This window comes from Tenrec ecaudatus, chromosome 1 (genome assembly GCF_050624435.1).
Source record: "Tenrec ecaudatus isolate mTenEca1 chromosome 1, mTenEca1.hap1, whole genome shotgun sequence".
NCBI classification, from domain to species: domain Eukaryota; kingdom Metazoa; phylum Chordata; class Mammalia; order Afrosoricida; family Tenrecidae; genus Tenrec; species Tenrec ecaudatus.
The window spans coordinates 154,960,199-155,104,377 of NC_134530.1; the positions used below are offsets into that span (position 1 = coordinate 154,960,199).

Here is a 144,179-nt window from a genome sequence, read left to right on the forward strand (position 1 = left end):
CTTTGGTTGAATGCCATAATTTTACCCAACCAGCCCTATAACTTTCTGAGAGCCCTAGTCAAGTGTATTTAGCCTTTTTAAAAACCTTATTTTCTGATCTGTAGAGTGGTAACAATAGTACTACCTATCTCCCAGGCTAATGGGAGGATTCGATCATATAACCTTCTTTATTCAGTGTCCGCTGCATAAAGAAGGTTGAGGAACGGGTGCATTTGGACTGTGGTGCTGGAGAACAATAGCGAAAGCACCATGGACTGCTAAAAGCACAAACAGACCTGTCTTGGAAGAAGCATGGCCATGCAAGGGCGGCGAGACTTCATCTTACATACTTGGGACATGTGGTCAGGTGAGACCAGTCCCTGGAGAAAGATGTCATGCTTGGTAAAGTGGAGGGGCAGTGAACAAGGGGAAAGTCCTCAAAGAGATGGGTTGTCACCGTGGCTGCAACAATGGGCTCAAGAACAGGGACAATTGTAAGGATGGCCCAAGACCAGGCAGTGTTTCCGTCTGTTTTGCGTAAGGTTGCTATGAGTTGAAACCAACTCAACGGCACCTAACAAGAATAACAGGCGATATAATCGCACAAAGGACATGGCAGTGTCTGAGCCACCGTTTGTCTGTTAGCTGGCTGTACTGTGGTGGCTTGCAAGCTGCTAAGATACTGGAAGCTGTACCACTGATGATGCAGATCGCTTCAGGGTCCCCCGTGGAGACCAGAGTTCAGCAAGGCTTCCAAATGAAGACAGATTAGGAAGAAAGGCCTGGGAACCTACTTCCAAAATGTATTCAATAAAAACCTTGTGCGTGACAGTCGCCTTCTGTCTGAGAGAGTGCTAGAAAATGAAGTCCCTAGGTTGGAAAGCTGTCAAACGCGCAGTGGCTGAAACAATGAGACTGGGCATGCCTATAACCCTAAAGATGACAGGACCAGGAAACCGTTTCTTCCGCTGTACACATAACGTCATCAAAGATTACTATTCAATTCATAGTTTCCTGCTGGTAATGTGAAAGTGAAAATCCCACTGGTGTCAGAGACTTGGCGACAAGACCTACTTCCCTTCAACGGTCTGTACAAACCTGGGTAATTCAGTCGGTCTCTGGGGAGCTGGGCTACATACTAACTGGAAACAGAACGACAGTATTTACCTTCTGGGTCTGAATAAAGAACCGAGTGAATCAGCAGTGGTGACGTGTGAGAACATTGGAGAGCATGAGGCAAATGCACTGGGCTGTCGGAGCTTGGTCTGCTGTTTTCTCTGTCTTAAGAAACATGCAGAGAACAATTGCAAAGATTTTATTTAGCGGCTTTCTGTGCTTGGCACTTTGAAACAGAGTTCCGTGCAGAAGGGCAAATTTTTATACACCTTTTCTTCATACATATTTTACATACCCTTTTTATTGCCCCATTTTTAATAGTCATAATATTGGATTCCCTACTAGGCACATAAATACATTTATCTACAACACCTCAAAACCAAACATCTTAATAAATCTGTATTATTTTACTTGGTATTATTCTCATTTCCACACCACTTAAAAAGTTTAGCTTGCACCAAGCGTCACTTGTTTGCTTACCATTAAAATATTTGAAGGGGAAGAAGAAGAAAAAAAAACTCAAAACGTCAAAATGCACTGAGCTAATAGATAAACAACAGAGCTCTAAGGGCAGATGGAAGAGTCTAGAAGGCCCATCCACAATTCGCTGGAATAGGAAGGGATTTCTCCTGCCACAGGGACCCCAGTGGCCAGGCAATCCAGGACAGGCTCCTATTTGTGACCTCTGCTCTTGGAATTATCTGTGGGGACTATGACACTCTCCCTGCAGCCGGAAGACTGCGCCCCACTCCGTCTACTCCCCTTCCCGTGCACAGCTGCAGGCTGTGGGTGGGGGCTCCCCTGCGGTACACCTGTCTTCTGGATCTCAGCTATCAGAGCAGTGGAATCCAGATGAACTCCTTGCCCCAATCCCTCTCACCAGTGCCCAGCCATGCACCCCTGTGCCGAAGGCCACAAGCAACAATGTCCCAAGAGGTCTCCTTCTCAGTAACACCATGATTCCTTCTAGAATAACCTGTAGGGAAAAGAACAACAAACCAAACAAAACTGAAAACAAATCTCCTTGGTGAATGGGAACCGCCATCGCTCACACCTTCTCTCTCAGTCCTGCTCTCCACGTCTCTCAGGCTCTCTGCTCTTTCTCTGTCTGTCTCTGTCCGGTTCATCTGCTCTCACGCTGTCCTTTCCCCAGCGCCACTGGGAACACCACAGCCGATGGCATGCTGGACGAAGAGAGGCCATTGTGAAAAGCGGTCTTGTTCAGGAAGTCGAGTCCAGTTGTAGAACTGATGCGTCTCCGCCTTCGTCAATGGGAAGAGGTCCCAGCACACACGATTCGTTCCAGAAGCTGCGGGGGGAAAGGCTGGTAGCGACAGGTGACCACTGTGCGTAGACAAATTCTTGGTGAAAGCCCCCATTCTGGGTCTCCCTTGCAAAGAGTTCACCCAGTCCAGAGTCAGTGTGCATGTGTGTCTGTGTGTGTGTGAGTGTGTGTATGAATATATGTTGTGTGTGTGTATGCAAAGGTGTGTGTGTGTGTGTGTGTTTGTGTGTGTGGACTTGTCATGGCTGCTACAGTCTAGCCTCTCCCTTAACATTATTATAAAATGAGGATGCAGTCTCTTCAACGCCCACTCTGGAGTAGATGATGCTTTATAAAGCTAGGTTTGGGTGGCAGAAGAATGGCCACTGAGTTGGAGATGATTCCACCGCAAGTATCCTTCTGTGGCTTTAAAATGTCTCTTGTATCTCTAGGATTTATTCCTTGAAGTAAAAAGACCAGTTCCTGGGTTTCAAAGAGTTCCCAAAGGTGAGGCTATGCCCAAGGCGACTCTGGGTCTTGGGCGCCATGGGCTCTTGGTGTCTGACTGGCCGTTAAACCATGTGCACGGACATCTGGGAGGAGGAGCCTGGGACCGCCCCATACTGCCGGCCATCACAGGTGTTGGTTGCCTGCTGGTTGTTGGGCGAAGGGCTAATCATGTGCATGCCGTGCTCCATCCCCGTGGGCAGGTACTGCCTCTCGCCGAAGGTCCCATTGGAAGGAGAAGAACAGAGTAAAGTGCTTTGAGAGGCGCTCAGTTTTTCTGGGCTCGCAGCTAGCCTAGGGGAGGTGGGGAAGTTGTATCCATACAGGTTGTAGGGGTTATGAAGGGAGAAGGCGTTGTAGGAGCTCTGCTGCATGTGGCCGCCCCCGAACATGTGTGGCGATGAGGAGCTGGAGGCTGCATTGCCTGCCTGCATGACATACTGGAACTGGGACGTGGGGAAGGACCCCAGCTGACCGCCATAGGCTTCCATCTTGCCGTTGCTAGGCAACGAGGGAGGAGTTGGTATTCCTGAGATCAGGGATGGAGTCCTCTGAGGCATGAAGGTTTCCGTGGGCTGAGTTGCTGGAGCGGTGCCACTCTGCAGCCTATTGTAACCACTGTCACTCAGCCCTGGGTAACTCTGCAAGGCAGCCATGTTGCTTCGGGCACAGGGTGGGTAATCAGAGAGGTTTAGATTACACAGCTGGCTCTCTCGACAGCCCACATTGAAAGTGTTGGGGGCCAAATGGAAGGTTGGCGGAGAACAGGATGGAGATAAAAGATGAGAAGAAGCTGAAGGGGATGGTGTCCCAGTGCTGGAGGTGGTCGGGGATGTGCCTGTGCTCCCCCCTGAGAAATAAAACACAAACACCATTGAGACAAAAGCAACAACAATGCGTTCCAGTATTAGCCTAAAGGTTAGTGGGTCAAACCACCCAATGGCTCTGCAGAGCACAGGCCCAGCAGCCTGATTCTAAACAGGATGTGGGCCTGAAAAGCATTATCAACCATTCTATCCGGTCGCATATGGGGCCTCATGAGCGAGAACGGGCTCTGCAACAATAGGTCGCCATTGAGACCGGCTTTTAAGACCAGTCTATCTTTGTGCCCCATGGAGAATGATAATGGTGGACCAGGGACATACGATAAACCACAGATTAATTCATGGATTTGGGGCTTTCCCTTGATCAGGACCCCAATCTAAAAACAATTAGTTCTTGTTGTTCTTGCCCTCATGAAGACATCACTGAAGATAAGGGTGTTATAGTAAAGTGTGGGGAAGAAATCAAATGGTGCCTGGCTATCAGAAAGAATAGCACAGGGGGTCTCAAAACAAGCAGCCATCTAAGTGAAGGGTAGGTTATGTTGACATGGAAGAAACACAACAGCCTGTGTGATCCAAGGATAGTAAATAATAAAATCCAAACCCAGAGGGACCCATACCAGAGCCTCAATTCGAAACACCCAGTTTGTGGAATACTGTGGATAGTGGAAGCTCAAAATGATTTGCAGTGCCCTCCGTGGAACGAGTCTCCAGTGAATTCCTACTAAGCATAGTGTAGGCCTGCACAGAGCATGGCTATCACACAAAGGGCCCGGTACTGCGGGTTTCAGCAGCTTTAGTTAGGTTGAAATGTAACACTCTTCTGGTCTCCCTTTTGACTCATTTTGAATTTATTCTTGTTTTTTAAATATTTTCTGCTTCCTTTTTGATTGAGGTCTTTCTTTGCTTTCTTTGGTCATTGTTGCTGGGTCCTTTTTTGCTTTTGTGTTGTCTCTGTTTTGTATGTTTATCTGTATAGGGAAGTCAAAATGGGTGGATCCATGAAGACAGTAACTGGACTAATAATTAATGGGGGCATCGAAGGGGTGGGATGTGGCATCAACAGCAATTGGTGCAATAAGGAAAGAAGTGTCCCAAGGTTGATGGTGGTGATGACTGCAAACACTTCTTAATAGGACTGAACTACTGAATTGTATGATATTTTAATTATACCTCAATAAAACTACTGACAAAAAGAGGTCAGGATCTCTGGACCAGCTATAAAGGGTGCAGAAGATGTCCTCAGATGTTCACAAAGCACTGGCTGGAACAGAACCATGGCTTTCTCTTAACCTGGCAGATTTCTGCTAAGTGATTCCACCTGAACTCCCCTACGAACAAACAACAGGGTGTATGAGGTGGGGCAAGACACTGAACTTGTTTCTCTCTGTAAGAATTTCATTAAAATCAAACCAAAATCACTGCCATCAAATCGATGCCGACTCATAGTGACCTTCTGTGCTCTGAGAGTAACTCTTTATGGTAGCAGAAAGCCCATCTTTCTCCCACAGAGCAGCTGGTGGTTTCGAATGCCTGGCCTTGTGGTTAGCAGCCCAACTTGTAACCAAGACTCCACCAGAACTCCTTAGGAACTTCAATCAGACTTGTTAAATAAATAAATAAACCTACCCCCTTTACCTTGCTAACTCTCACCCTCAAATTCACTTTCAAATAAGACTTCTAATAACCATTAAAATCCTAGTGTTACATTTCCAACGTTCAGTGGAAATACATTGTACATTTGTCCAAGGGATGTTACTGTCTTTATCATCTTTAGTTTTTCAATAAAAATTAAAATATATAGTATACCAAACAAATTATTTTCTTTTTAATGTAAGATATCAGAGCAGGACCCTAATCCCCAAGGAAAATAGGGGTTGTAGCAGGGTAGCAAGCAGGGCTGAGGGCTGAAAGTGCTGAGCACAGGGACCCATGCAGTGGAGTTGAATATATGAAATGGAAATTCTGGAAGTTCTGTCTGCTCAACTCCCTATCCAGCCAGGCTCTAGGACTAGAACAAAGACTATCAATGGAAACTTTGGGTTTGGGGAGACTTGGGGCAGCCAAGTACACTAACATCTGACCTGAAAGCCAGGGCATTTGGGTACTACTCAAAGTACTGTCACCCTAACCACCACTGCCACCCAGGACCCTGGCACCCCCTGGGTGGCAGCATCTGCCGCTAGAAAATAGAGATTGTGTTCCATCAGTGGCTTTCAAATTTGGCTGCATGTAAGGATCCCCTGAGAGCTAAAAAACAAACAAGCAGACAAACCAAAATCACTAACATTCCCAGGCTCCTCTTAGAGCAAATGAGAATTTCAGGGGTGGGACCAGTGGATCATTAGGGTTTTAAAAGTGCCCCAAGAATTCTCATGTACAGTCAGGGTTGAGAACCAACGATTTAACCCAAATTCCTCATTGCAAAGCACCCTGAGTGGTGGCCATGCATTAGAATCGCCAGAAGGGCTGGTTACATGCATGGGCTCTACCCTCTGAATTTCTCATGCAGTAGATCTGGAAGGTGACCAGAGAATTTGCATGTCTAACAAATCCCCACATGCTGCTGACGCTGCTGGTCAGCAGCCCACACTTTGAGTTAGAGAATCCCCAGGTCCCCTTCAGGTCTGTAGTGTCTGACCGTGGAAACTGAAGCCCAGGGCTGCTGCATCCTTCATTTGGAGTCTAGGATGAGCAACTGCTTACTTCCCATGAGAAAGTCTCCCATGATGAAAATGCCCTGCTTCGACTTTTCCAGAATGAGACTTTGTCAGAATTAATGACAGCGTGGTCATCTGAAACTCAGGTGGAAACTCTTAGATCTGGAGCTGATATAAAAACCCAAAGGATAGTTTATGGGGACAATTTTTTTCAGAGAAAAATGGACATAAAATCAGCAGAATTCCAGGCAGACTGGGATATGGACAGATGCCAGCCACATTGTACCTAGACAAGGGCCAGCTGTGTGGGTGCAGTCCTCTACAGAAACTGTTGAGAAGGGGACTGTCCTCAGCCTACATCCACAGGCAATGGCTGGACAAGTCTATGGGTGGTACAAATAGCTCAGCTTCTAACGGGAATGTTGGAGGTTCAAGTCTACCCAGAACGCCCTGCGAATCTACCTCCCCAAATCAGCCAGTGATGATGGAGCATAATTCTGACCCACATGGACATGATGAGATGGAGTTGACTTGATGGCAACTGGGATTGGCTGAAGAAGCATAATTTAGGCTCTTACTCATTTTTTCAGAGCCGCACTTTTACAAAACCCAACTAAAACCATTGGTCGAAAGCAGTTTTCTGAAGCATTTTCAAGCTAAAATTGAGGACACATATTAAAAGTCATCTTAGTCCTCCAGGGAGGACAGAAGTGGGCGTGGGTCGATGCAATCACTTTACATGGGTATAAAGTTGGACTATGACTAAGGAGATTGAGGAAGAATTGATGCACTTGAATGATGGTGTTGGCCAAGAATATTGAAAGTGGGTGGACTTCCAGAAGAACAAAGCTATCTGTCTTGAAGAAATGCAACCAGAATGGTCCTTTGGCATAAGGACAGTGAGACTTAGTCTGACGTACTTTGGACATGTCATCAGGGGAAATCAGTCCTCAGGAAAGGACACAATGCCTGGTAAAGAGTGGGTTTGTGAAAGAGAGGAGGATGCATTGATAGTGGCTGTAACAATGGACTCAGCTGTAGCAATGACAGGGCAGGTGCTGGACCAGGCAATGTATGGTTCTGTTGTCCACGGGGTCTCCATGAGTTGGAACCCACTCTACAAACACCTCACCAACAATAACCCTGATTTTATAGTTATTTCAGAAAGCTGTTCTTCTCTGTGTTCTTCCTCAAGCCTTAAATGCCTTTAAGGGTGAAGAGCTTTTCATGCCCCGATTTGTGATAAAGTGAACACTACACATACTACTAGAAGGAAGCCAGCAGCTGGCCACAGGGAGAGCACAACGCAGGATTCTGGCTGTGTTCACTTCCACCCAACTCAAGGTGGGCGTCTCTGTGGACCTAATTTTCTTCATCTCTGCAGAGTCTTGACTGAGTATGTCCCTGTTTCTGTCCCCCTAAGATATCAGTGACCAATTTAAAATACTCTCCAGGGGATTATTTTAATATGAGAAAGCCGTTCTGGAAGGGGAAGTTAGAGGAAGCACATTTCACACTTCAAATATTGGACCACCTGAATGATGTAGTCTATGGGTCGGCAATACATGGCTCTGAAGTAAAACTGAAAAACTTTGAAGTCTATTATTCAGATAATGGTGGCCGCATGCGTTTGCAAAAATATCTTTCTCTCAAATAGTTTTTAAATTGTTGTAAGGAACAAGACTGGCTCTTCTGTCTCAAAAGTTTGCCAACCCTGATCTAGGGTACGGGGATGCACAGGAAGGTCAGTCCTTCATCGTGCGCATGCGTGTGGTTCCTCTTCGCGGCATCCTGCATTTTCCTCCCCGCCCACCTGAAATGCCAGGCGCTTCCGTGACATGCAGCCCAAATGGCAAAACTTGCCTCCAGCTGTAGAGAGACTGGCGGTTTATGGGATCTGTATCTGGGCTCTTCTCTTTGACAGTTCACCCTGGCTGGTGTGATCCCAGAGGGGACCGCCTGTTTAACATGCCGTCCTACCCAGTTAGAGGGACACTCAGAGTTATCGCGAGGGTCTCCAGAGGGTCTGGCACGTGCCCTGGACACTACTAAAGGTGGGGGAACTGCCAATGACCCTCACAGTCTCACTGCCAGCCGTGCAAGCTCCCTGGGCATTTAAGATGAATCGCCAGAGCATTGTTTCCCCAAGGTCCGCCTTTGGCAGAGCTAGCTGGGCAGCACGGGCCCAGAGCGGAAGCAGATGACGTTTACAACTCTGCATGGCTTTCTCCATGGCCCGAGATGGACCGCATGGTACTGATTTGAGGCCTCGATTGGTTTCACTACCAAAAAAACTGAAGAGGGGAACTATTAGCAAGTTATAGGGATTTCTGCTGAGCAGATGAGAGGCATATGGTTTAAAGTTTGTAGTCAGCTCGTGTTGGCTTTTAAATGACACTCACTGGAAATGAGACTTGGTGGCCTGCTGAGCTTCAGGGGGTGGAAGTGCCTAAATGAACTAGTGGTTGAAGGGAGGGAGCAAACCTAGGCAAGGGGAGGCCATGTTGCCTTCATACACTTTGAACAAATCCTCTTACGCCCTCCAAGTGCCCGCTGCTGATGGGAACGGCTTCTCCGGCGCCACAGAGAAGGCTGCAGCATGCGTGATGCAGAGAGTAAACCAAGATACCAGAACTGCCATGATCTAGCAACGTGTCCGTTCTTAAACAAGATTGGGAGTGCCAGCCCAGTGCTAAGGAAGCATAAGAAGGCAATCCCCCACTCCCTGAGCATTTCAACACTTGGCTACACCGGCTTTTCTGTCATCACAGAAAATTGAGGGTAGAGTGGGAAGCCAGGCCGCACTGATGCAGAAGGGGGCAGAGCTGCCTCACAAAGAAAAGCATGCCAACTCACCCCCACCCACCCATCCCTGTGTCGCATGCTGTGCCCTCCACTCTCGTCCCCTCTTGACCTGCCAGCTCCCGCAGGCTCCAAGGCTCTGATATAATTCAAGGCATGGATACAGGCTACAGAAAGCCAGGCAAAGGCAGTTTCCAGTCCCAGTTGTCTTACTGACTATGGAAAATTGGCAAGTTAGCTTTTCCAAGTCCCGGGCTCCTTAACCATTTAAGTGCCCTTTTCCATGCCGGAATGTGTGGAGAACAGATAAAATAGCACATAGTACGCAGTGCCCAAAATAGTGCTTCGTAAATTGTTATTGTTCTCTGCCATCAAAATGAGTCCTAAGACAAAACGCTGCCCCATTGGTTGCTGATCAGTTATGATCGGAAAGTTTTCACTGGCTGATCACTGGAAATAAATCACCAGATCTGTCTTCCTGCTGCATCTTAGTCCACATGCCGGTTGAGCACAAAATGAACCCCAGTCTCCTGCATGGAAAATGAGAATTCTACTACTGAATCAGTTGGTACAAAGGCATTAAATATTCTTCCTTTTCCTCTTCCCTCCTATAAGGGAGAAAGGAAAAATGAGGGAGAAAGGAATTAGGAGCTATTTAAATGGTAATGGATATGACACACTGAGCATTTTGCCACAACAAGTAAATGTCCAATGGTGCAAGCCAGGGGCATCTCCATGATGTGAATGATGTGTCACTGAACAAATGGTAGTGAGGTCCCACTTGGGTCCTACTCCCAAAGGCTAAAATGACCCTGGTTCCTCTCTGAATTATCCACCACCACCCTACAGCACAGAAATGGGCTGTCCCAGGGCAAATGCAAATAGGTTGATTGATTTCCCTCCTATTGTCCTCAGAGCTCTGAATCCATTCCTGAGGGGTGGTTTTTAAAGATGGACATTGAAGACAGGAGACTGTGGAAGAATCCATGTGTGTGAATCATGGTGCTGGCGAAGAATATTGAAAACACAGTGGACTGACTAACGAACACACAGATCTGTCTTAGAAGCAGGACAGCTCCTTAAAAGCAAGGATGGCGGGGCCTCATCGCACGTATTTTGGACTTGTTGTCAGGAGAGACCAGTCCCTGGAGAAGTGCATCATGCTTAGTAGAGGGGAGCAAAGAACAAAAAAGGAAAGCCTTTGACAAGATGGACTGACACTGACTACAACAATAGGCTCAAATATAGACAACTGGGAGGATGGAGCAGGACCTGACAGTGTTCTGTTCTGTTCCACATAACGCCACGGAGTCGGAACCAACTCAGTGGCACCCGACAACAATAACAACAGCCTTGAGGAGCTTCAGGAACCAACCCCTCGTCCTAAGCTCCCTGAATCCTATTTTACCCATGGACCAAGTAAGGAAGCATCTTTTAAAATGCAGACACAACATTAGCTTGCTCCAATATGCAAGGCAAATGGCAAAAACAATCAAAGTGAGTATGTGGTTAGCAGTGATCCCATAAAAGGACAATGGCTTTGGATATACATGTGTGCCATAAAGACAAGTTACATGTGACCATGAAAATCCTGAACACCAAAACTGCTGACTTTTGCAGCTTTAAATTGATCACTTCCAGATTGTTAAATGGAGGTTTTCACATGCAGTACCCTTTTGGGGTCATTTTGCTGTATGCGTGTGGGGGGTGTAATTTGGGGAGGCTTGAGGTGATTTATTGAAAAACAGTAAGACAAAACTCCATCTGAGCTAGTAAGGAATACATTTCCATGTAATTACTTGGTTCTACAAACCAGATTCTTCTCTTGTGAAATCTGATGGCATTTGTCCCCGAGGAGAAATGATTATTTTGGATCTAGGTGAAGCCTTCTTTGAGACTTGCAAGCAGGTAAGATGTAAACTGTCAGCACTGTATGCACCCATCCCAGGGAATAAACCCAGAGACCATACAAAAGGTTTGATGAACACAGCCCTGTTCATCTCAGCTATGAAATAGTACACTTCTCGGAATGCAAATGTGAAACACTATAGCGCTAGTGGGAATTATGTGGTTTTAATCTTAGACAAACGCCCAGTGTGTTCTTCTCCATAAAAGGTGAATATATGTGTAGATCAGAACGCCTTCCCTTTACAACCATTTTTAGTACGTTCATCGAATTCCCACGATTCACACTGGCTTTCCATGCCGAGACTCTGCTTCTTAAGGATTCTATCTGACCAACTGCCACATCCCCCAGCTGGGCCCTGATTTCCTCACTTTCCATTAAGGCCACTTGTTTCACTGTCTCCCTCACTTCGGTGCAGATCTGTGGTTACTGTCATTGGCATTCATCTGACGCCATCCAGGCAACAGGGCCCAGATTTTCCACTGGGAAACATGGACTTGTGCACTCCTATTCCTTCACCTTTACCTCCAAAAAAGGCCCATGACTCCAGCCCGGGCAGGAAAAGATCATGTTCCCCACCATGGTAACTGGTTCAGAGGTGATGCAGTAAAGAATCAATGAGACTCAACGAGGCTTTACCAGAAATCTTAGGAAAGAAGCACATGGCCTTTCCCCAGCAGATTTAACCCCAAGAAGATGAAGGACCGGGCTGCGGGTAGCCATACTACCACCCAAAGGAGCCTGGGATGAAATCAACACACCTATTGCCACTGAACTGATTTCGACTCTCTAGGACTGAGTCGCCCTGCCTCATAGGGTTTCTAAGGCTGTAAATCTGTATGGAACTTTGACTGCCACGTCTTCCTCCCACAGAGCAGTGGGTGCATTTGAACCTGGAACCTCTTTAGCCCTAGGACACCTAATCACTCCACCACTGAAGCACCTCGAAGTCAGCAAGAAAGAGGGATAACTCAAGAGATGGAGCAAGACCTGACCATGGCGGTTTAGTGTGGGCCCTTGTTTCAAGCTTGTATGCAGCCAGCTACTTGAACACTCTTAGTGTTAGGAGCCGGTGAGTCTCCTTTTGTTTGTTTGTAAGCCATTTTGGCTTTGTTTGATGACAATACTGAGTTCTAATTAATGTGACTCTCTAATTCGACAAGCATATTCCACTGTGAATATATGGGGAACATTTTGATAACGGCGAAAGAGAGAGAAATGGAAATGAGAGTGGTGGAAACAGGCAACAGACTGCTTTTTCAGGTGGAAGCACTGGATCATGCTTCCTAGTGATCACATCCCAACATCAAATAACAAGGAACTTCACCTCTCAGGACACCTGCTGTATATCTGGCTCGGCTCAAGGAAGAACATCTGATAAGCATTGCTTTCCTTGCAAAAAATATATAATTTCTCAAATATTTGAGAAAACCATAAGAAAGTCAATGAGGTGGAAATTCTAGAGTGCAAGTAACAGCAAAATTATTTTCCATGTTAGAATTTATAACAAAAAATTATAATTCAGTGGGGAGAAAATCAGTTGTTGGTATTCTCCAAAAAAAAAGTTTACAAAAGTTCAGGAAAACCTAGTAAGTACAAATGGCAGAAAATCCACATGGGAAGATGATTCTAAAATCGAAGCATAAAACCACAAATAATACGATAAAAGGGAAGCATTTATCCATTACTTGGGGGCAGTATTTCACTGGGAAATGCAGTTTTAAAGGACATAAGGAAACTCCTATAAGAAAGCACAGCTAAAAATAATGGCACTTGATGAACTATTGAGTTGTATGCTATGTGTATTATGTGCCCAAAAAACAATTTTAAAAAACAGTCACAATGGCACAACCCCATGAGAGAAGTGTCCAAAAGCCCCAGAATGAGTGGCAGCGCATAGATGCTGTAAAGGACACTCGCTTCTTCCACCTTCCAGCTTGCTTTCTTTCTTTCTAACGGGCTCTGGCCTCTTAGATATATATCCCAGTCATTCATTTCTCCAACAACATGGAGCATTACCTGTTACAGCATGAGAAACATTCACGACTGGCTGACTGACGGGTAAATAAATGAACTTTATTTACTTCTTCTTCTTCTTCTTTATTCACCCCCTCCATTATGTGTGAGACCATCAGTAATTGTTCCTAACTTGCTATCCTCCTGTGTCCTTGAGAATTTTGAGTACTTCTTTCATTATCCTGCACCAGATTTATTTTCTTCCTTTTTGTGTGTGTCTGTCTGGTTTCTGTTGTGTTTTTATTTCTTTATTTGTTTCTGTTTACTTTTTGGGTTTTTTTGGTCCCTAATCCCTCTTTTACAAATTAGCTGAAAGTTACCTTAATTTGGTGAGGTTTTTGTTTTGGGGTTGTTGGGGTTTTGTTTTTGTTTTTTGCCAAACACACATTCCTGTGATACTGAACCTCTCAGACCCAATGTATTCATTTAATCAGTGATGGCAAAAGAGATTAGAAATGTGGGTGGTCTCAAGAACTTTACTGAACATGCTTGGTAGGTCAGGGTGAGAGACATCTGTAAGATGATGCCCAAAAGCGTAATTCAGGGAAGCAGTGAATGGTGACGTCCTCCCCCGAGAACAGGACAGTGGGTCCACGAGTAGTTACTTGGTGGATTCCGTGTAAGCCACACTGAGCATCACAGGCTTCTTGAGCAACACAGACTACGTCATCACTAACCTTGTAGGGTATTGAGATGAGACCTGCCTGGAGCTCCTCGTTCTAATAAAGTTAACCATGATTCGGAATCAAATCTTGATCTTCTACCACAGTAAAAGGAGTGCTTTTAAAAAGCCTCATGTGGCTATTCAGTTGCAAGCTGTACAGCTAGACATTACTCCTTATCTCAGGGGTAACTGAGACACAAGGAAACTGGCTAGCTTTGAATCATTCCATTACCTTACAATTCAAAGGTTATTGGAGATTCCCAGGACTTAACAATGTTAAGTTGTCCAGTATCTGATCCTTCTCACTGACCAGCACTAAGTAATATAAATCAGTTCGATAAAAATGTCATCATCATCCTCATAACCCTAAACCTTTATTGTCTGACATACATTAAAATACCTTAAAAAAAAAAAAAACAGCCCGCGGGACTGAAGTCTATGAGTGATCTCCATCAGCACCTGAAGAAGAGAAGGCTCCTATAAATGGCAAGTCTTCTAATTTATGCAAATGAAAGCACATGACCAGCTATGGCGTCACTTCACTAGTCCAGAATGGTCCCTTTTAGCACAACAGCTTTAAGACTCCTTGGAGCCACTGGTCACTAACGCTCTCAGGTTGAGTCTACAAATAGCTTCATCGTGTTGTTATGTGCCACCAAGTCAACTTCTACTCACAAAGACCCCCTGAGCGCGAGTAGCATGGCTCCTGGGGTTTTCTGGGAAGTAGCCTTTCTGCAAGCAGGCCTTTCTCCAGGAGAGGGGCTGTATAGGGTCTCTTCGCTATGTGCGCAACCAGGCCTCACTGGCAGGCATGCCGAAATGGAAGCACAGGTTTTGGTCAAGAATCTCTACTAGAATAAAAAAAGATTGAATATCTCTATAATTATGTTAGTCTCTTATTCCTTCCTATTTTCATTTTCCTGGGCTCTTAGATCTTTTCAATCGTGTGTGTGTGTGTGTGTGTGTGTGTGTGTGTGTGTGTGTCTGTTTGGGCTGTCAAACTCCCCAAGAAGAACTTACTTGGCTAGTCCGTTTCCTCCCTGTCACTAGCAGTATTCAAGCAGAAGCTGGCCCTGCAGTGCAATTTCTATCTGCACGCACTCCAGATTCTCCCAAACTGTGAAATCCCCTTGCTGATTGTAAATGAAGACATCTGAAGGGAAGACCATATGCTTGACTTCATCAACAATGAAATATGGGTCTATTTAGAGTTATTGCTCATACTGTTGAACAATAAACCATCAATAGAAAGAATAAACTAAATTCTTTGTGGGAACTAAAAACTCTATTAAATAAGAAGGAATAAAAATTTAATCTGGTGGAAAGGAAACTGCCCTGTCAAAAAAGGCATCTGCTTTGGCATTCTGGACTCAGTCCCATCACCACTTGCCTACCGATAATGTACTGTGCCTCGCTTTCTTGTTGTGTCAAAGACGGAGAATAATGCTACAGGCAATACTCTATAAAAAACACTTGTTGATCTTTTACAATAGAAAGATGTGGGTAATTTAAAAACTGTTGTTAATTCACCTAAGTATTTTCCTTGAAACGTTATTAGCAGACAGATTTTGATGAAAAAGAAATGAAAATGATGGTAACCTGATCCAAAAAGGTTAGCCGAGCTTCCCTAGCTGAGCATGAAAGTCTGCTAGGGCTGGATGCAGACTTAACACGCCGGATATCCAGGTGTTTAAGGCAATGATGTAATAGGGACACCTGGGCGAGTCAGTCATTATATGGAACTTGGGTTCTTGTCTACATCGCTCCCCTCACTAAAAAGGAATTACTGCATAACTAGTCTGCCTCCAACGTTTCCTCTAGGTGTTCGCTGCTTTATGCTGCTTCTAAGGCACAGACCAGTTTAGCGAAGGCAGCCATGCCTCTCTTTTCGTCATTGTATGAGTGATGCTGTCCAGAAGTTACTGGAACTCTTAGTCCTTAAGGGAAGAGAGAATAGGAGTCTTTGCTTTGCCGTTCTTTGTTAACGTCAAGAAACCAAGCCACACATTTTTTAATAATGAGAATCTGGATCAAGTTCAGTGTAGAGTTCAAAAATATATTCCAATTAAACTATTTAATAGAGTCTTGGCTTTTCGTCTAGCCCCATCCCACCACCACATGTATCCAATAATTCCAAGCTTGCTTCTTCCCCCTCACCAATAAAAAAGAAGGAGCATTGAAGGGATGGTGACATCATGCTTCCAAAGTTCAGTTTCTCTTCAACCAACAATTTCAAATGTCAATAATAAGCCTTTGTATTGATATATTTTCAGTGAAAGTGCCAAGAAATCTGCTCAAGGCACACCGAAGCAATCCACCCAAGTTCCCCGGCCTGTGCACGTTCAGGGGCCCCGCTTGCTGGTGAAATGCTAGTTGTCATCTACAACGATCACTCCATATCCATCCAGCACATTCATATTAAGTGGCCAAACTTCAAAATGGAGCCAGACAGCAGTGGCTCTGTCTACTTGAGTCATGGTATCACCCAACACTCTTCACCCAAGATTGATTGGCTGTTTCCTGGGTGCCAGACTCTGCGACAGGCCTTGGAAAAACAACAGCAAACCCCAGCATCACCATCAAGCCCTGCTCTCAGGAATGAGCCATATCTGTGCCCGCTTTCTCCTACCAGACTTCGTGATACAGGCTCCCGCTTAGCTAGATCCTGGGGAGCAAGAAGGTAAGCGAAAGCAAAGAACCTGTCTCAGAAATGAAGGGAATCCAGTCACAGCGTGGTTTTTGTTTATAAAGCACGCTTATATGGAGTGTCTTACAAAAAGATTATCCTTCCTTTGTAGGTGAGAGAAGTGGAGGTCAGAGTGGAAAGACTGCACTCAAGGTCATTTAGAGGATTAGTAGCCATCAAAGATGCAGGCCCAGAGCTCCCAGCTCTGAAGCTGTCTCGCTGGTGCAGCAGCCATGAGCGTCTCCAAGCAGCAGCAGTGCCGGAATCCTCTCTAATCCCGCTTCTAGCACCACTTTAGGGGGAGCTAGTCACATCATACAACAGGCTTACATTTCTCCTCCAGCAATAGAGCGACGATGGAAAGTCTGGGCTACTTCTTTCATCTGATGAAGACAGATGGTTTAACCATGGTTTAAATAATTAATGATCAGAAATGCAATACCTTCTGCCCCTCCCCCCACCTCTTATCTTTCCATGTACAGAGCTATACAAGGGAGAAGAATGATGATGATGACAACTAGCATGCACATTATCTTCAGATATGTAATCCTCATAATAATTTGATTATACGCTTCCATTTAAAAGACTGAAAAACTGAGCATTGGAGAGGCTGAGGGAGTTGAGGAACAGTGCAAGGTGACAGGACTTTGGACGAGGCTCTTACTCATTCTGTTTTCTTTCCAACCTGAGAGATCACACCTTTGTAGGTTCCAGCCTGAATTTGGTGTTCACGAGTCTCCCAAATATCAAAACGTTCTCTTCATGGGAGGAAACAGCAACACTGAGCCTGTGACTTGATCAGTGTCACTTTGGAGCCCCCAGATCTTGGGTAAGGAGTCTCCTAAAGTGTCTGACACTTTGGAGAGTATTCACCCAGGTACCCGTGGATGACTACTGTGCCTGGGAGAGCCACGGACTAAATGGAGAAGCAGAGTTCAAATCCGTCCACCAAGAACCTAGTAGTCATGGCCACAGCCAGGTTCCTAACCTGAACTGCAATAAAAGAAAGATGAGAAAGCGAATAAAAAGTACAGAGAACTGACGGTGGGGAGTCTACCTAGACCCCCAAGTTGGGAGAGTGCACGCGTAAAATTCAGCTGAGCTTGCAATGACTGCCTGCCTCCCTAGGAGACCTGAGGCAATTTACTCTCGCTGTTTGGAGCTACATTTTTCTCAGAACTAGGACACCAAAACCAATATGGTTGCCATGGGAGGTGGGGGGGAGAGGGACTGAAGTTATTATGAAGACGTCTTCAATATCAAGGACCATATGGATTCTTAATGATAATAATAATATTTCTACCCCATCATAATCACATACATATGAATATAGCCTTGCTTTTAGGAAGGAAACTGTTGCCAAGTGAAATGCTGCTTTGGAATGGACATGCTTTCCCAAGTGATGATGCTTTGGTTATTTCCAGATCCACGAAGTTCGCTTGTTCCAGGAGAGCCCGCGTGGCCCATGCCGTTTGGCTAGGGCCCAGATGTGCTATATTCACTTCTGCCCCCACTCCCTCCCGGGGCCCGTCACTAAGCAGAGCCCTCTCTCCAGGGCATTACCTTGCTGTTTTTGCATGGTAGTGAAATCCTCAAAGGTGAGAGTGCGCACAGGGGGTCTCCAAAATGCATAAGTCTCCATGATGGCTTCCAGTCCAGTTCTGTAGAGAGAGAAGCCAATGAAGGATGCTGTAAATCACCCCCAAGAAATGCCCTGTCTTTCAAAGCTGCTGAGCTGGCTTGTCTAACAAGTACCACATGAATTGGCACCAAGAGATACCATCAGCACAGTGCAGGAGTCCAGGAAAGCACAAAGTTCTGGTGGCACTGCATGGCAAATGGAAGAACAAATTAATTACATTCAGATGACATTCAAGCAAAACTCTAACTATGAAGGCTTTTCAGTCTAGCCAGTCTTCTAAGGACGTATGGTCGGCATGAAAAAAAAAAGTATGTTACGTGTCAAATGTCGCAGCTCTTTATATAAAAGGTACAGCTAAGCAGACAGTAGCTGTGACTATTTCCCTGATGCAGGAAGATGCCAGCATCATTATTACAGGACAGTGACACAGCTTGTCCCAATGTCAAGTCCACCCCTCGACTATGTAAAGAGTCAATTTCCAAGCTGCTGTGACTTTAATGGCTTCGGAAAGCAACAGAGACAAGGAGGCAACATGTAAGGACATACCTGCATTTGCATGCAGCTATCACAAGAAAACCCTCCCTGAAGGCAAAGAAAAGATTGGTCCTAGAAATTTTACCTCAGGCAAAAAGACTAATACATTTCTTCAAATATGTGCCTACAGTTATGTAAACCAGGAATCAAATTTGCCTGTGAGGGTCATAGTCTTAGGACTATCCAGCTTCAGGAAGTGTCAAATAGTTTACAAATAAATTCCTGGTTCCTTCGTATTGGAATCCCTATTAATTAGAGTACATGTTCAGTGTCTACTTTACCCTTCAATTAATGAGATATCATTCATATATACAAAATTCTAACATATACCATCTTAACATAATTATTCAGGTATATCTGATATACTCTTGTTTCTATTTCACGTCCTTAAAATCGGGTACTGGTTGGGTTTTGTTTAAAACTTTAAGCACAGCTTCTGATTATTGAGATTTCCTTAAAACGAACTCCTTAGCTTTTACATAAATGTAGGAAGGGAGGGTGTCGGGACTATAAGACAGGAAGGAGAAAGATAGCAGAGAAGAATGCGTCACCTACGTCTTTTCAGCACAAACTCACTGAAAGATATGATGGTGTCCTTTCCTGGTGGGGGGGGGGTGATATTTTCCTTTTGAAATGAAACGTACTGCCTGGCCATGTCTCTAGGTATTGGCTTTCCAGAGTTATCTTCCATCCTGCCCACCAAGAAGGAAGTGAGAAATGTTTCGTTTTAAGTGAGAACAAGCATCTCTTCCTTATGAATGACTCCAGGATGCCCTGAGGTCCAAATCAGATGAGCTGCTGATACACTGATTGGCTCTTTGGGTCGGAAACTTCCCTCTGCGAACATGCCTTCCTTGCTCAGCTAACTTGCTAAAGTCTGCCCTGGAATCTTGCAGGCTTTAAATACACCGATGTTGGCAAACCAAAGTCTGTATTTTAAGAAGCGGTTCACAGGAGAGGGTGCTGCGTGGTGTTTATTAGCTGTTAATCTGTTAGAAGTAGGAATAGAAGATATCCCCACATAGCCATCCTGCATTAATGCTGACTGCAGAACATGAAAACTATTTGTGGAGAGAATGGGCCCAGGCGAATGGAGTTCAGAATAATACGGGGACGCGCAGAGAAAGCCATCTTGAGCCTTGGTGGATATAAGAACTAGATAGGCCAGGCTTAGATCTGACTGCTTGGTTCTGGAATGTTGGCTGCTCACCAGAATATTTTAGGATTCCCTTTAATGGCGCAGGAGGCTCACTGCAAATGGCAGGGTCTTTATTGTTCCGCGTCCTCTCCCATTCTTCCCAGGAACATGGACCCATGACAAGGGCACAACATTAGCTCAAGGACAAAGAACAGTCCCTTCTCATTTCATAATCAAGTGCTGGAGGGCTAAATTAGCAATAATACCTATAAATCAGTGGTTCTCAACCTCCCTAATGCCGCGACCCTTTCATACAGCTCCTCATGTTGTGGTGACCCCCAACCATAAAATTATTCTCGTTGCTACTTCATCATTGTAATTTTGCTACTCTTAAGAATCGGGCGACCTCTGTGAAAGGGTCGTTCGACTCCCAAAGGGGTCGCGACCCACAGGTTGAGAACTGCTGCTATAAAAAATGCTAGTATTATATTGTCTGAAAAAATGCAAAGTGTAATGTGGCTTTATTCTTGTAGCAGGTAAAGGGGCTATGGACAAGATGTTAATAAATTCAAATGCTAATTCTTAGGCAGCCAACAGGATAGCAATCAATTAACTCAAATTGAAAATATAATTAAAGGATTCAACTTTAGAATTATAGATTTAAAAATAGAGGAAGAGCTTGGGTGCCATCGCTTTCTACTGCCTATGATAGATCTTGAATGATTATTCAGTCTCTACTGGTGTACTTCCCAAGGAAAACACGGAGTGGTTTTGTTTATAGACACATGTGTTAGAACGTTCTTTCTGAACGTTACTTCTGAAGTTACTTCTACCCTTTGGCGCAATTATCAATGGGTAAATGGTAAAAGTGCAGGTACACTCCCCACAAGGAGCCCCCTTGTCACACTATATACCAAAGGGTCTCCCTTAGCTCTTAAGAACACAAGGCATGGCGCACCACATGTGGACGTGCTCATGGTCCATCCAGACCACTAGTCTACCTCAAGGTCATTTTTGTTTGGCAAAGGATGGCTTATGACTACCAAAAAAGTCATGCCCCAAAACCATGCAGCTCTTATTTCCCCTTACTATAGACATGTCCATTCATTTTCACAGAGAGTTATCCTATATCTTTCCTGCACCTACTTATACATTCAGGAAGTATCTGTTTTAGGGAAAACTATGGGTTGTGTGTTTTAGCATAACTATGGCTTATGCTCCTGTGAATATTGACAGCCTCAGACACCCAGAGGGGACGTTCTATTCTGAGCTACCAAGTCGCTATGAGTCATAATCAATGCGACAGCAGTGGACTCAATAAATGTAAGAGAGGACAATGCTTTGAGCATTAAAATACTTTCCTAATTAAAATAAGCCATGCATTGGGTTAAAGAAGCCATCAAGGATTAGTTTGGGTTTAAAGTCTATCACAAGGCAATCGTTTCAGAGGTTAATTTTAAAATCTGGACTCCATTGAGAATTTAAATTCTCTTTCTCATTCTATCCTTGTTGATCGGTTCCCTTCTATACAGGGAGAGGAGAGTTTCTTTGGATAAGGATCATTTGGACATTTATGACATCATTTATGGGTCATACTGGCTGAACATTTAATTAACTCAGCCCTAATGTCATGGCTGGAAATGTTTCTTTTTGGTGAGACCTGTGAAATTAGGTGGTATTGACAATTTCCCAAGCCTTATGCATCCCACCCTTGTTCTTCAACATCCTTGATCCAAACACTCCCTAAAGTGGCTGGGCACCACTGTTCTCTTGGCAAAGGAGGCAGTTGCTCATGGAGGCAACCAGACACATAGTTGATGTCCTCCTCCAATTCCTAGCTCTCCCCGAGAGACTACATGCTAGATTTGAAGGCCCCAGTCACAATGCAACAAGCTAGGAAATAGAGCTGAGGTACTGAGAAACTGTATTAGGTTAATTGCTTGGGATGTTGTTTGAAACCTTGACCCTAAATCTCAAAACTAAGAAACTAAATTCCCGGAGGTATTTGGTTGCAACTCACAGGTTGGACAAGAAGCTCAGAGGACAGTGAGCTGAAGATAACGACAGACCAATGGGGAAAGAACAGCAAGAATGGGAGCACAACTTGAAGAATGTGTCTAATGTCACTGACTTTCACATGTCGAAACTTTCACATGAAATGATGCGTCTTTGACTATCCATTTCTTCACCGCAAAAAATTCTATAAAGTCACATAGAAGTTTCTTCAAATGAACTCATTAAAAAAAAACACTCACTCATTTGTTTACTATGCATCACATTTCCATTTGCCCTCAAACTTGATTGCGTTTCTTTAGACGGCTCTATTTATTAGGAAGTTGCTCCGTCTATGGATCCGTTGAAGTGCCAGGGAATAGTGAGTAGTTGGTCTTACTCCTTTCTCACCACCTCGAGGGCTGTGCCTCCCATGTTCTCCGTGCTCTGGTTCCAATGCGTAGCGCATGCCAATATCACAGTGAGGGGAGGCACGCATTACCTTTTATGATTGAGCCACCATTTCATAAACTGTAACCAGCATTCCTTTTTTAAAAAGACAAATTGGTGTCGATTCAGGACTCTGAAGACATCCAGTATCACCCAGTGGTAGAGATTTTTTAAAATTGTTTCTAAAATGATCTTGAGTCAGGTCTTGGGGACGTTTCTGCTTCCCTTTTATGTATTCCATTCCATCAACAGAATTTATGACCTTCACCAAAATATGAGTCCCTTCCCAGAGGACAAGCATTTCTACCCCTCATTTTCCCTTAATAGAGTCTTGGCCAACCACGCTTGGGCATCTTCAGTCACTTGGATATCTAGTCAAACTTTATGGTGTGCCACATATTACTGATGCATTTGTTATCATTTTATCCTAGCTTGTAAAATTTAACTCAAGGTTCTTACAAAGTGGATTCATTGTCTAAAAAAAGCAGATTTTTTAAGGTGTTACCTGCATGACATTAACGTGTTCCACATGGAGGGTCCCTTTGGGTTTGCTTTGCACTAGACCTGACGTCACCTCTGAAGTTTCCAAACTGGGAGGAGCAAACTGGCAAGTGCCAGCCTTTGCTTCTTTTTCCCATTTTCACTAGTGGCAATAGTGAGATAGCCTGGTCCAAAGACCCTTTGGTTTTTCCTTTAGATGGAATCCCCTCACTGATCTCCAAGTCCCTTTAGACTTTGCAGTCTCTTCACTGGCCAATCAACGGAATGAAGGGACGGAAAGACAGGAGAAGAGCCAAGTTGATGATACCTCAATAGCAATGCTTGGGGAAGACGAGCCAGACTGTGAGGACGTGTCCGTCCAGCCTGTTCATTCAAAAACATGAAAATGGTGGAGTCATCCCTTTGGAGGCCAAATCGTATTTGATAATTATAGCAACATTTATAATCCTATCAGGTAGTACACTAATCCATAGCACCTGCTTTTAATTTAGCTTTAGAGATTTACTTTATATGCTCCTTTCATTTGTTTTCTCATTAGTTCTGACTTTCTTACTCAGTTTTAACCCTTTCCCCATATGATTGGCTATTGCCATGGTAACACAGTGAACATATGCTGGGGGTTAATAAGGCCATAGGTTCATCTCCCAATAGACTACAATCAAGAGCTAGAAGCCTACTGACACAGAATATAGAAAATATCCAATTAGAAAATGTATTACTTATTTATTCATACAGAAGATGCTATAGAGCACCGAGCAAGGGGTACTTAATACTAATAGACCAGGAAACTTAAGGAAAAATCCATTTAGAAAAGAGTTGTTTAAGCTTAATACTAAGAAGTACTCAAGAATAATTCACCCAGATAAGCGGAAAGAGGACTTTGCTGGTAGAGTTAACAGCATGTGCTCAGACTCGCAGATATGGAAGAGAGAGCATTTTCTGAGAACCGAAAAATTCCAAGTGACTAACATTCTGGGTTCTTCTCTTTGAAAAGGCATGCATCTAAGAAAATACTGTTCTTTCAGACCTAATCGATGTGTATCAACTTTCTAATCTTCCTAGGCTGTTCTTGTGCCACCGAGAGAGGTCCAATCTTCAAACCTTCCACGATTCCTTCCCCTTCAGTGGGCTTGGGAGTGGCTTCTGCATCCGGATTACTCCGAGTGTGGGTTGTCTCAAGTTAAGTCAAAGACTTCCCACCATAAGTTTGCAAATTGGCTTAAAAGCCATCACCCCATTGGTCTCACATGAAATATATTGCATCAACAGATGTTGTGTTCTCTCTATTTCCCCAAGAGTTAAAAATTATAAGTATATTATGGAGGGGAGAGAGTTGAGGGAAGGGGGAGGGAAAAAGGAAAATGGGGAGCTGATTCCAAGAACCCAAGCAGAAAGCCAATTTTGAGAATGACGAGAGCAACGAATGTGTAAGTGTGCTTTACACAACTGATGTATGTATGCATTGTGATAAGAGTTGTATGAGCACCAATAAAATGATTTTTAAAATTATAAGTATATTTACTGATAAGAAGATGGTCATTGATGTATCTTATATCCCCTTTTGAATCTGAGAAGGAAGTAATATCAATCTACAAAAGGTTTCATTGTCTCAACAAGTTTAATAAAAAAAAACACGAGAACAGCACAAAGCAGGCAAAAACATAATGTTCCCAAACATTTGGACTGGAATGGCCTAACTATACTCTGGCAATTCTGAAATCATGAGGGGCCCATTTGACTATGGACCCGTTGGATTCTGGAGCCAGGCTGCCTGAGTTCAAATGGCAGCCCTGCCAGTGAGTGGAACATTCGCCAAGTCATACAACCTGCTCATGTCTAAGCTAAAGACGATGAAGCACTTCCTCCTAATTGTTATAAATGCAGCTTGATTACAGATAAGGAATGTGAAAACAAGAGAGAAACCGTCATGAAAGGCAGGGGACCATTGATTGTCTAACACGAGTAGGAGGAACCCCACTCTTGCGCTCAGGTTGGGGCCTATAATAGAAAACAGTCTGACTTCACTGGACTTCGAGTTTTTGTCAGTCACCTGGCTCTGGATGAAAAAGTGGACAGCGATGGATTTAACCGAATCTTGTTTCTCATTCTCGCTGAAAAGAACCAAAAACGTGGCCCCTACATCCCTGTAGGCTCCATTGTCTTGCAGATATTTCAGACTCCAATATGTTAGCCATTAAGAAGGCGTCACCCTGCACGATGACACCATCCCTGGGATAGAGCCATAGATAATAATACAATTGCCAACTTTCCCTGGCAAAGCCATATGGCCAGGAAGACAACGGTACCAAAAAAAAAAGAAAGAAAAAGTTTGTGGCAGCAGAGGGAGAACAAATAACAAAGGAGAGAAATACGCTCAATACCGACTGGAAGATAGTAATAAACAGCTGGGAACGTGATAAACAGCTATGGCCTGGATGGAGAGGAGGACTCAGGGTGATGCTTCTGCCAGAATCCAGCATGGGCTCAGCTACCTTCAAGTGTGAGTGCCACAATGTGAGAGCAGAAGCCAGAACTGATTACACTCGTTGGGCTGCTAAATGGCAGAAGCCACTGCCCCTGCCAAGGATAACAAAGGAGTATGCAAAATGGCGGGGGGGGGAGGGGTGGGTGAGGGGTGTTGGTGATCTTGTAGGAAAGAGCAGGATAAAACTGGCTGGGAAACACATCCAAAGACTCCAGGGGAGAACAAATTAAAATACCGAAAACACAGGAGACACTTGGAAAGTCGTGCTGGTTGGAAGAGGGCAGATGATCAGTTCATTGGCTCTAAGTTTATTCCATGAGCCTTCAAGGGTGACAAGGAGCTGGAGGTGAATGAGGGCAATCTGTCTGCTGATTAGCAAGCTGTGCCTAACAGAGGTGGGTGAGATCATTGCCTGCATGCTGCCACTGGATACTTTTACAAATTCTGAAAGCTAGCAGGACACCACATTGAGTTGGGGCGGGGGGTAGTGACCACAGAGTACTTTGCACCTCTCCGTGTCCCTTCTTGAGGAGAACTGGGCTCCACAGTAGTTTCAATGGCAGACTTCTAAGAAATAGATCACAAGACCTTTCTTTGGAAACACCACTGAGTGGACTCAAAGCTCCCACCTTTCTTTAGCAGCCAAAGGTGTTGTTAACCCATGACCTTCATATTCCATTTCACTATCAGTAAAGAGGTAAAATCTGGACATAATGGCTGATGTAAATAATTACTGCAATTGCTTATGTACTTATCATTTGAGTGACTCGAAGTAAATTATAAGGTTGAACTGTAGGAAATGCCAACACTGTAACATTTTTATCTGCAATAAAAGCACTTTTACATGCTCAGCTTGATAGATACAGGTGTGGGTAAGCTGTGAGTTATTTAGTGACAGTAGAGAGCTCTGCCACAAATTTTAACTGAAATCTACCCAGGATCTTCCTTCCTTCCTCCTCCCAAAGGCGGGTGGTTCCTTATGATCAAACAAAGATAAATTTGGCCTGGGACTGATTTATAGCTGACTTCTGTTTCTCCCAGTTTTTGTAGTTGTTTTTCCTGTTAACACTATTTTAAAGGCTGGCTACTGTTGAGTAGATACCGATTCATAGAAACCCCATCTGCGTCTAAGTAGAGTTGCTCGCTGTGTGGTTTTCAATAGCTCACGTTTCAAAAGCAGATCTCCCAGCCCTTTCTGCAAGGTACCCCCTGGATGAATGCAAGCATCCACCTTTCACCACCCAGGCTCTCTCTGATATTTCATAGGCACTCTTCTTCCTCACCTCACAGCCCTCATTAGAGGTACACACTCCTCTTTCTGTGGGTTTTCAGACGGGGTCCTGGGCCTCTACCAGAGTAATTCCAGCCTGTGCCCCAGAGGGACAGGTCTTCGTTCTATGCACATATCCCTGGAACAACAGCTACTTAACAGGGAGTCGCAGCATACCCCCTTTTTCCCCAAAATCATCCTCACTCTCATTAGATATGATTTCCTCTCATTGGATTAAGTATGACCTCTGGAAAGCATTCCCTTTCGGCCAGCAAAGACGCCTTCCCCTCACATATCTACTATCGCCTTGCCATGGTATGCAGATGACATAACCTGGCTGGCTGAAAGTGAAAGAGGACTTGAAGCACTTGCTGAAGAAGATCAAGATGTTCAGCCTTCGGTGTGGATTACAACTCAATGTCAGGAAACCCAAATGCCCCCAACTGGGCCAATAGGTAGCATCAAGGTAAACGAAGAAAAGGTTGAAGTTGTCAAAGATTTTGTTTTGTTTGGATCCACAAATAATGGTCGTGGAAGTTGCAGTCAAGAGATCAAACACCACATTGCATCAGGTAAGTCTGCTGCGAAGACCTGAGAGGATTGGAAAGCAAAGATGTTACTTTGAAGACTAAGGTGAACCTGACCCAAGCCGAGGTGTTCCCCACTGCACCGGCTGCATGGAAGCTGGACAATGACTATGGGAGACCATCGAAGAATCCGTGCCTTCGAAGGGCGGTGCTGGAGGAGAAGGAGGAAAGCTCCGTGGACTGCTAAACGGACAGACAAATCCGCCTTGGAAGAAGTACAGCCAGGGTTCTCCTTAGAGGCAAGGAGGGCCAGGCTGCATCTCACGGGCTTCGGACATGCCACCAGGAGAGACAGGTGGTCCCTGAAAGAGGAGATCATGGTTGGTAGAGTAGAAGATTGGGGGAATGAGGACGGTCCTGGACAAGGGGGCTTGACACCGTGGCTCAAAGGACCTACACAAAAGAACAACTGGGAGGATGGTGCAGGACCAGGCAGTGTTCCCTTCTGTTGTACGTAGGGTGGTGATGAGTCGGAACCAACTCGACGGCACCTAACAACAATAACAAGCATCCTGTGTTGGCCGGCAAATGTACCTTCTCCTCACATATCTGCTCTTCATGAATTGAAGAATTTCCCCCCAAAATAAGTGTCAGCTTGGCTGGGCCATGATTCTCAGTGGCTTTGCAGTTACATCATCATGCCACCATGCCCTGTTGTGTGATCTGATGGGATCAGCCAGTCAATTAAAAACCGATTAGGATGACATGCATTATGTTCACTTATGTGACAGTCCCCATTTGATGCCAGGGACGGTTCCCTGGCATGTGGCCTGCATCACTTTTTTTTTTTCTTAAAAGAGATAAAAGGAGGCAAAGTAAGTGGAGCAGGGGAGAGCTCAGGCCCACTTTTTAAAAATGAGTTTGGGGTAGAAGGTATCCTTTATCCCTAGGGTCCCCATGTGGAAAACCTCCAAGACCCATTTGGAACACGACATTTAAAGACCCTCGAGGTACACCAGGCCAAAGGATGCTGGAAGGAAAAAAGCACCTTCCTCCTTAACCACGAGTCAGCAGAGGAAGCCATCTCCTCGACCTGGCCCCTGACTACACTGGAACCTCTCGCCTCTAGTCTAAGAATACATGTCTGATTGTTAAAACCATCCAATCGTGGTATTTCTGCTCCAGCAGCCCTCGATAAGCCAAACTCCCATTGTCTGACATTTGCTATGTATGATCGTAGTCAAAAATCTGCTCTTCCACTCCTTTGTACATCAGCAACATACGACTAGCAATAATGAATGCCAAGACGGAGGGCAAGGGTGATGCTGACTGTGGCAGCTAAGGTATGCATCAGCTTGGCTGAGCCATAATCCTCAGAGATGGGGCGGTTACATGAAGTCATGCTCCATTTGAGCATCTGATGTTATCATCCTCCATTTCCAGGTAGACGAGTGACAAGAAGGTGTACACAAATCCGTGTAACACAGTCAATAGCTCGGATTTTGGATCAGTGCCCCCGAAACACTATATAATGGGATCTTGAGACCACAAAAAACTGCTGCCAGCCACATTCCCAGAAAAGGGTAATAGGGCCTATGAACACGCTGAGAATGAGTGCAGACTCAAATTTCCCCTAGTACTTTTTTTCATGATAACCCTATTCTTATTTTTTAAATTGTGTGTGTGTGTGTTTGTGTTTTTGTGTTTGTGGAACGGGCTTCCCATTGGGGTAGTCACTCAAAAGACAGAATGTTACCTCTTGGTTCGCTATTGGATGAGCTTTCTCAGCCAAACCTCCTTCTGCCTTCACTCAACTTCTGGGGACCCCTTCTTTGCTAAAACTCGCAGACTCTGAAACATGCATGCATGTCCTCCACACCAAAGCTAAACTCCCTGTCACTGACTCAGAGAGGTCCCAGAGGACAGGGTAGCGCTCCTGCAGTGGGTTTCCGAGATGAGCAGAAAGCCTCGTCCTGAGCTCCTGCTCCAAGAAGCCAAGAACCACATACTTTTCCCCACTATCCAGAGTCTGCTATGGTGATTTGAAGGGGTTTGTGCCTAATGAAATTCTGCAGCAGCAATGCATCCCAGAAAGGAATCACATTTGCCCTTGGTCTTTCAAACTAAACCTTTTGTTGATTCACTCTCATTTCCTTATTTATTTTCCAAAACTAGCTCTCCCCAATTCCTTTATCTATTCATGCTTGGTTGAGGTAAGACAGTCTCACTCTATAGCTTCTGGCTTTTCATTTCTATAGCATGGCTGTACCCCGGCACTGGGGAGAAACCCCAAGAGCAGGAGCCTCAAAAGGCAGTGTCAGCCCTCAAGGAACTTAGAGTCTAGCAGGGCCAGCAGCCAGGAGCACTACCGTGAGAGAAACGTGAGCTCAAACAGAGGAGCTCAATTTTGTCCCTCCAGGAATGGGATGATGCTGCTGTCCCCACCTGGTAGGGGACATTTCCCAGGGACAAGCCTGGATGGTGTGCTCTCGAGTGAGGCCTGATGAAAGACGAACATATATTGACATCACCCCAAACCAGATTTGGGCCACACAACTTCTGAGGATGTGTAAATTGGGGCCACTGAGAAACACAATCGATTTCCCATTGTAGAGTCAATGTCTGAAAGTAAAGTCTGTAAAGATGTCTACTCTGAAATGTCCTGTTACCGGCTGCTCTTCCTCAACAGGCCCGCACTCATCCATACACGCATGGACACAGAGACACGGTCACACGCACATACACATACCCACATATACAAACACATTCCCAATGAAGACTTCTAGCGGAGGATGCAACGACATGGAAATGGATGGTAGCAGCGTGCTAGTCAAGAAAGGCCCTCCTACTGAAGCGGGGGGATCGTATGTCCTATAGACACAGCGAATGCCGTGTCAGGCTGTGGGGGCTGGAAGACAGGATCAGTGCCTCCCTTCGGAGCTCAGAATCAATGCTGAGAAGCACAAAAGGACCAACCCACTGAAGACCAAGACGCCCACTGTATAGTTGACGAAGGCATGGAGATAAGAAAGCTGCTGCCACTCTCTGCTGAGCTAATCACCCAAAGGAAATAGAAGCAGGTCGGAAAGTTCCCGAAGAGTCCCTGGTTGCAGAATCGGCAACCAGGCCAGTCCCTCGTGGTCTGAGTAAGAGGACTGAGAAGGGGATGGGGCTAGAAGCCAGGGGGACTTCTCCATGGATATCTGTTTACCTGAAAACATGCATATGGGAGAAAAGTCTCCTAAGTCACAGCTCCCTCAAGTGTTCAGCTCTACGCTGAGGAGGACATTTCTGTCAGCTCGGTACCACGCCCTGATGGCACTGCGGGAAGAAGCTGACAGGCTCAAAGATGCGCACTAGGTATTTTAAGGGAGGTCACTGGGCAGCTGTGTCCTTCCCATCTTTCCTCACAGGCCACCCTTCCGGAGCCTCAGGGCCCTGGGGATGGATTGAGATCAACAAACCTGAACGTGTTTTGGTTTGAGGTTTGGCAAATTCTGCAACTCCAAAGTACTTCACAAATGTTTTGTGTTCTGCAAAACCGAAAAACATTGGCCAAGCACTTTTCCCTTAATTTTTAAGCCCATGTGTTTTTAAAGGAAATGTAATCCGTATGCTTTGGGTACATTTATATGCAACTCATCGAACCATGCCCCTCCGTATGAGTCACTGGATGTTTAAAATGCACTGGAATGATTTCACATTTGTGAAAACACTCTGTTAGGGTAAGAAGTGCAATAGAGTAGGCATGTTTGGAAAGTCGTAAGCTGGGTTCAGAACCCAGTTTGGTGGCATAGAACCACCAGATATATACCAACCACTGACCGTGTACATATTTGTGTATGTGTGTATGTACACACACACACACGGAGCCTTGATGGTGCTGTTGGGTAAGCATTGGGCTGTTAACCACAAGGTGTGAGGTACAAACCCAGCAGGTGCTCTGTGGGGGAAAGATGAGGCTGCCTGCTCCTATACAGATTTATGGTTTTAGAAACCCCACATAGGGTCACTATGAGTCAGAATCAACTCAAAGACAGTAGGGTTTGCTTTCAGCGTTTTGTTTCGGTGTGTGTGTATCTTCACACCCACATATCTTCACCCGTCAAATTTTCCCAACTGCAAAATAGTGATAATAATCTCTGCCTTCCACAGATCTGAGAGGCAGCTAGTGAAAAGTCCTGCGTAATTAACATCTAATTTCGAACTTTTAAGGAGCCCAGGTAGTACACCGGTTTAAATAATCCACAGTCAACCAAGCCATCGCTTTCAAACTCACTGGCTACAGGCTACTTCCATAAGTATTTACAGGCTTGGAAACTCTAAGGTCCAGTTCGGCTCTGCCCTGTAAGGTCAGCGTAACTCAGGATAGACTCCACAGCAAAGGGTTGGGTTTGGGTTTTCAAAGCTTTTAAAAGAGAGAACTATGAAGCATCTGTATTTAGGCAGACATGCTTATCTTCATAGAGCACTGCAGGTCTGCAGTGACCTCGGTGTGTCGTTAGTCAGCGAATTGCCCACGTGCCACAGGCGACTCTCTGCCAGGGTAGTTCAGCCTAAGTTCCTGTGCTCCAGAGAGCCCCTACCCTAATCAGTAGCTGCCAGTACCTCCTCCATGTTCCACAAATCCCCCTTACACACTGGCTGGTTTCTCCCCACTAGAACCAACTACCTTCCCATCTTGCAGGACCACCACCCTAGCAGGAAGACCATCCCTGGACTATCTATAAATGTGCTCCGATGCGCATTCAACCTCCTAACCTGATAGATTTTTCTTCTCAGCACTTATCAGTAAATGGCATATTTTAATAGTTGGCATATGGATTGCAAATGGCCCAAGCTCATCTGGATGGCTCTTTGCAAGGACAGGTGCCTACCGGTGGGACAGCACTCAGTGAGGGCTCAGGTTCAGCCTGAGAAAAACATAAACTCTGAAGGACCAGGACTCCACGGCGGAGAGACGGGGGGAAGCAAAAGAGAAAGACAATAATCTCTGTAGCGCCAAGAAGAAAATAAAATATTGGATGCTGCTAGGGTTACAGAAGGAAATTTTAGAAATATGTGTACATAGTTGAAAGCTAAAGTCAGTGGTGCGGAGCCTTGCTGACAAATCATTGCAGGCAGAACTTCTTAACTTTTGGTTGTGGATCCACTTGAAAAACTGAATAAAGTTTTAGAACTCTGGAGGGAAATGCGCACCTATTCAAGCACTGAAGTGCTAAGCAAGCCCACTGCCATCGAGTGGATTCTGACTCATAGTGATGCCATTGCAGTATTTATGAGAGTGGTGATGCCACCCCCTGGAAGTCTGGAACAATCCAGGAAAAAAAAACAACATCCTGACATGAGTCAAAGACAACTCATAGCGACCGTGTAAGGACAGAGTAGAACTGCCCCTGTGGGCTGCCAAGACTGAAAATCTTTACAGGAGAAACAAGTCTCATCTTTCGCCCATGGAGCAACTGCTGATTTCGAACTGCTGATCTTGCAATTAGCACCCTCATGCATAGCCAACTTTACCACCAGGACTCATCCTGGAATGATCCAAGGGGCCTGCAAAAGCAGGTATGGGCAACTGTATCCTGGATTATGCACTACAGTACAAATGTTTTCAACTGTCAGGAGAGCACCAAGTAAATGTATTTTTTCTGAAAAGGGGGCTGTAGGCCAAATAAGTTTGGGAACCTGTGCTATGCAGGTTTTCAAGATGATGAATCTTTATAGGAGTCAGCGGTCCCATCTTTCTCCCACGGAGTGGCTGATAGGTGTGAACTACCAACGGCAGCCCAATGTCTAACCCATCGAACCCCCTTCACCCATTCAGGAGCTCCAAGTTCAAACGCCCTGGCTGCACGTGGCTGACTGGCAGAAGCAGCCTACCTTGAATATGCTGTCCCAAAGAATCACATCAAGACAGGTCTAGAGACGATGAAAGGCCAAGTTCTCTCCCCTCCTTACCACTAACAGTCCTCGGTCAGCTCCAAGGGAGAGTCCTGAAGCTCTAGTGTGGCTTTACCACAGACTCGTGGCTTGGCCGAGAACATATTACTCCAATTTGTCATCTGTAACGTGGGAGTGTCAGTTTTACTTTACTCGGTAGATGTGGTCTTACAACATAATGAGGTAAATCAGTTTGTAGAAATCAAGATGTGCTATAAGTTTTCTAAAGAAACTCTATCACTCAAGTAGAAAAAAATGTTTTGGAAATGTTGATGGCAACATATGTACAAGTGTGCTTAATACTGTTATAAGATTGTTATAAGATTTGTAAGAGCTCCCCAATAAAATGATAAATTAAAAGGAACTATCATAAATGTTTTTGTAAGTGGAATGAGCACATCTGATTATTTTAGCATAAATTTGAATTCTAATAAAATTTTCTACATATTTCATGAAGTGAAGTTATATTTTTATATTTCAAATGTAAAACAAGCCAGCTTATCTAAAACATACTTGTAGAACGGTGAATGGATGCCATCTCTCTGAGCTAGCAGGGATCTTCTGACAACATGAGTAATTCATGATAAATGCCCCGAAAGCATTATAAATAACCTAACATTAGATTGAGTGTTGATCACAAGTTTATGTACAATGTAAGACACAAATATCACATTTGCTGATTCAGTGACTACTTCTATAAAATGAAAGCTTCTGATTGAAAAACTTTAGATATATTGGTTCCCTAGCAATTTTGGTTTTCACTTGTTTTTGTAAATAACAGATTTCCACTTTAATGTAGGAAAGGCACTACATTAGAAGGATCCAGAAAGAATTATCAGCCAGTAATGTACCACAGGCCCTAAGTCCATCTACAACAAGGACTACCAGTCCCACAAATTTCAACAATTCCTGAAAATTCCATGACTTGAAATAACAACTGAACCGTAACAACAATCATGAGTCACCACGAGAGGGTTTCATGGTGCGTTCTACAAACACTCTGTAGGAAAGCAGGAAGCAGCTAGTAGATTTTGTAGATATTTCCTAGGGGAAAAAATGATGAGTTTTGAAATAAAAGTTTTGTTTTTTAGAGTAATAATCCTCTGAAAACTTTTATATGTCCACAATCCCTTGTTTCCTAATAGTGAAAAATAAATGAGTTGTCTTTTGAGGTGCTAGAGATGCTACTCAGGAAAAAAAAATCTTTTAAGTCTATAGACTGTGTTCTCTCCCCCCCTAAAAAAAAAAAGAAAAGAATGTGTTCTCAGGAATTCATGACCAAGTGGGAACAAACGGCAGACTGGATGCCGTGATCATTTACGGAGTGCAGCTTCGGGAGGCGGCCTTTGACTCTTCAGTCCGCGGTCCATTGCTCTCTGTTGGAGTCGCAGATCACCACAGCGTGCAGGTGTGGCTTTATTTGGTTGTGTTTGCAAAAAGCAGAAATCAGGAGCAAGCACCCAATGAGGTTTGGGACAATAATGCCACACGGAAAAGAGCATCAGAGACTGTCTTTCCTAATGCTCCTTACCTGTTCCTTCCAGAATCTCTGAATCCTTTGGCAAATGGGTTTCGGTCAATTTTTAATCTGGTGATCTGAAAGCAAACCAAAAACATGAATTTTATTTATATTTAGGTCACTGGGTGGTGCACAGGATCTGTGCAGGACTACTAATATAAAGTTTGGCCGTCCTAACCCACTCGGAGGCAGTGTTCAAGAGAGGTCTGGTGGTCCGTTTTCTCTAAAAATTCCAGGCAAAAACACTCAGTTTTACTCTGAAAGACACGGGGTCACCCCGTGTCAGGCTAGATGCCTCCAGAGATGGTTTGTTAATTTCCTCGTTCACCTGTATGTTGGGTTTTGTATGTGTATATTACTGATTTATTTTTCAGTTATTCCTTAAAAAACAAAAACCACCCTGTTAATAATCACTGTTATTTTCATTTCCTTTAGTTTGACATTGAAATTGAAGCTTCATGGGAGACTCAGCCAGGCACAGAGATGCCTGACCCACACAGATCTTTAAACACCAAGGATGGTCCAGTCACTGACTGCATAGACTCATTTCTTTTCACTTTCCTGGTCTCAAAACCACACACACACCAACTGCCCTCTCATTGATTACAGCCCATTAAGCAATATTGTAGGGCAGAGTAGAAGTGCTCCTTAGGGCTTTCAAGACTGAAAATCTTTACCGGAGCGAACAGACTCATCTTTCTCCGTTGGAGCTATTTGATGGATTTGAACCTCTGACTTTAGGGTTAGCCATCTCATTCCTTGCCTTCAAGTGATGATAAATCGCTTGCCCAGACAAAGGCTACAGTGGGACCCTGGGGAACGATGGGGCTCTCTCATGCGTGCTATCAGTGAATCCCTTACCATAAGGAACATAAGGCCAACAATCTGCACATGGGAGGATCGTTGAAATGGCAACTGTCCTCCTACCTATACATCTACCGGCATTTAAAAAAATAATTTTTAGAAAAGCTTCATAAAGCAGCTAAAAAATTGATAAATAAGCACGTGCTGGTAGAAAAACTGACTGAATACGTGAATTATGAATCAAAGAGTGAATTAATTCTGTCGATTCAATCAGTGTGAAACCCTAGGGAGAATCAGATCACCAGACAATCTGTCTCACCTGAAAGATTCACATAATCTCCATTTCACTTGGCTGGGCCTTCCTTGCCACTAAGAATTGTTCACTGAAAAGCTTATGTAAAAGACCCACGAAGTAGCTAGACTTTCCCAGGGTTGTTCCTAAAGGAACATCTACAAACTCGTGACTAGATCCAGCACACCTCACCCAGGCTCCACAATTTACAAGCAACTCAAATGACACAACTAGGAAGCTTCATAAAACTGAGCATCCAGCTGTGCCATCTGGACTGGACAAGTCCTCAGCGGCCACCTGCTTGAACCTCCACTCAAGTGCCCCTCTGTGGCATCCTATCTTAGTCCCACCAAGCTTTACCTTAATTGTATCTAATACCCTTGTGCCTCCAGACTAGAACAAGCCTGACCAATAAATTCCATATGTGTGCTAGTGTTTCCGCTTTCAGCCTCGGTCATGGGAGGCATGTTGATACCTTTGTGTCTGAACCAGATGTTAATGACTCACTCCATGCAAGCAATCGAGACTGTGGGTACTAGGCAGGCCGGGGAAGGAAAGGCACGCTTGATGGAATGTAATTCTAGAAATACGGGAATCTCATTACTTAAGACTATCTTCATATTTCTGATAATTACAGAGCTTAGCTCAGGGACAGCTAATGTTGTTTCCTATATTGCAAATCTTTCCAAGAACCTCTTCCGTCTCACTTCCTCAGAGTGGAATTTCCAAAAGCCACAGTCTTTAAAAGTCTTTAAAATGCAATGTGAGATTCTGACAAACAGACTCTGGCTTGAAAGAGCCATGCTGGCTTCAAGGTTGTTTTTCTCGCAAGACATTCCTTGTCTCCAGAATGGCACACTAATAATGTAGCAACAGCAATTTTACATCTATTTTATAGACCAGAGCAGGAGCCTGAAGGTTTGGCTTTCTAGCGCCCAGTGTCTGCCTTGTGAATGCTGTATTGAGTTTAAAGAGTGTCACTGCTTTCTGTGTTTGACTGAAAGTCAGTTCTTTCTTCCTCCATAATCCGCAGCAATAAACCACACGCCATATTTTCTTTTCAAGTCCGGGTTATAATATTTTATTTTCTCTTTCAAGTGGGGTTAGCCTGTCCAACTCATTTATGATAGGGGTTGCTGATATATGACTGTGCTGCCACGTTTCGGGGGCCTCCCCAGACCACTATACCTATAATGACATCCTATATCACGGGCTTGAGAGAAATGGCTGAAAACTTGTTTCTCACAGCTTACTGGATCCCAAGCCAATGGGTCTTACATAAAAATACAATGGACAGATGCCACAGAATGTAAGGGGAAAATCCCCGCAGCTGTAAACTGGTTTGAAAGCACCCAATGCGAGGTGCAGAGCGCTTTATGCGAGGTGTGGTTGTGCCACCCATTATTCATGATCGTGTGTCCCCTGTGTGCACAGCGGTGCGACAGGCAGCACCGGAGACACCGAATGTGCATAGTCCACTTCTTCCCCTCGTGGGGCTTCCAATCTAGAAGACCAAAGCAAACGTCCACACTCATTGTTGGGATATAAAACAAAGCGTGATGAGGCTCACAACAAAGAAAATGCACAAGAACTTAGAAGAAATAACAATGCTCCGACTTCAAGGAATCCAAGGTGTTACGTGGCAGGTACCACAAGAACAAGGCCTTGGAGGACGTGTGGGATTTTAACAGATTTTTTTATTAATGTACAAAAGGCACAAAGGAACGAGGGAAGCATTTCGTAAGAAAGACCCAATGCTAAGCCAGAGCATCAAAGTGAGACAAAAGAAGAAGTCTATTCACGGAGCACTGAGGGGTCCACATTGGCCAGAGCACAGGGCCTGGGACAAGGAGCAGGGTGAAGCAGAGACTGGTTGAAAGCCCTCAAGCATGTTGATTAGCTTACAGGCAGAGAAAGGAGCCCTCTGGAGTCCATGGGGAAGCGGGCTTTGCTGCTCACTGGAAGATCAGTAGCTGGAATCTCTCAGCAGTGCTGTGGGGGCAAACCACATGGGGATCTGCTCACACAGGGGTTTCAGCCTTGAAGACTCTGGAGCAGTTCTACCCTGGTCACCAGGTGTCAACACTACGCTAGAACGGACGTCGTGGCCCACCGCAACAGAAGCAGAGGGAGACATCTTAGCTAAAAAAATCAAATTATGACTCCAGTTAAGATTCTGTGACAGCTACTCTGGCTATGTCTACAAATGCCAATGTCTACAAATACAAATGTACTGGGGACAATATTTTGGAGGGGTACACCGGTGTATTTTTAATCTCAATAATCTTTAGCTTCTTTCTTTTTTTAAAAAATAATTTTTATTGGGAGCTCTGACAGCTCGTATCATAATCCATACATCCATCCATTGTGTCAAGCACATTTGTACATTTGTTGCCATCATCATTTTCAAAACATTTTCTTTCTACTTGAGCCCTTGGTAGCAGCTCCTCATTTTTCCCTCCCCCACTCTCCCCCTCTCCCTCATGAACCCTTGATAATTTAGAAAAATTTTTTTTTCATGTCTTACACTGACCGCTGTCTCCCTTTACCTGCTTTTCTGTTGTTTGTCCTCCTGGGGGTTATGTGGTTTGTATGTCAATCATTGTGATCGGTTCCCGGTTTCTGCTCCCATCTTCCCCCTCCTCTGGTGGAATCGCTACTCTTATTATTGGTTCTGAGGGGTTTATCTGTCCTGGATTCCCTGTGTTGAGAGCTCTTATCTGTATCAGTGTAAGGTAGGCTTGGGATCATGATAGTGGTGGGGAGGATGCATTAAAGAAATAGGGGAAAGTTGTATGTTTCATCAGTGCTATACTGCACCCTGACTGGCTTGTCCCTTCCTTGGGACCCTTCTGTGAGGGGATGTCCAATTGCCTACAGATGGGCTTTCGGTCTCCACTCCGTACTCCCCCTCATTCACAATGATATAATCCTTCATTTCTAATAGGCCTAGGGTTTCCAGTAGCCTGGTAGTACAGAAGGGATGCAGTCGGCCTGGTAGTAGAGAAAGGGATGCAGTCAGACTGTTAGTACAGAAGGGATGCAAAGGAAGGCTTGGCCACAAGTCCTGCCACCCATGGAAAAAAAGGATATGAGGATAAAGTGGAAATGATGGGGGGAAATAAAGAACCCTCTCCTCCACCCCAATGGAGTATAAGAAAAGAGGGGGAGAGGGGAGGGAGGCAGTAGTTAGACTTACAACCCAGTTTAGACCAAAATGCTGACAGGGCAGGGCGTGGGCAAGGGAGGGCATAGGAAACTGGCAGTGTGAGCTCCCTATACACATGAGAGCTACACCAAGGTGAAAATGCCACCCGGTCTGATTAAGCAAAGAGAGACTTGAAGTAGCATCTCTGGCCTCCCAGGCTCTTTGATGAGAAGCAGGGAGCTCAGGCATCCTCATAGGTTTGGAAAGGACAGCTGGGTGGCCCTGACATAAAGATGCTACCGCCCAACCAGAAGCCAAACAGAGGAGAAAGATGAACCCGGCATGAGGCTGAACCAGCACAAATCAGCCGAGGCACAAGTCAGCGGGCTCCAGCATTCACATAGAGGTCCAAAGAGCAGCCCTGAGCAGATGCCCCATGGCAGAGGCCATAGCGGTGCAGAGAGCAGTGCAGGGACTCACACGCAGACCTAAGGCTCCATGTCCAGCCAGGGCGAAGGCTCCTAACCCTTTCACTCCCAGCCTGCACAAGTACCCAAGAGCCAGAGGCCATCTGGGTGGAGTGCAAAGGGGAAGAGATCCAATGAAAAGAAGCAGACACTAAGCATTTACCCAAATAACCTGAGGGAGGGATCCCAACCAAGCCAAACCCACTGCCGCCCCGGCACTTTTGACTCACAGCCACCCTTTATGACAGAGTAGAGCTGCCTCTTTGGGCTTCTGACGCTATGACTCTTCCCAGGAGCAGAAAACATCATCTTTCTTCCACAGAGCAGCTGCGGGTTCCAACGACTGGTCTTGTGGCCAGTAGCCCAATGTGTAACCCAGCTGGAGGACTACTAACCCAAAATAGAAGAAAAAAGTGTGCCTTCCCCCCTACCCTGCCCCAAGATAGGGGTCTGGGCTCTGTTAGAAAAATTAGCCCCCCAGGAGTGAGGGGTCTATGTATAGAAAAAGAGAAGAGAAAGGGTAGTGCAAATGGTTAATGGATTGACTCCCAGCCAAAGGGTGACAGCTTAAGGTCCCTCCGAGGTGACTCGGCAGAAAGGCCTGGTTACCTACTTCTGAAAGATCAGCCACTGGACACGTTTCGGAGCACAGTTCTGTTCTGACACCTACGGGTTCACTGTAAGTTGAAACCAACTCAACTGCCATTGATGTACGTACAAGGAGCACCAAAAAGGTCGTGGGAATTTTCATTGACGCTCCCTCACATGTGTTTATTTACTTACATGTCACATCTGAGCAGTTAATGCAGAACCTTACTCGGTAATTGTTTTTTATCAGTTGCCCTCAAATATGGCTGCCAATCTCCAACACCACCTCCTCCGTCCACACGATCGTTAACGTTGTTTTTCCTCCTCACCATTATTTCTTGACTCACCCACTCCAAATGAACTTCAGACTAATCTCCCTGCTTTCACTTTGTCCATTCGCTTCTCTAAAAAGTGTTCTTTGTTGACGTGTAATTGAATCAGCATGCCATTCTCCTCCCTGGCTATCACTGCATGTGGGGTTCCACCAAACTCTTCGTGGCACCTTGCAGAACCAGCCTGTCCTGCCTCCTTCGGCCAGGAGCCAATCTATCCCTACTCTTCTCTGTGGTCCAGAGAGTTCACCCAAATTGCACTGCTTCCACCGCTAGGCTGTGTCCATCTCCTTTCTGGTTCTGGGCCCTCATGCTTGCTGTGACCCCCGACAAGCTCGTCACATAGCTGGCTCCTTGTCCTAAGCCTCAGTCTGAGAGTCACTACCTGAGAGAAGCCTTCACTCAGCAATTCAAATGCCATAAATCAACCTACTCAAAAAAGTCTTCAACTCACTGCCAACTAATAAAGAAGCTGAGCTATAGGACAGGCTAGAACCGCCCTTATGGGTTTCAGCAGCTGTAACTCTTTATGGAACTACAAAACCGCATCTTCCTCCTGCAGAGCGGCTGGTGGTTTCAAACTGCTGACTTCATGTAGCCGCCCAACAGCTAACCCAACAGGCTACCAGGGCTCTTAAAGCAGCATAATGTCATGGAAATAAAAAATCAGTGTAAAAAATGTTTTCTTAACTTGATGGTGCTCTTTAACTGCATCCGGTTTATGTTCATCTTTGCTCTTAACACAGTTGGTAATTACACATTCATTTATCTCTCGTTTTACTTATTTACTATTTCCCCCACCTGGGTTGTGAACAGAAACCGTGTCTATGTGGTTGCTGCTGTTAGGAGTCACCCAGTGAGTTCTGACTCACAGTGATCTGTGGACAACAGAATGACATTCTGCCAGGTCACTGGGCCCTCCTCACAATCCTTGCGTCGTTTGAACCCATTATAGCAGTCTCTTTGTCAATACACTGAAACGGAAACTGAACGACAGTGTGGGAACCTGGAGCTAGCAGTCCTGAAGCCATGAAAGCTCGTAGAAAACCTAGACCGGGCAACTCCCTCTGTCCAGTTTACTTTCTCTGTGGACGCTGCAGACAAAAGTCTTCATGCCTGTCACATCAGAAGAAGGCCACGAGGAATAGCCTCTGTCATTAAAGCGATGCTCAGTGGTCATGCTCAGACTCGGTCAAGGGATAACGAGGAGACATGGAAAATTCCAGAAGGTTTTAGAAGCATTTTCCTACAATAATTTTATTTCCATGGCTTTCTCCTAACTTATGTAGCCTGAGTTACTGAAGGATGGGGAACACGAGGGGGGGGGGTTGCTAGCTTGTCATAGTTAATTTTAATCATGTTCACTGACTTCTTGGCCGAGTCACGTAGAAGCCGTTAATAAGAGACTATACCTCACAATGCACCATGCCGACACAAGTAGTACAAGCTGCAATGAGAATGAAACTGAAACATGCTGAGTACGACTTTACAATACCAAGGCTCATGGGACCTTTCTTTATTAATGCGCTCTTAGTTGTTTTTATTTTTCACCAAGTCTCTGAAAGGTTGCCATTGGGACTTAAACTAAAGGTGCTAGATGTATGAAAAGAAATATTCTGCACTGGTTTGATGGGAATGATGGAGCAAAACTGGCTCAGTAGTTACAGATATAATGAATCATGGGTGGCTCAGAAAGCCTACTGGATTTGCTTTCACAAAACTGGTTGTGGGTTCAGACTTCCTCTATGGTTCAGATAGCCGATTCTCATCAAGAAATGAGACACTGTTACCTGGGGAGAGCACGGTTGTGTCTTTTGAAGTATAGCTTCCTGTTTCAAAAAAATAAAATAAATGAACGCTCAAGCAGTCTTTTTGCCTTAGGGATGACAGAGACTTTTAAGTGGAAACTTCAGCTAATTCCATGAGGACACGTTGGCCTCTGCTTCTTCCAAGAAAAAGCATAGAGTAGAGTTGCCTTTATTTCCACTTTTACCACCTTATTCTCCAAAATGAGATCCTGGGCACGGCATAACTTTCTCTCTGCCGTAGACCTGCCAAGTCGGCACAGTGAACACAATAACAGTCATAGTAACTTCAATATGCTGGCAGCCCCCGAGTCTATGGTTCAGTCTGAAATGGTAGAGGACAAATGGGTGAAAGGAAAGAAAGGTAATAAACTACTCTTCTGAAATAGAAATGCATTCTTCACACGTAGTTACCACTTATATCCACAGAAGCAAAACCACCAGAATACTGACAGTAGAGATATGTTGGCTGGCCATCCATTTGATTGGCCAATCGTTCACCTAGACTATTGTTCGTGCTTTGTATTATGAAACAAACAGAGATCAAGAACAATTACGGGAATGGAAGAGTCCATCTGAATTAGTGGTTTGGGGGCTTCAGGATTCCCAAGGTCAATTCTAACCCCACCCCCACCCCCAACACTGAGGAAATACCATGGATATCACAATTCTTTTCATTCTACCAAGCGAAGCGAGTTAACATCTATCTGTTATCTTCTGGCATCACTGTTTCATATAATAAGTTACATTTCAGGATCAAAATCCTAGGAAGAACAAAATAAAAGAATGTGTAGTCTAGTTCCATGCAAGTTGAAGAGCAGATGGAATTACAGGGAAGATGAAGGGAACGGACGTTGCTGGGAAGGAGCACCGTGCACAAGAAAGTATGCTGGCTACAAAGTACACAAGGCAGTCCAAGTCCAGTTAGATTGCCGATTCCGGTGGATGCGTGAAGAAGAGTGATGAAAAATGAGGCTGGAAATAGCCACAGATGGCTGTTCTAGAAAGACACGGGATCCTGGACTTGGTTCCCTACAGCAATGATAATGTTTTAGGAAGAAGTATGCGATCGGCGCTGTGGTTGATGAGCACTATTTGGCGATGCTCCGTATGATGGCTCGAGACACATTAAGCTTGCAATCCAGGTGACTTAGTAAGAAGCTGTCACTTCACTTCAAGGTGGGGAGAGGGCAGGGCCAGAACAGAGGAGGAGGAATAAAAGGAAATATTCCAAGAGTAAAGCAAGTGTGTTTAGTGGCAGATTAGATGTGGGAGGTGTGGTGTCCCACCTGGGTGGCAAAAATGACATTCAGTGGGAATGCAATGGATTTACATATTGGGAAGGAATAGGAGCAGTCATAGATGAACAGCATAGTTTAGCATTTTCTTTCTGTCAGCAAAATATCATGTTCCCACCTTTCAAGTATGGCATTGTTAACAATGTATTGATCTTCCGTGTGTGGGAATAAAAATTAAAAGTTAATAGACAAATACTTGAATGATTTTCATAGTTCAAAATCCTGTTGCCAATTGCTTCTGTTTAGTGGCAATAAATTGCTCCTAATTTTCTTGGGAAACATACAGAGAAAAAGGAGAAAGCAGAATTCCAAAAGAGAAAGATCCTTATAAAGCATAAGCCAGCTCCTCATTTTCTTGAAACCCAGAAAAACATAGTAATTTCCTCAAAGTAACCTAGATTCCTATTGGCATAATAGTGATGCATTTGGATTGCTAATGCAGGATTGACAGTTCGAAACTACCAGCTACTCCACCGGAGAAAAATGAGATTCTCCTACTCCCATAAGGAGAGTCTTAGAAACCCACAGGCCGGTCAATCCTGTCCTTCAGTGTTACCATGAGTCAGAAGCAACTAGATGGCAATGAAGTTGGTTGGTTGGTTGGTTGGTTGCTTGCTTGCTTGCCTGCTTGCTTAGGATCAATAATGGAAAAATCAGGACTAAAATGCAAGCTACCATAAATCTAGCCCATTAATGATGATGGACTTTCCACAGGGAGATTGGGTAGCATTTCAATGCAATCCCCTTCCCTCTCTTGTCCTTTCTGTGTGCATTCCTCAAAGAAGTTTCTAAGAATGCTGATGAACGATCATTGACTATCTTCCTCTGGCTTTCCCATATGACTCCTACAACGCCCTTTAAAAAATAAAAGATGCGGTAAATACCTTTGTCATAAAATATTAGTTGTCCTAATTCTAGAATGTCCAGGGGGATAATATTTTTTAAAACTAACCAGCAATAGGTGAAGACAGCTCACAAAAGAGAACCATTTATGGAACCCGGCATCTTCATGACAAGTCTGAATACTGTTAGGTACCAACTTTGACCTAAAGACTGTAAACTGCAATATTCCCAGGGGGGAAATGCTGAGGTTATTTTGCATTATTCAAAGGCACTGTGTGCTATTAGGTCATATCTACACAGCAGGGGGAATGTTAAACAATTATGCTGGTTGATTTATACAGGGAGTCGGGGCTTGTTAAACCGGCAAAAGCTGTTACCTGGATCTCAAACTTGGAGAAATTGAGCATGACTCACCTATTCTGAATGTCAGCACATCATGAATTCACCAACATGACATGAGAACGGAGAGATCAAAGCAGTTACCTATTGATTCTAATCCCTTTGAGAGCCAGCAAAACTCCTCCGGGAACCAACTTTCCCCTTTTCCCTTCAAACATCCTCTACTCCCCACTTTCCTGCATGCCTGCGCAGACCCAGTGGGGAGGAAGGTAGACCAACTACTGTCAGTCGCTGCCAGTGAGCCACCGGATGTATGTATGCCCTCTCCACTCCTCATAACTGTGCGGTACATTTTCAGATCAGGAAACACACGTTTCAAGAGGGATTCAAAACTTGCTCAAAGTCATACAGCTTGTCAGTGAGAAAGTCAAAATCAAACCAGGCGTTGTCTCCTGCCAAACCCCATGACCTTAACCATGATACCCTGCCTCCAGGTCATCATCATCCCCCACTCCAACCCACACGTAGACAAAACAGTTCCCTGAGCAGAATGGACTCAGTCAGGCACAGTGCATGTGGTCCAGGATAGAGGCGGTAAAATTGATTTCAGACCCTCAAGTTTGCTCCTCCTTCCTTGTGATTATAAGGTGTGTCTCTCTCGTTAGTGTGACTGCGGTTCCAGTGTTTGCTCTCCTGGCCTCTGGGACTGGACACAGTGAGGCAGCAGAAGGTTCAGGGTCCAAGTACACACAGGGTCTTCAGTGTGCTAGTGTGCTTGACCAGCTAAATCCTCAAGTTGGAATACTTACTGCCATGTCTCTGCCTTCCTGGAAAACCTGTGGTTAAAAATAGTGGTTTAACTAGTCTTGGCAAGGTCGAGTCATGTGCTTGCTTCAGCAGCACATAAACTGAAATTGGAAAGGTCTCATCAGCTGTCCAAACACTTTGATTGCTACTCCTACTCTTCTGACCCAGGGAGAATACCAAGGCATAGCTTCGAGGGCCATGTCTATACTGCCGCTAGATGTTGAGTCAGAACTTAAACTCTTAAGGTTTTCTGTAGCACTCCTGCAATTTTACTATCTAAGAAATCCCGGAGAGTTTAGGAGATTTCTAATAGTTCCCAAAACAAACTAAAGTTCATACTCTCCTTTAGATCAAATGTGGTCCTCACTCAGAAAATCAGAGTAGACTCGGTAGAGAAACCTCAAAACTGCTGGGAAAATCAGACAGCTTGATGGTACTGAACATTTAGTTATTGGACTAACAGACGTTTGCACATTATATACCTCTGAAGGTAGAGAATGCCGAAAGAATCTTATCACCATGCACCATAAAACACTGAAAGGCGCTTCCCATCTGAGCCAAAGATTACCTAACTCCCTTCACCTGCCTGGCTCATACTAAGCAGTCGATATATATTTAATAAATAGATATTTTTTTCTCTGTTGCTTTTAATGTGAGAGTGATGGTTGAAACACTGAAGATGAATGTGTGCATAAGCAAGTGTGGTGAAGAAGGTTGATGGTGCCTGGCTATTGAGAGATATAGCACCTGGGGACTTAAAGGTTTGAAAGTAAACAAGCGGCCATCTAGCCCAGAAGCAACAAAGCCCACATGGAAGCAGCACACCAACATGAAGTGTGATCATGAAGGGATGAAGGGACCAGGTTTCAAACAACAAAGGCAGGGGGGAAAGTATCACATCACCATGAATGAGGGGAGTGCGTGATGGGGACCCAATGCCTATCTCTAGACAGCTGGACATCCCTTGCAGAGGGGTACTGGGGAGGAGATGAGTCACTCAGGGTTCAGTGTAGCAACAATGAAACTCAAAACCTTCCTCTAGTTCTTGAACGCTTCCTCCCCCCCAATTATCATGATCCCAATTCTGCCTTGAAGACCTGGTTAGACCAGAGGATGCACAGTGGTGCAGTAGGGATCTGGAAACACAGGGAATCTAGGACAGATGAACCCCTCAGGACCAGCGGTGAGAGTGGCGACACCGGGAGGTAAGGGGAGAACCGATCTCGGGGATCTACGTGGAACCTCCTCTCTGGGGGATGGGCAATGGGAAGGTGGGTGAGGGGAGATGCCGGGCAGTGTAAGATAAGATAAAATAATAATTTATAAACTATTAAGGGTTCATGGGGAAGGAGGGAGCAGGGAGTGGGGAGGGAGGGGAGGGAAAAAAAGGAAACTAAGTTGATTCCAGGAACCCAAGTGGAAGGCGAATTTTGAGAATGATGAGGACAACGAATGTGTAAGGGTGGTTTACTCAACTGATGTATGTATGGATTGTGATAAGAGTTGTATGAGCCCCAATAAAATGATTTATTAAAATTTTTAAAAAGATATGGAGGAGAAAAGTGTAAGTTCATTTTGCTTTAAGCAGCCCCAAAGTAAAAGTATATTGTTTTCCAGCAGGACAAGAAAAAAACAAACGAGCAAAATCTGTTTAATTTGTTCCTGAGAAGTTTCACAGCAGAACACAATTAATCAGGCAATGTATGAAAAAATGAGATGGAGGTAGGGGAGAGTGGGGAGGGAGGGGGAAAAATGAGGAGCTGATGCCAGGGGCTTACGTGGAGAGCAAATGTTTTGAGAATCATGAAAATAACAAATGTACAAATGTGCTTTATACAATTGATGTATGTATGGATTGTGATAAGAGTTGTATGCACCCCCAATAAAATGATTTTTAAAAACCTGAAGTGGAAAAAATTAGCAAAATACAAAAAATAAAGCAAAAAGAACATAGGAAAAAATTAAAATTAAGAAAAAAAAGATGAGATACAATCCAACTGGATTTCACACATAACTTTTAGGGAATTGCATAGAATGAGACTGGTAGTAAATTCACTAAATCACCTGTCTCAAAGCACTATTCTAAACACCACTCTTTAGAATATTCACAATAATTCCAGACCTGGCCTCTCCTCCCTTCTCTCCACACCATGTACTTCCCCCATGTTACCCTGGTTAGTTTATTCATGGGTCTTAATGGCAGGCAACTTTCAGACTCTCCAGGAATACTTCCCTCATTCTCCAAACCAAGAAACAACCTGTTCACATCTTTGCCTCTGTGTTCTTCCACCACAGTATCATTACATACTCACATGTCTTTTGCTTGACTAAGATTCCTTTTCCTTAAGGGAGAAATAAGTCATAATCCATTCCATTTCTATATTAAGTGTAAGCATAAAGTTGTTGAAAATAAATTCTCAATAAATATTTGTGGAATGGATAAATGTATGTATCCCAGACATAAAAACAAAATCAGATTTTAGGTGTGGCTGTTAATCACCTGGAGATAAATTTAATCTGAAGGTGTACATGAAAATGGCGAGTCTTAAATGAAGTATGAGCATCTTACTGAGTCTGACATGGCATGGTGGAGGAAGACAGAAAACTGTAGCTAAGAAGGAAAGTATTTGTAAAGGAATCCCTGATGACTAAAGTTTGGCCGGGGTGTGGTGGAGATCGTGAACACAGGTGCAAGTACAGAGAAACATGAAAATAACCTGAGGTTGGGTGCTCTCGGTCGAAGACCGCATCTCTGATCTAGAGCTGGACCATCCCAGCTGCTCCTAGACATGACATTGCTGTCGTCACACGGTCCTGTGTGCGCAGCAAGCCTGGGGTCTCACATTCCAGCTCATCAGTGCCATCAAGAAGGACTAAGTAGTTCTTACCAAAAGCCACAAGAAACCCTTGTAAAAGCAACTGCAGCAGAAGACTCCCATGCACAGCCTCTCACCTGCTGGTTCTGATAAGCCGTGACCGTGGTGAAAACCGTCTCAGGAAAGTTGAACGTTTTCACCCCATCCCCAACTGGAACAGGCTTGGTGGGAGAAAGGTCGCTGCTGAAGTCCTTGCGGATCACGTGAACCCGGGGCTGGTATTTGTGCATAGAGTGCAGGATGATCTGAAATGAGAAGAGAGCATTTCTTAGCAAGGTTGGCTTTACGGGCCTTATAGCTCTCCAAGCTCATGTTCAAAATAAGGCAGAAGATGGCAGCACCTCCAGAAGAGGCCAGATTGGAAGTGCGATGCACGGGAAACGTGAAGCCTGTGTATGTAGCCTGTTGTCTGCTGTCAAGTCAGTTCTGGCTCATGGTGGCCCGCCTGTGTCAGAGCAGACCTGAGCTCCACAGAATGTTGATGGTGGCAAGTCTGGGGAGGCAGCTCTCAAGGCTTGGCTTCTGAAGCGCCTCTGGGTGGGTTTGAACAGCCAAATTTGGGGCTAGTAGTTGAGCCCTTGACTATCTGTTCCATCCAGGGGCTACTTGTCCATGCCCAGGGCAGGACGGATGAGTAAGTGGATAGCATCAGATGGGGCCAGAGCAGTATCTCAGCCAGGAAGAGTGGGCACAATATGTTTGCTTTGACTGGGTGAATTCCGAATGGCCACGCTGGTACCACTGAACAGCATGCCACTAGACGTTCTTAGACCTTCCTACAGGTGACAAGCTGTTTGCTCCAACCTGAAACGTTCAGCATGCCTACTGCCTTTCAATGCTATGTATTATTCTTTGGCATTGGTTGTGTTTCTGGGAGCTTCTTTCTTGTGGGATGAAAATGAATGCAGGTATGTACCCCGCCCCTCTCGAAACGGTCATGTCCTTGATGACAGAAACCATGGTTTTACTTTCTTTTCCATCCACTCCCAGCCCCCAGTATGGACCCTAGACTTCAGTGGAACTCAGCACCTACTTTACAGTATGCTGTGCTCCAGCTCCACCTGGGAAGATGTCAGACCTAATCTTCTTTCATAAGTTCCTCGACCAGTCAGCCAAAGCTGTCACTTCAACTGCATGCCCTGGGTTACTGCCTTGTACGTTAATCTACTGAATGCTGTTATTTCTTCTACTTCTTTTTAAAGTGTCATGTACTCCTGTCTTACTCCGTACCCCCATCCCCCACGTCTGACTGAATTGTAAGTTCTTGTAACACAAGGATTTTGTTTGATAAACATTTCAACTGATGTTTGATAGATATTGGATTTCTACTAAGTCAAATTTCTACAAGTGAGTAAACAAACTTGCATGTTCATTTTTAAGACCAAAAATGGCATCCGGTGTCTTATTTTACCTGTCTGGAAAGTCTTTGAACTACTTTTCTCTAGAGTAAAAAGGGGAGATAAGATTCTTTGACTCACGTGTCCTTGATCATCCAGTTCATTGTTGGTCAGCTTGAGCTTGTCAAAACTGACCACCTGTCTCATCCACGTGTCTCCAGAAGCTAGGGAATCAGGGTGGATATACACTCTTGGGGGCACAGGGGAGTCGGCATTGCCTGCCACCATCCACTTGGAGCTGTGATACACGTATCTGGAGGGGGAGAGAAGAGAGCTCAGAGACAGGTGCACAGGGGGGATAGAAGCCCAGCAAACAACAGAGATGGGTGGGAGAGAGGATAAGAAAGAGATACCAGAAACAAGGAAGTAATTGTGGTGAAACAGAAAATCCAAAGGCGAAAAAGAGAAAGGGAGACACCAAAGGAAATGAGACCGAGGTGGAAATGAAGGAACATGTAGGTTGGGGGAGGGCAGAGAAGTTGGTTAATGGTCAATGTTACCTCTCCTAAGAAGACCCAGCCCCTTCTCTCTTTTCCCTCTCCTTGCCAAATGCCCCGGAAGGCACTCGGGCAACGCCCGTGCCGAGCAAGGGAAAAGGTGTTTTGCTGCATCCTCTCGCCTTGCAAATGCAAACCATACAATCCCTCGGCCAGTCATTCAGGACTTTGTTTCTTACTAAAACTACCTTCCATACTGTCCTCTAAAACAGCCAGGTGCAGACAACCTTCAAGTCTCCCACTTGCTAACCATTCGCTTGCTAAGAATCTGAATTTGGAGGCATTTCTATAGAGATGAAATACTTTTCACTTCGTTCAGTTATTCCCAGGAAGACTGTCAAATAATCTATTTGATGAACCTGGTTTTGAGCTTCATCATATTCTACACTATTTCCCGCAAGGCAATTGGATATGCGATGTTCTTAGTAGCAAAGGAGATCGGTTTACGAGACTCTGCTAATAGCCCTATAGTTTCAGTTAGCTCGCCCCGTGAGTCTGTCGTTTTGCTGCTTCTCAGTTCTAAAGCACCATGTGGGGCCTGGGTCAGCAAAAAGAAGCACTCAGTTAAAATCCTAGCTCCCAGTGTCCTGTGAAACAGATCGGAAGCACCTTCTTTCCTAAATCCTACAATCCAGACCACTTATTTCTGACCAGCTCCCCACACTTCCAGATCAATTCCGGTCTTCTTCGTTAATCTCTCACCTTCAAATGCATGGGTTTATGGTCAAGGTCTCACACTTAACGTCTCTCAAAAATGAGCCATGATTCACTGATTTAACTCAGAGCTCAATGATCCATAAGTCACTACTTGTCACTGAAAAGAACTACAAATCAGCTATCCAAGAGACGTGGAGGCTTTGGGGGTTCTTAGTGATTTTAAGAACTTACTTAGCAAATCCATTCCAACTCATATTAATGAACAATTATTCTACCTAATTAGGTGTTCTTCTAGAGATTCTACCCCAATCTACCTGCCATAATCTGTCAGATACATAATATACTGCCGTGCCTACCTTCTCCAAAATAAATCATTCCATTTCATCCGGCATTCATAAACACAGTGTTAACTTCTTAACTATTTTCGAGGCTAATTGAATTAGTTACTCACTCCCCTTGGAGACCTTAAAGGACTACTCTTTCTGAAGACCTAGGGGGGATTCCAGACCTTCCCATGCCTGATCTCTAATTTCCGGCCTCTAGTGACTGGTTAATGCATAGGTCACTGGCATCTCCAACCATTCGTTTTTCCCTATGCAGGGCCCTGTGATGATGCTTCCGGCAGTAAGTCTAAAGAAGCCTTTTGGAATGTGGGTGATGCCCCCAATTCCGCAGCCCATGGTCATTGCTACCTGTATCTTTTGTTGTCCACGGGAACAATGTCCATCGCTATGTAGTACTGCTGGTGTGGGTCGAGGCCAGTAATTTTCACTCTCATGGCAGGAAACATTCTCCTAGGAAGTGCAAGAAGGCAGTGAGTTCAGCAATAAGAAATGGAGGAGTGGCAGAAGTAAAACTTGAAGAGTCTCTTCTTGTTAGGAGCTTTCAGCACATTAACACCCAGTGTACCTCAATTCTAAAAATTGGCAGATTTTTTTCTTATGTTGGCAATTAGCACTATAAAATATGCCGGGGATTTAAATTGCTGAAACAGTACCTCTCCTTAACTGAAATTGGCCAATTTGATTATTCATACCCTAATAAGGCTCATACTATGTTAGTCTATATATATATATTTTAAACACAAAACTCAGTGGCATCAAGTTGATTCCAACTCATAGTGGTCCTGTATAGGGTTCCCAAAGAAGTACATATTTACAGAAACAGCCTCACCTCTCTTGCGTGGAGCAGCTCGTGAGTTTGAACCACCAAATTTGAGATTACCTGACAGCACCAGTAGGACTCCTTATAAAGTATACATTTCACTCACAGCCATTGAGTCACTGTTGACTCAGAGCAACCCTACAGGACAGGGTCGAACTGCCCCTGTGAGCTTCCAAGACTGTGACTCTATGGGGGGAGAAAGCCCTTTCTTCTGAGAAGCGACTAGCAGTTTCACACTCTGACTTTGCAGTTAGCAGCCCAAAATGTAACCACTGCCCCACCAGAGCCCCGACCGATTATATAGAGATGGTGTCATTCCCTTCTCAATAACAATGTGTGTAAATAACTTCATTATTAGTTTATATTTAATGTGACACATAAGCATGTGAAGATAGGTGTGTTGACATGTATGTTGCAAACTAGACTGTCATATTCTCACATATGCTATCAAGTATGGCATAACTTACACTCTTACACTCTTCACACTACAAAAACCAACACAAAAACCTTCCAACGCCCTGCCATCAAGTCAGTTCTCACGAACGGCAACCCTATGGCACAGAGTAGAATTGCCTCTGTAGATTGCTGAGAAGGTAACTCTTTACAGGAGTAGAAAGCATCATCCTTGTCCCTCGAAGTGCTTGCTGATTTTGAACTGCTGACTTGTGGTTTGCAGCCCACAGGCGAAGCGGTAAGCTACCATGATCCCCACCTCATTACCCAAAGGAAAATAAAATATTCCATAGTCACCCACAATAAGAAACCTCATTGCCCAGGGGGTTTCTTCTTGTTGGTGACCGTGAAAATCTTTTTGTTATATAAATGGAATCACTTGATATGAGGCCCTTGCATATGACTTCTTTCACTTATTTTCAAGTTGCATTCATATTGTAACCATATCAATCAGTACTTCACTACTTTTTTAATAGTGTTATTGTCATATGCCCTATTAAGAGTTGTGAAATCACCTCAATCAATCTCAGAAGATTGTCTTCTCATACTCTTTATTGTTAGCTCCCCATTGACCCCCAACCTCCCTTGCCATGTCCCATGCGGACTCATCGGGAACCCTATCGGTCGGGACAGACGGCCCCCAGTGAGTTTCTGAGCGTGGAACTCGATACGGGAGTAGAAAGCCCATCTTCCTCCCTCAGAACAGTGAGTGGTTTCAAACTGCAGCCCTTGCGGTTCACAGCCCAACTCATAAGCACAACATCACCAGCACTGCTTGGCCATGCCCCTTGGGAATTACTAACCCAGTTGCTTTCTCTATAGATTCACTTATGCTGGATTTCATGTACAAAACACAAACAGTAAGCGAATGTCAATTGAGTGCGTCTGTTGAGAAAGATTACTCTAAATAATCACTCAGGAAGAGAAAAAGTAAAGTGTTATTTCTTCCCAAAGAGTCACCTAAGATGAGTTCTGTTTTTGTTTGTTGTTTGTTGAATGCTTGGCAATGTATATACTTTTCTGAGATTCTCAGGCTACCAACATGTGTGTTAGAAAAAGAGCACTGCAAAATTGTGAGCAAGTAATAAACGAATTCTCGTGGCCTCTGGCAACACCTTGTTTCTACCACAATGGCTTGTTAAACTTGCCAAAGCAAGCAAGGTCAGGATATGGCACTTTACAACGACTCTTCTAATTGCAGAGAGGCCGGGAGGGAACAGCCCGAAAGAGGCTTTAAGTTTCAAGAAGACCAGTATACTGCTGACCATTCTTCTGTAACCACCAGAAAGGAAAAAACATCAAGCCCTCTTGTGTGCCTTTCTCTTAGGGACCAGACATAAAAAGGGCTCCGTTCAAAACGTTGGGTTGGTCCAAATGTGCCTTGGGGATACTTGTATGCAAAATACAGCTATAAGCTTAACCATCTGGGGCCAGTTAGTCGAGCTGGGCAAAGCACGGTGCTAATGAGGTCAAGGTCACAGGCTTGATCCATATATGGCTTAATTGGCTTTGCTCCATTTCATGGTCATAGACCATACCTCGACCTCAGACAGCCATCTTTTAAAACTATACTGGTGGTTACATGTGAGGCTGCCTGTGACACACTTCACAACTCCTCCTAAGAAAGCAACTCAAAAATCAAATGCCTTGTGACATTAGGCCAGGGACATCATAGCCTTATTTGAGGGAAGGCCCAGGGCATAGACCCTTAATATTATTGATGGATAAGTCTTCAGAAAATCACAAAGAATAACATGTAACCAGGCCTGCACTCCCACAATCCCACTGTAGTACTCTCCAGCTCATACTGGCATACTGTTTTACATTTTCTATGCCCCTCCCTCTTCTGCAAGCTTCATTAGAAAGTCTTACATTTTAGTAGCAGCCAAATGAAATTTGATGGTGGCCTACTCATAATGACCATGTCTAACATTCACAATGGGTTAGGTACGTCAAACCACATTAATTCTGTCCAAATATTTGATGATCTTGATCTATCCATTTAAATCCAGACTGTGTGATTCCCTTCTTAATAACCATGATTCATGATTGACCTGTATGTAGAAATGGGTAGAGGGCATCGTATTAAAAATTGGGACAGAGTCCTCTCACTTGTTACCTGAAAATTTAAAAGCAAGATTCCTTTCAGTCACCTACAGAGACTGTGTTTCTTTGAGACAGATAGAGTTTATTCTTGTTGACTTCGAGAAAAGGAGGCATTTGACCTTGAGTAGAGAAGTTACTCACCTCTTCCCAGTATTCAAATTCTAAAATGCATAGGCCGTATGACTTTGGATTAGTCATTTAACGCTGTCAACTACACAACAAAGGAATGGGACTCTCCAAGGTCCCCACCATGACCCCCTGCTTTAAAGTTCCCTGACTGTGTTTCAATTCTTGTAATGATTTACCAAAAGTTGCCTTTTTTTCCTTTCCCAGAATTTTAACACAGAATACCAAGTGAAATCATAACTTTGAAGAAAAACTAAATTTTTATACTCCACAAAATAAGATGTATGTTTGGTTTTAATATTGCAGCTAAATATCAGCCAGTTTTTCTGTCTTCCAAATCCATTAATCCCTCCAAGGACCTCTGTCCGTGGTGCTGATTGTACAGGTTGTGTTAGTATCTGCAAAGACTGGGAGTTCTGCAAACGGCAGCAGCTCTAAATTGCAGAATTCTATTTGGGACAAAGAGTGACTAAGACTCTCAGAGGAGAAATACGGAGAAGGGTTCATGTGCCAATAAAGTTCTAAGACAGTGGGAGTTCTAATTAAAATTGTAATTTAAAAAAAAACTACATAGAAAGGAAAATGAAGTGGAAAGAAATAAATCATTTGGGAGAGGATGGAGTAAACTCCTAGATGAGAAATCCTTCTTTATATGCTTCTGAGGTGTTTCAGAATTTTCTGAGCAGAGTAACATGCAGCTCTGAAAACTCACTTCCTCCCTCACTGCCATCGAGTTGATTCGGACTCGATCAGGGTAGGCTAGGACTGCCCCCATGGGTGTCTGAGACTGTAACTCTTTACAGGAGTAGAAAGGCCTGCCTTTCTCCCAAAGAGTGGCTGATGGTCTCTTACTCTGACTTAGTGATTAATATCACAACACATAGCCACCGGGGCCCCTCACAGCTCTGAATACAGAACTGCATTCTGTATTCTGTAACTAAACTCTGAATACAGAACTCTGAATAAAGTCTCAACACCACCAGGGCTGCACACAGCTGTGAATGCAGAAGCCACAAGTGTAGTTTCTAAACCTGAATGAAGTATTCCAATACGACTAAAGAATAAACCGTATAAGTGTATTGAAATAGCTATGTCTTCGTGAATAAAAGTAAATTTGTGAAGAGAGAGACATGGGAAATAAAATGCTATGGAAGAAATCATGAAAGGAAGTTGCAGGAAATATATCAAGAATAGTCTTAAATGAACAAAGTGTACTGAAGTGTAATTTACTGAGTAAGAAGCCTGGTATCAGGAATGAGAGGGACTGGGAGACATATACCCAGTGGAGCTACAGGGAATACTCAAAATAAAAAATGGAGTATCTTATAGGAAATATGAAAGTGTACTTTGATTTCTCCTCTCACCAAATGAATTCCCTACACCACCCCCACCCTCCCTCTATAAGGAACCTAACTGGGGGAGGATTTTCTTTGCACTGTTATTTTCTTCCAAACCTTAACAACCCCAAGTGCCCAACAGAAGTAGGGTGAAGGCGTAGGGTGAAGGTCAAGCAATGAAAAAGAGGCAATTCTGCAGTTCCTCCTCCTAAGATGCCTTTTCATGGTTTTCATCATGACTAAAATTGGGTAAGGAGGACAGTCCCAAAAGAGAAAGAAATTAACAAGATTTCGTGTTCACGTCAGCCTGAGATTTTTGCAGTATTCTATGTTACTGGGGAGTTACCAACGTGCATTCAAGTCAACTGATCCGTGAGAACATTATTTTTATTTTAAGTGTCCATGTTTATCAAAATTGTTTATAAGCAATAAAATGGATCTTTTTAGGCCTCCATGAGACTACATAGATTGACTTCAAAAAATCAAAGTAGCATTTTTCTCAATTTCAATCAATTATTCCTATATACTCAAAAGATTCAGTCCAGATCTCATTTGCTGTAAACTATTTTCATTTTTTTAATCCCAGGTGCAGGAAGTACAAGTATTTCTTTTTCTTTTTAAAGAAACATATTGAGTCAAGTAGTTCTTGAAAAGATGGTTATTAAATAATTTTATTTACTAAATATAAATTATTTTTTCATGTAGGAAATAAATAGGACAGTTTTCTATGACTTAGTAAAATATAGATTTTTATGGTAAGTTTAAAGTGTGTTATAAGTTGTTTATTGGTTCATCAGCATTTAGAGGCAGGGTAAACAAGCCACACTATTGAGCTCTGACCCTTTTGCTTCTTTAATTGTCACCAGCTAGTGTGCTCCATCTCATAGCCACCCCACACACAGCAGAGAGAAACACTACCCAGTTCTGGACCATCCGCACGATTTTTTAATTAAATACTTTTATTGGAGGCTCTTCCATCTCTTATCACGATCCACACAATCATCCGTTGTGTCGAGCACATTGGTACAAGTCTTTCTTAGTGCAGAATTATACATAGTTAAGATCAGTTGGATAGATTTTTCTGAAATTCTGGAGCTTTATCCATGTGGCCTTATTCAAATTAATGACTGATTTCAAGGCTCTCGCCCCCACCCCCACCCATCAAAGGGATGAAACTAGCTTATCTCATAGTCAAGTTTAAATGAATTAACTTACGTGGAGTGACCAGCACTATAGAGATACTAAACTATCAAAAATTAAATGATACAAGACAAGGAGTAAATTCACTGAAAGTTTTGTCTCATGAGAAATTGTGTTTTTAAAACACGTCACACTAGTTAAATATCTTGCCAGAATTCCTCCACAGTGAAAAGAATACTTGGTAATAATTTCAAGCCAACAAAAAATGCAAGGGATCACAAATAGGGCTCAAAATGTGCACCAAGCCTAATTCTTACAAAATCCTACATAAGTAACGTCTGGCCGCTTTCAGTGCCTTCGGGGGTGCAAACTGCTGTTTGGCATAAGATTATTTCTTTCGAAAACATTCGACAGAGAAGTACGCACTTGCTTTGGAAATGTACCTTTTAGCTGCTAAGACACACACAAAAAGGAAGAAAGCACATCATGGCCATCAAGCCTACTCTGACTTTGGCCGCCACCCATAGGAGAGGGGAGAGCAGCCCTGTGGGCTCCCCAAACTCTAGTTCTTCATGGGAGTGGCTGGTGATTTATCAACTGCGAACCTAACAGTTAGCACCCAATAAGTAACCACGATGCCACCGCGTTCCCCTTAGACAGCAAGGGTCTCCTGTGTTCGCAACACTGCACTTGAAGGTGAGGACGATTTGCAGAAACAGAGGTGACTTAGTGGTCAGGCAGGAAAGTAGCAACATCACAGGACCCACACCAGGAGCACTTTACCAGTCTGTCCAGATGCAGGCAAGTGAGGCCAGGTTGATGTGACTCCGCTGATGTGACCATTACTAAGTGGGTAAGGGCTCCTACTCTGTTCTTGGTTCTTTGAATTTGGTGACGGGACACAGCCTTCCTTACCTGCCCGCTTTGGTGATGATCATCTCGGTGCCGATATCATGGAACCTCTTCCAGAGGTCAGCGCACTGCAGCTCCACCTGGATCTCGCCCATGGGGCACAGGGCAGCAGGCACCTGGCCTGCAGTCGCAGAGCTCAGGTCACGGTGAGTGTCAAAAGAGCAGGAAGTCCGCTCAGGGAGCACCTCGGAGTCGGAACCAGTACTCTGCTCGGAATCTGGGAAAGAAACCATCCAGATGAGAAACTGCTCAGCATCCACGTCCCCAGCCCCCTCTTTTCCCCCCAAAAGGGTGTGAGCGAACAAAAATGAAGCTGGGAAACCTCGGCTTCCAGCACTCGGGATACTTTATTTTTATGGTTTGTTCTTTGTGATTTACAGCCTTCTTGCAGGGTTAGTGTTTCCAACATGGCATCTGGCATTTGCTGTTGGAACAGCTGAAGAACAGTGGTCCATAGCCGGCACTGTGGAGAGTGCCAAGGTCACCGCGTTGAACAGAATGAGGCCAAGTGCAGGTGATAACATAACTAACCGAGTAATGGTCAAATTTTAAGAAATTAAATATAACCCTTCCCTCCAAATCTAGATGAGACCATTCCACTGCGGGGGGAGGAAGGAGGCAGCGCTAACAACAATGTCCTCTTTCATTCCACACCATCACTGCCCATCAGGGACTTATGTTTAAGCACGGTCATTTCTCATCCACTTATATGTCCTGATCCTCAAAAGTAATGAAAACTTGTTTGGGTTCTTTAGAAACACTTTGTCATATGTTCAAGTAAATGGCTTTTTCTAAGGGCCCAAGCAGACCGTGTTGGATTTTCAAAAGTCTGTTGTGAAGCAAGGAGGTAAGCATATGGAAAAAGTTACCCGCGAAGGCGGCTGAAACAAAGGGAATAAATGAGTTCAGGAGACACCTTGATTGGTTTCTGAAGCATGGGCAGAGGGAGGGGTGATCCAAACAGGAAGTCGGGATTGAGAGCAACCAAATAAAAAGCTGGCATGCTGAGCCAGATGGTCCTTCCCTGTGTCTTCTGCACTCAGAGAAGGAGGGCAGGCGGCGGGGGCGGGGAATGGGTATCGACTGATGGAGAAGACCAGAGGCTGATTTCCCAGAAAAGGAGTTTTCCATAGGGTGTTTTTTTGTTTTGTTTTGTTTTCATTTTACTTTTAAGGACTTGCTGCCAAGAAGGGAATGTCCTCTGCCTTTCCAAATTCAGATCAGCTCGTTCAATTTTCTCAAATCTGATGAATGGTGCAAGCCAAGTCTAAGACTCTGGTTCTCGGATCCACCTTTAACATGCAGGACTCCAATTGCTTCCTGCCTAAGTTAGTGCATCCATGAATAAAGGTTTCAAGCTCCGGGGTCTCTCTGGCAACGGACTTTCCAATGATCTCAAGGGTCAGAGTTTCTTGGACACACGTTGTTAGCAACAGTGGGATGAACGAAGGAAGGCAGAGAATGGCAAACTACCTTAGAGATTTCTAGCAGATTCCTACGTCTGTGAATAACCCATCCCAGAATTCCCTTACTTTCCTTTCCTTCTAGCCCTGACAAGTTTCTTCCTCTAAATCCGAGAGCATCTCTGGCAAGAGTCCCCGCAGCTTTGCCAGTGTGCCAGGAAAGCCAAGTGTGCCCGATCTCCATCCTCCCAGCCCCACTCTCTTCCCCTCTGAAGGGCATTCAGGGCACTGCGGAACTACACCAAATCCGATGTAGAGGGGAAGTTCTGGACTAAAACTTGAGTTTCCACAACTCACTAGGGCCTAGACACCACCTTCACAAAGAAAACAAACTAACATTTTAGAGCTAGGTTTTGAATGTCTACGCATATCATTTTACCCCGTGGACTACAGAGCTCTAAGCGGGGAGCTATTCTCGGTCTCCTTCAAGCTCTGAAAAGTGGAACTGCTTCTCCAAGGTAAGAAGTGCTGCTGACGGGCAAGTCTCCCTCCGAGGCTGACCGCACATGCCTCTCAGTAGCAGGAGGGAATCACATGAGCACTCACGCAGTAAAGCAGAGTAGTCGGATTCCTCAGACTTGGAAACCCAGGCCTCATTTTTTTTCTGTGATATCCCAGGAGTTCCTTACTGACCATAAAGATTGTGAATTTTTTTAAAACTGCTCAAAACAAGATTTTTCTTAAAAAATAGTCTGTCCCACCTTTGGGAGCAAAGTATTATGCAATTGCCTCACTCTATAGGGTTACAACTATGAACCAGTTGGACAGAGACACCCTAAGTAGGGCCCACCGGACATGTTGAACATGGCCAATCCTTTCCCTAGTGCCTATTTAGGGAAGGAAAGCTATCTATACATGAAGTGATAACCATTTATTGGCAGCCACGTCAAGGTTGGGATTGGAATAGGGATTACAGGGGAGAATTTGGAAATAGAGACGCTATTCTGAACTCACTATATTATCTGGAATAAAACGTGTCCTCAAAATGTAACTGTTAAACGGCTAAATGAATAACCTTAGACAAGGCCCTTAGCCACAAGGGCCTATGTTTTCATCCTGTAATCAGAGGGGTTGACCTAAAAACATTCAGCATCTCTCCCACCTCTAATGGCAAAGAATGGAAGAATACTGCGATCTTGGTAAGAACCCCCAAACCCAAACTGATTGCCATCAAGTGAATCTCAATCTGTGGTGATCCTATCTGACAGAGAACTGGCCCATTGCATTAGGGTTTCCAAGGCTGTCGAACTTTTCAGAAGCAGACCCCCACCACCCCCACCCCCCACCTGCCCATGTTCCATTTGGTAAATTTGAGCAGCTGATCTTTTGGTTATCAGTCAGGCCCTTTCACCACTGTTTCAATCCTGCTCCTTAGGAATAACCCAGCCATCCTCCGTTAGAAGCATCAAGTTTAAAACTGCATGGGCAAGATGAGTTAAAGGAAGAAAGGATAGACTTGGGGGCACAGATTCATAGTGTCATAGAAGTTAAAGAATTGAGTGGGTGTGCTAGATGGTTTTGCAATTTAAATCAAAACCATCCCAAAGCACCTATTAGCATGTGGTCCTATATGAGGTTCCAGGTAGATAATTTGAAGCAGAAGCTTCCCAATTATGTTGATTAATTATGTGTTTATTGAGTGCTTAGTGTGCCCAGCATGGTGCTAGATTTGGGAAAAAATAATCAAAGAACCCAATGAGACCCTTCTTCAAGAGACTCAGCACAAGTGGAGATTGAGAGCACTCGTAAATAATCAGAAACCAACACAGATCCCATGCCGCTGTTCCCCACACTTTTACACATTGCCTCATATGTCTCAATGGAACCTCAGAACAGAGAGGGCTCCAGGCGGACTGGCACAGTCCTGGGCACCCATGGTTAGAAGAAGGTCCACTTTGGTTGGGAGCACAGGTCTATGGAGGCGTAGGCAGTGGCTTCCTATTCAAGGAGAATCTTCAGAGACAGCTGTTTGTTTCTCTAGAAACACTCTGAGTTGCTTGATTCTCTTTCCCTCACAAAATAGAGCCTAGTGCTGTGCATGTACAGAGTGAAGGCGCCCACCCACATTTTCAAAACATGAATGAGCTGTGCAATTTTCCGTTCTCAATTGTTTCTTGAAAACAAAGCCCGTTGCTATTGAGTTAATTCTGACTCATGGAACTCTACAGGACAGAGCACAACTCCCCCCATAGGGCTGCCAAGACTGCAAATCCTGATGGAAGCAGATTGTCACAGTGTTCTCTTGTGGGGCACTTGGTAGGTTCCAGTGGCACCAATTATTTCTTAGATAAGGCCATCAGGAACGAAAATTAATGTTATATGTTTTGTTTTGTTTTTAACTTCCAGACTAGTTCAATCCATCTGAGAGAGAAACTATAGAACAATGAATGTCCTTAAACTAAAAATCTGAACGTCAACAACCTTGATAAATATAACATTTTATCCTTTTAAAATGCATTTCTAAATCACAGTTATATAGTAAGTTCAGGAGAACCAGACCAATAATTTCAGGGTGACCAATAAGCTATAAATTAGAATGTATACACAATTATTGAGTCAAGAAGATAAAAACAACACAATAATCAAATCAGAAATAAAATAATTCCCTTGAAAACCAGAAAATATCTTTGCATTTTTAAGTTCTTACATTCTTGGCAATTTGTGATTTCCTGTCTCCATTTGGATAACCCAGAAGCAGTCCCTGCCAATCAGATGTTTTATGTGCTTTATCGAGGCAAGGGGCTCTGATGGTGTCCTGGTTATACATGGGGCTGCTAACTGCAAGGGTAGCAGTTTGAGACCACCAGCCTCTCTGTGGGAGAGAAATGGGGCTTATTCTAGAAAAATGAGCTACAGTCTCAGAGACTCATGGGACAAGTTCTATGGTGGCCTATAGGGTCACTATGAGACTGCATGGACTGGATGGCAGTGAGTTTGGGTTGTGTTTGTTTGTTTGTTTGTGTTGTGGTTTGGTTTTGTGAGGGAAGTTCAGTAAAGCAGGAACATAAGTGATAAAAGTTACACATAATCAAGGAAGTTGAACATGAAAACGTAGAAACTTGCATTGAGCCAGTTACAAGTCACTGGGGAATATCGTGTCAAGCCAACATATCTATTCCCATAAAACGCACATACACAATTCCCTAAAAGGGAAATAAATACTCACCATTATTAGTTCATAATGTCATCCACTAACCCTGACCTAGTAGTGCTTTGATGAAAATGAATATTATAATATCCAGTTCACATAGGTATTTGAGTTTAGCTTAGGGACCATCCCATTCTCAAATCATGAAGAACTGTGGCAATACTACAATACGTTCTTGATTTATACTTTACATGCTAGCTAATGTACACTTCCAATTGCTAGAGTGATCATGGCACTTTTTAGTGTCCATTTTGTAGATGAGGAAATTAAGACTAAGAGAAATTGGAAACTAACATGGACTGATGGACCAGCACATAGGTCTTCTGCCACCTGACCCAAAGCCTCATCTCCTCAAGATGATGCCAGGTCCAACCCTGGCCAAAAGAGCCAGTCATCCGGAACCAGTTGCCATCACATTCATGCTGACCAATGACAACCCAGTGCCTGTCAGAGCAGGGCTGAGCTTCATAGATCTTCAATATGGGGAGTCAGACACACAGTGACACTTCCCTACGACTCATTTTTCAGAAGTAGTTTACCAGGCCTTTCCTCTGAGGCACCTCGAGACAGACCCAAACTATCACCCTTTTGCCTTAGCAGCCTAGCACATTAACGCTTGCCCCACCTGCGGCTCCGGCAATTCTGCAGCACCTTCCAAGTACTTTGCCCATTCTCACAAGTGAAATGTCTGAAGCATGTTTCATCTCACTCAAATCACTATATTGGTACCCAAATTCATTAATATTTATAATACCTGCAACATTTAATCGATGGATTTGTTGTGCAACGTAGAGACCACCGAGTCTAACAGTTGCCAATCAACCACAGTAAACTGATTTCATTGCCATGTGTAGAAAATACCTTACATTATAATGCAACTTTTATTTTAACCAATACGTAATACCAAAATTAGATCTTACTGACATATATTTTACAATCTTCCAGGTGATTTGCATCTCTGGTTCACAGATGTTTTTCGAGGTATCAGTCATTATTTTAATGGATGAAACCCTTTCACTCCTGGGGATCTGCTACCCACCAACAGTGAGATCTTGGTCTTTTCAGCCTACAAGGCCTGTTTCCTGATTCACAAGCAGCCACTGGCCATTAATCAGTGCCCTGTTGAACTGAGTAACAGCTATCTTTATTGCTAGAGGTGTGGGCGTAAGATATTTTCCAGATCAAAAGTTTTATTTATATTTTCAGGGTAAAACAGAATCAGATTAATCTGTTCATAACGATAGTGTTGACTTTAGGCAATGTAAAGAATCTTTAGCCTGCAAGAACAATCCCAGTCAGAGAGTTAATGGTCAACATTTACCGAGCACTTTTGGAACGAGGCACTATTCAACACTTACATAAATGACATCATTTAATACAACAAATCTGTTCATATTATGTCACCCACTGTATATGCTATTGATGCTACAGAGCAGACTCCATCAATTCTGCCACCTACGGGGTTTACAGGCATATGAGAATATCCTCTATTCCATTTTTATTTCTCCAAAGATTTCTGTTTTCTATAAACCAGGTTATATGCTTGTGGATGAAAGTTAATAAACCAGGTTCTTGCTCTGAAAGAGCTCACAGTCTGGTAGGAAGGACAGACAAACAAGCAGAAAAGACTGTGGTAGCTGCTCCAGAAGACACGGGGGCCAAGAGTGAGGGAGCTTTGAAAAACAGGCAAGATAATAAAGAGTTAAATGCCACGAGATGACGTTTGAATGAGACTTGAAAAATAGGGTCTATACCAACAAGAATTGATGAGGAAAAATTTCTTGGTATCACATCAGTAAGCACTTGGCATTTTCAGGAAATTGCAAGCAAACTGGTATGGCCAGATGTTAGAGTACTAGGGGAAGAGAAGAGAAATAGGGAAGATTGGTCTGTTCCCTTCAATTGAATGACAATCTACTGAAAATGTTCAAGTGACAATCACTCTTTGGGGCTTTTGAAATATACCAAGGAACCAACAAAATGCCATGCCTACATGGAGCTAACATTCTGGAAGAATCTTTGATGGTATAATACAATGTCAAGGCTGTGTACTCTAAATAACCCCAGCGTTTTCATTTAAAGTAAGGTCATGATAATGCTGTTTTCTCATCAAGGCTATGAAGTCCATAAGCTGAACTTGATGCTTTGCCGCTAAATGATGAGTTATATGATACACTTTATCCTAGCTTCAATAATGAACTACAACTTGGTTTCGGGGTCAATGATGGGTGACAGATGTCTACTATAAAGTTAGGTAGGAGGCATAGAAGCATCTGAGATTAGATGCACATTACCACTTCCACAAGGCTTGGTCTCAGTTGACATAATTTTGCCCCAACAAATAAAATAGTAGTTTGAAACAATAAAGTCACAACCCATATGATCATCAAACATTTTATCATTCTTGTTTTCTGACAAAGACTCCCTCAACTACACTACGTGGTATTTCCTACCTGGTGTTGATAAGGGAGCCACTCATTCTTTGGTCTAGCTTCTTTATCCCAAAGTCTCTAGAGCCCAAGGCTCACATAGATACCCACGCCCGGGCTTCTATTCACACAGAAGTTCATAGGCTGGCAGCACACTCTGTACCAGGTTCAGGTACACCCCCATTTCCAGAGTCCCTCGGTACAGTGGGAAATGGTTCTGGGCTGTCTGATTTCATCATATAGAAAGCTGGTGACGAGACTTTTCGTAGAGTAATTCCAAACATGGCAGAAGAAGAGCATTTGGCATGAACCTGACTACGGAATAAGCCCAAATTTGATACTCTGTCCAGAACTTCAAAGGAATGAACTATAGCTCGGGCTGGATTAAACTAAATTTATAGTGATAGCAAATACTCAGACAAGCCTGTTAGATGACTCTAGTACTGGAATGGAGTCTCTCGCTTTCCATGCCCTCCAAGTTCTATTTGAGAGAAGGGGGTGGTAACCTGAAGCCTGCAATGCCCGTGCCAATACGCCAATTAAGGAGACTAACAGCACATCTCTCTCCAGTTGTCTAAGGCACACCCCACCTGATAACCATCACCCCCTCAGTGAGACGCCGATGCACCAGTAAGAGCTCAGAGCCATTCCCTGGGATCTTGGCCCTTTTTAAGAAGAGGTTTTGCAGAAATGTAGACCCGGTGGCTCCTATATTTCTTGTTGAGCAGGCAGCTCAATGGCGTGAGAGCTTCCATCTCCAGTGCTACAAAAATGCTTGTTCCTGCAAATGTCTACCCTCCCTATTTGAAAGGTCCATTACCAGGCCATTGAACCTATTATATTTTGAAATTTCGATAGCCAAGAATATGCAAAAAGGCCGGGGTGGGTTTAGGGTGGGGGTGGGAATGAAGGAGTTGTCACTGCACTAGACAATTTATATTCCTTATACCGCTTTTACAGAAACCTCTGAAGTAGGCATTACTGCTGCCATTTACAGAAGAGAAACTGGGGCTTGGGAAGGTTAAAAGCCTTGTCTCACACAAATCACCTAGAAAGTGCCAGGGCAGGATGGGAGTTAGTTTGACGATTATATGCTGTTGTCCAGTTTTCAGAACTAGAACTGCAAGTGCATATGCTTCTGCCTTTGAACTCCAAGCTGCTCAGTCAGACCGCTCTGTGGGTACTACACCATTGCCATTGCTTTGGGGAGAGGTGAAACTACACACCAAGGTCAGACAAAAGTTTCCTTTCTCACTGCAACTATGCTCAGGGATATTGAACTTCTCGTCACTAAAATGAAATTATTTACTAAATAAATGCCCTCTTTATTGTATCTTCCCATCTCTAGTTCCACCTGGGTGAGAGACCCACACGTAGCAGGTCATTGAATATCGGTGCCAATGTCAACTCCACCTCTTATTCTAACATAGACCAATCAGCAAAACAACATTAGAGGGGTGTGGAAGATGCTTGGGCTTTGACAGAGATGCGATGACAGCACTGAAAGACAGGAAGAAGCAGCTGGAGTAGTTCCGACTGATGTGAAATGTGTTCCATGAAGGCTTAACTTAGACCAGTGTGCAGGGCCCAAAAGTTTTCAATAGTCTTAAATAGGGATCTACGAGTATGCTTGAGGAGAACCCTAATAGTAATGCATGTGAACAGACTTTATAAATAGTAAGGAGCCAAATAAACTTGTAAGGTTATGTGTCAATGATTTACAATTCTCAGGAAGAGTAAGGGGCACTCTATGAGTCCTGACTTTTCCAGTACAGTCTTCATTTCACATCTTCTATCTCATGCTCCTTGTAAACTTAATATTTGTGGGACCAACTTTTGGTTCAAAAATATTCCTGATCAAAGTACAGATAGTAGAAAAGATGAAATAATCAAAACTTGGCCACAAACCACAAGGCAACATCCAATATAAAGAGCTTGCATAAGATGTCCTTCAAGTGCTGAGTCTAAGGGACTGGGTGGTCTTCAAGATTTACTCATTAATCGCAAGCCCACAGTTGTCAACGGCCCCTCCCTGAGGCACGTGGCATTTTTTCTGGGTGAGGTGACAAATTCACTCATCACCAAACCAGTGCTTATTTGCAACCACAACTGCTTCTCATCTTCCCCCACCTTCTCCATCTCAGCCACAGAACTTCAACATATCTAGTGAAATGGTCTTTCAGTTAAAGTAAAATTAAAAGTTGTCCTTTCTCAAAGGTTCTGGAAGGACTTATAAACCCTACACGTTACTAAATTATCCCTATTGAGCATAATAAAAAATGCATGATAATGAGCTAAAGGGGAAAAACTAATCAGCCAATTTCCAAGCAACAAGCATAACTATGACTTTTGAAGACAATGGCAATTTCAAGCATGTGAGTGAGTGTAGCCAGGAAGACAAATTACTTTTCAAATTATCTACGAGACCACCAGCTATACTAAGTTTAAGACCCACCCAATCCATCACGCCAAATATAGAGTGCCATCCTGTTTAATGAGCATAAGAGTGGCAACTATATAACAACCTTTCCAGTACACTCATTCATTCAATTGATCATTTTCTTACTTAGCAGATAATTATTGATTATCCATCCTGGGCCTGGCAATGTGCAAGGCGCTAAGATGCCATGATCTTAGGGTCATAAAAAATCTACTAGAGAGATCGGGCAAATCCATCAAGAAATCCAATAAAAGTAGGAGAGTCGAGACCCAGCATGTCGTATTCCACATGAGAGACTGAGATCCAACGATTGACTTCTATCATTCACGTCTTGTCTTTCCAGCAATCTGACCTTGGACAGGTCAACTTCTGAGAGCCTAAACTTTGGTAAACATTTGTCCTTATTTGTGAAAATAAGGATATCCTTAGTAACCCGTGATAGTTAACGACAGCACTGTAAGCCCCATTGGGGTTTCAAAGCTACGAACTTTCAGAGGCAGATCTCCAGGCTTGTTCTAAGATGCTTTGGGAGAGTTCAATTCATTGGAAAGTAAGCAACCCAAGGACTTTCACTGGGAACTATTTTCTTAACTTCTATGAACGCCATGTGAAGTCTTTATGTGCTTGCTACAATGTATATACTTCATCAACCATCAAAGTGATACAAAAATGTTGATTTTCATGTAATGAGCTGCTGTGCAGGAGAAAGATGAGGCTTTCTACTCCTGTAAAGATTTATACCCTCAGAGACCCACGGGGACAGTTCTGCTCTGTCCCACAGGACTGCTGGGAGTCAGAATGAGCTCGAGGGCATGCGTTTGGTTTTAGTTACTATTTAGAAGTACCGATAAAGCATTATGGGAGTTTAGAGCTAAGAGAATCTCTTCTAGTCAAGAGTCTTTTTCTAAGTCAAATGAAACATTTCAAAGGCAGAGCCTGGGGTAACAGAAGAATCTTCAAAGAAAAGAGAATTTTGTAGCAGAAGCTTAGCAACAAAATCTATTAGAACATTCAGAGGATACCAATGAGTACCTGGAGTAGTGTCTTGTACCAATTATGGAATCAAATGTTAGTGAACAAATTAGTGAGTGAATTAATGAAATGTGTGATTAGCAAAATAGAAGGGACAGGGCCAGGAAAGAACTAAAATAGTAGACTGGAGCCAGATGAGGAATCTTGAGTGCTACCTTCTTCTGATCTTCTTCCAGGATCCAATACCATCCCCAGGATTGAAGTGTCTCAACGGAATGCCATGTTCTTAATGAAACCCCAACATGGTGACCTCCTCAAATCCATGACTCCTCCCAGCTTCTCCGGCCATGACCCTGAGTGAAACTGACTGGCAGGACCTTGCTTGAAATCTTTGCTGAGCTTCAAGCTGCTCATGGCTGTCTGTTCAGGGAGGAGCAGTCCCTTTCAGGGAGGGAAGATGCTTGCTAGTTGGTCATGAGACTTCAAGCCCTTCCACGAATGTTAACACTAGTGATGCTAACAGAGAGACTGTGATATCTCATCCTTCACAAACACAACAGCTCCTGCATAGACATCTGCTGCACTAACAGCCCCCCCCCCAACCTCATGCCCCTGGAGTCTGGAGTGAGGCACTTTATGGGGGTTTACAGTGATGGTGTAAGGTAGGGGAAGTAGGGAAGTCTTTCCTTGAAATTACACAAACCCAGACCTGTGGCTTTGGATAAGTGACTCAACCACTCTGAGCCAATGTCCTCATCTGAACCACACTGTCCAAATTCATTGCTGTTGAGTCAATTCTGAATCATAACAATCCTAGAGGACAGAGATGCCCCCTTTGGGTTTCTGAGGCTATAGACCTTTTTTTTTTTTTTTCGATTTTATTTTTGCTGGTTTTTTATTTTGTTTTTCTTTTTAATCGTTTTATTAGGACTCATACAACTCTTATCAAAATCCATACATACATCAATTGTATAAAGCACATCTTTACATTCATTGTCCTCATCAGTCTCAAAACATTTGATCTCTTCTTAAGCCCTTGGCATCAGATCCTCTTTTTTTCCTCTCCCTTCCAGCTCCCCACTCCCTCATGTGCCCTTGATAATTTATAAATTATTATTTTGTTACATCTTGCCCTGTCTGATGTCTCCCTTCACCCACTTTTCCATTGTCCATCCCCCAGGGAGGAGCTTACATGTAGATCTTTGTAATTGGTTCCCACTTTCCAACCCACTCTCTCTCTGCCCCTGGTACTGAGGTATCATCCACCCTGGATTCCCTGTGTTTCCAGTTCCCATCTGCACCAATGTACATCCTCTGGTCTAGCCAGACCGGCAAGGTAGAATTCGGATCATGATAGTGGGGGGAGGGGGGCGAAGGAATCATTTAGGAACTAGAGGAAAGTTGTATTTTTCATCGGTGCTCCATCGCACCCTGACTGCCTCGTCTCATCACCTAGACCCCTCTACAAGGGGATCTCCAGAGAACACAAAGCCTCGTCTTTCTCTCTCTGAGCAGCTGGTGGGTCGAAACTGCAGTCCTTGCAGCTAGCAGCCCACTGGAAAGGGAGGTACACGCAAAAGTTTGATCTTTTCTCAACCACTTCCTTGTCTGTATCTGGGGGTGGGGGGCAGAGAGCTCTATCCTATTCAAATAGAAAAAAATGAATCCCAACAAAGAAAACTGTCCATGTTGAATGGGAAAAGATCACATGATGAAGGCAATAATTCAAGGCCTAGAGTGGAAACCATCAGAACGAAGTGATGTTAGAAGACGGAAAGGGTGGGGGGGAGCAAATAAACAGCAAAGATGCTGAATGTAAAACTCTGTTTCTGTGTGGGACTCATCAGGGAAAGTCTCCTGGTCCAGGAAGCTGCCACATTAGAAAAGTTTAGAATCGGAAAATAGAGGGAACAGGGCAGCTCACTGAGGAAAGATAAGTGCTGGGTTTTTCAATAAAAGGAGAAGGGGCCGGGGAAGCAAACTAGCATTGAACAGAAAAGCAGAAAAGTCAACCAGTAGCCCACAGAACAGTCCCACACAGGGTGAAAGAGGCAGCAGGAGCCAGAAGGCTGGAAGGACTCTTGACGGCAAACTGACAGCCTTGTCAGTACCACTCAGCCTCTGGCTCAGAATAAGGAAAATACTTGTTGGGGAGTCAAAAGCAACCCGGTGCCTAGAAGTGAGAGCCCCAAGGAGCCTGGTGCGCGGCCTGAGCACTGAGCATTGTAGCTATTTTGTACATCTAAGGTCATCGAAACTTAAACAAGAGAATGCGCCTAACCCCAACACTTCAGCTCACTCCACCATCCAGACCACCTTCGGGAACCCTGAACTCAAATGTCATGACAACAGAGAGAAGCTCACTTTGGGGGCCCAGGGAAAGCATTGAGAATGAAACAAAACCCCTGGATTCACTGGAATGAGAACAATGTCTTTCTATTAAAACCCATGAGCCCCAGCTTAAGGTATGTGCCGAATTGAGAGACCCACACTCACGTCATAAGTTCCCTGATCCCTCCAGCAACACCCAACTCCCAAGTCTCTCCTGTCTGTATTGTTTCCTCTGAAGCTCTCCCCAGTAAGGAATGAGTCCAAGGAGGCTAAACCCAGCGTGGATTTTTGATGATGCTCAAGAAGAGGAGGGGGTAGGGGGAGCAAGGCAAAGGATTGCCTAACATGGTTTTCTGTGGAAAAGCCCTAGTGACACAGTGGATTAAGCATCAGTTAGTTAACTGAAAGGTCAGTGCTCTGAGAGAAAAATAAGAGACTATCTACTCTTGTAACGATCTGTAGCCTCAGAAGCATAAAGCAGTCATTCTACTCTTTTTTATAGAATTGCTACAAGTTGGAATGAGGTTTTGGGTCAGTGGATTTGGGTTTGGTCTTTGGGGGAGGAGCCCCAGTGGTGCTGTGGATTGCTCATTGGGCCGCTAACTACAAGGTTGGAGATTTGAACCCACCAGCTGCTCCACTGGAGAGAGAGTGGGGGGTTTGTTCCCGTCAAGAATAACAGTCTCAGAAACCTTAAAGCACAATTCAGGTCTGCCCTGCGAGGCCATATGAATCAGAATTAATGGCTCAATGGCAGGAGGCTTGCTGTGGGGGTCTTCTGCGTCAAGTCTACATGGTAGAAGGTGGTTTCTGAATCGCAAAGGCAGTATGTTCTTCCAAACTCCATCCCTGGCTCCTAGGCTCATCTTGACCACATTGCTTCTGTCCACTCATTTTTCTGCCAGCACCTTAGCATGCCTCTGTTCTCCCCCAGCCTACCTACCTTGAAGGGGCAGCGTGACCCTTGAAGAGACAGTGTCCTCCAAGTGTGTCAGCAATTCAGAAACTGACAACTTCTAAAATAGCTGGTGTGCTGTCAGGTGTCTGTTGCCCTCTGAGTGAGTGGTGGTGTCTCCAGGGCAGCAGGATTTCCTTGCCAAGACTGCTCTGCCCTCCTCCCCATCAGGCCCTGCACTGCCTCTCCCATCCCAACCGAGGAAGACTGTGAGCCAGGGACTGTGGCATTTAAACACGGTCAGGGTTCCCATTTCAGTCGCAATGCCAGTTCAGCATCTGTCGTGATGACCCAGCCTGAACTGTATTTAGATTCTTTGGACATGGCACTGTGTCCCAGGCCGACAGGAGATTTCCTGAGCACCTGGGCCTGTGGGTCAAGCACTCCTCTTCTCAGGGAATGAGGGTCAAGTTGACTTTCCTCTGAAGGTCTGCTTCCTCCTCAAGAGGACACCCTTTGGTTGGATGCCTCTTTGCAGAAAGCCAGTCTGCCTCAATGTTGTTGTACATGTATATGTTCTTGTGGAGCCATGATTTATGTGAAGCTTGCCGTGCATAGCAATGAAAACATAAAATAGCAGGGGGGAATGGTCAGGAAATTACTTGAGTGCTCTGAAGATGGCCTTCCTAGGAAATACAAAGGCTTTGGGAAAACGGAGCTAAAAGATAATGAAAATTTTCCACACACTTATTGAACACCCCTGATATACCCTCAGAGTGCTCAGAATCAACCAGTCATGGCCGATGAATGGCAAGACCTGCCTGTGACCCTTAACTTCTAGTGGGTGATCCAAAAGAATTCATTTCACTTCACGGGCAACCTTTACGGCCACCTTGAAAATGGTCTCCTTGAGTCCAAAAAGTGATCAATCAACCCTGGTAATGACAATTGAAACCAATCAACAAACAAGCAAATCTCCTCTATTTGGAATGTAATGCAACCTTCGCCCAGGCAGACGGACTGATAACTATACTGAAGGGAATTGGGTAGCCGGGCAGTATAGAAGGTGACTGAATACCAAGTGGGTCCAGGTCCTGAGCTCTTCTAGACCAGAGGAGAAAGAAGGGTATCATCTGAATGGACCCCCAACTCTCTGCCTAATGTCCTGACAAGAGGGCCTTGGACGCACCCCATCATTAAAAGGGCATGAGTGGGGGGAGAGTCTTGCCCCACATCTGGGCAAGGACCCAGCGCTCAGAGAATGTGGTTTGAGGATCATGGCATCTAATCCATTCTAGGATTATTTCCCCTACTGCTCAGATGGGTGTGTTTATCACCACCACCTCCCTTTGTTCTGTAATGAATTCAGCCCTGGCTAATTCCAGGCCGCTATGCATCACTGGTGTTTAAAGATGGCATTTTGACAGGTCAGATATTTAGAATCAATGGACCACCAACCAGTCAAAACCCTTAAGCCATTTGGGGGCCATGTGGAAGTAATTTTTTCCAAGAATCCACAAGTCTGGAGGATGAGATCTTACTGATGGCGTACGGGCCTTTGTATATACTAAAGTACTGCCATATTCTACATATAATCAGAAATGATTTAACAGAGAAGGAAAATTTTCTTCATTGTGCCAAGCATTACACAAGCATGATCAGATACAAATTACAATGGAGCATACTCTGTATAGGAGGCTTAAAAGGGTCAATATAAAATTAGGTGATAGTATAAGTAAATATGCAATGGCCGCATATTTGGAATACTCGTGTCATACGTTAGGGAATTTCCTGAAAGTTGATGTATTTTGGGTGACACTAGCTGTGTACACTGATGTGTTCACTAAAATTGTTTCAAGCACATGCAGCAAATCTTTCACTTAAAAATATATATACCATTTAATATATATATACATATACATATATATATATACATACATACCATAAAGCAGTAGTTTCTAAATTTTTAAATGAAGACGTTAGGAACATAAAGTCAGTCTGTGAGCTCTGAAGATACATCCCTTGAAATCAGAAGCAAAACTTATGAGGCACAAGCTATTTAGGGGACTCTCAAAGGGACCGATGGTTTCAAAAGTCCTGAGACCGCCGAGTTAATGGGTGTTCCTCCGGTGAGGTTCACTTGCATCTTTCCAAGCTCTCTTCTCCTATATGCATGCAGAGAAGGTTCTCCAGGCATGAATTTCAATGGACAGAACTAAGCAGCAAAGGCTTCTGAATACTCGTGGGACATGTTATTAAAAGCAGACACTCCATCTCCCTCTAGGAAAGTGAGCTTGTGCTGCTGTGCATAAAAGCAGTTACCCATTGCCATCACGCCCATCCCCACTCCCGGCAACCCCACGTGAGCAGAGCTATGTTCTGTACAGTTTTCAGTGGCTAGTTTTTCTAAAGTAGATTTCTAGACCTTTCTTCCGAGGCAACTACAGGTGGATTCAAACCCACTGCCAACCTTCCCACGAGGAGCTGAGCAGTTCGCCATCTGTATCACCCAAGGACTCTGCTTCTCTGTGTCGTGAATCACAGGTGGTCACCTGGGACCACTCTACATTCTCTGCACAGTTCCCTATTTCCCATGTATCTTCAGTTTAACCACCTGTACATGTAAGTGGGGCTGGTTTTCTGTTTGTTTTTATTATGAAAATTTACATCAAATCTTTCTTTTTGGTAAGTGAGTGCATTATCTACTATCTTGAATCGTACAAAAATAGGATTTTTTTGGTGGGGCTTTTCTTTAATCTCACACTCGTTTGCCCTCCTTCCCTCTTTCTCAGTGGCTGAATAGAGTGGTATGGGGACCCAAGTCCACTGGACTGTCTTTTCTCATGTGTGCCAAACCCACAGCACGTCTGTTGTCATGAATCATGCAGTCAGGCCCAGCTGCCTCTGTTCCTCACGTGGGATGTGTTCTTGGTCCATGGTCTCCAGACCCGAAAAGTACCACCTCTCTCCCCACAACATCCTCCAGGGCACTACCTGTGTCTCATACTGTTGCCCAGAAACAGCATCCCCGGGAATTCTGGACACAGTGAGACCAAGATCCTGCCGGAGCTGGCCTGCCAAGGCTTTCCTAAAGTTCCAGCCTTCTCAGGAAGGGAACATTTTGATGACTCAGTTTGTTTGCTACCCAGAACCTTCTTGCCCTCACATTTCCATCTCTTTTTACCACACCATGATACTGAATGCTCTCTGCTGGCACTGCGGAGAATAATAAATAAACTGCATTATCAGTGACTGCATGGGGAAAACCAAAACCAAGCCCACTGCTGTCGAGAGAATTCTGACTCGAGGTTGCAGCTTTGATGAGGGAAAGTGCCCTGAGTGCCGGATCAGAAAGCAGGAGCTAGAGTCCTGGTTCCGATTCCGTCGTGATACGACCTTGAGGGAGCCAGGTAACTGACCTGGAGGAAGTCAGGTAACCTGGCAGAGTTTCTGTGGAGGTGACGGAGTCCCATCTTACTCAACTCAGCGTAGAGTCATCTCTCCAAACCAGAATCACTGCCAATCAAGTTGATTGCTACTGACAGTGACCCTATAGGACAGGGTAGAACTGGCCCTTTCTGGTTTGCAAGGCTGTGATCTTTACGGGAGCAGAAAGATTCATCTTTTCCCTTTGGACCAATTGGTGGGTGTCGACTCCTGACAGTGTGGTCAGCAGTCAATAAGTAACCCACTACTCCACCAGGGCTCCCGAAGAAGCTTCAACAGGGCAAAATAATGCAGATAAAAGCACATTATGAATTGTCAAGGACCTTGGAAATGTGAGTTATCAGCAATGCACTTGGTCCTGCCACCCACAGAGATTTCTCAGTGTGCTCTAAATGCTAAGCTAAACCCCTACTTACTTTACAGGACCCATTAACGGATGAGGACACCGAGAGAGAAGCAAAGTGGTGACAAAGAACTGTTGGCTGAGCACCAAGTCTCTCTTCTCACTCATCCCTCCTCCCCCCACTGCAAACTCGCCCGCCCCCTCTGCCCCCCACACATCCCCGGCACACCCGCTACTACCAATGTTGAGCACTTGCCTGTCACACTTGCTGAGCAGCTACTGTGCTCTATTTAAAGTGGGGACTATAATCCCTAGCTCCTGAGAAGGCAAGCTCTGGATAAAATGACCCCCTTAGCCTCTTGCTCCACGACCTTGATTCTGCGAGATGTGACCAAGGTCACACAGCAGCTGGCAATGGAGTGAGGACTAGAAGCCAGACCTGCTGACCAGTGTACCCCATCATACCATTGTCCTGTGGCTGCTGAACTACAACATGTGGCCACCTCCCCAGTGATGAGCCCTGGGCATAAGATCAACCAAAAAAACATCAGTAGCATGAGACTTACTCCCATGCTGAGCGTATTTGATTAATTCTGATTCTCTGCCTCTTTGCATATCATATATATAACTTTCCATGGTTGAAGCAAAACAGCCCTCCCACTCACCCCTGTCTGTTTCAATGCCCGGGTTGCAGCACACACTCCCAGAGCCCTGCTGCACCACAAACTGCTTTACATGAAGGTTACTAGGCTGCCACGCAGAGCCCCTTGGTGGCCCTAATGGTGAGCACAAGAGGTGGAAGCTTCACCCAGAAGCAACTTGGGAGAAAGCCCTGATGATACACTTCAGAAAGGTTAGCCACTGGAGACCCACTGGCACCCACGAGGTCGCCGCAAGCCCAAGTCAACACCTGGCGACTGGGATTTGTATTATTTTGTTGTGTTGTAAGTTAGAGGTGCCATCGAGTTGGTCCGAACCCACAGCGACCCCATGCACAATAAAACAATCGTGAATGGAACCAAATTATTCTCCTTGGATCATTATCAGGAGGCCTTGCCATGCCAACCACAAGTGCTTTGTACAGGCCTCCAGGGATTGCAGACCTATGGCTGAAGGGCCTGCTATTCCCTTAGGACAGGGGTGGGGAACGAACATCTGGCCCGGCCCGCAATATCATCAATACCAGCTAACATCATATGCTGGTATTGAAACAATTCCAGGCATCACTTTAAGGGTGAGTTAATGAAGTGTCTGACCAGGGTGACCCATGAATGATGTTATAAATATCCAAATGGCCCTTGGTAGAAAAAGAGACCCCCACCACTCCCTCGGCCCAATGCCGTAATATGAAAGAACGGCCAGTTACAGGGAAGTCGTGGGTCTTCTGCTGAGGTCACAATTGACTCCCCAACCCACAACTATCAAAGAGCTTCCCAAGGGTCCGATACCCCGATACCCCGTCCCTTTTCTCCTCTGGGTCTCAGTGGAGCTTTTCCCTCAAGCACACTTTGCTTCCTGTTTGCCCCACACAGGGTCACCGCTGTGACCGAACTTGGCAATGTTTACAACTGTCTTTAGGCAGCACAGGGGGATGCCTGAGGAAGGCCATTGTCCTTGATTCTCAGCTCTCAAATGGACATTTTGAAGCACGCTGTAATGCTTCCTCTGTGGAAATGCCTTCCCTTCCCTCCAGAAAGACCCCACCGTGGTTTGGGTCGGGATTACACATCTGGATTCAGTTCTCACAAATCTATTTATCTCTAAAGATAGATGTTCTGCTGACACAGAGCTTAGGAGAAAGAATGGGATGTTTCTTGCCATGCTCCTGAACTACCTGTATTAGACTTCCTTCTTGACGTTATTTTCAACTTAATTTGTAGTCAAATGGGTCCCTGATAAAAGACACTGTCTTGGTGGCATCGGGATTCTGTTGTGCGGCCAGTTCGAAGATGTGTTGGAATGACTTCATAAGGAGCTGAACAGACATAGATGCAGATACATACCAGGGAAAACAGATGCCGTGTGAATTGGCCTTATAAGCCAAGGAACTAACAAATTCCCAACCTACTGACAAGAAAGGAACTGACAGGATCGAGACTCAGATATCATGGCTTGGACGTTTTAGCCCCTAGAACTGTGAAAAAATAAATTTAGGTTCTTCAAACACCACGCCATCACCCCTACGTGTGGTATCTGTGTTATAGCAGCACTACTTAACTAAGACAAGTAGGAAGAGCAGAGGAGTTTCCATGTGTGTGTCAACTGTGATCAGCTGAAGAATGGCTCTCCAGAGAACAGGACTAAACGATATGAGGGCGGCCCAATCCAAGCTTGGAGGAAAAGAGTACCAGATTGATTAGTAATGTCTGCCCTCACAGGAGTAAGGAGTACCGGTGCATGTGTTACCTATCCACGTTCTTTCAAAGATATCTACTAAAATTCTCTCCTGGACAAATTGTCATCGTGTCCTGCTTTAAGGGACTAAAAAGGCACCGTGTCATTTTTCATCTGTTGTAGCATCCTATCCAAGTAGTCGAGGTTTCCCACTGGCCCCAGAGGCCAGTAATCTCTCTCCTCTAGCAATAAGGTCATCATGCTAGCAAACCTCTGTACCCTGACACAGTTGTAGTTTTAATGGAGAACTAATGTCTTCATCAGTATCTGTGCTATTTCACACTTCATTTCCTTCCCAACTCTTGGATGAAAACCATCCAGTCCTGGTGATTTACTTTGTGGGAGTTCCTTTCAAGTTGGTTTCCTTCTCTAGGGATGCCACGCAAGCATTTCCAGGGCTCTAGCTGGGGAGCACCCAGCCTTGAAACATCAGTGTGTGATCAAGTCATTCAAGAAGGCCAAGGGCCTTGGCAGGGACCCGGCCGGGAGGCCCTTAGCGGAGGCCTTCCAGTCCAAGGGTAATGGAAGCAGCTGCTCCTTTTCCTGCCTTGCTGTCAGCACTGCTTCAATGGTTCACGGGGGTCCCAACTGGCAGCCGCAGGAGAACTAGAAGCAGCGGGGAGGAAAACACGCATGCTTGAAATGATAGCCATCTCCACATCTCTCAGAGAGGCTCAGAACCGCCTCCAGCTGAGAGCTCTCTCCCGCTTCCTTTCTATGCCCCACAGTTGAAGCAATCACCTAACCCAGATTCTCTAAGACAGCCCTCCTGTCAAGTGTTCTGTTGGGTGGTCCTTAAAATACCTTGGCATTGAAAAGGTACTTGCTCTTATTATTGGGCTTGCAAACCTAGCACATGCCCAAGGCAGACAACAAATATTTTTTAATATGATAAATGCTGGCCCTATGGCTCAATTCAGAGGAGTAAATAAGAGCAGGTAGAAGAAAAGTGTTACAGCTTCAAGGACAGAAATAACCATAATGTGACCTTGGGGTCTGCCCATAACTCACTACCATCAAGTCGAATCGGACTCAGAGGAACCCTATAGGACAGGGTAAAAGCAGCCTCTGTGGGTTTCTGAGGCTGTAACACTTTATGGGAGTAGAAAGCCTGTCTCTCTCCCAGGGTCAGCCCATAATGGCTTGTTAAGCAGAGATTTATGGGGGCAAGGGCTAGACTGTCTTACTCTCCACAGAAAAACTCAAAGATCAAACTCACTGTCATCGAGTTGATTCTGACCCATAGGGACCCTACAGGATAGGGTAGAACTGCCCCCATGGGTTTCTGAAACCCTGACACTTTACAGAAAACTTTATCTGTCATGGAGCAGCTGGTGTTTTCAAACTGCTGACCTGGCCGTTAGCAATCCAACTCGGAACCCACTATGCCACCGAGGCTCCTTACTGGGAGAAGACATGGAAGAGATGGGGAGTGAAGGACTGGACGCCAACTAATGCAGAGCTGTGAGGGCCTCGAATAACAAGCAGACTCTACCTGCAGGTACCCACAAAATGTGGTCTGACTTGACCGTAGTTTAAAGGAGTACCAGTGCCACCCTGGCCCACTGAAATCTATGCCAGTGGCGGCAGAAGAAGGTCTATCAGCACTCTTCTTCAGAGTCAGCCCTGAAGATCGGGCTCCACTAAGGCTTCCAGGGAAGATTGTTTGGGGGACCCCAGTCTGAGCTGTGTAACCTTCAATGTCATTTTGTTACTACTGTTTTCTGGGTTTGAAAAAAACCTTCTGATACATATATCTTGGTAAGTACAGGTCTCTCCTCATCATTTTCCAAGAGGTAAACGTGACGTGGAACAGTAGACCTAGTTCAATGACCTTCACCGAGAGAAATAAGAAAGAGATCAGCTCTGGTTTCTCAAAAGGTGCTGACACAAAAGCACGGTGTGTCTCCTATCACGCACGGGAGGGGCAGGGCCTCCGACAGCACACTGGCGGGTGATCTCCATCCTCTGGCATAGGAGGAGGTGAAGATGGGAATTCCCCCTGGGACACTGTGACTCCCTGAATAGGTGCTGGCTTTTACAGTCCCAAAGAAGCTGCGAGAACTGGCCTTCACTGACCTGGAAAAACAACCCTCCTACAATCTCACGCCGAATCAAAGGTAAACATTTCAAAAACAAAGGCATTCTCTAGGACTAAATAGGCTAAGGACAGTACCAAAGGCATAGGCAATTCAAGTACCATACGCTAAGGACAGACTACTTCTGAAAACAAATGTGTAGAGAAAACTGCAGCTGTCAGAGGGATAGAAAAGCGACTGAGGAAGAGGTTGATCTCTGACTAGTAGGAGATACGTCTCCCCCACTGGCTTCATAGCCCATCCTTCCACTCTTGGTGCAGTCCTGCGTTCAGATCTGCAGAGGTCCACAAGTGCGTGTCTGGAATAAAAAGCTGGGACATCTCTTTCCCGGAGAATAGGCATGACCTGTGTTGCCAGCTCTGCTCCCAGCTGGAGAAGAGGGGGTTTGAGTAACAAGAGTCACCAGCAGTGGCTCTGGGCCCAGAGCAGGAGATCTGTGGAATCCCAGTCCCTGCCCCACCCCCACGGGCTGGCAGGTTCTCCAAATGGCTCTTGAGCTCCTGCTGGCAGATGTTAACCTTCACCTGCTGCGACTATAGGTGTCAGTTTCTGCTTTGCTGCACGGCTTGGATTGCCAGACTTCATTGTTCCTGATCCTGGTGGCAAATCCTAAAGGTTACCTTAACCCCGGGCCAAAGAGGTTTCCTGCTCCCATCTCTGCCAAGTCCAGTGCACCCTACAAAGGTCACCATTGAAGCCCTCTGTCCTTATATGGGGCTGGCTTCCCCATCCCTATAGCCATGGTGAGGCAGCCCCTGTTCCTTTGTACCATCAATGGCTAACGGGAGAGGGCCTTCTCGCCACCATTGTTCCTGACTATCAGCACCTCCAGCTCATAGGAAGGCCAGGTTGAGTGAGAATACACACAATATACATGATGAGGTGGACCCCTGGTGGCACAATGGGTTAAACATGGTATTGTTAAGCTTTTTTTTCCCCGAAACCATTTTATTGGGAGTTAGTACAGATATATCATCCCATAGTTCAATCATATCAACCAGTATTGTACAATTGCTATCACACTCAGTTTCGAAACTCTTTTCCTTCCTGAACTCCTTGACATCAGTTCCTTTTTACCCCCCACTACCATCACTGTAACACCCACCCACCCCCCCAAAAAAAACCTTATTTTACTTGTTGTCCCTATAGGTTCATCAATCCTGGGTTTCATATACCGAAACACATATAACAAAAATTCAAGAGGGTAACCCCCAATGACAACACATCTGAGCTAAACTCTTATATGAACAAACAGGAAATGTTGAAACCATGCATGTTCAGAAAATGCTTGTTCAGGTTTAACATGCATCAGAGGAGGGATCAACTGACCCCGCGTTAACCATTCACGTTAGGCTTACTTACCCCTTTGGTTTTCTATACTCACGTCTCCAATGGCCTCTGTGTAGTCATCACTTTCCTCCCAACCCTCTAGTATGGACTGAGGGAGCTCACTGGGGGCTTGGTCCCCATGTAGATGCCACAAATGTATCTTGGCTCCCACTGTCGTTCAGAGCCGTCCACACACCAGTTTCTCACTACTTAGACTCTGATGTGAATCCCTCCTTCAACTTTGAATTGTATGATTTACAATCCTTCGGCGACTGACGTTGGTGTGCTTCTTCCATGTAGACATAGATGGCTGCTTCTTGGGAAACAAGCCTTTAAGACCTCTACCCTATTTTATCTCCTGACCCCGGGTACTGTCTAATTTCTTCACTGCACTTTTCTATAGCACTCAGATCTTCTGTGTTCCCTTCCTGAGGGCAAGTATCAAGCAGGGCCATGATGTAAGAATTGATTGTTACATTGGAGGTAGGATTTTGTGTGAGCCCAAGACCCAAGCTAACCTTTACACAAACCAGCTGTTTTCCATGGGAGAAAGATGAGGCAATATGCTTTCAATAAGATTGACAGCTTTGGAAATCCTTTAGGGCAATTCTACTCTGCCCTAGAAGGTTGCTATAAATCAAGATTGACTACACACTACTGAGTTTATTATTATTATGCGATGCCACTTTTAAAATGACTTTCCATGCTTAAAATCAACACTGCCTTCAGCTTGAAACAAGACTCACAATTCTCTATTATTTTAGTGTGAGTTCTCTACTTACCCAGGGTCCTCACTGCGATGTTACAGGACAACAGAGTTCGTCTCTTTTTTTTTTTTTAAATTTTAACAATTTATTAGGGGCTCATACAATTCTTATCACAGTTCATACATATACATACATCAATTATATAAAGCACATCTGTACTGTCTTTGCCCTAATCATTTTTTTCTCCTCTTTTCTTTTTTTACGTTTTATTAGGGACTCATACAACTCTTATCACCATCCATACATATACATACATCAATTGTATAAAGCACATCCATACATTCCCTGCCCCAATCATTCTCAAGGCATTTGCTCTCCACTTAAGCCCCTTGCATCAGGTCCTCTTTTTTTTTCCCCTCCCTCCCCTTTCCCCCCTCCCTCATGTGCCCTTGGTAATTTATACCTCGTTATTTTGTCATATTTTGCCCTATCCGGAGTCTCCCTTCCCCCCTTCTCTGCTGTCCCTCTCCCAGGGAGGAGGTCACATGTGGATCCTTGTAATCAGTTCCCCCTTTCCAACCCACTCACCCTCCACTCTCCCAGCATCGTCCCTCACACCCTTGGTCCTGAAGGTATCATCCACCCTAGATTCCCTGTGCGTCCAGCCCTCATATGTACCAGTGTACACCCTCTGTCCTATCCAGGCCTGCAAAGTAGAATTCGGATCATGGTAGTTGGGGGGAGGAAGCATCCAGGATCTGGGGGAAAGCTGTGTTCTTCATCGGTACTACCTCGCACCCTAATTAACCCATCTCCTCTCCTAAACGCCTCTATGAGGGGATCTCCATTGGCCGACACTTGGGCCTTGGGTCTCCACTCTGCACTTCCCCCTTCATTTAATATGGTATATATATACACATACATACACACACTTATATCGTTGGTTTTTTTTTTTTGCATGATGCCTTATACCTGGTCCCTTGGCACCTCGTGATTGCACTGGCCGGTGTGCTTCTTCCATGTGGGCTTTTTTGCTTCTGAGCTAGATGGCCGCTTGTTCACCTTCAAGTGTCAAGCATCAAGGTGTCTCAACCCTCTTTTGCCTAGGCATCTCCCTTAACATAGCCTTACACACCTATGTATGGCTAGACTGGGCGCCCACAGAAAGTAACTGTCCTATTCATTAGCTCTTTGGCCAAAAGAGTTGTACTGGAGCCCATAAAACACAGAAAGCAAGTACTTCATTTATTTGAAAGTCTGCTGACTCAGAAAACTGGGTGCGGGAAACCATTTGGAAAGCCTGTCAGGCAAAGGCATTCAACACTCAAAAGAATGATGCATCTCACATTGAGGGCCATCCCCCATCAGTGTTGTTTTGGGTTGTTGTTGTTGTTGTTTACTACTGACTCATTCTGACTCACAGCGACCCTGGACTGCAGAGCAAGGCTCCCCCAGAAGGTTTTCTAGTCTACAGCCTTAATAAGGGCAGATCCCCAGGGCTTTGTGCTGTAGAACCGACCGACCTGCTCTGTGGGTTCAAAGAGCAGACTTTGCAGGAGCAGTGGCATGCTTCCCCACTGTGCCACGGAGACTCCTTATCCTCAGACGCGGCCTTGTCAAGGAGTGAGGAGAGGAGGAAAACAAGCACAGCAAGGATCTGGAGAAAAGAGAGGCTTCCCTTTGCTCTGTAACATGCGTCGATCCAATGTCGACATTTTCCCATATTGCCAAGGACAGCTATCTAGGAAAAGTCAGTGTCCAGCTGGGAGTGTTCTAAGATTCAAGACATGATTTTGTGATTAAACTCCTTATGGTCATCATCCCTGAATTTTTTCAGACTAGGATTTTTTTTTTTACTGTCCTCTGACTGTCCCCTTCACAAAGGGGCTATCCCAGTTAAGGCTATCCTGGATGCTCCCCTTTGTGTTAGCGCCTTAGATTAGAACATCCTCAGATTAATCCTCAGATTAGAACATCTAATTCGGTCTCTAACGAAGCACAACATAGAAGACATGGTACAAAAGTAAAGCTAACTATAAAAATTAAAATACAGAATGTAGCATTCGGGGGAGTTGCCACTCCTCCACATCCTTCATGGGACCAGGGTCTCCAGCACCTTCCCCAAACCATTCCCCGCTCCTGCCCAACCCTAATCTGGCTTTTCAATTCTCACACCCTCATCCGACTAACTAGCAAGAAAGTAGAGATGACTTGCTCCAAACTCCAACTACAACGCACATTTTGAAATGCAGTTTCATCACTTCCAAGTGCACACAGTAAGATTTCGGATGAGGAAAAGATGAGAGAGACACTGCCTGGATAAAGACCTGCCTGTCAATATGGGACCTCTGGTTCCCATGTGATGCTGCTCATATGAGATTATCTGAAACTCATGTCTTCTCAACCTGGTGCTAACATTTTACGGTCGGTGTTGTTGAAAGCTTCGGTTTGTCTGTGTGTTCGTTTTACACTTATTGTCCTCCATGCTTAAGAAGGTCAAACAATTCTCCTCATCACTACATGAACTTGCTTGGTGAATATTGATGAAGATTTTCCTTCCCCCGGCAAAAGTAGATACAAGTTCAGCAAATCCAAATTCATTCTAAACCAATCGTCCAAAATTTGCAGGGCATTGGGCTTGTCCTGATGAGGAATAAGAACTGAGGTTGCATGGCTGGCTTAAGATATGTACTTTATGGGGGTCTTGGGTCACACTCCGAACTTCTCAAAACCGGAAGACAAAGCAAAGACCATGGTCCTCCTCCTCCTCCTCAAGAACAGGCAGCATGTGGAGAAGCACTGGCCCTCATGTGAACCGCAGGAAAGGGCCTCAGTCCAATCAGTTACTTCCTCGTGGACTGTCAAAAGCTTCTTTTCCCTCAGTCTGCAGCCAGAATGTGAGGATGAGAGGTCACAAATCGACAAAGTCAGGCGGACCTCTGGGGACCAAAGAAAGCTAAGGAGTTCCCTGCTTGGCTTTCCCCAGCAAGGATCAAAGGAGGCTTGCAGTGGGTGCAATATCACAGGCCTGGAACGGAGGTCAGGTATTTGGCCTTTTCCTGGCTTCCAATGATATTGAATACAACAGATAAATTAAGATCAAGGCACAAGGCAGTTCTAAAAGCATCAGCCTGTCCCCAGGAGATCCCAGAAGCAGAGCCATCATCCACTCCCCGCCAGATCGTGTCCCCATTTGGAGGCATGCCTGTTAACATGGCAATGGATTAGTATAACAGTATCTGATCAAGAGCACTCCAACGAGGTGACAGAATGGGGCAAACTTACCAAGAGCACTCACCAACCAAGCAGGACGTCCAAACACAGCCACAGGGCGAAGTCAACAAAACCCACTGTGCCCTGGCTCCTGATTAAGCAGATGTGCACGGAAAGACGGTTGGGCACCCAATATAGCAACGGAAGGACTTACGGAAAAAAGCTGACCCTTTCACGTAAGGCGAGCGTGGCCTACCAGCAAATCTCAAAGACAGGGAATATTTCTGAGATTAATAACTCGGGCTGATATTCATTTCAGATTCAGGGATTTCTCTAATCCAAGTATTGGTTGCCACAGGCGTCCCAGCTGGAAGCCCTGAGTGGCTTGTTCAGCATTGCCTTCAAATTCTCCCAGAAGTCACCTTCACCATCATATAGGGAGCAGAGCCCCCGTCACCGCCTGGGCTGGACGAACTACCAGGTCTCGAGCTTCAGGCTTTACCAGGCCCAAGACTGGGTCTCTGAGGGCAGACAGAGAGTGTAAAGAATCTAAAATATGTTTGACCGCAAAAAGGGAAAGTCCTGGTGACCTGCTCCATCAGGATCACATCCCAGGAAAGTGCCCGGAGAGATTTGACTCAGTAATGTAGTGGGTCACCGAGAGTCAGAAGCCCCTGATGGACAAAAAGGGTCCCACATTACCTCCCTGAAGCCCACAACTCTCCATTCTCAGCTGTTGAGGACACACTCTGCTCTGCGCCAGAAAAACTGTGTATTTATAGACATCTGCGAAGGCAGAAAGCTATGTGTCTGCCAGGTGTACACGCCTTCTGTATCTGAATGTCAAATGGACGAGGTGGCTAGGGCTGTTGCCTGAGAGGCGACGATCCTCCTGTATTCCCAGTACCTGACCCCTGTCTGCACAGCAGGAGGCTCTGTAGCTGGAAAAGGAGCTGGGGCTGAGCCAAGCCCCCCGCTGGAGCACCTGCTTCATGACTGCTGCCTGAACACTCTGAGCATTGGCAAAAGAGAGAGCCTTGTTCCCCAGCCCCCAACTCATGATCAGTAACTACGGCATGAATGCAGCTCGGTGAGCAATAAAGCTACATCTAGACCAAAGGAGCAAGAGATGGCATCTGACTTCAAACCCAGAATAAACAGCACGAAGAGGCACCATCAATCCGACATGTCCCCAAACACCCTGATTAAAACCTGAGTGGTGAGCCAATTTCTCCTCCTTCTATTGGACACCGGGAATGCAAGTCCTGGGTGGAGCCAAGAAGCATGCTTCCTGTGGCCAACCCAAGACGAGAAGTCTGGGCAGAGACCAGCGTCTCTGCGTCTCCCCATCTCTCCTGCATTCTGGGAGAGGGACCAGCAACCAGCAGGACCACCAGACCACCTGGGATCTGCAGACTAGCTGGAGCACACCAAACAAAATAGGAGGGAGAAGAGAACAAAAGAGGGGGGGCATCGCAGGGAGCAGAATGTCTGGCAGCACTGGGGCTGTGGTGTGGCGGGGGGGGTGAGTGGGGTGCTCAATGGGGGAGTCCTCAGCTATTTCTGCTCTGCTGCTGGCAACCTCTCCACCTTGCTGTGTTTATGGGCCTGACGTGACTTTCCACCCAAGTCTGCCGCAAGGTTGCTCTGGGAAACCTGCCACCTTCTTGACAGTTCAGGTTTCAATCGCTTCGTACACTGGGATCCTCTTGTTTCAGTCATGCGATGTGGGGTTCTTTTTGCAGCAGAAGGCAAGCAAATGGGTGCAAGTCCAGCCCGCAGAACCTCTGCCACTCTCCACTGCACTTGCCTCCCTCCTCCTTGTCACCCCCCCCACCCCGCCCTCAATCGAAGAGGTGAATGCCTTGGGTGACCAGATTCAGTGACAGAACTTCCCCCAGGCTTTGCTGTCCAGAGCTGCCACCTTCCCAGAACCCCAGAAACACACCAGTGTTTGCACAACACAGTTGGGTGATCGGGAGGCCTGACTGGCAATGTAGGGGAAGGGTCGTGGAGAGCGCATGTCAAGGCAGGCAGCACAGGCTTGTAATTTATAGGAGATGACACAGCCGCCCAAGCAGGCGATTTAGTGGCCAGAAGATTTCCCTGAAGCTTGGGGTTTCATGTTCCAAGTGGGTGTGAGGAAATAGGGACAAGTGACCGCTCTGACTCAATCCTATGATGTTTGCTAGTTGGTGTTTTGCAGGGGGAGGGAAGGCGGGTGGCAGCAGCCGAGGGCTAGAGGGCCAGTGACTGCAACAGTGGCTCAGAGTACAACTTAATCATGCTGGACTTGGCCCACTGTCCTCCCAGTGTGAGGGATGGAACACTCTGTTACTGCTGCTGTCATCAACGTCACAGGGGCACAGCCAGACAGCTGCAGGCAGCAGCACGAGAGGCTGGGGAACAGAACAAGGGGATGGTGGCAGGTCCCTGGGCAGTGGGGACACAGCGTACTCCTTCATCCAGGCCCTGCTGCTACAAAACCTGGTGAGATTCAGGAGACAAGAACTGCCTTCCTGGCTTCTCCTTCCAGACCCAGACTGAGTCTGAAGTCCCACTTCTGTGTTCCCGCATACGCTGTGCAGGCCCTGGCAGGGCAGTCAGTGCCTGAATTCTCTAACTATGTGTCTGTCAGCCTGAGAGCTGGGGCTGGGTTTGTCTATTGGTAAGCAGGCCTGGCTGGTCTGGTTAATGCTTCTTGAGCAAACATTGTGAGCCCTGGTGGAGCAACAGTTAAAAGGTTGAAAGTTCTATCTCCACCCTGGAGCTCTCCAAAAGGAAGGTCTCTGGAGATCTGGTTCTGTAGAGATGAAAAGGAAAGAAAATACTAATGGGTATTCTGCTTCTGCAGCACCCAACAACCGCCCTGAGGAGAATGTGACCCATTCTCTCCACGGAGGCCTGAGAGGACGCTGTGCTGAGAGGATGCTGTGCTGCCGGGTGGACGGCCTAGGCTTGCAGCACTCGCTGGGACAAGGCAGCTATGTTCCACAGGGCCAATGAGAGATACTCAGAGTGTGTATGTGTGTGAGAGGTGGGATAACAAGGGAAATTCGAGGAATGTCTGAATTATGGTTTAAAATTCAGACCTCCTACTAGCAGTAGCAAAAGCTTGACTAAAACTAAAAATCACTTCCAGCTAGTTGATTAGAATAGAACTGTCCCAAAGAGCCCTGGTGGTTGGCTAACTACAAAGTCAGCAGTTCAAAACTACCAGGCGCTCTGAGAGTAAAGGAAGAGGCCGTCTACTTCTGTAAAGAGTTATAGTCTCAGAAATCCACAGGAGTACTTCTATCCTGCCCCATGGGAGGGAGGGGGTTACTATGAGATGGAATTGATGTGATATCTGTAAGTTTGGAGGTTTGGTCCCATAGGGTTCCCAGGCTATAAATCTTTATGGAAGCAGACTGTCACAACTTTCTCCTAAAACTTTGGAGCCTAAAAAAGACTCAAAGTTTCATCTCGCTCAACAACAATAAAAAACACTCATTGTCATCAAGTCAATTCCAACTCACAGCAACTCTATAGGACAGAGTAGACCTGCCCGCAGTAGGTTTGGAGACCATAACTCTTCACAGAAGTAGAAGCCCCAATCTTTCTACCATGGAACAGCTAGTGGTTTTGAACTACTAACCTTTTGGCTAGAAGTCCAATGCATAACCATTACACCGCTAGTCTTACGAGGATTCTGAGGTCCAAGAGAGTAAAGTGATTTGCTCAGTCAAAGTCCCCTATGTAATCTCTGGCAGAGCTGGGAGCAAAGCCTAGGACCCAGCCCCGTTCTTTCCCAGCATTGACTGAATCCCCTCTGTGTACATCTCCTGAGAATTTTCCAAGTGGGAGAGCCTCTGCTGATCTCTGAAGGTGACCCAAAGATACCTAAGGTATGAACCCTTTCCTTGTGATAGTCCAGCCAAAGTGGAAATGAAGAGTTTCCCAGCTATATAAAGCCGACTTTGGTATGGGTGTTGAGACAGACTCTAACTGCATTGGCCCTGTAAAGATACTCTGAATAATTAAGTAAGAACTTTCCCAGTTACAGTGAAGTTCTATTTTTACAGGCGAGCTATCAGGAACAAGCAGTTACTATTTATATTCTCTTGGGTGTCATGCTGGGCTGCCAGCCTCAAGGCTGGCCATCAAGTCCACCCAGCGGTGACTCGTAAGAAAGGCCTGATGATACACAGTTTACAAGGACAGCGCTATTGGGAAAAACTCAAGTGTATGAGTGGTTTTCTTGTTTCAAAAATGGTAAAATGGGGATTGATGACAAAACTACTTCTGGATGTCTATCTATGAACTTCCCGAACAGATAATAATGTTGACTCATAGTGCATTTGGAGTTTGTTTCACCAGGTCAGACTGTTAATCAAGCGTTCTATTTAGAGGTTCTGAAAAGTCTGTGCACAGTGTGCAACCAGAAAGGCCAGATTTGTGGCAAACAAGGGACTGGTTTTGCTACCACAACAATGCACCTGCTCATGCTGCCATCTCAGTGCATCAGTTTGTGCCAAAAAATAGCATGCCTCTCTTGCCTCAGCACCTGACCTTGCTGTGAGACTTCTTTTTGTTTCCATGAATGAAAGGGGACATGAAAGGACAATGATTTGACTATTTAGAAGAGATGAAGGAAAAAAATGAGGGAGATGCTGTCAGCCTTCCAAACACAAGTTTGAAAAATGTTTCCAAGAACAGAATCACAGATTTCACAAATGGATTAAATGTAATGGAGAGTACTTTGAAGGGGATAAGGTTGTTTTGTAAAAATATTTAAATACAGAGCTTTGGAAAAGAAAATGAAGAAAGGCCTGATGAAGCACTTGTGAGAAAACAGTCTTCGAAAGCCCTTGGGAGTTTCTTTCTACTCCAGGACTCCTGCGCTCACCCAGAGGTGCAATTAATTCAATAACAACCACCAAACTCCAACTGGCAAAAAGTCCTAATACATTCTATTCACATTCTACTTGACAAAATAACTTCGTTGAAGACAGAGCCATACAGCAGGCATGCGTTGGGGGGCTTGTTGGGGGGCTTGTTGAAGGCATGCGTTGGGGGGCTTGTTGTTGTTGTTGCTTTGCGACCCTCTAAGGAAGATTACTTAAAGGTCACTATTGCTGACCAGAATTGTTTAAAATTTTTGCTATTTGAGCTTATAGCCTATCCCAATTTCAGATTAATAAGAGTTTGCTGTAGCTTCACTAATGTAAAACCTGGAAATGTTCATGTAAACACTGCCCACAACCCTCAGTGCACATGATAATTCAATGCTGGTAAGAAGGGAGATTAGATTACTTGACCTGCTCCTGTAGTCTCTGTGCCAGGAGCAGCCACCACCCCTTCCCCGTCATGGGCCCTGGGTGGCGAACGGCAGCTGGAAAGTACGGCTGTCAACTCCAGGCAAGCATGAGTGTTGAGAGCTTCAACAAGAACACTTTGTGATTTTAATGAGAATGATGCTTTGTTCAAAGTCCCCTACATCTTTTAGATGAACAAGATGAAAACTCATCAGGCTCCATGATGTCCTTTGTTGTACCCCATAACTACCACTGCACGGGAGTTTCTTCACCTTATTTGTTTGAGTTAGTTATACAATGCAGGCAGAATCTCCACTCCGACTTCAAAGGGAATCTCTAAGAGCAATGATCTTCAAAGAAGTACTCATCACAAAAACTGACCCCTGTATCAATTTGGTGTATACATTTAGGAATGGTTGCTTTATGGTTAGATTTAAGTTGGGAGGAGTCATATTTCAACACAGCATCAGTTCATGTCAATCCCTCAGTTCGGTTCAAACTGAAACTTGAGTCCCCAGTGAAACCCTCTTGCTATTTGTTCCTTTTCCATGGCGACCACGTGTGGAGGAGGTGAACCTACAAATGGAAGCAGCCTGGATTCCTGAGTCACCACTTGGAAGGAAGCCATACTGGAGGATGTCCAGAATTTCCTCTGCAGTGACCCCTGATCAATGAAGCCTGCCTCCCACTATCTATATATCCTTGTAAGAGCCTAGTCCCACACTCTGGGCTTTTCACATGACTTGCGTTTGCCCAGGAGACTTTTCTAAGTCTCGAGTGCTTGCACATTGGGGCTTGTTCTCTTGGAACACAAGCTTTTGGGTCCCAGCTGCTATGCTAGGATGAAGCCCAAACAACATAGATGAGCCACATAAAGAAGACGAGAGAACCCCACCAGAAAACCAATACTGAGACCACAGACCTATGGCCCTCCTCCTGTCATCTCAGTCAGTCAGTCAGTCAGTCAGTCAGTCAGTCAGTCAGTCAGTTGAAAGATACAGACATCCTGGGCCGTGGAAGAGGCAACTCTGCTATGGCTATAAACGTTTGACCTACAGAAGCATCAACAACTACAAGTGTTGTTGCGTGAGCCACTAGGTTGCCAGAACTGACAACTGCAACGCTGAGCAAGAAACTCTCATCCCCCCATTTCTTGACTTTCCTCCATGCTTCACCTTCTAATTTACTACTGACACCTAGCTCTTCCTAAGACATAGCTCTGAGTACATACTACTAACATGGATGGATCACTTGCCGTGGTTTTCTTTGATTCTTCTGACAAGCCTTTAAAGACAAGGAAATTGAAGTAGAGAGAAGTGAGAAAACACCCATGTTTTCAGAACTGGTGGATGATAAACACACAATTCAAGCCCAGACAAAGCTGGCAACCCCTAGCTAGGCTCCTCAAAACACACCCAGTGGCTCTAAATAGCTACTCAGTGACCCTTTGTGCCTAGATGTTAAAGTTCTGAGGGAAGGGACCATCTTTCACCCGTCTACCTATTGTAAGACTTCAATAAATCGTCATGGAATTTAATTGATGGACTTGATTTTAAGCCTCTTGTGAAAACACGCCGAAGAGCCTGTTCATGGGTTAGAGAAGGTGCAAGCACAGGAGCAAATGAGAAACTTGGCTCAGGTGGGGCCCCAGCCCCTTTGGAGGAGTGGGACTGCCATGTCGGTCGGAGCCCTTCTCTGGGTCTCCCTGCAGGCTTTTCCAAGGGTCCCAGTTCTTTCCTTCTACAGGAAGGGATAAACACCCTTCGTATATTTCCTCTCACCCCCAACTGCAAGGAAAACAGTAACACTAATTAGTTGTAACAGGGTGTTCATTTCACACAGGTCTCAGCAGGCGGCCCTGCTGTTCTTTGAAATGGTCTGGAAACAGCCTTGATTTTAAACATCTGAAGATAATTGAACCAAAGTTGCACCCAGAAACCCTGAGTGACATGCCTTTTATTCTCTCCCTCACTAACAAGAAATGTTTGCTGCCATTTCGTATTTACTCAACACCTTGAAAGCCTCCGGCACTGATGACTTGCACCCCAGGATCCTAAAAGAATACGTTAAAGTAATGATTGGTAATAAATGGAGGAGCAGGGAAGCCTGGGAGATTAAACAAAACCCTCTGCCTGTATAAAGGGCAGAAGGAATTGCCCTACAGACTTATAAACTCTAGTTCTGGACCTGGGAAGTATGGGGATGCTGGGGGAGACCTGAAGAGAATTTATGACCAAATCCATTTGCAAATATTTTTCAAAGAAAGGGATACTCATTGGCAAAGATGGATACATTTTCTAATATTTTGTTGGCAAACAGGTGGGAAAACAAACTGCCATACATTATGGATGAAAGTGTAAATTAAATCACTTGGGGGGGGGCAATTTAGAATGTCCATCAGAACTTGGAATGCCACACTTAAACGACACAATTCCACACCTAGAATTTATTCTAGAAACGTTATCACAAGTTTGGCCAAAGACCTTCGTGGCAATTTTATTTAAGCAGTAAATGATTAGCTGTAATGCAAAGGCCCGTTCCAATAGATTTCACACACACACACACATGGCGATGATCAATCCGCAAAATGGAGAGCTACGTGATTTTCAAAAGTAGGAGAGTCAACCGATATGTCCTTCAATAGGTGGGTGATCAATAAATTGCAGTACAATGGCATATTACTTGGAGATATAAAGAAATGAGCTATTGAGCTTCTAACAAGCTTGGAGGAAACTTAAAAGCATATTTCTAAGTGAAAGAAGCCAGTCCTAAAAGGCTACAGAGGCTATGACTCCAACTATTGGGCATTCTGCAAAAAGCCAAAGTGCAGACACCGTGAAAAGCTCAGTGGTTGCCAGGGATTTCCACTGGGAGGGGAGAGTGAACAGGCTGTTTTCAGGGCAACAAAATGATTTGCTATGGCAATAGAAAGGTGAACGCGTGACGTTATGCATTTGTCAAAACCTAAAGGGCTGTACAGCACAGAGAACAAACCATCATGTAAACTACAGACTTCAGTTACTGATAATACATCAATATTGATTTATATCTATAACAAATGAACTACACAGATAAGTACAAGATGCTATCAATAAGAAGAACCAGGTGCACAGGCAAGAAGACGTGCACAAGAATGCCCTGTACTTTATATCCAAGTTTTCTACAAACCTAAAACGGTTCTAGAAAATAATGCCTTTTTATATATATTACAAGGAGGACAGGCAGCATGGCTATTTAACAGACTCCAAAACAACAGCTCTAAACTAAAAAATGCCCCAACTTCTTTCTGTATTGTGCTATAATTTGCATTTTAATTATAAAAGCTAATGTGTGTAATAATTCATGTCTGAAATGATGCACCAAAAAAAGTTGATAATAGGAAGGAAGAAGACTAGGAAGGGAGATTATAGAAAAAAAATTGATGCCAAGAGGCTACTTCACCTATGCTCTTGACCTTCACACATGAACTCACCAAACGTCAAGCGATACAGATGGAGCAATGGCTCACCAAACTGCACTTGTACTTGTTGAAAAATCTGCACGTGATTGCGATTAATAGTCTTTAAAAAAAACAGATACCAATCCACATGCTTGTTTGTGATTGTTTTGATTTAATCCAGCAAGTTCATTAAATAATTTCAAGCCTGAAAGGCCAAAAGGGTTCAATAATTGTGGGGCATTTCCTATTTCGCAGTAGTAAGACGATTGCAACAATTCTGGAAGTGACCTGCGTGTAGCAGCGTGGCTGTTGTTGGTAGGGGCCTCAGGGTGGGTTCTGGCTCGCAGCAAGCCCACGGACCACAGAAGGAACTGCTGCCCAGTGCAGCGCCATCCACACAAGGGTGGTTGTGTTTGAGTCCATTGTTGCCACCATGGTTAGAGCATCTCATCATGGGTCTTCCTCTATTTCGCTGACTCTCTACCAAGTATAATGGTCTTCTCCAGGCAGTGATCCCCCCAAGAGCATAGCCAGAGTCTGGAGCCAAAGCCTCGCCATCCTCACTTCTAAGAAGCATTCTTTCCGGCTATCCTTTTCCGATGACAGCTTTGTTCCCTCTTCTGGCAGTCCAAGTGTATTCAATATTCTTCACCAGCACCATAATTCAAAGTCATCCATGCTTCTTCGTTATCTGGCTTTCCTGTGCATATGTGATGGAAGAGACCATGGCTTGGGTCAAGTGTATCTGAACCCTCTAAGTGATGCCGTTGCTTCTGAACTCTTTAAAGAGGTCTTTTGCTTTTGCAGTAGATTTGTTCAATGCAGTATGTTGTTTGATTTCGTGAGCATTGCTTTATTACGTACTATCATTAGGCCATGTTTCAATCAAGATGATTTCAGATAAATCAGTGTTCACAGTCACTGGGCTAAGGCTTTATGTTTCTGTCACCCTGACCAATATAGCTGTGTTATATCAAAAGAGCAGCTCCCCCCGGAATTCAGCGAGTCAAATAAGAAAGAACAGAAGGTGAAAAGTTAAAAGTGATGAAGACGAAAGTCAATGTTAACCAAGCTTTTCACTTTTCAACTTGTGTTTTGTTCAACTTGGTGGTGCTTCTTTCAGGTCTAAAGAGCATCCTGCGAGTCGCAAACTTTGAGCGGGACTGCCTGAGTTAACGTGCATAAGATTAATTATCATTTCACTCACTTCCAGAAGGGGGTTCTGTTGTCAGTGTTAAAATCCCTAAGGAGGGTCATTTTCCAAGGCCTCTGTAAAATAACAAGTTCTGTTTGCCACAAGCAGGAAACTATCCTGAGTCGCCTTTGGCAAGGAAGCCTGCACTCAGATATCGCTTACTGCCCCATGGAACTTCAACAGCCACAAGTCATTTCTATGAAAATGAAAGCAATGTTCTGACCTTGCTCAGCTATGAGTGTTCTCAGCTCTGGCATTTACTTGGGTATTTGCATAACTGCTATAATGACATTTTAAATGCAGGTTCCAGAATCTTCTCACCATGTGCTACACATATATTTTCCAGTCCCCTTTCTCCCCAGTGAGGAGTCCTGGTGGTGTAGTGGTTGCACGTTGAACTGCAATCTGAAAAGTTAGCAGTTTGAAACCAACCCTTGGAGGTGGTTTTATTTAGAAAGATGAGACTTTGTATGCCTGTAAAGAGTTACAGTCTCAGAAACTCACCAGGGCAGTTTTACCCTGTCTTACAGGGTGGCTACAAGTCTGCAGGGACTTGATGGTAGTGAGTTTGGATTTTTCCTCCCAGCATGCCTCATAAAAAGACAGCAAAATACAACAGTGGTCTCCAAACCTGGTTACCCATCAGAAATGTCAGGGGAACTTGTATATAGCATTTACTTCGAACCCTGTTCCCTGCTAGGACTGCTAAAAGGACACTTGAGGGATGGGGCCCCAGGACCTGTACTGGTGACAAATGTGTCAGGCATATTAGATGATCAGGCTGGTAAGGCACTTTGTTGGCTGTGTGGCATCCTTAAGAGAATTATGTACACAGAGATCAGAAGGGAAATACTGGTGACAATGAGGGCTTGACATTTTGGGAACAAATCACAGAAATTTGACTAGAGATTACCTAAAATGAGTAGTGTTAGTTGTGACATGCATGATGATGGGATGATTTTTAGGTCAGAAAAGTAACCTTTTATGTTTCTGTGGTCTTCTCAAGAACTCTGAGTACACTGTTATGGCTACTGTGTACAACCATCTCACTGAGGCTCCACCTCTGTTTTGATGACCCTCAACTGTACCAAGCATGATGTCCTTTTCTAGAAATCGGTTGTTTCTGATGAACTGTCCAAAGGAAACAAATGCAAGTCTCTCCATTCCTGCTTCCAAGGATCCTGGACTCAGAACTGTCAGCAATCGTGACGATGGTGCAAGGCCAGGCAAGCCTTTGTTCTGTCACACGTATGGTCACCATGAGTTAGAACCGGCTCATGGCAGCTAACAAGAATAAAGCAACATTCAAGTCGTGGGAAATGACATGATGTTTGAGGTCTAATTTAAAACACTCCAGAAAGAGAGAAAAAAAATAAGGTCGGGGACAAGTATAGCAAAAACAATTGATGGCATTGAAGTTGGATGATGGGTTCATGAGGTATTTTGTGCATGTTGTTTGTTGGTGTTAGGGGCTGTCTATGCACAGATACTTGACAGTATATGTATTTTAATATTTAATGCCTAAAGAAGGAGAGTTATGGCCAGAACAATTTCAACCATCCAGAGCTATTCAACCATCTACCACCTTAACACATGACTGGTCGGCATGCTGCATTCTCCCCCCTGTACATAAAGACATCGAAAGACAGACAGGATAAGCTACTTACCTGTAAAACCAATAACTAGTCAGGAGTGAATGTCTGACTTTTTTCCCTTGGAGGAGTCTGTCCACTGGATATTATATTTGAAAATGGAACTAGAGGCCCTTCCCTAGTCTTAACTTAAGCAATATTTTAGAAGTTGACCATTGTGAAACACTCTGAATTTGTCTTTAGGAAATCCCTATAGGTTCACAGAAACCAGACATTTTTCTTTTCAAGCAAATGCACTGAGCCTGTGAGCCTGGCAAGACAGAACATGAAATCCAAGGCATCAAATATCCAAAGTGGCTCCATGTTCAAGTTCTACAGAAACACAGAATCCATGAGAGGATAACAGGCCTATCTTTTAAGTTAAATATATGAAAAGTGGGCTTTAACAAAGCAATAGGAATTTGAGTTTAATTTTATCTGAGTTTTTTTCTTTTTCTCTGTATAATATCTCACTGTAGTACACTTGAAAACAGTGATCAATTTTACATTAAAATATTCCTTGATCGTCCAAATATTTATATACATAATTTATGAACATTCACCTCTATTATTTCAAAAAGTACAATTCACTAGCACTTGAATAGAAATCTCGGTGGTTAAAATACAGATTTATTCCTAGAGAATGCTCAAAATATCAGCAGAGCTTGGGCTTACTATTTACATCCTGTCTCTGATCATAATACTTGCAGGTAAACTGGCTGATGCTGCCATATGACGAAGAAAAGACCCTGAATTTGTAAGCATGAAAACTGGTCTGAGGCACTGGCGGTTCTGGTTTGGTCTTTGGAGACAGTGTTGGAACCACGTCTCAAGGGAAACGTGTGGTGTAGATTTTGGATGACTGTCTGCAGGGAGTGTGGCCCCTGGGCTTCTAGTCACAGGCAGCGTCTCCGTTTGCCTGGCCCTTTTTCCAGATAAAGACATCAGGATTCAAGCTCCATCTTGAGTATCAGGAACCCCAAACTTTTTTGAAAAGTATAAATGTGGGTAAGATTAGAAAGCCAGTTGGGGGTTCTCTTCTATTTGACTGGCTCGAATGTCTTAATGTATCACATACCACAGACTGCTAACAAGATCCGGGTCAAAAAAAGAAGTCACTCTGGAAATTGTGAACAACTCCAAAAGTGTTTGGAAACTCTCCTTTCCCTAATGTCGGCACAAAATTTCTAAGCATTCGGGACAAATGTGTTTACTCTTGGTACCTAGTGAAGGCTCAAAGATCACCCTCTCCCAATATTCCACAGCCATTTTTGCCCTCACTTAATAAGCCTACATCTTTGTGAATAGAAAACAGGTGCACCTACCACCCATGTGTCAATAGAGGATTGCATGATACTGAACTTCCAGACTAAGAAGGACTAAGAAAAAAGGGCTAGTGGTCTACTTCAGAGAGTCAGCCAATGAAAGCGAATGGGTCACAATGATCCGGCCTGCAACTAATCCAAGAGATGGTTCAAGAGATGGTAGCATGAAGTTACGACAAGTCAGCGGTTGACTCCAGAGCAGCCCAGCACAACAATAGCAACAGGCAGTCGTGAGTTTCTGAGGTTACTATCTGTGCCTGTTGGTGCTGACCTTTTGGACCATGAGAGACCTGAGGAGAGCCTACAGTTTAGTTGAGGATCAGGGATACTATGGATTGAAAACTGAACTTTGTGCAATATATACAAATAGATTCCTGATGGGCAATCTATACTGCCTGGAATGCACTTTAGCTTTGAAGAACCCCATTGGCCTTCAAAGGTATCTAAAGTCCTCTGTGATCTACAGGTGTGACCTACACCTTCCTTGGTGGAGTTCCTGATTCACATTCTCATTCTAAAGAGAATCCAGAATAGTCACCATGTGGGAATGGCAAACTCACACAAGACACCAGAACATGTGACAATTCCTATTGCCACTGTCTATTAAAAATGATGAGGTTTTTTTTCCATTTGAGGATCCATGATCCCATCTTGAAAAAGTTTCCTTAGGACCCAGCATCATGGATTCTCTACTAGTAGAGATAAATTCAGAGTCCTTCTTGCTTACATATAAAGTTTTCTCCTCTCACCCCTTGGATCTCCCAGAGCATCTACTGACTCCAGGTCTGAAGGCCTCCTGTGTACGTTCAATTCACCATTGCTGTCTCCACTTCACTGTGTTTAGGATATAACTATGTGTTTAGAGTTCAGAAGATTCCTATAACAACTGGATTAGCCCCAACAGTCAGGCACTACTCTGGAAATGATAACCCAGAACCCCAAAGAGATATATTAGCATGCCTTTTTCCTCTGCAGTACCGTATATACTAGAATATAAGCTGACCCGAGTATAAGCCAAGGTGCCTAATTATTACCTGGGAAACCAGAAAAACTGATTGACTCGAGTATAAGCCTAGGGTGGAAAATGGAGAAGCTATTGGTGAGTTTCAATAATCAAAACAAATGAAAATAAAATTACTAAAAGTTGAGACATTAGTGGGGTAATGTATTTAAATATTTATTTTAAATAAAAAACATAAATAAAAGGACAAGTCATTTAACATTAGTAAACCAGCACAGTAAGTGGAAAATAGGTTCAACAAAAACAATATCAACAATGATACCTTAAGAGTACTATTCCCTGAGCTCAATCAGCAACCAAGGTAAAATGTAGAGTTAAAGTCCTTCAAAACTGGATTCCTCATCATCATCGGTATCCCAATGCAGGGCTTCAGTTTGTGTGAGGTCATCATAGATGCTGTCCTCACTGAGATCACCGTCATCACCATCACTGCTGTCATTTTCATATAAAGCACAGTCTTCACTGCCATCCATAGCATTACTAATACTACATTTCTGGAAGGCACGTCACACCATGTCTTCTGGAATGTCTTCCCATGCATCTCGAACCCACTTTGCTATTAACTCTATGTCAGGCTTCATGAGATTTCCTCCTTTTGTTAGTTGGGCTTGACCAGATGACATCCATTCATGCCACATCCTTAGCACACAGTCTTTAAAAGTCTTATTCAAAGACACATACAGAGGCTGCAGTACAGATGTAAGCCCACCTGGAATAACATCTAAAGTAACTTTACTAGATTTTGCCAATTTTTTTATGTCATCCGATAGGTGGGCTCTGAACATATCCCAAACAAGTAACCATGGTTTTTTCTTTAAGGGTGCTCCTGGTTATCAGTTCAAAATTTCTTCCAGGCATTTTTTTTGTTCCGTCTTCATCCATCCAGCCTTTAACATGTGCATGCACAGTAATTCTTGGTGGGAAATTGATCTTTTTAGGCAAGGTCTTTCTTTTAAAAATAATGACAGGACGCAGCTTAGGTCCATTAGCCAAACATGATAGAACAACCGTAAAGTGTTGGGTTTTTTTTCATTTCCTGTGGTTTTGAGAAAAATGTTTTTTTCTCCTAAACTTGCCACAGTTCTGTTGCTTGGGAGATCAAAAGTCATGGTAGTTTCATCCATATTCCTAATATCTGCCAGGTCATAATTATAAATCCTTCTTTGCTTCATAATAAATGACTGGAATGACAATTTTTTCTTCAAGGTCTTGTGGCAATTTCTAGGAAATCTTTGTTCTTTGTCTCAAACACAGTAGGCCAAACCTATTCATGAAGCAGGTACACCATCCTGCTGATGCAGCAAATTTTTCAATGCTCGGTGCTTTATATGTCATCCTTAGCCATTTGTAGAGCACATATGAGAATTCCCATGTGTGTTACACAGTAACCATTTTGATGACACTCCATAACCTATTTATGCAATTCTCTCTCTAGAGCCCCATAAAAAGACGTTAAACCATGGCAAGCTTTTTTAGCTTTTGGAATCTGTTCCAAGTCAGCCTTCATTTTCCGCCACTCCCTCACTTGCTTTTTGTCAAAACAGAAGTCCCTACTTGCAATACTGTTATTGCTCTCTTCTGCTCTTGACATAACCTTCATTTTGAAACCAGCCTCATATGACCAGTGGTTTTGTTTTGGTTCAAGAGTATCCATTTTTAATAGGATAAAAAAAACAGGACTTTGAAAAATAACTTTCATGGTAATGCCCCCCCCCCCACCTCCTGCGACGTGTTAGCCAGTATGGGGGGTGGGGTTAGTCCGTGTGGGCGGGGGATGTAGGATATGAATTAACACAGAGACCAGAGGGGAGAGACGGAGCGCAGCCACAGACACATCCTTACCAGTTCAGCTGCTGGAGTAAGTGAATCACTACAGGTGCTTCTGTGAATTGGAGCCGTCCATGTCATAGGACAGCTCTGATTGGTTAGATGTGAGTAAACAAACATTCAAAGCCCTGCAGTGTCAGCGGGGCTTTGAATGAACAGCGGAGAAATGGCAATCACCCGCGAGATATTGAGGGCTCATCCCGTTACCTTGGGGGACCCCAGCAAGATGTTACACCCCGCTGGGATATCACTGACCCATGTATAAGCCGAACACCAGTTTTTCATCACATTTTTTGTACTGAAAAACTCAGCTTATACACAAGTACATACAGTAAGTTCCAGTCACAGGCAGAAGTAAGGTAAGTCCTATGACATAAAGGACAATAGGAAATAGCCAAGTGGGGCTGTTCTTCCCCTTGACAGTGCTGAGGGTGTTTTAAATAATCCAGCAGGTACCAAAAAGTACCTGGCACTCAAAGTATCTCTCTGTCTCTGAATCTTCTTTTTCCGTGTGCTGTTTCTGAACTACATTCTTCCGAGCTGCCCACATTCCTCAGCCCTCCATCCTGCTCAAAAATTACCTTGTGCTTTGGAGGGGTTCCACTCCTTCCTCTCCTGACAACCTGTCTTCTCTCCCATCATGGGCCTAAACCCTCCGCTGGGCCCTCCTGTCAGCTCATGTGCATATTCCCCACTGCTCATGGGATGGAAAAGCCAGAAGAATTTCTCTGATTCTGCTTCAACTTAGTGCAGCTCCGCTTTCTCAGGCAAATGCATGCAATCTGTCTTTCATTTAGAAGTATTTTTTGCACTTCTGTTTAACACTGGGGATTTTCAGATTGCCTTTCATTCAATTTCTTTTTCTCCCTTGCTGGGCAGGAGACAGAGGCTGCTGGACATAGGGCCTGAAACAAATAAGGAAAGATGAAGCCGAGTGATTCCCACAAACTAATCATGCTTCTAAATGCCAAGGCCTCTCCTTGGGAGAGAGCTCCCCACACAGACTCAGTGCAGATACATTTGGCAGTTCTTATCTACACAAAAGCCTTAATATTAAGATAGGTTGCTATCTTTCCCTTCTGGTTAACATTCTGTGGTCTTATCCCCATTACAAATAGAGACTCAAGACTATAGAGAGATCAACTGACATGTTTGAGATCACACCTAAAAGGGCTGGCAGGACCCTGACATACCTCATACTGGGCCTCCAGGACCATCTTCCAGCCAAATCACCTGTCAAGTGGCTGCAGTGGTTACAGAACACATCACTCACGTTTGACAACTACCAAGGCTGTTTAACAAATGTTCACGAGTGCTATCGGGGACTCAGAGATGAGTAAAACAGTGCTCTCTAGGGTTTGCCAGTCTAGTCTAAGCTTATAAAATAAATGTCTTCCAAAAATCTATAATTCAAGACGTGTCGTAAGGAAGATGTCAAGTATTGATTTTTCTAACTTTCCACTTTGCCCCTTCTTCCTATGACCAATCCTACAGTGTAGAAAAGGTCAAACTAAAACACTGTGCATAGAAGTGTGAGCACAAATATCCATGTGTGTGTGTGTGTGTGTGTGTGTGTGCACCTGCACAAAGATGGTTACAGAACACAAGAGAGCTGGTCAAAGACAATGTCTCCTTGGGTACGGTCAACAACCACCCGAGAGTCTAAAGGTAATTGCAGTTAACCAATGGTTACCATGCACGAGAAAGGAGGAGTGTTTGCTTAGAGGGTACTGAATTTATGTTAATGGTGGTAATAATTTGGAAAAGGCTATCAATAATGGTTGCACAACACGAAGAGTACAATCAATGGCACTGAATTATACATGCTGAAGTTGTTGAATCGGAGAATATTCTATTGTGTATTTGCCAAAGTTAAAAATAATAATAATTACACAAATAATAATGAGTACGAGGAAGAAGAAAATGTCCTAAAATTGATTGTGGTGATGAGAGTGCAACTCCTCTTGATGTGATTGTACTAAAGAACTATAGAATTGTACGATATGTGGGAGAAGCACCAATTAAACTGCTAAAAAAAAGATAAAATTAAGGTAAATGCTAAACTGATAGAAGCAAAAGAAGTTGGCTACACATAGTTTTCTGACATTATCCCATGTTTGAGTGTGCCCATCAGTTAACATGTCTATCCAATTTTCTGGAGAGGGAGATATGTTGGAAATTATCCTGATATATCATCAGGTGTTGTGTTAGTCTGGATACTTTAGAGAAGCAAATCCACAGAAACTCATGTATAAGAGAGAGTTTTATATAAAGGGTAAGTGTGCATCAAGAAAACATCCCAACCCAGTGCTGCCCAAGGCCACAAGTCCAACATTAACCCATATGTCCAACACCAATCCACAAAGTCCTCCTCCATCTCAGAAAACAAACATAATGATGCCGACTGCAGGAGGAAAGCAGAGTCAGGGAACGTGTAAACATCTCAGCGCTGGCAGGGGTCTCCACACAGCTGCTCCAGCACCCAGGGCTGCATCGGGGTAGGTCCACATGGCTTCTCCTCAGCGATGTCTTGCAGGAAGTGAGCCTTGCCAGATGAAGCAGGGAACTGGATAACACAGCTGCACCCTAGTCCAACCATCACAAAGCAAGAGACCCAAGAACTAGAAAGGGGAGGCTCACCAAGTCATTTATCTCTCCACTCTTCAATTAACCCCACATGTGTTTATCAACCAGGTTGGCACAATAAACTAACAACCTCAGGTCTTTAAGATAGGTCTGGAAAGTACATCCTACCAAAGAAATGAGGAACTGAAAGCAAATTACTAGTGTGTTGGCAGCATGAAACCAAAAGGCATTCTCTGAAGACAGAGGCAAGACAAGAGCCTTGTCGGTTAGTAAGGTTATTGGGCTATTTTGAGTGTGCCTTTTTATGGATGTGGGCTCTGGAGGCCCCCTACATTTTTAAGATCTTGGAGAACTGCAGATTACCTAGGTGGGACTCTCTATCTATAAAGTCACAGAAGCATGCTGCCATTGGAGATAGACCATGGAGGGAATCCCCCCCACCGCAGGCGCCAAGTGAACACAAAGTTGGTGGTGTACAAGCACTTGCTTCCATTATAGCAACAATCTGAAACTCTGTAGCAAACTATACACCACTTTCTGGAGTCACCCAAGTTCGAGTGTGACCATCACGCGGGCTAACATTTATAGCAAATTGGCCAGAGAAGGAGAAACGTTGGCAACAACCCTGATCCATTGGGTGGTTCAGATCGGTCTGGAAAGTAGGATACGCTTTCTTAAGGAGGAATGTTAAGAGAAGAGAAGCAGCCACACAAGCAATGACATGGAAGATTGGGTTATTATCCTCATTTTACACATCAGCAACTGTCCTCGCTATCCTGTACTGCCACGACAAAAATATCACTAAGGGGTGAGGTTAATAAACAAAAATCTGTTCTCTTACAGATGAGGGGGCTAGGGATCCAAATTCCGGGCATTGGCTCTAGGGAAAGGCTTTCTCTGTTGGTTCTGGAGGAAAGTCCTTGACTCCTTTCTATGTCTGTGGGCCGGCATCCTTGGGAAATATTCCTTTGTCTTGGCATCAGTATTTCCCTGGGTCTCAGAGAGTCCCAGTTCTTGAGTGCTAGGCCCCTTCCTCTATGCTAGCTTTTCTCTCCTTTTATGTCTTGGAAGATAAAAGTTGGTGCAGGCCGCAGGGCAGAGAAAGGTCCCTTAGATTGGATCAGGCCGTGACCTGAATAAGGGTGGTGATTTAAGTGGAGGAATGCATCCCACCCTAATCCTGGCTCATTAACATAATAATCATAACCTACCCCTACCTCAGTGACCACAGGCCAGAAACTCTGCAATGGGGTCAATTCTGACTCACAGTGACCTTATAGGACAGAATAAACCTGCTCCTGTGTGTTTCTGAGACTATAAATCGTTATGGGTATAAAAAGCCTCATCTTTCTCATTGTTGACTATATAATTAGTAGTCTAATGTGTAACCCACTACACCACAATATTGGGAATCATATCCTAACTACGCTATCACATATTTGTGGGGGAAACAATTCAATCCATGTCAGTAACTAAGGCACAGAGTGGCTGGGTCACTTACCCAATATCACACAGCCAGAGCCAGATGTCTGTGTCAGATCCCCCTGTCCTCGAAGCTCATCTCTTGGCCAATGAACAATGCTTTGGCCTCTGACAACTGTGCTAATTTCCCACAGCAGGCAGCATCTTCTCTTTCTAGGATAAAAAGGGCTATTTGTTTTCTATAATATTTCATACTCATCTGTCAATAATAGTCATCGAATGCAATACAAGGTTGGTACCAAGTTGACAAGATGGTCGATGAAGACACTCAAGAAGTAGAAAAACGACTGGGTGAGGAGCCCTCAAAAGTCTATCTCTACACATATGCCCCCAAGTTGCCCTTGCAATAAGGCCCAATCTGTCATCTCCACACTCACCAGCAATGAGCTACACAGCTGTGGAGGCCTAACAATTTGGGCAAGAAAACAGACAGGCAAAGAAAAAGAAGAATGTAGTCAAGCCCCAAGGAAAAAATGTTAACATCCGGAACCAATTCACCCACGCAAGCTAGGGAACCGTTACACCCAGCTCTTCTCCATAACAGCCCACTGCTCCCCCAGCCCTGCTCTCCCTTACACACACACACACACACACACACACACACACACACACGCCAAGTCTGGGCTGATTATGGGTAAAGCAGTCAAATTGGCCTGTTGTCTGTAGGAAACGCCTCCCATCGTACCACCCAGTCAGAATATCACAGAGATGCCTTAAATCTTTGTGATGTCACAGTTTAATCTGGGTAACATATAGTTGTGTACCAGATGGGATCTAACATTCCCCAGATTAATGCTGGTCATGCAATGTGTGCTCTGACTGCTCGAGGGCAATGCCCAGGCCAGACCAGGCTGGGCTAGGTCCCTAGCTTGTTGAGTTACGTGTCTAATGGGACAGAGCCCGTTGATCAGGTGCTGTACATCACCCAAGAGCATAGCACCCGTCCCATTCTCTGCCACACTCTATTTCAATAGCTTGGCTCCACATGGATTCCTTGGGAAAAGAAATGGGAATAGAGATTCCTATGTTTCTGCTGCTGCAAAAACATGTCAACTCTCATCTGGCCGTCCCCTGCATGGAGTGGGGTTGGCAATAAACGAAAGCCAAACCCACTGCCATCAAGTAGATTCTGACTTCTATGGGAAATCCTTAGGATTTCCGAGGCTGTAAATCCTTACAGGAGCAGACCTCTGGCCTTCTCTTTCTTCCAAGGAATGGCTTGTGTGTTTGAAGCCGAGTGGTGCCATTCATCACCCAAGGCGCCGCCAAGGCTCCAGTAGGAGGAAGTGAAACAAAACTTCACACCTGACTCTTTTAAGCTTCTGGAAACCACATTTCTATCACCTCAAGAATATGGCAGACAATTAAACAGCCAAGAAGCACAGTAAAACCTGTAAGAGACAAATTAAATGGGACTACCCTGCTTTTCTCAAGCTGTCTGCCATTGACAGGGCGTAGTCCTGTCACTGTCTGTTAGTGGGAAATATTTGAGTTTCCCTTCTCTGGCAGGTTTCCGCTGTACATCACTCTAGCCTTCATTGGCTCATGGGCCCTTATGCTGAGGAAACAGGGTTCCATACCATTCTCCTGCGGCTCCTATTGGGGACAGGAGATGTCCCCAGAGGGGGACGATACTTGGAGTGGGAGGAGAAGTAATGGAAGGACACTGAACAGGTGGACTTTCGAAAAGCCCAGAAGCCCTCTGTTAAGTTCTGTGAACCTCACTGCAGGAACGCTGAGACCACATCAGCGTGCAGTGAATGATGAGTCAAGGAGTCTAAGGGTAAGTGTTTACCAGGGTGAGAAGTTTCTGAAAATGGTCGATCTTGTCCCAGCTCTAACTAGAGCTTACTCAACACAACATCGAGTCCAAGCAGCCACTCAGAGGTTAAATTTAAAGCGGAGACTCTGAACAAGGCTTCCTGCCTAGAGGAGGGTCCTCCAGGCAGATTCCTAATCCTTATGCATTAGAAAGAAGCCACTGTGGAAATCAGAATCTCTTCCTCCGAAAATTCAATCCATAGTAAAAGAATTCAGCTGTGATTGCCGAATTTGGAGTTTGGGAAGCAATAGCACTGCCCATCCCTGCAACTGTTGTTTTCTAAGCTGTTCCATTCCAATCAATTACCAATAAGATCCCATCCATTCTGTTGTGAATGGAGAAAGGGATGAGTTAAACAGCGCCATTAGCATTTCCCCTGAATTTCACTGCAAGCAAATGGTGGGAAGGTTTTAGGTCAAATTCAGTTGGTAGCCAGCCACCTCATTTCAGACACTGAGATTTCTGTGCACTAAGGCAAAAAAAAAGAAGAAGAAGGTCAAGTAGGGAAGCCTGCACATGTCCCATTCTGAAAACCATAGTTCAGGAACTCAAGCCTGCAATGCTGTCACACTGTATCCTTTTACTAGCAAGTGTGGAGAACCAGTCTGCTGCTCCTTTTGCAGGGACCAAAGCATCAGATTGCAAACTGCAAGGTTGGTGGTTCAAATCCACCGGCTACTGCAAAGGAGAAAAATTAGGCTATCTGCTCCTGTGTAGTCGGATAGCTTCAGACCCCTATGGTCACCATGAGTCACAATCAACTGGAGACTGTGGGCTCAAGGGGGGGGAGGGGATGATAACAGGGTCCAGGAGGCCTGGTGACAACGTCGTGCTATACTCACTTCTGTAAAGATGACCAGCCTTGGAAAGTCTATGAGACAGTTGGACTTTGTCCTGCAGGGTCCTGTGTCGTTATAATGGGGGTGACAGCAAGAGGGGTGCTTTGCTTTGATGACAAGAGCAAGAAGGAAGAGACCCGGAAAGATGCAACAAATGTTCTCTCCTGTCAATGTTTTAATCACTTCTGTGTGGGTGATAATACAAGCCAGTTCCAATGTCTCCCAAGAGCACTTCAGAGAGGAGCACATGTTGGGGGAACAGTCTGGGGGTGGGAGTGTCAGGAGGAGCTAGGTTGTCCAGTGGCTGAGGTCATTGACTCTGAAACTGGAAGGGGCTAGATTTAAATTCTAAATTTTGACTGGGTTACGTAAATGTGTTGAAGTCTTGTGACCATGGGCAAGTTAAGTAATCTGTTTGGGCTTCAATTTTCTCGTCTATAAACCGGGAAATGGTCGCCTCCCTCTGAGGAAGTTTGGGTGAGTGCAATGAAGGAGTGGGACTAAACCGCCCACACTGTGCCTTGGCACAGGATGTACCTTCAACTCCCGGATCATTAGTAGTTAGGAGCCCCTGGGTGGGGCACACTGTCAATAGGCTGCTCATCAAAAGCCATTCAAAGGCGCTTGGGAAGAAAGGCCTGGAGATCTAACTCTGAAAAACCAGCCATTAAAAGCCCTGTGGGGCACAGTTGTACTGTGATAGACAGAGGGGCTCCAAGGGTCAGAATTGATGTCACTGCAACTAAGGTTTTTTGTTTTGCATTTGCACGTGAGCATATTTTCGGATAAGGCAATGCTTATGACATTGAGGACATACAGAATTAACTATCTAGGAGAGAAGACGGGGTGGTAAGTCTGCTTTGAAGACATCCCATTGAATTCCAGCCATGGCAGGCTGGACCCTCCTCCTCCATGGAGCGTGGGCTGGGTGTCTCTGAGGAGGGCCCTGGCGTCTGTCTGAGGAAGGCAGTAGGCAGGACCCTGTCACTGCTCCTCTGCCCGTGGAAAGCCACTGTCTCCCACTGTTGCCAGGAAATCACATGTAGGTCTGTATTGTCTAAACAGGTTCTGTGAAAAAAGACATGATGTGATTTGGACTTTGTCTGTACACCATTATATATATATATATATATATATATATATATATATATATGTGTGTGTGTGTGTGTGTGTGTGTGTGTGTGTATATATATATGTGTGTATGTATATATATATGTGTGTATATATATACATATATATAAAATAGGGCAGGGATTCTAAAAGTTCATGTGGAAATTTTCCATTACCTTTTCATTCTGCTTTTTCACAAACTATATATGTGTGTCGGTATGTATATATGTGTGTATATATGTGTATGTCTGTATATGTGTGTGTATATGCACATACACATACATATATATAATCAAAGCCGCTCCCATTGCAAGCTGTTCTGACCTCTGTTAACTCCCAGAGGTTGGGGAATTGCAAACTTGGACCTGAAACTGGCTGCCTCTAGGTGCAGGGCACTCTCCTTGTGAGCCGGGTCAGAACTGGAAGCCCAGAGGAGCACAGTAGAGCTCCCCCATAGCCCAGGGTCTTACAGCAGGCACTGCCCTGAGGGGAAGCCAAGTGGCAGCTTTGCAGTTAAAGCCTGGCCCAAGAGCCCCTTCCAAGCAAGCCCCTCTTCCCTGTGCGGGACAATTAAGTTTCTATGGTCACATGTTGCCCAAACAGATGATGTGCAGCTTATGCCTGTAAACAGTCTGGGGTGTAAGAACTTTAACAAACAAAACAAAAAAAAAAAAACAGTGAATGATCAAATCCAGGCTTGTTTTCTAGGGGAAGGAACTGCCAATTCCAGCAGCCAGATGTGAGTTCTAACACAGTGTCTGGCGCTTGTGCTGTTTCTAAAAAAAAAAATTAAAAAAAAAGACTTCCCAGTCTCTTCTTCCCAGGTGTTCAGCTTAGTTTTAAGATTATCTTTAATCTTTTAACTCAACCAAGCAACACCTACCAATTCTTTACTCCAGTCTCAATTGATTGGTGTTACTGATTCATTTTACCCACAATTCTGAGGGTGCATTAGGAGTCAGGCAAACAAAAACTGACTGTAATCCAGTGGATTCCAAATTAGAGGAACTCTGTATATATAAATAAGGAGCTCATGAGCGTATAAACCTTTACAGAGCAGAGAGTCTCCTCTTTGACCCACCAAGTAGCCGGCGGGTTCACACCAAGGGCCTCATGTGAGCAGTCCAGCATCTAATCCGCCAGGCCAGTATTTTGGAAAACAAAGGCCTTGGAAAAGTAAGTATGAGATAGGAAGTAAGAAATTAGAAAACAGATTGTGTTTGTTATTCCACGTGCCTACATCCAGAAAGATCCTTCTGTCCTTTGATTGCCAAGTTCCTGGGGAGGTGGCAAAGCTGAGACTCCCAGCCCAGTCACTACCAAGCCCCTTTTCCCACCACAAGTCAGTGCACAGATCTCTACCCTTGGACATTTCCCCACACACTCCTTCCTCCCTCAGATGCCCGCTCAGGTGTTGACACTGCGCCTCATGGAACCCTAACCATCAACTGCCCTCACAGATCTGTCTGACTTTATGGGCTTCACGTAGAGACTCTGTACTCTGCTCCTAGCCGAGAGCCATCAACAACATGAGGAGCCCAAATTAAATCGTAAAGATTCCTTCATTCTCTCTCTCTCTCTCTCTCTCTCTCTCTCTCTCTCTCTCTCTCTCTCTCTCTCTCTCTCTCTCCCTCTCTCTCTCAATACTAGGGAAAGGGTGTGGTGGCTACTACAAGATGACAATGGGCAGCAGCTCATTATCTGAGCCCTTCACTGCAGCAAATGGTTATGACCAATTCCACGAATTCAGTTGATAGCTGATCTGAATTACAATGTGATTGATGGATAGTCATCATGGGCACTGAGCTAAATCCTCTGTTCCTTTGCGTGCACGAGTTCATGTCATCCTCATGACAATAACCTTTTGAGAAACCCTCGTACTATTGCACTTTCACAGAGGCAGAAACTGGGGTTAAGAGAAGTGACTTCATTTGCTCAAGGTCACCCAACTAGCAAGGGTTAGAATCAAGACTCAGACACAGCAGCCTGACCCCAGAGACTGGGCTTTTAACCACTGTACAAGCCATCCATCGTGGCACAGAGAGGATAACAGTGTTAGCAACTATCTCATAAGAGGGACTTGGAATCAATACAAGGGAGCTTCAAAACGCTCATAGAAAAAGTGTGTGTGTGGGGGGGGGTCGATGTTCGACACGTATTGCTATTGTCATTGTTCTTACTATACTATCATTATCATTTTATCATCATATTTACTCAATATTTGCTAGGTGCCACATACTTGGGCTAAGCTCAGGAGATTAAAAAGAAGTACCAAAGACAAGGTCCTTGGCTCTACAGAAGTTTATAGGATAGGTGTCAGAGATAAAGACCAGTAAATCCCTTAACTCCATGATGGCAAACATCTGCACAGCTTTCGCGGTACAGAACAGGGGCGTCAAATAATGATGCCGCTGCAGAAGTCAGTAAGGAAATAAGTCTATATGATAGAAACCTGAGAAACCCTCCTAGGTGTGGGCTGCGCCCAGTTTTGCCTCTGACCCTGACCTCAAGTTCAGCAGCTATGAATAGAGGTCTTGAACGCTAAGCTGTCTTCTGATCTATCTTGTTGACAAACGTTTTGCCTGTTACTAGGTCATCCTTTTAGCAGTCTCACATCTCTGCCAGATCAAGAGCTCAGCTTAGCCGACTTGACGTGGAAAATAGTTACTAGTGCTTTCGGGCTCAAGTAGGAGTGGGGACTGATTCAACCCCACCGCCACCAATTTAGGTTTATCAGTGATGTAGTTGCTATCTCTTCTCAATCCTCATTGTTCCGAGCCACCGTTTTTCCTGTTGTTTCTATGAAAGACACGAGAATGTTCAGAGCAAAAATATCTTACATTTCCTTTCAGATCACGCTGCCATAGAGCTCTTACGGCAAGACAGCGCTGCGCTTTCACAGGAGCAACAACAGCGTCCAGGGCACACAAAGGACTGGAGATCACTGATCCAGCACTCTGAACATGTGATACTAATTTGAAAACTTTTTCAAAAGCTTTATGAAAAACCTTCATTCTAGTTCTAAAGCCATTCATTTGGTGGGAGCCTGGGTTACTTTTACTATTACTTTCTACAGCTGTACTTAAATTTCTTTAAGCAACGGTGGGTCAGGTGCATTAGGAGAAAATGCTAGAATTTCCCCCCAAAGATAATGAGATCACACAATCTTGACCTCAGGTTAAGGCCTCAGATGTCCTATGAGCCCGTCTCCCTCACTTCGGGGGCTGAGCCCTCACCCGTAGCTATGAAAGAACTTTAGAGTCTGTTTCCCCCAGCATTCATATGTCTGCCTTTAAAGCACATATACTTGATTGCAGCATGAGTGGCCATGCCAGAGCCAGAATCGATGTCTCATGATATACCCGCCTTACAGAGAAGATGAGGGCCTGTGTGGAAGTCTTGATGAAGCGTGAAAACTTAGAGACTATCCACATCAGCAATTAAGGTTTCTGGAAATGTTTTGCAAGTTAGCATACCCCTAGTGGCACAGTGATGAAGTGCTCGGCTGCTGACCGAAGGGTCAACAACTTGAACCGCTAGCAGCTGCTCTCCAGAAGAAAAGACCTGACCATCTGTTCTTACATGAGAAACAGCCCTGGAAGCCCTGTGAAAGAGCTCTATGCTGACCGATCGGGTCCAAACAGACTGCCCCAAGTGCGCCGCAACGTTGGTCTTCAGACGTATTTATACGAATTAATTCCCTAAATAAACTTTACTTTTCTAAATAGTGCATAGGCAGGCGAACCTTTCCCAGACCTTGCTGCCAAACAGTAAGTAAACTGATTACTTTAATAAAATCGAGGAAACGCTGTCAAACCCTGGGGAACATCGCAGTGTTCGCAATCACTTGCTGGCGCTATCGCGGGGCTAACCTTACTGAGAAAATCAACTATCACTTCTCTCTCTCTCTCTTACACACACACACACACACACACACACACACACACGAACGGATGCTCTGAACCAACCGAATTACCCATAGGCTTCCCAGTGCCAGTCCTGGGGCCTGCACCATTGACTCTGCTTCTGAGGTCACTAAGGCGCTTCTGACAGAACGGACCCCAATCTGGATGTCACCTCTCAATCACTGCGTGAAAGGAAATCATTTTCTGCCCTTCATCTCCATGGATTACTGTTACCCTCAGTCTCTCTCTCTCTCTCTCTCTCTCTCTCTCTCTCTCTCTCTCTCTCTCTCTCTCTCTCTCTCTCTCTCTCTCTCTCTCTCTCTCTCTCTCTCTCTCTCAGACACACACACACTCTCATTTTTAACAAACTGCCTACCATATTCACTGACCCTAGAATCATCCATTTGGAAATGGTTAGGGATTAAAAGTTCTTCAAACCGAAAGATTCTTAGTTTCTAATTGCTAATGTTTGAAGTCAGTTTGATTCTGCAGAAATCTGTCTAGCCTGATGAAAGCAAGAGCACAAACTCCCCTCCGCGTGAGGTGTAAGATCTTTTGCATTTGGTTTTTCAGATTTCTTGTTTGTTTTGGCTTTTTGCTGATTTTTTCCGGGGTGGGTGGTAGTCTTTTACCAAGACCATCCGGGTTACCCCAGAGGCCCCCACATTGCCCAAGACGCAGTTAGAGCTGAAAAGGGAACCCACCAGTCCTCAGAAATGCCCGATTCCCTCCTTCCAAAGGCCAGTTATGGCGCAAGCTCCTAGCTGCTGAGTCCTGGCACCGCAAGAGGCTCCGGAGCTGTGTGCACTGGGGCGCGCCTGCCCCCCACCCCAACCCCCGGTCTGGGCGAGTGACTCAGTGGGCAGATGCGGTCCTGGCAGCGCAATTAGCTGGTTTGCAGGGGTCACAGAAGCGGGCCTACTTTCCCAGGGATGGATCCTTGGGAAGAGATGCAATCTCAGTTCCTGCCGCAGCAGCGATACATCAGCTGCAAATTTTTTGAGAGAGGGAAAAACTGGATGTTGGGGAGAGGAGAACAGGATGTTAGGGTGAGAAGTGCGTAGGGGAAGGCTAGAGTCACGGGGGCTGGTGGGGTCGGGGGCGGAGCGGGAACTGTTATCTTGCTCTGGGGCTTTAAAACTGCAAGCATTCCTGGCGGGGGCGGGGACCGAAAATGGAGGCTTCGGGTGAGGGAGTAATACTAGCGGTTCACCGGTGGAGATCTAGGCGCTTAACACTCCCAGGCCTCTGGGCTGAGAATATAGAAGATAATATCCTCTAGGAATCTTTTTCAAAGGGAACTCTACTATTGCTATTTCTAAAAAGAAAATTGTATTCGGATATCATTTGTATAATTAGGAATTGTAGTCTGGGTCTTTTGCTGCTGTATTTTTTTAATCTTCCAAGGTATATGCTGACATTTGGGAAATAGTTCTTTTAGCTTGGGCAAATGTTTTTATAGAAGGGAAAAACACGTAAGAGGACAAGGAATGAGGAGAGTTATACTACGTTACTTAATTATCCAATCAATCCCCCATCATCACAATATTTGTCACGTGGTTTTTATACCGATTATTAGTGTCCGAATTTCACTTGGTGACTGCCATGTACCTTCTGCGTGGAAGAACATGAAGATTCTCTTCAGAATAAAAATCAGCAGAAGACTGCCCACTCAGAATGAAGGTAATGTCGTTTGTAAAATTAAATGCCAAACTTAGTTAGAAAAACCGTTCACTCTCTTGTAAGTTAGATTTCCTGTATTCTCTTAAAGTTTGATCAAAGTCACCAGCTAATTTGAGCTCTAAGTGAAAACCCAGCTCAAAGATGTTGCAAATCTGAGAATCACGAGAATTCTCACAAGATGCCCAAGCTAGTTACGGATACAGTCAAAGACATTTTTCCAGAAATATTATCTATATTCCACTTTGAGTTGTTGTTTGCACATAGAATCGGTATATTAACACACACCTTTGAGTGTGTAACCACATTTATATACTAACATACATGTAGACACGTGTGTATGTACATAAACTTACATATGCAGGGCCAAGTTAGACAGGGACTGGTTTTAAAATGATAAAAAGCAATGCTTGCAGGCCCAGCTTTCAACCCTGCTATCAAAGGCAGTTTGTACTCAGCAAAATGTCCTGCTTCAAATTGAAGCTATTAATGGTGCCGAGTAAATGTTGATTGGCCATCACCAGGTCCTTCAATTCCCCCACCTCTTCTCCTGTCACAGCGGACCCTCATTTTCTACTTCACACGCTTCAGAGCAAGGGCCTCACTTAAATTAACTAATGATTACTCTCCCCCCCCCCACAAAGAAGTGTAAACAGACCCTGATTTATACATTTGCTTATTGCTGCTCCCGGCACAGACCCCAGAGCATCTCTGTCACGCACATATAAAATCCCAGGCTCACTATAAACCAGAAAAGCAAGGCAAAAATAAATCAACGGAGTGGATGAGAGAGGGAAGAGGGAAAGATTCCACATTCCACCACTTCCCTACTTTTCCCTTTTGTGGAAAAGTAGCCCCAAAGGTCAAAACACAAACCTCAGATGAAGTAAAGTGCTTAAATATTCTCTCCTGCCCAACTACTTGGGGCCTCCTGGGAGTCAGAAAGCAATAACCAACCAACTACACCCCCAGAATAACCATTGGGTGCATTCTAGCATTTCCAGGAAGCAAAAGTGAAATGCCAATTGCTCCTTCTCCCTAAATGATCCGCACAGTTCAGCCTGGCTAGTCTTCATCTGCAGCTATTCAACAGGGACTCTCATATTTAAGAAGTAATCATTTTACTCCCCGGTGTGAGAAATGAAGTTCTACCAGAGTCCACAATTAGACAACAACAACAAAAAGACATTAATAGATTTGGGGTCATGAGGAAAACCAGCACAATATGAGGAATGTCCTTGGAGTGGCATGCATGGACACAATGTTTCAGTCTTCTGAGCCAAACCTGTCTCTCCCCACTTCCTTATGGTCCCATGTGAAGGATGAACCATGAGGAGTCTCCTCCGTTTAATTCCTATCCCCCACATGCAAAGGGCATTAGACAAATAAATGGGGGAGGGAGCACAAACTCCCCCACACTTTGAGAGTCCCAGGGGAGGTATTTCATGTCATTCTGCACTAGCTCCAAAGCTGCTACATTAATTAAATAGAATTTCAACTAATTTTCTATCATAATTCAGAGATGTTTGTAATATCATTTGTGGGATTTTGTCTTGGGAAGGGTGATTTGATCTTGGGAGGGGAAAAGGCAGAGGTCTGTGTCTGGCTAATTTCACGCTGTACTCCCCTGGAAGTCGAGTTCAAGTCCACTGGAATTTAATTCCCCTCTTCGTCTCTACCTGAAGGTGGCCCCATGAACTTTGCTTTCTTAGCACTATTTTACGTTTAAAATCTGGAAACCCGAAACGGCTAACAGGACGCCCAGTCAAGAGTGTATGGGAATCCACATTGGAACCGCAGCGCCCTGCTTGGTCGCTGCTCTGCTCCCGACCAGACTGCCGAGTCCTTGGCGGCGCCCTCGGCCTGTGCGGAGGTGGCCTGCGCCACGGAGCCGGGGAGGGGTCGCTTTGGCACAGTGAAAGAAGAGGCCAATCCCCACCCGTTCACCTTACAGTTACCCAGTGCCTTCCACCCATCAGGCGGGCTTTTATAGCGAAGAGAGAAAAACCCTTCTTTCGGGCATGTAAACTAGAGTCCACACTCCGAGTTTCAGCGTCCCTCACCCCACTCTGTCCACTGCCCTGAAACAGCTTGCTGTTGCCAGCTCTATGGGATGGAAACTCTATTAGATCCCCTTCTCTCTTCCTCCTGGCTTCTAGGCCACCAGCGCGCTGGTGAGTTTTACACATAGGACCGGCTCCATAACCCTTCCCTTCAGCCCAGGAGCCACTGATGGGGCTCTTCTCCGGGCACCGAGGGGACGTCGTGGACCACAGCGAGGGGGAGAGGGGGACGCCCTGGCAACCTCCCCCCATCCACCAGGACAACTATCCTCACTGGCCAATGACAAATTCATACCTCCCTCCCCCCCCTCCTCTTTCCCGCTCCACACAAGGTCACTTACCAAGGAGAAACCTCCTCGGAGACCGTTTTGACCTGGCCGGCAGGGGTCTTGCGCCTGGCCAGCAGGCTCCACACTTGCCTCTGGCTTGTGGCCCACTCGCCTGTGACCCACACTGGTGCAGGGGTGCACGCTGCCCGATGCTACTTTGGGACAGAGGCTCCTCACCCGAGACCCTAGCCCAGGCGGACCCTTGGGCCTCCCAGTCGGTTGTGCCACACCCTGGACTGCCGCCTGCGCCTCATTGGTGCCCGCCCTCAAGCTCATCCTTGTTTCTTAGTGACTTTAATAACCGTCCTGTGTCTTGCTCTGCGTTCACCCCGTGTTTCCTTACTGGGGGCAGGGGGGCAGGCGGGGGAGCGGCGTGGGGGAGGGCAGCCAAGGAGTAATGTCAGGTCTAAATCTAAGCAAAGCCGCCGTAAACGGACCGATCCATTGGAGTAACAAGTTTATTTCGATAGCTCGACCCCTAACGTTCTGCGCGGACTTGTCTTGCGTCTCGCGAGTGGAGGTCCACGAGGGCGCGAGCGCCAGGTGTGTGTGCACTTGCGTGTGGGGTCCCACGGCCGCGTGCCCTATCCTCGGCCCTGCCCGCGGGAGGGGCCCGGGAGGGGGCCCGCCCGCTGCGCGCCTTCACCATCCCAGGCCTTGGGGCGCCTGGGCGCGGGAGATGGAACCCTTCCACCGAAGGTTTGAATTCTTTCTCGCCTCGAGAAAATGGGCCTCGGCCGCCCCGGCTGGGGATTTGGGCCAGAAGTGTCCACCCCAGAGCAAGGGAAGCGGGTGGGGCCAGGACTGGGGTCTGAGCGCAAATGGCGCCGAGGCGAGCTTTAAATATACTCCTGAGGCGGCAGCCCCAGCAGCTGCTCTGAGTGTCTTCGGTGGCTGCCCCGAGGGAGACAGCGGCTGCGAGGCCCGAAAGCCCCGCTCCACGAAACTAGTGCTGGAGATCCTCCCGAGGTCGTGGCAACTGAGTCCTAGCAAGTGTGGACGTGGGTGTGAGAATGAGGGTGCCCAGTCCCCTCTTCAAAACCAGACGGGTCTAGCGGGCTGGAGAGGTAGGGCAGGGAGGGGTGGCTTAGGGACACTGGGCTGTTGGAAAATTTCGAAGCACGCTTTGCCCTGGTACTGACAGTGCGCTGTGCAGCCCCGCCAAGGGCTGGAACCCGCAGAGCAGTTTGGCGCCCTGGGCCGCTGGTCCTTGGGCACCTACTAAGGCCAGTCACGTCCTGCTGGGCAAGAAAGATGGCCTAGGGGTGGGAGAAGGGGAGGCCAAGTCTTTGAATAAAAGTGAAAAGAAAAATCTGACCCTTCCTGGAGTTTGTGTGTCCTGTCCCGCAAGGCAGGGCTACTGAAAACGAGAGCGAGAAAGAGAAGTGACGGTGAAAATGGCAGATACAGTTAGTCGTTCTGGCTGGTGTCCAGGGCATCTACCAGGATGTACGCTCTTGTGCTGAATTTCTATCCGGCCCTGGGCCAGTTTTGTTTTGAGTGTGATTTTCTTGTTTCTGTCGATCTGCCTACGGAGACCCACACTTGAGGGATCTCCAGTCCGCTCGCTATCCTAAGCCAGAGAAACCAATTTAAACAAAACCTAAAAGTCTGGAGGGGCTGCTGCCCAGAGCAAAATGGGGACTGAGCCCACTCCAACCCCACAGTCAATCCACCCCCCACTCCTAGACACACCTTGCTATGTGGTCTTGGGCTAATTAGGGTTCTGCATTAGTGAAGAAAGGCAGAAAGGCCTAAAAGGGACACCACCATTCCCCAGCCCTTGCGGGGCCTTTTCTTTTGTGGGTCACCATAGGCCAGGTGCCCCACAGTCCAGATTCGAAAGGCAGGAATCCTGTCGTGCCACCTCCTCCATCCTGAGCTACCAAGTCACTGCTCCCTTCTGCTGAAGAGCTTTCCTCCAGTCTGTGCCCAGGCTTGACAGAAAACCATGGTCAACCACTGTGATGGGGATCCCCACCCACCACTGTGATGGGGTTCCCCACCCACCAACTTGGGGATCCCCTCAGCCCCATGATGCGGCCAGGCCTAGCTGCGGCTTTACTGAAGGCCCCGAGTGTTCTCGGCTTTAGGCTCCGCTCCTTCCTCCTCCCAAGCCCTTGCCCCAGAAACATACGTGATGGCTCTCCAATCGGAACTCACAACTTTGCCTTAAATATTTAAAAAGTGTTATTAGAGGTCATGGGAACAGAACTTTCTCCATTATGTGAAGTTCTTCTGTGGCGGGTCCTCCACTCCCATTGTCACTCAGAGAGGGTGCATAGGATCCTGAGGCCAAGACCGCAAGTTCATAACCCTGAACTGGTCTCTTGCTCTCGCAACCCCTCACTGCAGTGGGGGCGGTTGTGGGGACAGCCGACCTGGGGCCTCCCAAGAGAAAAATTCCTGCGTCTGCCACGCGCAGCTAAGTAACTTCTACCATTTCCGCCATTGAGAAAATAAATGACCCTCCCCACCCATGATTTGTCTCCAGGTCTGACTGCTTGAAGGCCCTATCCGACTCTGACAACGGGTCAAGGGAGGGAGGAAGGGAAGAAGGGGAGTCTAACAAGAGAAGGAAGAGTTTCGACCAGTGCTTCTTATGGATGGCCCACCCCGGGTCTCGAGGACAGGCCCCGCAGGCAAACACAGGGGAAGACTTGAGCCGATGAAATAAATCTCTTCTTAATTTTCTTTTCATCGACTAATAAATATAATTCCCCAACACTAAACCCAAATACCGTAACGGGCCAGAAGAACACGGAAAATACATAAAACCCTGTCTCTGCAAGTCGCCCTCTAATCGCGTTATTATTAGCCTCTGGAGCATGGAAATTGAACTGTCACTGCCTAGGCAGAAAATGTAAGCGACAGCTGTCCCTCTTCTGACTGAAGCGCTTTCCGGCAGGGATCTCTCAGGCGCTGTCCCTAAAGGTCTTTGGCCTGAAGTTGCCACGGTGAGGTCCTCTGGCTCCTTCCAGGGATTGCCTGGGAGGTGGTCGTAGGCCAGCCCTGGCTGGTAGGCAAGTGTGATTTTAGAAGCCTTGGGCTGGGACATTTCTGAAGCCACCAAAACAAGCTGGGAGTGTAGTGAACCCGGGCGCGCACCAGAGGCTTGGGTCAACAGCTGTTCCCGGGGCTGTTTTGCACAGTTGAATCTTGGCACTAAACTCAAAACGTTCAACTGCCCCCCCACTGCCCCCCCCCCCCCGCCCCGCGCGCTGCCCCGTTCAATTAAGATACAGACATGGACATCTGTCCTGTGTTCTACGTGTGCCCAGACTGTGCAGGGACACAAATTAATTGCACATCCAGCTCCTTCGGCTATATGGAGGTGGCAGTTACTGAAGAATGACTGGGGCATGGAGTAAGGGTCTGATCTCCATTCTTATTTCTACACATTCCAACCTAATCGAAATATGTTCCTTGATGCTGGGAATAGGGGGGCCACAGCGACCTGAGTCCCAAAAAAGTTGGTGTGGGAAGGACAAGGATCCGTGCTGGGAGCGAAATGAGGCAAAATGGGCATTTCAGGAGAGTGGGACGTCAAGGCAGAAAATTGCTCCCTTCCAGCAGGTCCTAGCTCCCCTCCGAGGGCTTCCTTCGACCCAAGCCCCTCCTAACCCCCTGGGGCCTGCAGCTCTTCAGCTGTGGGCACCAACCGGGCGCCTGCTTTGAGGCTGGCAAGGAAAATGCAAGCCAAGGACCAGTTCCCTGAATTGGTTCCGGCCGATGTTAAGGAGGTTCGAGGCATGTGCGAGAGGAAGGGGGAACCCGCTTTGGAGCAGCGCGGGGCGTTCAGTCCTGCAGGCCGCCGTCCTCGCCACTCGGCCCGCCTGGCGTCCCCTGTCTGCCAGCCTCCGGAGGTCCAGCCCGACGCACTTACCCGGGTGAGGCTCCAGGCAGTGCGCCGCCGAGTCGTCCGCGTCTCCGAGTGGGCCCGCGGGGCTCAGCGCCTCCATGGACAGGTCCAACCCCTTCTCCTCCCAGTCTCGCAGTTTACGCTTTTTATTGGAGCCGATCAAGGCTTCAACGGAGAAGGCATGTGCTCTGGAGCTCAGGGCGACTGCAGATCTTCTCCTTTCACTCATCTTAGCCGCCCGCGCCCCGGCCGGCCCCCCGCTCGCCCCGCTACTCCTGAGCAGCCTGCGCCCTCGAGCTCCAAGCGCCTGCCGGGCTGGGCCCGGGAGAGGCGGCGGCGCGCTGCGGCCGAGGCCGAGGCGGCGGCTCCGCGGGTTCAGAGCACCCTCCTCCAGGGCCCGTCCCCGCCCTCCGCCGCGCCTCGGACAGGCGCCCCCAGCAGCCCCAGCCGCTAGGAACCAGCGCGGGGAGCGCCGCCCGCTCGCTGCATGAGCGCCGGAGTCCGGCTTCCCACCCACCGGGGCAGGCGCTCACTGGCTGAGTCTCCTGGACTTCATCTTTTTTTTTTTTTAATTCTCTCTTTCTCCTCCCTCTCCTTTTCTCTCCTCCCTCTCCCTCTGGTTCTCTCCGTCTTCCCGTCCTTCCTCTATCCAAACTTCTGGGTAACTTTTTACCCCCCTCCCCCCTAAGTTCCTCCCTTCCCAAGGAACTGGGGCAGGCCGTGCGCTCCTGTCCGAGGGGCACCGGCGAGGGAGGGGGGAGGAAGAGAACGGCCGAGGGGGGAAAAAGCCAGCCCCCGACCAATGGCGAGGAGGGAACAGGAGAAACCCTGAAAGTTCGAGCCAATGAGAGAAAGAGAGAGACTGAGGCTTGGGCCAAAGCTCCGCTCGCCAGCGTCCCCGCGAAGCCCCGCAGCGGACCTTAACCCCTGGCTTCCCGGACCCCTTTGAACTCCTCCTGGAGGGGGAGGGAAGGGGACCCAAAGCCGAGGTCTGATCAGTTACAAATTCCTGTAAATTCTAAATCCAAGTCTTTTGCTCCCAAATCTCCTGGATGTCTACAAGACGCTGCAAGTCCAGTCCTTTGGGGGCAAATCTGGTATGTGGGCGTTCGGACCATATTAACCGCCTCAAGAATGCCCGAAAACGATCGTCTGGCCTTCCCCATCGCGCTTTTAGAACTTCTGGTTTCACACGGATTCCCCACCCCCTGCCCCTGCGCAGGTTCGTAACGGTTCTTGTGGAGTGTTTTCTAAGCAAGGCTGGTTACAGTAAAACGAAACGAACCAACACCCAAAAGCCCAGATAATTTCCGGAGTCTCTAAGATCCAAAGCTGGCTTCCACCCTCCAGCTCTACCCAGGAGCCCTCCGAGTTAGAGGCCCGCACGCAGGAAACCCTGGCCTTCTCCCTGGGCGGCCGCGCGGCGGGCCGCGCTCCGCCGGCTCCCGCGTTTGTTGCCGAGGGGCGCTGGGCTGGCCGCCTGGACCGCGGAGAGGTCGCCTTATTTTTCCTTCAAACTCATTTACCTAGAGTCCTAGGTTCTCTCTGACCCGTTGACACTCTCCCTGAAGGTGGGGAGGGGGAGACTCTTAGAGGTCAGCGCCTTCAGCAGGAATTTTTAAGGAGCATAAATAAACTCAAAACTCCTAGACGTTCACATTTCCCACAGCCTCTCCTCGGGATCCGCTGCTACAGGCCCTGCGCGCACATGGGTCAGATCCATCCAGAAGTCGGTCGTTGGGCCTTCGGAGCTGGGAAAAGCTCTCCGATTTCCAAGTCCAAGACCTACCTACAGCCTGAGCCTCCTGTTCCAATGCCGGCTCTGGACTTTCTTCGCCTCCTTCTAAGAGAGGTAAAGAACTGGGCTGGGGCAGGGCAAAGAGCTAGGGACTCAGTAGCTCCGCAGCCAAGTCACGCAAGCAGTCAGACCCTGAGTAGTTTGTAAGGAAGCTGCAATGGGTAAGGGGACGCCAAGACCAGTCGGAGGCCACCCACAACAGTGCCAGCGGGTCCTCCCACCCTAGGGTGAGAAAGACCGGGCCTGGTGGCCACTGAAGCGTAATAAGAGCACTAGTGGAAAGCACGCTGGTCTGCAGGCAACTACCATAGGCTGCTTGGGCCTCTTCAAGCCAAGAAAGGAGAGCAAAACGACCATTTTGGGGTACGCAATTTGGACATCAACCTGAATGAAAGGAGTTTAGCCCACCAGGCGAATGTTATTCAGTCAGGCCTAGGCTTGTTGGGTCTTCAGGTCTTGTACCTCTAGTTTAAGGGTCCCTGCAGAGCCTAAGAACCCTGCGAGGGAGGGAGCTGAGCCGGGCAGAACCCTGTCAGAGTCTCCTACAGCTTTGGGGGGGGGCAAATTTCAGGTGCCTGTTCGCCCCCCCCCCACCTCAAGGCTCAGGGTTCGGCACCACAGACGCCATGCCATTGGGCATTGCTTGTAGGATCCTGACTACCTCTTCACCTCTGCAGGCCTGCAACTAACTAGTTAGAGACCAGATAGGCCTGCAGGAGCCTGCAGCCCCAATTCCCTAGCTGCTCAGCCCTCGCTGGGCTCCTAACTAACCTATTCCAGTGAGGCCCAGATGCTCTCTCTCAGGCTGACCTGGCCGACTGCGGGGAGCCCGGTGGGGTAGCAGCCAGGCAGGCCTCTGGCCTTCCTGGATCTCCCCTTACTCCTGTCGCCAGCACAGCATCGCCTCTGACAACCTCTCAGCTGTGCATTCCCCCCAAAGGTGACACGCTATTATAAGCCACAGGCGCTCTTTGTGGTTAAGCAGGTTACGCCAAAAGAAGACTTTTCGGTTCCCTGGGCATAGAAATGCTGACCTAGGCGGTCGCACACGGTCATAAACAAGAAATGGGACTAGTGTCCATTGGACTTCAATGAAGGATGGGCATGAACACCCCACCCAGATCCATAGCTCAAGTCTATTAGCTCCTGGACTGACTTTGTACCCTTCTCTAAAAGGTTCCACCATCGTCAATTCATATTCGTGCATATTCTGCAATTGTGGGTTCAGTCACTAAAAACCAATGGAACAGATAAGCTGGTCTCATAAGTAAGGCTCTTGATTCTAGGCAGCACAACTAATACTGAGGGGCAGGAAAATGTTCTTTCCATGACGCTTGTCCATTTTACTATTTCCCAGGGAATGTTCTCCTTAGGGTGCAACTGCGCTGGTGGAGAATGTTTCAGCAGCATGGTTTCCTGCGAAGAACTTGGTTATAGAACTGGATTTCATTGAGAAAGAAAGGGAAAGTTTTGGGGGGTGAAATGTAAGAAGCTGGGATTGAAGTATTCCCTTTCCCCTCGCTAATGACATTGACATCAATTGACTTTCAGAGTCTTCCCTCACCCCTCCTCAGTTTCTCTCTCCCTCTCAGTCTTAAGGAGTAAGAAAGAGCGGGGGTCCCTACTGCAGGAGACTAATTCCAGGAGCGATCCCCAGGTTTTCTTGGCCAGTCGGCCTTGCTGGATCTCATACACTGACCATCCATTCCAGATCTGAAATCAATCACCTAGGATCAGCAGGCCGGAATGCCTCCCAGCAATTTTTTAAAAGGCCCTAAAGAGCAAGAGAAAGTCGCTGCATAATATCCCTGTGAACTGATTGCTCACCCGACCGGACCTGGTTCCGATCCGTTTATTTCTCAAAGGAACAGCAGAGCTCTGTAGCAGCATAGGACAAGAGTCCTAAACACAAACACTCATTTCTGCATCCTCCATATAGCTGCCTCCCAACCCCATGCACCACCCTAAAGAGCATCACCATGACCACGGAAAGAACATTACATATAAAAGTTAGCTTGGATTTGGGAGTCTGGAGTGGGCAGTTGAGAATAAAGTTTAAAACGCAGTAGTTAGCCATGGGAGTAGGTTAGGCTGCCCCCTAAACATATGGCCAGGCATCCTGTGGGGATTGGAATTACAATGACCTCTCAGACTGTAGATGAATTTTTAAAAATCATAAGGAGGTGAGTATGGGGTGTAGGAGGAGCCCTGGTGGTGCTGTGGTTGAATGCTCACTAACCAGTGCAAAAGTGGCAGTTTGCTCTCATAAGGATGACAGCCTTGTAAACCCTTCAGGACAGCCCTCCCCTGCCTTGAAGGGTCTTTATGAATCAAATAGATAACAGTGGATTTGGTTTGGGGATCCTGTATAGGGGACCACAGAGACCCAAAGCTGAGGTGGAACCTGGCTCAGACAAAGGGTAATCAGGGCCTATTGGGCCAAACTGCCTGGCTGTGGTGAGAGTTAACGGACCCAAAGCCTCAGTTTCCCTGTTGCAAACTGAATCCCAACTCCAAAAAAAAGTCCCAAATACTTTACAACTAAGCAAAGCAGACAAGATAATCTGCCCAGAGCTGGACAGGCTTGAGATTTTATTATTGTTGTGATTCAATCTTCCAGGAATGTGAGGCTGATGTTCCCCTTTTTCTTCTTTTCCCAATTTGGCACCCCCAAAGCAACAAGAGTACCAAATGGGGAAGCATAATTGGCTTGGAGCCCTGGAGTTGGGTTAGGAGGGAGTCCATTTCTGGAAAACGCTTGCCCAATTGCCAGCTCCAGGGAAGCAGCAAGAACCCACTCCTACGGCCCCGAGGTGGCTCTTTGGGGTCCCCAGTCTGTTGTTTCCTTGATTATTCGACCACCTCTTACAGTATTTTTTTAATGAAAGTCCGTAGGGGCAAAGGGGTCTTTAATGATGTTTTTTTGTTTTTGCGAAATAAAATCTTTTGTTTTTATTTTAAACCAGCAGCGTGCCCACCTCTCGGTCCTTCCAGATGTTTGCAATAAAAGGCAGGTTTTGCCTTTGGGACTGGAAATAAAATTTAACGGCCTTTACCCTGTAATTATTCTCTTAGCTCGCCCTTCATAAATTTATCTGCTTTCTATCGGCGTTGGGGCAGGGGGCGAGCGAACGGGGGAAAGCCCCGATTTTATTTCTGTGACTATAAAAACGCGCCACCCGGTTTCCTCGCCTTCGGCCGCCGCGGTGTGGCCGAGAGAGCCGGCCCGGCGGGCGGCAACATTGCGCTATTGTTCGCTGGCCCAGGTCTGCGCCCGAGCCAGGCCCTTCCCACAAAGGGGGCCTTGTGTGGCCAGGCCCGGAGCGGCCGCGCCCAAGGGGCGAGGAAATCCTGTTCCCCTAGGCCCAGCTCCTCTCTCCCCGGGGCGTATCACGCAACGGGCAGCAGGACCTTCGCCTTCAGTCTGCGCCCACCGGGCGCCGGCTCCGGCCCCGCCAGCCTTCGCAGGAAGCAAACCGAGTCTACATTGAGCCCACGCCGGCGGCCGCCCAGAGCGCGATTGAGGAGCGCGCCTTCAGATACAGAACCCGGGCTCGACTCGTGGGCTTCCCCGGAGGCAACTAAGCCCCAGTGCCTTCCTCACCTAGTTTCGGCGAGGCTGGATGGTACCATTCTGCATTCTCCGGAGCTCAACTGCCCCAACCCAAAGGAAGTCCACTTTGGGTGCACTCAGTACCACCAGGTAGCAAATACAAGATATCGATCTGCATGTGTGCACTTCCCATAGCAGCCCAGAGCATGTGTACACCGTGTACACTTACGTGCGTATTTCCACGGGTGTACTTTTCGGGAATCAAAGATGCATGTAGAAATTGCACATCCTTGAATACACAGCGTCACACACAGGTAGAGAAAATTCTAACCGCCTACATCTGTCCCCCAAATCTGCAGGAAAGCTTGGGAGAGGGGGTGCGTTCCGCCTGCTGCATCGCTGGTCTCTGTCCAAGCTCTCTCAGGTTTTCCCTAGCTTCCTGAAGCTAAATCCGCGTGGCCCAGACTGAGGCCCGGTCCCCTACATCTGCAAGGAGCTACCTCTAGGGCAACCCAAAAGTGCAGGAGGCTGAATGGAAGGTTGGAAGCAAGGGAAGGTGATTGAGGCCTCATCCAGAGAAAACCTTCTAGTACTGAGGTGAGACCAGGGATCTCCCCCAAACCCCTAGAAGCTCTAGCTGAGCCTGGACATTGGGGGGTGCTGGGGCCCAGCAAGAGCAGCCAAGGTTTTTGTTTGTTTTGTTTTGAACTGTTTCAACTGAGCACAGCCTCCTCCAACCAGAGCCAGCTGACCAAGGCCTGCAGCAAAGTCAAAATAATAGGGGCAAACATGTCTTAGGTGGGACTTTCTTCCTGCTTAACCCCACCCACCCCAACTCCTTCCACACTCTCCTCTAATTGTGATTCCATCTCCTCCATCCTAGTGGGTTTGCAGGTGCTTGGCTAAGTGTTGCTAAGAGTTCCTACTCCCTCTGGAAGAGGAGGTATTCTGTAAAGCTTCCAGAAAAGGAGGGACAGATCACAGCCCACCCCCACTGAAGTTAGCTTGAGCCAGAGCACAGTTGGGTAATCTGGGTATAAAGAGGGCTGTGAGGAGGCTGGCAGAAGTGAGGTAGGAGAGAGGGGGCCCAAGTACTTGGAAATGGTGCCCACAGGAATACTAGAAGCAAAAGGCAGGCATTGGGGCTGGGTGTGATAGCTTTTGTTGGGGGAAAAGGGAAAGGGGTCCACATTTGGTTGAACTTCACTTGTCACTTTTTTTTTAAATCCTGCCAAGGGAAAATGTCTGTAAGGCCACGGGAGCCTGCCAGGCCCTGAATTTTCACACACACAAAACTGCTGACCCATGGGTATTGACAGCCCCAACCAGCTCAGCCTCTCCCTCTCCAGGAGCGGAGAAAGACTGTCTGTTCTTCCAGCAGAACAACTCTCCACACCACAGATGGGGCCCCCAGGAACCCTGGAGGAAGGGCTGGGGACTGAGTTGTCCCTTTGGAGGCAGTGACTGTTCAGTGCCGGGCTGAGCTGGGGGTAGCTGTCCTGGGCTCTGCCTTCCTTCTGGGATGTGGATTGTGTCATGAGAGGCATTTCTGTGGTTTCGACCTTTAATTTCTAGGCCACCTCTTGGACCCTCCTTGGGAGAAGCATAATCGCATGAGGAATGATTTGGAATTGATTAATGTGCTAACTAGTCTCTTCAGCAACAGCTAAAATTGCCAAGACTGATAGTTTACTCAGGGCAGGAGCAGCTCCTTGCCAGGATAAATGAGCCCTTAAAACGGTTTCTACCTGATAGCCCTTTCAGAGCCTAGACACATATGTGAGTATCTGTGGAGAAGCCAATCGAGTCAGAGTCTCTGGGCCTGGTATTGGAAAAAAAATCTGGGATCAATTCTGTGGCTGCACTGCCAAACAGTGGTAGGAGTCTTTGCACTCTGGCCCATAGTCAAGTAACCTGGAGAGAAGGGGTGAGGGTGGGGGGAGTGAGACAGGGGGAAAGCAGGAAAGAAGTTGTCTATACTTCACCAGGAAAAAAAAAATCCACATGAGTTACAAATTTCCCAGGACCTGCTGGGACAGCTAATAAATCCAGGAGAATGGAGGCTCTCTGAGAGCAAGGCACGGACCCACATTTCCGTGGTGTCTGCAGCACTGGGCCCATTTGAGGACTCTGATCCAGCAAGGGCCATCAGCACTCCAATGGGCCTGGAACTGCACCAACATCCCAGGCCCCCCTTTATTTCTATGGTTGAGGTCCACCTCCCCTATAAACGAGAGCTTACACACACACACACACACACACACACACACACAAGAAAGTAGTCACACCTAGAGGCCTCTCCATCCGGAAAAACAGAGAGAACAGATAAGCATTTATTTGCACAGCCTTCCATCTGCCACCCAGTCTATCTCTCTCCCCTTTCTTTCTGATCTGCCACATTGATGAAGAGCTAATACTTTCTGAGCTGTTACTTGGGGCCAGGTCCTGTGCTGAGTGCTTTAAATAGGCCAACTCAATGCACCCACGTTAGGTCCTCTGAGCCAGGAACTAGCAATACCAGTCTCCTTTGACAGGTGAGGAAACTGAGCCAGAGAGGGTGATGTGACTGTGCTGGCATCCATCCCACAGCCTTTGTCACAGGTAGTATAGTTCTAGGGCCAAAATTCTTCATTGCTATAAGTTAGGTGGAACAGTCAGTCTGTGCTCAGCTACTGGCCAGGAGGTTGGAGGTTCAAGTCCAGCTAGTTGCACCATTGGGAATAAGCCTGGTGGTCTGTTTCCCTAAAGATTCCAAACTGGTTGCTAACGAGCCAATTTGACTCATAGCGACCCTATAGGGCAGATTTGGAAACCTCTATGATATGATTCTATTCTGTGACGCATGGGGTTGGAAGAAATTAATGACAACTAATTTTGGTTTGTGGTTGGCCTACACCCCCAGCAGGAGTCCCTGGGTGTCACCCCAAAAGGTTAAGCATGGGGCTACTAATGGATAGGCTTGTGGCTTGAACCAGCCTACGATTATGTGTGAAGAAAAGCTTGACAATCTAGTCCCAAAAGATCAGTCATTAAAAACACTCAGAGTTAATTTCTACCTTGAAACATACAGCACGGAATGTAACTATGGCAACAGGTTATGCCTCCAGCTTCACTCAGTGCACAGACAGGCACATGTCACCTTGGCATCTAGAAACTCTCTGGCTGCAGGTTACCAATCAAAGCCTCTTGGGGAAGAGAGGACCTCCAATGGGGTGGGGGGTTGTCTTATACAAGAGAAACTTAAATGACCCACCCCGATCCAAGAAACACACACAGGATGCTGTCCCTCCTGGAGCACAGCATCCTAACCTGGAGAAAGAGCCTGGATCCCTCACTTCCTCATTCTTATGCCAGACAAAGCAGAACCAAGATCACCACTGAATTTCAACAGTTGGAAACTGGAGAATAGGTCTTGGAGGATCCAGGAGTCAAACTCTTGTTTCCTGCCTCCCTCGCTTTCAACTACTCACTACTCATACACAGACTGCTCACCTACATGCTCACCTGGTGCTTGGGCCAATGCAGCTCTAGAGACTGTGGTAAAAGGCATTTACAGCCACTAATCCCATGAAGTCTTTCTCCACCCCGCCCCATCAGTAATATCTCATCCGTGGGTGCCCTTGCCCTTCTATCTGGTCGAGGAACTGTTAAGGGGCCAATGAGGTGTGAGGGGTGCACAGGAAAGTCCTCAGAACCCCCAAGTCGATTCAGTGCTGCTGCAGAACCTCTCTGCCCAGATTGAAGCTTCCTGAGCACAGAGCATCTTCCATGCGGCATGGAAACCTTCCTGTACTCCAAGGCCACTGGCCACGTGGTTTCCTCCCCAGGGCTCTCTCTATGGCTATTTATCTCCTAATTAGTATAGCTGTCCACCCGATGCCCTTAAAATGCCACACAAAATGGTTTTATCGCTTACTCTGAACCCTTAAAGGAACCAGTAGCTAATGTCTCAGGAGTAGCTGACGTCTCAGGAATCAATTTGAAGTGGGAGAGGGTAAGACGGAAAACTCAGATCCTTCGACCTGGAGCAGGGGGAACATATCCCGGCGGTCAAAAGAAAAATGTCGCCTGGGACACATCGTTCTTCGCTTCATTTGAGTAGAACTGAGAATAAGGCAGAGGCCCCTAGCGACCTACAAACCCCCAGCCCCAGCCTGCCTCCTCTCCCCCTCCCTCATAAGGGGTACTCTAGTGAGTGGAAGGTCCGCATTGCCTCCAGGCTCTGGGGCCTCAAAAGTTAGGGTGGGTGGGAGGGGGCAGAGTTTGGTCACGTTTGGGCGCCAAGGTGACTGCACTCTCCTCCCAGCAAGGCCGCAAGGCTCGCCCTCTTCCCTCTCACCCTCTGTTCCATGCCCAGTGAAGGCTGACTTCGGCTGCATTTGCAGCTGGCCCGGTAGCCAGTGTTGTGGGTGTGAAGGGAGCTGCCGGAACGGAGCCAGACCCTAGAACCGCCTGGACTCTGGCTTCAGCCAGCCGCTTCCTGTGGGATCCCTCCTGAAGGAGACCGAAGAGGGTGAAAAGCAAGAAGATCCCCTACCCCTTTTCCCCTTTTCCTGATTTCAGGTTTCTCAGTGGAATGTTGGCAGCCTCTCCCCTTGGGCTATTTTTCTCTCTTCCTGATGGCAAATCCAGTCTCACTGGCCCGCTTGCTCCTTGCCAGCGCCGGCCTGTGTAGTATAGGGTTGCGCTCGTTTCCAGGGCGTGGGTATTGCTCAGGCGTCAGCTAGGAGCTGCCCCTCCCTGTCCGAGTACCCTCAGAGTAAAGGCTGCCCAGGCCCACCCTGCTGACAACATGCCTCTGCTCCTGTGGGATGTTTGCATCCAACCACTCTCCAACTAACCACTCTCCAACTAACTTGCGCTTCCTGTTTGCAGACTTTCCAGTGTCCTACAATTTCACTGTGTAACTGGAAGCCTAACTCCCATATGCCAGGGTTGGGCAGACGGAGGGGGTAAGGATTGAGCTGAGTGGGCATGTTAGGTTAAGGCAGGGGAAGGTGTTCCCAGGAAGGACCTTCAACCCCCAGGCTGGGCTGTGGCTCCTGAAAGACCCTGGGGGGCTCTAAAAGCGCAGCTTGACATGCTCCGAGTTTCCCAGCAGCCCACAGGCTGGCAGTCCATTTGGAGCCAGTTGTGTAGGTCGGCAGGTGGGTTAGTGGCCCCCTAGGAGCCAGAGAGACTCTGGGGACTGAGACAGACTCAAGAAAGTGAAAGCCAGGGAAACACAGGTGGAAAGGAAGTAAGAAGAAAGAGCCAGAATGTAAAGAAGAGAATAAGGGCAGGGAACAAAGGAAAATGTAAGGACCTGCATTTACTTCCGAAAGCCTCAGCCCCAGCCCTGGCGGTGACAGGCTATCAGCGTCCCTCATCCTTTGCCATCTTCCCCAAGCAGCCTGGGACTGGCAGGTTTTGGAGGGGGTCAAGGCAGAGGGGCAGAGGGCCTGAAATGCAGTCTTGTTAAGCAACCACATCAACACAGCAGGCCCCCTCTCACCCACCATTCTGGGTGCAAAGCATGCTGACAAACTGTTTTCTATTTTCCCCTCCTGACTGCCTGCTTGACCGCTGCAGAGACTTGAGTGGCCTGGCCAGCAAACCTTTACAAGGGCAGGGAGGTGTGCGCCTCCCACATGTACTGGATACAGAGTCTCCCACTAAGCCGCAGGATTGGGGTCGATCTGACCCAGCCTCAACAGAGGAGTTGTTGGAAGAAGGGCCCTCCTTGGGGGCTCCTCTTTCCTCTATGGAAAGATGAAAGTAGAGAAGTGGTCTCAGAGAAGAGGAAGGATGATGGAAAAGAGTAAGAGGACCAGGAGAAAGGGCTGAGGGGAATCTGAGACCCCATGCAGCCTTGGGGGGGGGTAGTTGTGTCTAGGGGGCCCAGCCAGAGGGGGAGGGCCCCCTGATTGAGTGTGTGTGGGGAGGAGGAGTTGGTGGGAAGCTCGCGGTGGCTAGCTTTACCTAGTTTAATATTCCCCCGAATCTTAATCCAATTTGGAACTATTAGGCAAAGTGCTGGACTGAGTGCATGTCAGCCTTATTTCACTCAATTTCTGCGCTTTCGCGCTGGTTAGTCAGATGGATTCGGTTGACTTAGGACCTCCACCCACGGAGCCTGCAGCAGTGCCAGTCCTCCACTGTGGCGGGGGGAAGGGTGGGGCAAACTACTTTTACCTCCAGAAGGGTTAAGGGTGGTCTTTTCTCAGAGCCCTGCTCCTCTGGTCCAACTCATTTCGGGGGAACTTGGATGCTCAGCGGTAGCTTATGCTCCAGCATCCTCTTCCCACTCCCCACCCCTCTCCACACCTTCTCTCCCAGCATCTCTAGGTCAAGGTCAAAGTCAAATAAAATACAGAGCCCAACTTCCTGCCTGGGGTGAATCGTGTTGACTGGGGAGGGGGGAGTAGGGAATGCGCTTGCAAACTGGGGTGAACAGATGTCCAGATGTGCCCGGCGCCCCGGGCCCAGCCCAGAAAACCTTTTCTCAGCACTGCACTCTTGAGGTTGTAATAGTCTCTCCTCAGGCCAACCATCATTTCACAAAGAAAAAAAACACCTTTTATTTTAAATAGAAATAGCTGCACGGGGACATCAAAGTGCCGTTTCCTGGTGCATCTGGAAGAGCAGGAGATGGGAGGAGGGCTCGGGAAAGAGCGGCCCAGCCGCCGTAGCCCAACTTCAAAGTGTTCTTCACTGTGAATTTCGGCTATTGTATTTTAAACTGTCTTCCTCTCCAGCTTCCGCGGGAGGAGAGCGCAGTGGCGTTGCGCGAAGCTGCGCGGGGTGGACAGCGGGGAGAAACCTTGCCCAGGCTATCTCTGCGCGCCGCTGCCGGGACCCTGAGCCTAGGGGCCAGAACGCTCAGTGGGGGTGGAAATGACTGTGTGAGAGAGAAAGGAAGGTGGCTGATCCTGCACCCTTGTTGTCGGCTTCCCGTGGAGTCACCAAAGAACCCAAATAAACCGACGGGGCGCTACAAACAACGCCAGGCTCCCACTCTTCCGCAGGCCTCGGGCGCTTTGTCAGTTCCGCCTGCACTCGGGTGGGCGAGCAGCTTAGGGTCTTCCAGATGATTTGGAAAAAAAAAACAAACAGCTTAAGATCCGAGTTATTCGGGGGACCCGGGTATAACCTCACATTGTTTAAGTGGAAGGTAGGGGAACTTTTGATTCCGGGGTTGTTCCTAGGTAACCCAGCCCAAAACGGCGTAGATACCTATAGATCTGGTGCGGGAGCCCGGAGCGGAGCTGGCGAGGGCGCGGCAGCGGGCGCCGGAGCAGGGAGCCGGAAGCCGCCAGAGGCTCCCCGGGGAGTTCTTGGGGACTTTGTAACCCAGGCAGCCCAACTCAGTGGGGTCGAGCCCCCGCTGAGACCCCATTTTCGCTGCCAGGGATTCTTTTGGAACCCACGGCGAAGAGCAAACCCTGGCGAGGCCCAGCGCGCTGTCTCGCTGGCTCTGCGGAACCGGCCTCCGGAGCACTGAGTTCCCAGCGCCACGGCCCTGCGGGGCTCCCCGAGGTCCGAACTCTCTCCAAATGGGCTAGTCTTTTCTTTCCGGGGAAGAAGGAACGCGCGATGCAGTCCACTGGCTCTCGGTCTGAATTGCCTGTGCGTGGCCATTTCTTTTTCTTTCTTTCTTTTTTCCATTTCAGATTTCCCATCCAGAGCAGGATTGGTTGAAACAGGCTAACGCGCGCCTTCCCCCGGGCCCGGGGTCCCGCATCCCCCAGCCACCCCGCCCCTCCCCCACCCCGGTACACTGCCCCTCCCAGTAGGGTACTGTCACCCTTTGGGGAGACGGAGAAGGCTGCGGGCGTTATCTTTTTGCTTCTAAATAAGGATACAGCCCGTTAGAACTTCGTTGGCCGGTGCCAGACTACTGAGCAGAAGTTAGGACTCTTGCCCAGCGCACCTACCACCTTTCCTTCCCACTCCCCGGGGTGATCCCACCCGCCTCTCCCCCCGCCCCCATTCCAGTCCCTCCGAGTCACGGGGTCCAGGGTAGCCCGAGCAACTCGACGTGGGAGCCCCGGGCGGGCGGGCATCTTACCCCAGCCAGGCAGGTGCAGAGGCGGCGGCTTCAGTTCGCGCGGACGAAGGGCAGACGCAGGCTGGCCGCCTCCTTCCCACTGCCCTGTGGCTGAGGGGACAGGGGAGGGGGGAACAGGGCTGGGGAAACCGCCGTCAGCGGGCCGGGGCCCCGCCTCCCCGACACAACGTCCAGAAACCCTCGGAACTTTTCCATTGTCAGAGGCGCTTCGCTCAAGGAATCGTTCCCGCAACGAGGGAGCGGTGAGAAAGAGCGGAGACCCGGGGTTTTCGGAGCGGGGCGGGCCGCGAGGCCCAGGTGAAGCCTCGGTGGCGGGGTGTTTGGCGGGGGGGGGGGGGAGGGGGAGGGGGAGAGGGAGTGTGACCGGAAGTGCTCCCGGAGCTGGGCACTTCCAAGAGGGAAGAGCGCAGCCCAGGGGCATCGCAGGTCGGGAAGTTGAGCGCTGGGGATGGATTCCTGGCTGTGGGGACTGCCTCCACGTGGGGACAGACTGGCAGAGGGGACAGACTGGCTCTGAGCGCTAGACTTCGCATCGTTTAGAAGAACCAGTGGTGAAGGTGTCCCTTTCTTGAAGCCACACACCACGTGCTCTCGTCCCCGGCTCCCTGCACACCTCGCCCATCCTTTCGCGAGCACCTTGAGGAGCCCCATCCTCCCTTACCACGCAGGTCACCTTATCCCTACTCTGAGCTGCGCGGTGGGTTCTCAAGGAGCCCCCAAACGCTAAGTCTGCATCTCCAGCTGCTCTTACTTTAGGAAGCAGTCTGGCACGGGAGTGGACCCGACTCGCTGGCCCATAAAGACGCGAACTAACTTTGCTCAAATCTCTTGGTCACAAGTCCACATGCTTCGTTTGTGAAATTAGTCCACCTAGGGCAGGGAGCAGGAGCTGCTATGGCTCCTGAGCTCCCGCACCGGCGAGCCTGGCACCCAGGAGGGGCAGCCGACCCCTGCACGCACGCACACCCCGCATGCACACCCCTTTACATCTGCATCCCGCTATCTGAGCCAGGAGAGAGAACCCCCGCGGAGAGGGCCCCCTTGTCCTCTCTTCTCTCTCCCCAACTCCTTCCCTGGCTTGCTGGGCTGGTTTCTGCTGCGTGATTAACGACCCCAGATAGTGTAAGGAATTCAGCTTCTCCCGCTCAGCATTTTCAATTCCTTAATTTGTCCCTAGGTGGCCGTTAGCGATCACGGCTGTAGATCAAGTCAGGGGCGGGCCAGGTATAGCGAGAGCAGCTGATTCAACACTGTTGAGTTGGGGGTTTGCTTTCGGTTTTTTGTGTGTGTGTGTTTTTTTTAAGGCAGTTCAGAAAGTCTTCCCTGGAGAATTTCGAGACAGCAGGGAGCAGTCACAGAGGTGCTTGCACAAGACACCTTTGGGTTGTCACCACTCTCCAACTCTAGAAACGAAAGTTCTAGCAAACTGCAAAGTCCCTATGGGCAGTAGCCTCTGATGGAGGTGGGGTAGGCAGGCGAGCAAGAGAAAACTGAGGCTCACAGACGTCCTTCCTGTCCCTGTGAGTCCCATTCACTTGGCCACAGGCCCAGTTCTGTGATAGATGCGCCAGGAACCTGCCTTGGCGGAAAGCGGCGTTTGTGTAGCAGAGAAGATCCCACCACCCTGCAGTTCCTCCAGCCATAATGGGACATCTTTTTAGCTGTGGGGGGACAACCAAGCCAGGTTCCTTTGCATTTACCACCACCACGTCTACACGGAGTTAGCCCCACTGATCCCCATTCTCAGGGCCGGCCCCTGGACAATCTCACTCAGAGAATGGGTACTGTCCCTTTTGATGGGCAGGGGGCTTAAAGCACCCCTCAGGTTGCCACCCAACTGTTGTTTGGTTGGGAGTTTGGGCTTCAGTAGAGCATATAAAATAATTCTTTTCTATCTGTTCCTCTTTCTCCCCTCCCCACTTTTTCTGATTAAACAGGCAGCTTCCCTGAGGGCAAAGCCATGGGAGACCCTCCACTTGGAGACCTCCCAGACTCCCCCAGAGTCTGAGAAATCGGAGAAGAGGTGGGAGAGGAAGAAGGGGAGGGAAGGAAGGGGGACTAGCATGTTTTGTTCTTGTTTTCTTGGATCTTTCCAGCTGGGGCAGAATGGTTCACTTCAAAACTCCCAAAACTGAACTCACTGCCATCAAGTTGAGGCTGGCTCAGTACGACCACATAAGTAGAACTGCCCTGAGTTTCCGAGACTGCGCGTCTTAACAGGAGCAGAGTTCAGTCTTTCTCCTGAGGAGTGGCTGGTGGTTTCCAAATGCTGACCTTGTAGTGAGCAGGCCATGTAACCACTATGTCACCAGGGCTCCATTAAAGGGAGTTGGAAATCAGCTCGTCCATCCCTGTGGTGACTGAAGCAAGGCTGGTGGCTCTTTCCCTTGGGAAGGGGTGGGGGTCAGGTGGAGGCAGGAGCCCTGTCCTCTAGGTGGGAGAAAACAGCCTTGGCTAGGGCACAGAAGAGGAGATCCCCTCTGCTCTTTCAGGGGTCCACTGGGTGGTAAGAGTGAGATCTTCTGAAGTCTAAGACCTTGGCACTAACTAAACTCCTTTCTCTAAGGTACTAGGTTTGTCATTTCTGAAGACAGAAGCTTTTGTTAATAAACGAACTCAGTATATACCACTAGTCTCAGCTATCGTGGGAACTGGGACTCCTGGTCTTCCTGGAACAGGCAATCTTTTGCCAAAGAAAGGCTTAAGCTTTCCTGACAACGGCCACCATTCTGTGAAAACGATGACAGTCCAGGGGTCTGCTAACCTGGCCCTATGGTCTGCAGGCCTGTGCAACTCAAGGCGGACGCCTCCCCCAGAGAGTGTGCAAGGGACTGTGGGTGTAAGATAAAATCAGCAAATGAGACCTGTATGGAAACATGAGTTGTGATCTGATCTGCGCAGGAAGTAAGAACGTGACTAAAGCAATGCATTTGCTCTTGCTGGATGATTGACAGACTTGGGTGGGGGGCTGGGTACATTTACCAAGTAGTTGCAGCCAGGCTGAGCTCCAGGCAGGGCAATGGAAGGAGGTTGCTTGTTAGAACTGGAGGGGGGTGGGGATGGGGTGGGATACAGAAAATCCCCTTATATTCAGTCCACACAATTCTTTGTCAGAGGTAAATTATAGATATGACACACAAATTTATTTGGTTACCATAAAGCCTTTCCTTGGACAAGTAGATGTACATATATCATTTTAAAAATCATTATTTTATGTATATAAGGCTATATCTACCTTTGTAGTGATTTCATTTGTTAACTCGACAAATACTCATTAAATGTCTACCACTTATACAACACTCTGCAAAGTTTCCTTCTGTAAGGATGTGAGAGTGTGTCTCTGAGACCGATTCAAGTAGCAAACGCCAATTTGACTTCACAGGTTGTTCGTGAGACATTCAGCTCTGGGCTCTCAGAGTGACAGGGCTCAGACTCCAGGATACATACACACTTCGTATCATTGGCAGAAGTGGTAAGGAGTCTGCTGGCACCCTGGGAGTTCACACTTTCCCTCCTGTGCAGTTGTAGAAATGGGAGAGGTGGTGCAATTTTGAGCTCCAACTTTCAGCCCGACTCCATTTGGGGTTAATGCTGAGAAATAAGTGTATGCTACATCCCTTTCAAATGATGCTTTCCATTCCAAAAGCCCGTTCCTCCTCCAGGAGCATTCTAGCTGTTTGGGACCCAGCGACCAACGAATTTGTTTCTGATGAATATGCCAAAAGGGAGAGACTGGTCTAGGGGAACTTCTGTAGGCGAATACTTCAGCGGTGTGCACACGCACATGATTACACACAACTATACAAATCACCTATGGGAAGTGCCATTATGCCTAGGGGCGAGTGGGGGACGGGAGCTGGGGGAGGAGCAGAACAGGAAGGAGGGCATGGAGTCAGTAGGTTTTTCTACACCCCCAATTCAGAAATTCTACAAGAAGGCTCACTTGGATTTTCATATCTGTAACGGCTACAACAGCAGCTCTGTTTCCTGGATGATGCTGTTTTCGGCTTTATGGCACAGCCAAGAAATGCACACCTACACTCCTGGCATCAATGCCCAGACCCCTTATCTACTGGAGCTAGTGGCCCTGGCCTGGCGACCAGCCCTGGTTCATAAGCCCGTGCCCGGACCAATCTATCCTTGGGTCAGTGGTTTTCACTTCTATGACCCACGGCCAGCAAAGAGAATGATCAGTGCAGAACGGATTGTGCTGCTAGGGATTCTGAATGAAGGGCTTTCAAAAACCAGCTTCGAGGGGTGGGTTCATGCCGAAGGGGTGGAGCAGGTGGCCATGGAAGAGGGCCTGGGGGCAAAACTAGGGAGTGGGCAGTGGGTTGAACACCACTTAACTTTTGCGCTTGTGTCACTATGCTTAAGCCTGCTGCTCTTTGGCAGCGGCCAAAGCGGGTACAGTTTACTCAGCTCCAAGACTTGGCGAGGGGAAGGTACGACGCTGTCAGGGATGAAGAGGGCATTGTGAGCCGGACACGGCTTTTCCAATGGTCCCTTGGCCCTCCTTAGGGGAAGTAGAAGACAAGGCAGTTCGATGGAGCTGAAGTCTCCCTTTAACGGCTTTTCCTTCCCGGATCTTCGCCCTCCGTTTTCCAGGCAGCCCCAGGGAACGCAGCCTCGGGCCGAAACGCGCGGTCACTGCCACTGCACCTGCACGTTCGGGAGACGGCGCCCACCCGCATGGCGTGCGATAGAGACGCGAGGGCCGGATCACTGCGGAGACCCGGCCTCGCTCTGCGTCCGCAGCTAGGGTACCAGTGGGCAGAGGGAGGAAGCCCGGCGGTTGGGAGCGCCGGGGGCGTCCGCCCTGCGGGGTCCGGGCGGAAAGGGGAGCCCCGGGCCGGCCACTCTGGCGCAGGAGGCGGGAGACGCCCAGACCACAACCTGCAGCCCCTCTCTCCCTGCAGGCTCCGAGGAGAGGCTGCTTCCCCGGGAGGCGCCCTAGGCGCGCGGCGAGCGGCGCGGGCGCCACCGGCCCGGCCTCCGGCCGCGGGCCGCCTTTGTTCCAGGCGGGGAGCCGCGGCCACCGCGCGGAGCTGGGGAGGGGGAGCGGCAGGCCGAGCTCCGGGTCTGAGCCCGGGGAAGCCAGCTTCGTCGGGCCTCGAGATCTCTCCTAGGGGGACCTTTCCTACAGGCCCCTCGAGCCTGGCCTGCCCGCGACCCCTCTCGAGGTGTCCCGCGTGGGCCGGTCCCTCGCCCAACCTCCCGGCGCTCCCTGCCACGTGGACGGCCGGCCGGGGGCCACCAACGCGGGCGGCGGGACAACGGGCTCGCGCCGGCTCCCGCTCCCGCGCTCGGCTGCCTCTGCGGCCCCCCCGCACCCCCCGGTGGTGCTAGACGTATAGGTTCGTGTTTACGTGCATATGAAGAGGTGTGTTTGGCCATCGCCAGAGTTTGAAAGGCGGCCGTCGTTCCCTTACTTCCAATAAGGGGCTTAGCCGGGGGCGGGGGTCAACTTGAAAATTCGTCGCGAACCCCCACCTGCCCCGTGCGCGCCCCGGGCCCGAGCGGCCCGCCAGGCTTCGGGGACCAGGCTGCGGTTTAGGCCGCAGCCCGGCTCTTCGACGAGCGGGTTTGTTTCGCGTCCTCTGCCCGACTTGTTCTCCCCGGGAAACTCCCTCTTCCCGGTTGTTGTTGTTTTCCTTCTGGTACCCGGCCTTGCGGAACGCCAGCCTGGGCCCAGGCCCCTGCCATTGGCTGGCGGAGCGAGGGGCTGCTTGGCTTTGGGCGCCTCGCTTTCGGTTCTTGTTTTCTAGGCTCGTCGCTCGCTGGCCGCCCGCGCCGTAGTGGCGCGGGGTCTCGGGGTGGCCCGACGACCCCCAGACACGCAAACGAGCGCACCCCCGGCCCGCGGGAACGCCCCTCCGTGGATGCTTGTCTGCGGGCACATGAAGGTCTTAAGATAAGGGCCTCCTTGAGTGGGGGACAGCAGGAAGATTTCAGACACGATGGGGGCGCGGCGGCGGGGTCGGCCTCCCGCCCCCAGGCTGCGCGCCTCGCCCCGGGTACCTGGGGCTCCAGCACGGGCGCAGCTCGCCCTGCCCCCTTGCCCCCAGATTCCGGCGCGCGGAGCGCAGTGATGCCCGCTCCCCGAGCGTGCCCACGAACGCACTTGGGCGTGCGTGACTTTCTGCTTTGGAGACTTCGAGAGCCGGCGGGGAGCTGGCGTGCCTTCGGTCGCGCTCGGTGTACGGCGTCGAGGTCCCACGCCCCGCACGCCCCGACTTTCTGGCCAGTCTGCGCAGTGGTGGCGGCACTCTGGGGTCTGGCCTGGCCTGGGACCTCCGGGCGCTGGCTGGAGTCCCCCGTTTACACCGTGTGCACTGTTGCAGATCGTTGGCGTCTTGGGACCCTGGGCCTCCTCAGCGTTGGAGGGTTCCCTTCCATTTCAAAGACCCCAAGGAACACTTGTGTGATTGTTTTAGGCCTTGTGCAAATTCAAGCGGTATCTTCTCCATGCAGATTGAGACGGGTGTGAATCCTAGTTTTTAAACCGCCTCCCCTTTCCTGCCTTTCTTCCTCTTTTTCTTTAAGTCATCATTCAACCTTAGAGAGCGAGCCTTAGAATTAAGAAAATCAAGTAAAAAGGGTAGTTAAACCAATACTGTCAAGTATTGGAGGGAGGCCGATGAAAGTTAACAGTCACAAGACTGCCCCCAGGTGATGGTTTTGGGCAACAACACCCATTCCTGGGGCAATTTTAGGTCGTTCTCTCCCTCTCTTTTGAGCCAATGTTATCTGTGGTTGAGAAGTTATTGAATCCAAACGTTTTCTTTAATTCCCCAAGAAAAGGAGAAATGGCCCGGAGGACCCTTCGCCTGCACACAGACGATGAAGAATTTGTTCAATTTGTCTCTCTAGTCCCACTACCATTTAAGGTACCAACTACGTATATGATAACCTTGCTTTCAAAATCAAACTCTGCTCCACAAGAGGCTTATCTATTCCCTCCTCCCTTCCCCCCTCACTTCTTCCTTGTTTCCTCTTTCTGAAACAATAGGCCAGCCTTCTGGAGGCAGTCTGATGATATAATCCTTAAGGCATTCATGGGAGACCAAGGGCCAAGTTATCAAAGAGTTCAGCTGCTGCTTCTTCTTCTTTTTTTTTTTTTTTGAAAGCTGTTTACTATTCAGGAACTTTGGTAATTATTTTTCTCTCTCTCCATGTAGTGGTATTACCCTCTCCCTTTTGATATTAGATCCTCTATGGGACTAGATTCATGCTGTAGGGAAGAAGAAAGATGAAGGGGCTGGATTCTCCCATCAGAATGTAATTTCCCTTTATGGCTTCATTGCTGCTAAAGACCAGCTGAGGGCTGGCAACAGAACAGGAACCCCAGAGCAGGCACAGAATTTCTGGGGAGGAATATAATGCAAGTCCATGTATTCTGACACAAACGTGGGTGTTTTGTACCTAACTCCACTAAAAATACTTACAGTTCTTTTACCTTCTTTATCATCGAATTGAAAAAGATAAATAAGGAGAGGAAAGGGAGTATAGTAACCAAATCGAAAAATCATTTGGTTAGAATGCATTACACTGAATCCTGGTTTTTGATCATTGATTACACATTGGGCTGGTTCTTGATCATTGATTACACATTGGCCTGCTAACTAACAACAGGGTCAGCAGTTCAAAGCCACCAGCTACTCCTTGAGAATAAGATGCAAATTTCTACTCTAGTAAAGGATTAGTCTTGAAAACCCACAGGGGGCAGTTCTACCCTATCCTATGGGGTCCCCAGGAGTCAGCCTCACCTTGATGGCCGTGAGTTTGGTTTGGTTTATTGATCAGTATCCTTGGTATATTACAATGCTTACCAGGTAATTCCTTGTGCCCAGCACAGTGCCTTCTTTATAATACGTGGTACGCAGTAAATACTTGTTGAAAGAACAGACATACTGTTTGAGAGAGTGAGACATAAAAGAGCACAAAAAGGATGGGATATTGAATTCCAGTCAGGCAAAACTCCTTCCTGATGCATTTCTTGAGGTATGACATAGATTGGATTTTCCCGTAAGAGCCAAGGCATAGACTTGTGTGCATGAGTAAGATGATATAATACTTAGTCATAAAATGAACTTTTCAAGGACCTTTCTGTTTTCCCTTGCCTTTTGTAATTTTTTTCATTGAAACATTACCCATGACAAACATAGCTACTAGCGATCAAGTTGTCCGTATTCCAGGTGGCTCTTCTTCCTAGATTTTTCATCTTGTTTGTACCTTGCACCCTATGTAAAAGCAAAATACACTAAACTTGAAAATGACATCCTTTCTGGAAATGAATGGGTTGACCATCTTTTGATTCTTCTTATGTTTTTGCTTTTGAAAAAGGCTCAAATATTTGAACTGAATATTGGCCAAATGAGAAAGCAAACAGTGCTAAGTTTAATTTACCAAATTCTAAGATTTTATATCTCATCCATGCTTCCTGCCTCTTATAATGTTAAATACTATCAGTTTTTACTTTGATCAGTGGGGAAAAAAAGAAAGAAAAGCCCAGTAAGTAGAAAGTTTTGGGATTGGTATCTTTAAAAAGTAAACTGAATTCAAATTTGAATGAAAAAAATTTAAATTCTAAAAGGAATGAAAACATCTTAAAAATACTTAATTCAAATTAGAGTTATCTATCAAAGAAGTTTGCATGGCATTCTATATCTTTTTCAAACGATTGCTTAAGTGTTTTTGGAATACTTTTTAAGAAATGCCTTCAGGAACAGTTTACGAACCAGAAATAAGAGACTCGTCATCAGACTAGCACAATTTCTGCTAGAGCAGCAGTAGATAAGATCAAGACAGAATTTGGTACCAGGAGAGGGGTGCTGCTCTAACATATTCCTAAAATATGGAAGTGATTTTGGAATTGGATAATGGGTAGAAGCCAGAAGAGTTTTATGATGACCAATGTGGAGCTCTGGTAATACTATTGATTAAGTATTGGGTTGTTAACCATAAAACCAGCTATTTAAATTCCCCTCCCCCCCCAGATGCTCTGTTGGAAAAAGATGAGGCAATTTTCTTCCACAGAGATGTACAGTCTTGGAAACCCCATACAGGGTCACTAAACTAGAAACGATTCAGTGGAAGTGGGTCTGGTTAATGTTAATGGTCTAGATTCTCTTGAAAAGATTGTTAGTGGAATAACAAAGGTCGAACCCGTTCTGGTGGAAGCGCAGAAGGAATGAAAGCTCAGTGTGGGATGCTATAAAGAAAGTCTAAGAGAATCCGCATGAAGCAGCAACAGAATGGTGCTAGAAAACGAGCTTCTTGTGAGACTTTCAAAGAAAATGATGTACACATGATTAGAGAATGGAGGAAGGCTGGTACAGTGGCAAAACAACAACAACCCAAAAAGCAACAACAACAAAAAACTTGCCTGAATTATGTTCCAGTGTTTGGTGGAAGATAGAATGTGTAAGTGGTGAATTTGGATAGCTGGCTGTTGAGTGTTCTAAGGGAGGTCTCAAAAAGGGCCACCACATGATTTCTCCTTGATGATTACAGCACAATGTGAGAAAAGAAATGGACTTAAAAATGAACTGTGTGAAACGTAAAGATTTGGAAAATTCTGTTGCCCAAACTAAGAAGGTAAATCCTAGAATTTTCACCAAGGGTGTGACTGTACAATTTTTTATTAAGAGATGAAGCCTTTGGGTCATGGATCCAACCAACTAGCTATCACCTGACACTGAAGGGAACAGGAAAAAAGGAAGGAAAGAGAACACTCTATGTCTCTTGGAAATACACAGGCAGGAAACAGGAAAAGGAATTACAACTGCTTTCCTCCAGGAAAAGAAAAAGACCATCCAAGGAGCAGCACAGAGTTTGACAGAACTGTTGGAAAGAGCGCTGGAAGCAGAACTGCCTAGATTTGAATGGTGGACCCACAACATTCTGGATTTCAAAGAGTTAGATCATCCCCAACGTGGTTCTAGAATGTAGGCTGCTGCTCATGAGTGCCAGGAAAATGGGACCAGATCCACCGCTAAGGCTGAGAGGGTGGGGTTGCAATGCCCAAGGGATAGAGAAATTGGGTATGCTAGGGCGAAGGGAGTGGGATGCTACTCAGTTGGACTAGGAGAATGAGGGCACTGAAAGCTGAGAGCAGAGATGCTATCCCAGTGGGCCTGGAAGGAAGAGCTGAAGTTCAGGGTTGACAACCTTCAACCCAGAATCCAGAGAGCATGAGCAAAATCCAGTCTGAATGGCAGGGCCATTGCCTAGAGTCTCAGAGAACAGATTATTTTCAAGCCCTGGGTGCTAATGCCCTGCTGGACTTTTAATTTTCTTGGTTCCCTTTATTGCTTCCTTGCCTCTCATTTCTCCCATTTGT

The 144,179-nt window shown here is 46.4% G+C and overlaps 1 protein-coding gene across 1 annotated transcript; it reads right to left on the minus strand.

The window, feature by feature from the left end:
- Positions 1-1,306: 1,306 nt before the first annotated feature.
- On the minus strand, positions 1,307-121,202 carry TBX15 (T-box transcription factor 15). Its single transcript, XM_075560053.1, has 8 exons — positions 120,458-121,202; positions 57,814-58,027; positions 51,265-51,366; positions 49,500-49,671; positions 48,099-48,266; positions 34,435-34,499; positions 17,988-18,085; positions 1,307-3,716 (listed from the first exon to the last, which is right to left on the minus strand). The coding sequence occupies exons 1-8, from the start codon at positions 120,660-120,662 to the stop codon at positions 2,932-2,934; spliced, it is 1,809 nt and encodes a 602-aa protein (XP_075416168.1). The 5' UTR covers positions 120,663-121,202; the 3' UTR covers positions 1,307-2,931.
- Positions 121,203-144,179: the final 22,977 nt, after the last annotated feature.

What these genes read in the sequence shown, in the direction of transcription:
- TBX15 (XM_075560053.1), bottom strand. Translation starts at nt 120,662, where the DNA reads ATGAGTGAAAGGAGAAGATCTGCAGTCGCCCTGAGCTCCAGAGCACAT. An exon ending in CTGCCTGGAGCCTCACCCGG is followed by an intron (nt 58,028 to 120,457) that starts GTAAGTGCGTCG and finishes TTTCTTTCCCAG; the next exon opens with ATTCCGAGCAGAGTACTGGT. An exon ending in AACTGGATGATCAAGGACAC is followed by an intron (nt 48,267 to 49,499) that starts GTGAGTCAAAGA and finishes TTCTCATTTCAG; the next exon opens with ATCATCCTGCACTCTATGCA.